Raw genomic sequence first — 117,712 nt, forward strand, 5'->3', positions numbered from 1 at the left:
CAGATTGAAACTATTTAGTTTCAACAAAAAGGGGCTACATAATATAATCACACTCCCTAATCCACCAAAGATAGTTACCATAGCAATTAAGAGCTATTTTAAATTAGTCAAACTATCTGCAATGTTTTTGAACTACATACGTTAACTGTCATTGTTTGCTAACCAAAATACAACCATGCCAAACTTAGTTTTGATTCCCCAAAAATAATTAAAAACAGGGCATGTAATACCATATGAACATAAGCTACATAAGCTGCCACCCTCCATCTTCTTCTTTTCATTCTTCACCTTATTGAAATTGGCAGATTCTGCAACATGAAAGTGAATTGTGTTAAAGAAATCATGATTAGGACATGAAGTTTATAACTTGAACGAGCTTTGGATTTTATTACCTCCAACTACCTCTCAGCACCACCGTCATATGAACATCATGAGTAAGACTGGTTTTGGAGTCAGGCCAAAGAGCTCAAACTGAACTTTGTCATCAACCTCAACCTCCTCATCACGAATCAACTCTGAGACTCCTTTCTTAATGCTACAAGAAATAATCTTCCTCCTTCGATCCCTCCTGATGTGCATTGTGCCTTCATACTTCTTAAAATGTACATACATATGTACTTTGGTTTCCTTTTCAATGCCATTGAAATGTTTTTTGGCAAATGGTAGAGGAATGTTCTGTAGGAGTTAAATGAGGAAATAAAGTTAGAATTGATCATATGATGCTTAAAACAAGTTAAAAGTTAAGCAATTTGAACTTACAATTGTTGGCTTCCACCAATAGTTGTACTTGAACTGGAATTTGAAGTGGGAATCTTCATCTTCACTATCTGATCCATCTGATCCAGCATCAGTTCCGGTTATTTCCAGGTCCTCCCTCCAAATCCTAACTCGGTATAGAAGGTCCACATAGTTGAACAAGGACAGGACAACACGATCACCTACTTGTAACCTATTTGACCTCACAAATTCACCCCAACCTTTGTTTAAAAAAGTCTCTTCTTTACCATCACCCCAAACAATCTCCTTTAGCTTGACAATCTGTTTGGAGTTGTTATCCGTTCCACGTTGCAGGGTCAGGACAGGCTCTCCACGGTTCACATCCCACGTGGTCCACGCCTCCTTAACCCCACTAGCCATTCTTTTGGGAATAGGCTTTAAAAATTAACAATGTCCATATCACATATCAGTATGTAGGAAATAAAAATAGGTTTTTATTAACTAGGTAGTTATAGGTCAATCAACTCACCACATTTTTAAGTCGCCTAGGAGTATCAATAGAGAACTCAAAATGGTTAACCGACATTTCGCCAACACCTATTAGGCAATAATTCCGGAATGAGCAAGTGCTTACAATTAAGTATATGGAATTATAAATTAAAGCACAGAATTGTGAATTGCAAACAACATAAGAGTCAAAACTAGGGACAACAACACCGGAAATTTAATTGATTTTGTTAAAATTTTAAAAATTTAACATTATCTAGCACAAGAAGTCAAAACAACCACAATAGTACAACTGTATTACTAAAAATGGTAGATCCCCTGAAGACAAGTCATTATCTAGTACCCTTAAACAGATCTAAAAAACTACCCATTCTAGAAACAACATCAGTCTCTTAATTTCAACTATCTTAGAAAAGGATAACACAGTAACTGATGTCTCTTTATTTCAACTATCCAATTTATCCAACTAAATAACCTAAATTAATCAACTTAATCAATCAGATAATGTTACCCATATGCATATATAACCAGTTATCAAACTAAATATAAGTAATGTAGAATCAAATTCATTTCATAAATAGTTCCAATAAAACAGGTGTAACATTTGCAATGCACTAAATTTAAAAAAGATCACTACAACCACATAATGCATGTTCAAATACAAAACCTAGAAACCACCGACTTGAGAGATCGGAGTATTACCTTGTCGAAGTAATCTGAAAGAAATGCGCAATTTGACGGTTGAGAGAGACAGAGCAAATTATGAACAGTGCTTAGGGTTTGAGTGTTCTAACGAAGATGGTGTTGGAGTTATGTTTGCAAGGCAAGGTATAACTCCTTATTGAAATCTGAAACGTTGCTCCAAAAAAAAAAAAAAATTGTAAAATCAATTTAAAATAGAACATTCCAGTATGCCACGTATAATTACTTTTTTGAACAATGTTGAATCACGGTCATGGTACCGTCCCAATGGTCCCTAGAAAACTCCCAACGTCTTTCGTACCCCTAACATCAAAGGTTCGATTCCAGACAATCCCGCTTTTGGGTTTTTTTTAATTGACGTGTGAAGTTTCTTATAATGGTCGTACCTTTTACGTTTGTTACGGATTATTTTTTACGGATTATTTTGTTAAATTGGTTGTAACATATTAGTAATTTCATAATTATATCAGAGGAAAGATTATGCGTTACATGACATTTAAGTTTTAATTAACACTTAAACTATCATATCTTTTTAATGGACTATTGCATAAGAAAATGTGACATGTTCGTATTAGGTGATTATTTGATATTATAGAGTTAAGCACTTATGCCTCTAAGTGTTTTGTTTGTATGAGCCTAAGCAGTTGAGATAGCAAAATTGACCAAAATAAACTGTAATATTATTCATAAGCAGTTGAGATAGCTGACCATAATAGTCTGTTCATAGTAAAGTAATAGTAAAAGGTTATAATAACATAAATACCGACATGAAAGTAAAATAACGTAATTAAATTATCATAAGCATTCTCATAAAACTATCAAAAACCAAACATTAAAACAAACATTAACTTAAAAAAACGTTATCATAAAACTGAACATAAAAGTAACATAAAATTTTCATAGAAATTCACATAAACGTTTCATCCATTAAACACGTAATTAAAATCCCTAATCAAATTCTAAATTCTAATTGAAGACCCTAATCCGTCTCACTATCAATTTCGATTGGTAATTTGCAAGAGCTTCCAATTTTTGGCTTGTTCTGCTTCGCCCTGTGACGAGCTCTCTCCTCAGCCCTTTTTTTCTTGCGTTGCTCCTCCTCAGCCCTTTCCTTTATTTCTCGGGCTACCTGATCACACCTTGCAATTTGAGCATCCACGTCCTTCATCTCCTCCACCAATTTGGCAAGCTTTGTCGTGGCTTCCAAACGAATTTCATCCGCTGCATAATATTTTCCCCTCAGCCTTTCTTTCATTTTGACAAGAAAATCCCTGTACCAGTCATCAAATGGGGAGTCATCCATGACGGAATTAATCGTAAAAAATAAAAACCAATAATTATGAATTGCAAAAAAATTGAAGAATTTGTCTGATTAAATAGAAATCTCTGGTTTTAAGATGGTAATAGAAAACAGATGGACATATAAATGAGCGTTCTTCACAAAGCATCAAAAATTGTGTCTGTTGACGTGTTTTTCCAATAACACTTATACCAAGACACGTACATCGTATTTGTTCAATTATGTTTTGTTAAAAATTAAAAATATAATTTTCGCCACCAAAAATAAAAGGGGAATGGGGGAGGAGAGCTTCATTAGGAATCGAACCGTTGATGTGTGGTGGACAGAGGATATTTGTGTGCTAAAGATTGTGCCAGTGAGACAGTCTTTGACCGTGTTAAATTGGCACAATAAATTAATTTATACTCATGTTATTTTTGTTCACTTCACAATTTAATAAGAGTAATTGACATTACGTTTTAATAACATCAATTTTCGTTATTGAACCTTAAAAAAAAAGAACAGTATTTTGTAAAAATAAAGATCAAAGTGACAGAATTTATAAATTCGTATTTAGTTTAAAAAATGATAAAATAAGGCCAAAAAAATTGAGGGGCAGGAGGCCTTCACCAGGATTCGAACCCTTGATTTGTTGTGTGCAAGAGTAGTGTGTAGGAGATTGAGCCATTGGGACAGTCTTTGACCGTGACAACTTTCTCACAAAATATTGTTTTACACTATACTGTTTCATTTTATGTACAATAAGGATTTATGGTAGTTTGGGTCATTTTTTTTTAATATACTTTATGTACAATAACACACTTTGTAATTTGGTTAATATATATATAAAAAAAGTCATTTACATTTCAATACAAATTATTTCACAAAAAGCTGTAAAGATTGTAACGCTTTGAATTTAAATACTAATTTGCAACGCATTTTCAATTTAGAGTGACATTGAACTCTGTACTGGTAATCTTTCACTAATATGGTACGGATGGATAAGTTACCTTCATGAAATTTACTTAATTCAAGTATTTGAGCGTATAGATATAATTCAATTTAGTAAGTTGCCTACATCAAAAGAAGTTAATTCAATTAAGTAAGTTAAATTCACCAAATTTACTTAATTCATTTAATTGAGCGTGTATTGATATAATGATGGATAAGTTATAATATGAAATTTAATTGATTTCTGGAATTTGGTAACCGGCGATGAAGTACTAATAATCGTAATAGTTGTTGTCCCTTTTTGACAACAACTAACACACGTGCGGGTACATATTGTACTAAATAGAAATTTATGGAATCATACTTTCTAGTTTTGCCCTTTAAAAATCATTCTAAATCTAAGTAAGTTCAATCCTTGAGAATTCAGACTTTATAATTTCAAGAATTAGTCATCATTGCTTGCTTGTGATTGGTCCAATTGAACCTCCTCATACCGTGCAGTGTATTTCCTTCTTCTATGTTGCATGTTTTTTGTTCTGTTCTGGTCTCCACATTCGTTTTCTTTCCACCTTCATTTTCCACCTTCGTCTTCCAACAATGGCTAGCACTGATAGTACAGCCACCTCTGGAAAAGTTTTTGAACCTCCTATCTGGAGGCCGAATGAACTCAGATCAAAAGAAGCAAATGCCGCAAGCTTTCGAAGGTATGTTGAGGAATTGAAGTTGAAGATGAAAAAACATTTACAATTTCTGGAGGAAAATGGGAATTCAGAGGTACACACGGTAAAAGAAAAAGGCGAAACAAGTAAAAAAAGGAAACGAGAAGATGCAAGGAATGGGTGTGGTGAATGGCCAATTATCATTGTTGATTCAGACAACGACGAACCTGTTAATAACAACCCAATAGAGGTACAGGGTCAAGGTGGAGGTAATGGTAATACGGAAACTACGGTTGGTGTGGCTCCTGAGCCTACACCCGATCTGGGTGAGGGTGGTGGTTGTCCTGGTGCAGAGGAAGAAGAACAACAGGTGAGGCAAAAGAAAGATGAAGGGACAGATGATACAGAGGAGGATAGTGAGGAAGGTGAAGGGACTGATGACAATTCTCAAAGTGTTGAGAATTCTGACTCAACGAGTGAAACTGAGGAACTAGTTGATGTTGATTCGGGCGAATCATTCGATACAAAGAGTGATAGTTATGATGATGTTGATGATGATCGCGATGGTACGGATTCTGGGAATTCTCATGGAGCAAAAGAAGACACAAGTGAAGATTCTTCCATGTTTCGTATCAGAGTATCTGATAATTGATTTCAGATGATGATTTGCAAAGGTGGGTTTTATTATATTTTGGGGGCTGATCGTTGAATGGATGGATGGGCTGTTTTTGTTTATGTGGGGTTTTTTTTTGTCCTTCAAAGCTATGAATCATGTTGAATCATGTTGATAATGTTGATATTGATATTAGCAAAATCTATGTAATTAGTAGAAGCAAATAGCAGGTTGTAATTACTATATGTATGAATTCAACAATGGCTTAAGTTGATTATTAAAATTACCTGTTACTTATTAAAATCAAAATTTTGGAATCTACATGATGTAAAAACATGCTGGATAACACATTTGCCTAAGTAAGAGCAAATATAATAGGTTTACATATGCAGCCAAACAGAGTCAATGGCTCACAGGGACAGCACATAATAAAGTCAATGGCTAACAGAGTCAATGACTAACAGGCACATCACATAATATAGTCCATTGTCAAATATTACAGCTCAATGTGATACCCACATAATCAACACATGATAAACCACAGAATAGGTTCATAGTTTGAAACACAATTCCTTAAGCTCCACCATCACTTAGCATGCTACTGCTTACGCTTCTTGCGCTTCACCTGAATTGACAAAATGAACACAATCAGGCTTCACATAGAACTCCACCATAATATACTATAATGAACTGAAACATATTTGCAATACCGGCTTCTTCACAGAATGCTGTGTTTCTAGAGCATCAGTCTGAATTTGACATTCCTGAAGGAAAAAACACATTGTGTAAATGTTTATTAGTAAAACAGGCCTAAAAATTTATATCAAAAAATAACAAGTAACCGTGATATACCTTAGGGGTGTTGCATCCTAACTCAGCTAGAGTTTTGACCCTAGGCTCAATTGTTCGCCCTATACGCGTCTTTTTGGAATTAATATCTCCAATGTAAAAGGCTGAGCTAATGGAGCTGTTGTTGATCTGTGGTTGGTGAGAAGGAGTTGACAAAGGAGACATTTGATTATTTGCAGGAGGTGAAGTTGGTGAGGAACAATTATAATTATCCAGTGATGGGTCATTGCCCAGGTCTTCAGCATCACGCGCAGCCTGCCAGAACTCATCATAAGGATTTGGACCCTTTCGCTTACGCCTCACCTGAGTTGACAGAATTATATATCAGTACAAACTCAAAAAACTCAAAACAAGCTACAACAAATATATCGTTTTTTTACAAAAAAATTATACCGGCTTCATCACAAATTGGCTGGACTCCGGAAATTCAGTACATTGCGGCTCACTTTGCAAGCCCTGAAGGAAAAACACATAAGTACACAGTGCACCAATAAATGATTTAAACAAATTAGTTATGGAATGGTAATACCTTTGCAGTTTTTAACTTGCTGGTGTTGTACCCCAACTCAGCAAAGCTTTTGTTCCTAGACCCCTTTGGTCGCCCTCTGGGTTTCTTTTTGATAATTGGATCTCGAATATTGCAAGGGGACTTAGGTGGATGATTTATTACGGGCGTATAGTGGCCGCCCCCGGAAATTTGTGGGCTCATAGTAATGGGAGATAATGGAGTAGTGGCATGGGGAGAAGTTGTTGCGGAGGGTGTTGCTTGAATCGTATCAGGGACAGGAGGAGAAGATTTTGAGTTAATCTCCGGATTTGGTACCGCCAACTTCTCTAACAATTTTGCACGCTTCTCTTTCACCACTGCCCGAAGCTTGGAAATTTCTTTGCGTACAGCCTCAACCGTCTCATCATCTACTAGAGACGCATCGTCACACAAAGCCTCAAGCTCAGGGATCAGGGAGTTGTATCTTTTGCATTCCGTGGTCTGTGACGGATCATGGTAAGGAACTTTTACACGAGTGTGCCTCCTCACAACATCTTTCCGCCACCTAACAAGTACATATTTTGGAGGAATTTCTTTAACCTTCCTATCATCCCACACTCTTATGATGTGCCTACATAGAATGCCATCCTTCTCAAACTTTCGACAATCACATATACTGTCTTTTGTGACAGGATTAAAGGTAACTGAGTACAATCTTTTGAAGTCAGTCAGCCTTTCTTCAGTGGTACCACTTTTTTTAATCCAAACTCTGTCTTCAATTACATACTGAATAGCCCCGGAACTTATAACATCTTGGACCTTAGGAATCACATACAACATGCGCCCACATTCTTTTTGTACTTCTTGAAATTTTGCATCAGTGTAGATTTTTTGAAAAAACTTCTCCACTTTGAATCCACTAACAAGCCGCCTGACGTATTTGGAATCCCTATCATCTGCATCAGTCTCATCACTGACCCTCTTCTTCAGTACCTGGCTATACTTTTCAGGGAATTCACATAATTTAGTGTGCCTATCAACAAAACCATCGAAGAAACTGTTTATGCTCTCCACCCTCTGCGTTGTTTTCATCCCCGCCCAAAAGTACTCCTGCATGAAAGCAGGCACCCACATGTGCCGCTCTACAAACAACTCTTGCAGCCACTCATTATCCTCTACCTTATACAACTTCATTGCTTCGCACCATCGTGTATGGAATTCATCGATAGAAAAGCTGTCGTATATGACATTCTTCAGAGGATTTTTAAAGTCATTGTACCTGAAGTATGAATAAGGGTGAACAAAATAAAACCATCAATGAATAAGGGTAAACAACATAACAGCACCTACAAGACTACCAAAATAATATGAACAACCACCAATGACCAACCACCAATGACCAACCACCTAACTATGCAGGGTATTTCTGGAAACAGTAGATACTTACAGCTCACACTTGCCAAGTTTTTCTGGAAATTTTTTAAGGATGTGCCATATGCACCATCGATGCCGTGTGTTTGGCATAACTTCGGCTAAGGGCTTCCTCATAGCAGGTGCTTGATCTGTAAGGATGGCTTCTGGTGCTTTGTTGCCCATACAAGACAACCAGTGACGGAATATCCAACGAAACGTGTCGGAATCTTCTCGAGATATAAGAGCACAGCCTAACAAGAGTGAATGACCATGATGATTAACTCCGACAAAATTACAAAAAGGGAGCTCATACTCATTGGTGAGATATGTTGCATCAAAACACACTACATCTCCAAAATCTTCATACGCAGCTATACTACGCGCATCAACCCAAAGTACATCCTTCAAGCGACCTTCATCATCTAACCGATGCACATGGAAAAAGTTATGGTTGTCCCCTTGCATGTAGTCAAAGTACTCCATCATAGCATTTGCATCTCCCCCCGCCATCTTCGAACGTTTTTTCTTATACACCTCATGTTGCATATCCTTGACATTAGGCAAGTTATCATTTTCGGTTCCCAAACAACCACGAATTTTAGTCACCGGTAGCCCAACCTCAAAATAATTAATCAACCTCTTACGAACAGTAGATGTCATTTTTTTCATACGATACTCTTTAACTAACTTAGCCATAGCGGGGTCCAGCTTATGAGTATGCTCCAATTCAACTGTTACCAAGACCCACAACCCTTCCCTATTAACACTACCATAAATCCTAGCTTGACACTCACATTTTTTGGATTTTCTTTTGCACCGAGCAAGCTCATCCTCAACTATGTCCCCATTCCTGTTGCCAACACTTCCTCCAACTTCCATTTGCTTTGCCCTTTTCCTAGCCTCCCGCTGCGCCCTCAAATTTGGTGGACCCCAACACTCACACTTCCAAGTCATCCCCCTAATCTCTTTCTTATTAAGAGTATAAGCAGTTTGAACTCTACTAATTCCAAACCCGCACTGCTCTGCATAAGACTTATAATATACCTCAATTTCCTCCCAACCATTGAACATCATTCCAACTTTTGGGGGATCAACAGAGGTCATAACAGAGACCTTAGTTGTTGACACATTTGATTCAACAATCTCAATAGACTGAATTGGGGAAGAGGTTTGGATAGGGGTGTGTCTGTTATCATTATTCTCAACATTTTTGGTGAGGGAAATATTGTCCAACTTATCTATATTCAAACACTCATCATCATGACCATTACTACATTCAACTTCAATCAAACTACCTACCCGATCTACTTCATCTCCATCCCTTAGCAATAACTCATCCATCTCAGCCAAATCACAGCATTACTCAACTATCATACCTATCCCAACAACAATATGACTCACTGTTATCACAACATTGCTCAAAACACATACTAGTTCAATAAATTGTAAGTCACTACGCAATTCAGCAACATTACTCAAAAATCCACTTAATAAATCCAAGGCATAACAGCCCAAACCACTAATTCCAGATTTCAGTTACCAAATACCATAGTTACAGAAACACGACATTGTTTCAATCAATATGAATTTTGAAGTAGATAAGAACAACATAGTTTAATTACCAATTCCACATTATTTCAATCACATTAAGAATGAGCTGAAATTAAGAAACAATTTCACAATCCAACATAAATTCACAATTCAGCAACATAAATTCAAATTTCAGCATAAATTCACAATTCAGCAACATAAATTCACAATTCACAAGAAAACCCACTAACATTCGAAAGAATTTCACCTTAATAAAGCCGCGAAATGTACGACAACTCAGATCTGGAGAAACAGCCTCACCGGAAGACCAACAAATGCAAGATAAATCAGATGTAACCCGCCTTACCTACTCAACAAAGCATTCATTTGGTAGAAATAAAGAAACCGAGATACTGCAGGGAGAGAGACAGAAGAACAATAGAAGAGAGGGTGGATCAAAGGGATCAACAGTGAAGTGAACAAAGCGAAATAACAAAAGGAACAAACGGTGTTAACTTAGAAGAACTAACGGCTACTGGGCCCCATATTTGGTTAAAAAATTAAGTTACCCAATTGTCCTACGTGGAGGGTGAGAGAAACATGTAAATTTCTCACCGAGCTTAACCTGGGCGTCCTCTTTAATTTATTTCTGTAATGTAATATATGTATGGCTTGGTAATTCGGTATTGTGCTTGTGGTCTTACGCTTGGGCATTATTTGGTTTGATGTAAATATTATTGTAAAACATCTTGGAGATAAATGCTTGAATTGTTATTCTTTGAAATTAAAACATTAATTAATATATATACATATGGCGGCAAAGTTAGCTAAGGTCATGGCTTGGTAGGGCACGTTTTAATTAACCACTTATGTTTAAGGTCCTATGCTTAAAGATGATCTAGTACTATTTATGCATTGAAAATTTTAAGGTACAGACAACTGTATTATGCTTGGTATAGACAAAAACGCGAAATGAACATGTAGCTATTTTGTAAAGAACATACAACTATTTTGTAAAGAACATCCAGTTTTATGTTTTTTTATTTTTTTAAATATTTTATTATTGTTTTTTAAATTTAAAGAACAACTATAATATTAATAAAGGACATGATAAAATTATGTAATGAATATTATTTTTATATACCCACCATAATTTGAAGACAAAATTCAAAGAATATTTAAAAATAAGCAATGAGTTTTATATCACAAATAAAAACACATTATACTGATAATCAAATAACATGAACATATGTTCTTTTCACTCTTTTTTGGTGTATTTATGTTCTTTTCATTGAAGAGTATATGTTCATTGCATTTAATAGTATGTTCTATTTACTTTAGTTAACTATATATTTTTTTTGAAACATGTTTATTACATTTTAATAGTATGTTCTTTTCATTATAATTATATATTCTTCACTTTTCTATATTATGTTCTTTTATGCAAAACAGTTGTACGATGCAACATGCATAAATTCACTCAGATAAACCACTTATGTCTCTCCTTCTTCATAAGGAGATCAGTTTCTCCCATTCCATGTGTATGTTTCGTCTCTTTTTTATTGGCAAATAAGATTTTGATTTTTGGTTATATTTTTGAGCACCTAGTTGCTTAGCTTTATTTTCTTTGAATTAACGGCACTTGGATTCCCTTACTAAAGTGGTAGAAATAATGTTTTCCATCTTTATGCACACTCAATGCAATATATATACTTTGAAGACAAATGATATATGTTGATTAGCTTATACTTTATACTATAACTTCCCACGCATTACACGATTTAAATTAACAAAATATAATGTGGTATTATTATTGTAAATTAAATTACTTTGAGTTTAATAATTAATCTAAGCTAATTTAATAAATAGTAATGATCAAATGCTTAAATGAGACTAACAGCTACTTAACATGATGGCCTGGTGATCTATGTGGAATTCTACAAACATATTATAGTATTATTATTGTATGTTTATTTGTATATAATTAGAGTTTGTTTAATATCGCTTTTATTGCACGCATAAAGTTAATCTATGGCTTTGGTTGCCTATATATTATGTGGTGGTGGCGGCGGTTATCGTTGGTGGTGGCGGTGTGGTACGTGGCAAATGAAGGCAAGTGTAGTGTAGTTAGTCTACCCTGCGATGTCTTCAACGAAAGGGTATACGGTTGCCAAACACATTTCAATTCTCCTAAAAATTTAAAATGAAAACATCATAAAAAATCCCACATTGCAACGAAAGGGTACGTATATTGGGCTTTTTTTTATGTCCCACATGTGGTCATTCAACATTCATCATCTTTTAATATTCTTTGCTGCAATTATAGTAATGGAATAATTTATTTATTTATTTATTTATTTATTTTTGGCGTTTATAGTAATGGAATAGTGGGTCAACATCATTCTTTATGTTTTTATTTGTAATAATGTAAAAAAAAAAAATGATGTACTTTAATAACCGTCAAACTAAAGATCTATGGAGTACAGTATAGTTTACACCTTTTTTTTTTTTTTTTTTTTTTTAAGGGAAAGTATAGTTTACACCTTAAATAATCGTGAATGTTCCCTTTAGTTTTACATTTAGCAATAATCGTGGGAGTTGTTTTATTTTGGAGAAATTTTAGACTAAGGTTGGGGGTAATAGGAGGTCAAGGGTTTTACTTTTTTTTGAGGGAAAAAAGTGGAAAAAATAAATTTAGTATTTGTGACGGACTATGTGTTGATGGTTACAAATATATATTTACAGAAAATAAAAGTATAGTAGTCGTAACAGTCAATTAAATTGTTAGTTACAAAATCTTAGTCAGTTACGATTACGTGAGTCTTACAAGTTTTTACCAATTATTTGTAACGGATTTTTTAAATGTTAGTTACAAATATATAAATTGTAACTAAAAAAAGTATTGTTGGTTACAAATAAGGGGTTACAAATGACGTTTTTTCTACTAGTGTGATTAGGTGGATCTGATTAAAAAGGAAATTAAATAAATAAGAACAAAAATAGTGTATTTGAGTGTAAAGTTACAATACTTGATGACGGATGACAAACTTGAATGGACAAATTAGGAAGAAATAAAGTTAAAACAATATTTATGGGAAGGAAGGAGCATGAAAGTATTGTTACAATTTGTTTCATAAATAAGAAGATAAAACAAGAAACTATTTGCCAAGTGGTTAGAGGAAGTATACCCCAGATGGCAGATATTGGGTATAAAACTTATGAGGATCAGGGTATGAGTAGGAGGTTTAGGGGCTAGCTGTTAATCGGGTTAGTTGGTCAGTCTGATCTACCCCAATGACCATGGGGTGTTCTTTACACTTCATATTTTTCTAAAACTTCGACTCATTTGACATTTATAAGGTCTTTCATATGCAATATTTTGTCGTTAATATCTTCAATTGTATATATGGCCTTTTTTTATGTCCCACATACATGTGGCCATTCAACATTCGTCATCTTTTAACATTCTTTGCTACAATTATAGTTATAGAATAATGTTTGGACATCACTCTTTATGCTTTTCTTTTTTACTACTATAAACTTAAACCATCAAACAAAAAATTGATGGACTAGTATAGTAGTTTACACTTTTATACCTTAATATAATTAATCATGATTTGATATCCCTTCAATGTATACATATATATCAACAAGTAATACTTCATTTAGTGATAAAGTGTGCAAGAAATATATCTCAAAATTTAAATCTCAATTAGGGTGTGGCTCGCGCTTGATATCATTGGTAACACTCCCACATGTCATGAGGTCATTTTTGTTACCAAATGCATATTTAGGGTCTGTTCTGTTCACCTTATTTTCACTTATTTCAGGTGTAATAAGTTCAGATAAGTTCAGTTAAGTTCAGATAAATTCAGATCAGGTCTAATAAGTTTTAATAAGGGTTAACCAAGTACAAATTACATCTAAGATAAGTTTTAATAAAGTCTAATAAGTTCAGATAAGTTCAGGTAAGTTCAGATAAGTTAAGATAAGTTCAGATCAGTGAAAATCAGGTGAATAGAACACACCCTTAGGGTCACATACACTTTGTACTTGTGCTCGCTATTGCACAATGAAAAACCAATGTTGAATTACGTATATATTCCGTAATAATTATAACAATTTAATACATTGAATAAAAGCTATATGAATCAAGATGTATCAAACATTTCACACAACTATCTTTCTTTATTTATCAGCAAACTATTAGCTTCCATTGAAATGAAATCTTCGAAAATTTCAAACCAGAAACCACAAAAAGAAATGGGGTATAAACAATACTAATTTTCTTTATCTATATTAAATTATTAATCACATAAAATTAAATAATAAAGGAATTATATATTTAGATGCAATAATAAGTAAACTCACAAAATATAGAGAAAATTAAATAAGTAAGGAAATATAAAGAAAAATGAATTAGAATTGGGATTTTTGGCATAAAAGATATACAAGTGATTGTTTTTTATTTTTTTTTTTTAAAAAAAAAGAGATAATATTAATATGAAAAAAGCAATTTTGACATTGTTAATTATTTGCCCTCGCCATGTAATTTTTTTTTTTAATAAAATGAATAACTCAAATTTTTAATGGATTTGCTTGTTTAGAAGTCGTTATGGGATCAACCCAACTAACAATTTTTTACTACAGTATTATATAATATAAACCTCGGTCGTGCAATTAAGTTAAAAAAATATATGTTTCCTATTGATACAACAATAGTAAATGGATGACATGGCATGGAATAAAAAAAAAAAAAAAAGGAGTATAAGAAGTAAAATTTAAGAAACGTGAGCATCCGTGAAGTAATATTCAATAATTGTTAGTGTGGCAAAGAATATTTAAATAGGTAAAAGGAGGGCATGACTTTACAAAAGGGAAAAAAGAAAAAGAAAAGAGCCAAATCTTAATTGAGGTTTAATTCCATAAGCTTTTCATCTTGGTAGGTTTGGCATCATCTAGTGAAAATCATGCATTTTTTTGAAAGTGAGATGTAATGCAATGATCGAACTAATGACTAAATGATTGGCCTCTTATTACACTCCAATTGGTGTACATTATTAAAGACGTTCCTTCTATAGTTCTATTTGTTTAAGGGCATAATATACATAGTAAAAACAGTATAGTCCAAGTTAATGATTGTTGATAAAATTTATATGTAATATTGGCCGTATATCTTATATTTTTCTTAAGTTTTATTCACTTTCTATTTTCTTCATTATTATAAGTCTACTGACTTAAACTTTATTTGTTTTAGGCAAAATTGACCTCAACACTCTGAACTTTGGCTTGGGTGCACTCAGCACTCTAAACAAAGCGGCATAGCCAAAACACCCTGAAGTATTAACTTGGGTGCACTTGGCACCATATAAATGAAAATTTTCGGCCAAAAGTGGCCGAATTTCGGCGATTTTTATTACTTCCTCCGTGTTTTTTAAGTGTTACAGTTTGACCGGCACATAGTTTTAAGCAATTTATTTGACTTTAATAAAATAAGAGGTAAGTGAGGTAGTTGGAGTATTAAAAAATTGTAAAAGAAAGATAATGAGGTTAATAGTTTATTGAAAAGTAATGAATGTGAGAGGAAATATATATAAAAAAAAAATGTAGTAGTGGACTAGTGGGTTTGGGTGGAGATCATGAGAGGAGAGAGATTTAATATTTTAATGTAGCTTTTTGTCAAAATGGAAGTGTAACATTTATTAAAACACGGAGGGAGTATTATTATTATTATTATTATTATTATTATTATTATTATTATTATTATTATTATTATTATTATTATTATTATTAGTATTGGGGCACGTGCTGCAGCTCACATCTTCACTAGGATAGGATTTACGATAGCTAGAGGAGTGGGGCCCAAATTGTATCTCGGTTTCCCACTAATTTTTGTAGGTTGTATGACTTTGTCTATTTTTGAGTAATAATAATAATAATAATAATAATAATAATAATAATAAATAATGATAATATTATTCGGTGGGGGGATTGGGTCAAGGGTTGATTTCGGTGGTAGGTTTGATTTGTGAGGTGGTTTTTGATCCCGGTCAACCGGTTTTGGTGGGGCTAGGGTAAGGGTTTAGGTTTCACGATGGGTGGAGGGGTGGCTGGTGGGTTAGTCTTTTTTTTTTCTTTTTTTCTTTTTTTTGAGTTTTTAATTTTTTTCTAATTCTATTATTTTTCAACCAATTAAAAAACAACATGTGTCATCTTAACCTATAAAAAAACGGTTATTAACAGGTTAGAGACTTATAAAAAAAGATCCCCTATAAAGGTGGAATTATTAAATAATAAATTAATAATTAAAAGGTGGGATTATTAGAATTAATTTTTCCAAAATTTAAAATGAGAACATTAAAAAAAAAATCCCACATTGCAACGAATGGGTATGTATTTGGGCTTTTTTTTTTTTTAATGTCCCACATGTGGTCATTTAACATTTATCATCTTTTAATATTCTTTGCTGCACTTATAGTCTTATAGTAATGGAATAATAGGTCAACATCATTCTTTATGTTTTTATTTGTAATAATGTACTTTAATAACCGTCAAACTAAAGATCTATGGAGTATAGTATAGTCTACACTTTTTTTTTCCTTTTTTTTTTAAAAGGGAAAGTATAGTTTACACCTTAAATAATCGTAAATGTTCCCTTTAGTTTTACATTTAGCAACAATTAATACTTTATAATGAAAGATTTTTATTAAATACATCTCAAAATCTTAATTAGGTTGTGACTTGCTTGATATATAACTGATAACATATGTAACACTCCCACATATCATGAGGTCAGAGTTGTTACTTTCATACTTTGTCCTAGCTCGCTCTTGCACAATGTAAAGCAAGGAATATTAGGTCGTTATTGGATCAATCTAACTGACTTTTATTTTACTATTTCATTATACCTCAATCATATGATTAAATTCCAAATTTTGTTTTTCCTATTTTCAGATATGACATAAGTAAATGTATGACACATAACATGGAAAAAAAAAGTACAAGAAGTAAATACTAATATATAACAGGTGTGCCAAGTCAATTGAGAAATATGAGCATCGGAAAATAATTTGGCACACCAAAAAAATGATCTATAGGCACACCATTATGGGAGCACGTACATTTTTCTAATCTTCGATACCCCTACATAAAGGTTCACCAATATCAATATACTACGTATAATAGGTGTGCCAAGTCAATTTCCGTGACATGGACATTATATATGTGTGTGTGTGTGTGTATATATATATATATATATAGAAAGAGACGTGGGCATTATATTGATATTCAATAATTGTTTTCGCGGCAAAGAATATTAAAAGGGATAAAAGAATGGCATGCTTACTAGAAATGGCCAAAACTTAATTGAAGTTTATAAAATTTTCATCTAGGTAGGTTTGGCATCACCTAGTGAAAATCATTTTTTTTTAAAAGTGCAAAAAGAGAGGAAATTGTACCATATATGTGTATTAAAATTGTAATGTAAAAAACTAATATGTATTTATGAAGGGATGCAATATGTAATGAACTAATGAAAAAAAGATTTTACAGCAATTATCCTTGAAATGACTATCACTATACTCAATTTGAATTGACAGGTTTTTAATTTATTTCTTGTTGATCAATCTTAATTTTAAAAAAATAGCTAGCCAAACCTAAAATATGACGTTATGTTGATCATATGGTAAACCCTAATTTTAGCATAATAACTTTGTTAGTTATATTGACTAGTATCTTAATAATTTCATTAAAAAAAATAACTTCTTATGACCTTTATTAAAACACTACTCCCTCCGTCCCTAAATTACATTCCTCCTTTCTATTTTTGGTATTCCAAAATTACATTCCTCCTTTCTATCTTTGGTAAGTTTTTTTTAGTAAATCAACTCTCTTTTTTTGTTTTATATTTAATGCTTTCTCACTCATCCTTACCTAATCTCACTCATAATCCTTGTGCCAAATTACAATGAATATGATTGGTTAAAAATTTTCAATTAGGAGCATGTGATTGGTCCTTTTTTTTTTTGCAAAGGATTAATGACATGTCATGAGTAATAACTATTCTATCTTTGTACTTCCCATTGCATTATCTAATTATTGTTATTTGTCTTATTCTTCTCTCCTTAATTCCCGTGTAAATTTTCAAAGAGGAATGTAATTTAGGGACGGAGGGAGTATGACTTTATTTCAACATAATAATAACCTTTTGTTTTAGCATAGTAACTTTTATTTATTAATAAAAAGACCATAGTGTCTTTAATATATATACTCCGTATTAGTAGTCTACAATAAATTAATGTGAACCGGGTCTATTTAAGACTTTGCAATCGTTTAAGTTACTTAGAGTTTTCCTTTTAATTGTTTTCCTTTGTAACTCTTTAAATGCCCCAAAAAACAAAAATCTTAATCATTACGATCCCTTGAAAAACCAAATCTTAGCTTACTCAGTATGTAAGAAAATGAGCCAAGTAAGGTATCCAGCTAGGAGAATAAATAAAGATGTGAAGGTGAAACCAATTTATTAAGGAAGTCATTTTTAAGTCGCATTGTATTTTGAGTTGCTCTCACAAACTTTTATTTCGAAAAAAAACAAAAAATTATTGTTTCATTTGAGCAATAAAAAACAAAATGGGAGACACGGTGTTAGTTTAGATGAACTACTACAAGAGGGGGGGTGAATGGTAGTAGGTTCCAATCGCGGAACTTAAGCGGAAATAAACAATTAAAACGTAAAGGAACTTAAAGCACACATCAAGTTTTACGAGGAAACCATCCAGTGCCTAACTGGAAGTAAAACCTCGGCCCTATTGGGACTTATAAACAAATTCCACTATAATAGGCAACTCTCCTAGTACAACCTATTACACAGACCTTTGCTTTGCAAGTTCCACCACGGACACTTGACTCTATGATAGGACACTTCCTACCAGACCTAAGACACTTCTTAGGACCCTTTTTCTCCCCTTACCCAGGACACTTCCTAGGTGACCCAAGACACTTCTCAGGTTCCTTTCACTCACTGTGCACTCACAGCTACCACTCGAATTTTACGAGATTTCAAACTCATCACTTGTGTGAATTTAAGAGAATTCACAATCTCACCCCAAAATACAAAACACTCAAAACCCTTTTTCCCATTACAAGATCTCATTGAATATCCCTAAATACATATCTATGAATAAAGAGATAAAACTAATATGTTGGACACTCGGGACCAGTCTGGAACTCACTGGACGTACTGTAACCAAAACCTGATAGGAACTTTGACCAGGAGAACTGACTTAGCTTCGTGGTGAAGGCTAAAATCATTAAGCACGACCACTACACTTCGTCAGCCTCAACTTTGAATGAATACTTATGAGCATATTTATAGTACACTCGAAATATTCATTTCATCTTGAAAAGATAGATTTTCTGAAAAGATAAGTTTAAAAGATATTTTCTAAAAACAAGTTTTCCGAAAATATATCTTTTTGTTAAGAATAAAATCTGTCAATAATAATAAGATAAACTTAACATAAAATCAGATTTAATTCCAATCTTATCTTTTAGTTTAAAAATACTTTTTAAACAAAATTTATCTTTTTCCAAAAGGGATTTATTAGAAGATAAATATCTTTATTCAGTAAAACCAAATCCCTAAAAGATATGCACGTATAATGTAAATATATATATCATTAAAACCGACTTTTAACAACGTGCACACTTAAGTTCCTATTAGGTTCCTGAACTCTGACAGTCTCCGAGTTCCTGACAAGTCAGTTACTCTAATTTCATTGACTGTTTGGAGTTCACCTAGGTTCTATATAGACTTGTTCCAGACCGACTTTTATGTCCAACATACTTACATGAATCCTAGAGCAATATACTTCTATTTCTCTGTCTTCATGTTGCTTCTCTGAAACTCTTGTTCTGGAATCCTGTAGTCTTGATATATTCTGGATCTTAGGGTTTGCCCCAGCATTACACCAGAACCAGGTCGTTACACCCGTTTGAAGTTCCTGTTGAGAAACTTCGGGAAGTTCCATTTCTGGAACTCTTCTTCTAACTTTACTTGTATCCTCATGGATCTTCTAAAGTTCCTCTGTTTCAGTTCCTACTTCAGCCCTCAACGCTTACTGAACCTGCAAACATCACAACACTAGAAAATCCTTATTAAATGGAAGTTTGCTCAATTCTTAACATCATCATCAAAACCTCATAAGGGTCAACAAGTTGCCCCTTTTTAATGATGACAAACTGAGCAAACTTCTGAGGATAACTAAGCAACTCAGAAGGTTAGTTTTTTTCATTTATAAAAACAGTAAAGAAAACTAAACTAAATTAAAAGACTTCTACACATACATGACATATATATGTATAGGATACTTACCTCGTGAAGCTAACATATGTAAACACCTATTTACATAGTTACCTTCATGGTTCCTTAGCCATCATCATGCTTATCAACCGTAACACTTATCATTGTTCTTGTTCCTCTATTGCTTATCCTATATTGCTCAAGTTCCTTGTATATATACTTGTCATTGCTCAGGTTCCTTGTATCCTGTTCCAAACATAACTTGCTCTTTCTATGCACAACTTAACATACACGTTAGATAGATAATCATCATTAGTTTATAATCATCAAAACCTAATTGCTCAACAATTTCCCCCTTTTTGATGATGACAAACTAATGATGCTTATCACATATTAAAGGATAATCATTGTACATTTATTCCCCCTTAGTTTTTCAAGGAAATACCATATGAACAAGTTAAGAACATTAAGAACATACACAAGAACTTAACATAGTTAGGAACTTAGCAATACACATCATTATCAATATATATATATACTTTCAACGATCATGATGTATGAACTTTAGACTTAATTACTGCATACCATAAGCATCATACATATTCTTCCCCCTTTTGTCATTATCAAAAAGGGTATTGTTCCACATGTTTGTTTTTCGTAAATTATACACACTTAAAGTCATATGTCACACCTACCACCATATAATAAGTAAATATATAATGGTTAAACACTTGTTGTTCCTAAAAGCCTCAAGGTACTCACTTTTCAAACACGGATGCCATTTTCACACTAATTTCCAACTCACAATCCAAAGGCCCAACTTCAAAACCCTTAATTGAACTTGACAAATAAGTAAAGATCAGGGCTAAAAAGTTAGGAATGAACTGCATGAATAGACAAATGAAAGCGCAAATTCAAAGGATATATAAAGAAGCATATGGAACAAAATAAGTAGAGGGAACATGAAATGGAATTTGTGCTCTTCGTTTAGACCTTTTGAGATGATAAGGTTCACCACATTTGTTCTTCATTTCATACTCTTGAACCTCCTGCTAAACACAACACATATTCATCTTACCAATTGATAACCAAATTCCCTTACTTCTACCACCAACTTCTTTGAGGAACATTCTGCATACTGGAACTTAAATAGATTTCAGTTTCATCATAGCCAAGTTCCTTCAACGTTTGTCGTTGTTCCTTCACTAGCTCACCAAGTATACGAGTACTCCACATCAAAGTCAATATTCTTCATCTTTAGATATCCAGGAAATTAAATATTTGATCACCCTTTTCTTTTTCTTTTCTTTATTTATTTATTTATTTATTTATTTTTTTTTTTTTTTTAAAGGGTGTCATTATACAAATTTTGCATACTTTCCTGGAATAACACATTTTTAAATCAATGAAGATATTACTTACTCATACACTTGAGTTCCACAACCAGATCTGAACCATTTTGATTTCTTGGTTCCTGCCTTATTCCCCCTGAGTCCCTTACCATTCTTCTTCCTTTTCAAGTACTTACTTCTTTATTTATCTTCAACTTCCCCCTCAAAATATAATCACCATTTTTCATGTTTCATCAAATCATAAAAAGATGATCAACAAACTTAGAGCACATGGGAATCAAGAATAAGAAGTAAAAGTGTGTGAACGGAAAGAGGAAATTGAATTGGGTGAATAAGAATCTTCGATTTTCTGAATATGGGACAATTAAAGTATATGCAACACGGACACACAACTTAGAGTTGTAGAATAATGTTGCGATCGAAGATATATGACGTGGATGCTTGAAAGTTGGCTAAAATATAGGTTAGTTCCCTCTGAAATTTAAACAAGTGAGGTGTAAACGGTCTGGGAACTTACCTGTCTTGTTCCATCAAAGTTTCTTTCATTGTTCCTTTGGCAACTTAGGAACTTCGTGTTTGACAGCACCCATAGTTCTATTATGAGACCTCTAATACTCTTAGGCAAGTAAGTATGTCTTTTACAACACAAGAATTAAGTGTGACACATAAACAATAAGCGCATATTCTTTACTTTAAGTATTACATGCATAGGAACCCCAGCTTGACATAACTTATGGGAAAAATACTTTATACTCATGTTATGTTTCATCAAGTCTTGTTCTATTAAGCAACAAACAAGAATATGACAAGTCAAGACAAAACCATAAGAGAATCAATTCACAAATTCACATATTGCATTCATACCACAAATATATCAATTCCATTCATCTAATGCCGACATGTGAAAAGGAACTTGTATCTTATGTAGTCTCTTACCAATAAAAATATAACTTTAAAGCATTGGTTGAATATGATGGCTTACCTTGGAGTTCTTGAAGTGGCTGTTATGTTCCTTGATGATCTCGAATCTAATATGAACTTCCACTTCTAACTCAAGTTCCATTGTCAGTGGTTAATGCTTACAAATATATTTTCTTATCATAAATTAGCAAAAACCAATGCACAATGGCTCGTTAGTAGTACCAGAGATATATCAATGTAAACAAGTACTACTAATAACTCAGTTCATCTTGAAAACAAAAATTGATACTTTTTAAAACTCAATTTTCAAGAAGGAACTTGGATAGCATTCTATCCTAGAGTATGTTCCACATAGACGTCTACAAAAATTCATATCAAGACATACAGGACATCCATGTGGTACAACTCTAATCCCATATAAACAGCAAGAACAAATATTATTCAATTTGCTTCAAGTCTAGCTACACACGCAACAAGTTCCTTAAAGACAATACATACCTTTGTATTGGTTGTTTCTTTTAAGAACCAACCTGGCCTTGTTCCATCCACGTGCCTTACTCAATAAGCATTTTCCAGAACACCCTTTTTAATCTCCGACCCTTTTTAGGTGTTCTAGAATAGGTTCAGGATGTGACATGCATCCTCTTCCTTTTAAGCTTATTAAGTTCCTGCTGCACATCTAACCTGATAACAACCAATTATATGTTTACATCAACCTTAAAAACAAACTTATCTTTTATACAACTATGAGTTATGAAGTCCATCTTTTTCAGTTGATATCTCGAGCTCTTCTCTGATCCTTGGTTGTTGAGGTTTTCCCTTTGGTTACATATGCATGAAAGACACTTTAGTTCCATAGTTTGTTGAGATATTGCTGGTCGGAACAAATATTATCTCAGCTCTGGAACTTCGTTGGAACTTGCTTTCTTGTATTGAGTTCTTTGAACTTTGCTGCATGAGTTGGAACTTAACACCTCGAAGTTCCTCAACATATGTAGCTATCCCTTGCTGTTATTCTTAGTGACATATTTCTTTACTAGGAACTCAGATAGTTCTTCAAGAACTTGCGAGTTCACCTTTTATCACCTGTCTGATGGGAACAAACATGTTAGTCTCAAAATATGTTCACTTATTGCACATTAAATAAGATAGGGTAAACTCTTTATGTTTTGCTGTTCTCGGCGTTTATGGATAAATCGCCTTGGCACTTCTATCATCAAACATCCCTAAGTGGAACATAGGGTGTCTTGTTAATCAAAGATCTATTGCTTCAGTGTTGATGATGTAGCAAGAGGCATTGAAAACTATTCCAAAGAACCTGCAAAGACCATTAGTATATAACTTTGTTCTCTTCTTGTCTTTCATGATTCAAAATTGGAAACTTGTTATCAATCTGTGTTCCTGCAACAAACACTAAACGTGACTGGAACTAGGTTCCGTTGTTAGATCTATAACCTCATAGATGATGAACACTTAGCCACTTACCCTGTGATAGAAAAGACTTTCAACAAACAATTCATCGTCTCTTCTATTAAGAAAAGTAACCAAGTGCACATTTGCTTTCATTACTTATAAACAAGACATCTCTTTCAATTAGTCTCTACATATCACATGGTAAACATATCCATATCACTAAGATCCAATGGATTAGTGTTGCTTACCAACTACCTGATGTTGAAAGAGAATGTAACATGTGTCTGATTCTCATGCTTTTCGATCTTAACCTGTTTGGAACTTACATATACATATACCTATTATCGAGTTCCTACTAGGTTTATCAAGCATGAAAAGATTTACATGTTCACAGTTTGAAGCATAGAAGTATCTCATCTTCAATAAAACCTAGAAATGTCAGGTTGTTGTTAGGAATCACCTTGAGATCCACAAATGATGTGTTCCCTTTTTGATTCCCTTCATATGTGACATTTCCATTCTTTATTGATGATGTCATCTTGAAGCCATGAAACAAATAGAGTTACAAGCAATTGAAAACCAGAATGTGCATTAAAAACTCGACGAGAAAAATATTCACAATGGGATAGGAACTTGACTTACTAACTTCCTGTTATGTAGAAATTTTACCTTTCGTGTTAGTATTATAAGTCAAAATTCTTCCATTGTAGGTTTATAGTAAGAGATACCTTGATTTGGCTATCATCATCTCTTTTGGAACCTCGCTGTCGAGATAATGCGAGTTCCCTCCTATTATAAACCTTCAACTCTTCCATGTTCCTTTTGACATAAAGTTGGAACATGTCCTTCTGGTCCTTTAGACCATTGTATCTTGGGTAGAGGAACGTGTTGATTTAATCTCAAATTCTTCAACACCTTGTCAAAGTCCCTCATATTATCATTCAAAAGATATAACCTGAAAGTTCACAACCCAAGAGATTCCTTTGTGCCTTTAAAATGTCAGTAGGTTAGTCAAAAGAGATAGAAAAAACCTAAAGCATAAAAGTGTTGAAACATAAAGTTCCTGTAAGAGTACTCCCTTTTAGATGTCGTTCCATCAACGAAATGATGAATCTCCAACACGCAGTCAAAGATAATCATCTTAACTCATCATCCTTCATAAGAGTCTGCTACAGGAATTAATGCTTTGTTCCAAAAAAACTTTGAATAATAAGAACTTAACTGGAACTTGAACCAGAATCTTTACAAGAACGTATACAATAACTCCTATAGCACCTTGATATAGAAGCTTTGTTATTCCTGTATCCCTAATTCGTTCTATCATTTCAAGTTCACCAAGTTCCAACCAATTTAAGCACTGAGCTCCTAATGGAACAAACTTTTATGCATCAATTTGTCTCAATGGACAAACCTACAAAACAATCATTAATAACTTGCACAAAACTAGAAGAGAAGTTAGTTTGTCATGATATACATTATAAACATCAAAACAACTTCTCTTTTTATCCATTCACAAATAACCTTCATAAGAATAGGGAATTGAATTTCAATAGGAATTTGTGAAGGATTAATACATACCAAAAGCACATGACCAATCTTTACAGAGAGATGTATAGGTGACTTACACACTTATCCATATTGTCGCTTCACCTACTATATCCCTCTTATAAAGGCTTTCTAGTGAGAGGAACTTGCACATAATTCCTTATATACAAACAACCAAAGATCATCATTATTAATAAGTTGTCTCCACTCATATAGCCTGCAAAATCAGTCATCTTTTGGCTTTGGTTACCCAATATATATTGGGTGCCTTCATGTTAGTAATAGACGTCAATAATCCATAATTAAAATAACTACGGTTAAACCAACTATCTTTACTAACAATAAACATCATGTGTCTACATAATAAATATTCAGAATAACACATACACATGAGAAGGTCATTCTTTGGCAATTATTCAAAATATACGTTCATTACCTTGCCTAAAGAATTAAGTTTCCATACAGGAGTAATCCAGGTTCCAAGAGACCAAATATGCATAATTCTACACAATACGTTCCTTGAACTATTTCTAGTAAACCGATTCTTTAAAAATAAATCAATTTGTAAATCTGACAAATACTTTTCACACTATAAATCAGATTTGAGGTTACACAAAATTGATTTACAAACTTCCAAAACAAAATCCAAAATTTAACTAGAAATACTGCAAGAAACTTTTACATATAATATCATGCATATAATCAAGACTTCAAAGACGAGACACTTACCTCAAAGATGTTCATCTTTGAATCACTTCTGCTTCACAAGCAGACTTTGGTCTCTACGTGGTATTGGGAACGTTCTAGGGTTGAGTTCCATTCGCTGCATTCCTTGTACATATCCATCCTAGCCTGGAACTTGCTCCTCGGGGTTGCCCGGTTTATCAAGAGCACCTGCTCTGATACCAATTGTTAGTTTAGATGAACTACTACAAGAGGGGGGGTGAATGGTAGTAGGTTCCAATCGCGGAACTTAAGCGGAAATAAACAATTAAAACGTAAAGGAACTTAAAGCACACATCAAGTTTTACGAGGAAACCATCCAGTGCCTAACTGGAAGTAAAACCTCGGCCCTATTGGGACTTATAAACAAATTCCACTATAATAGGCAACTCTCCTAGTACAACCTATTACACAGACCTTTGCTTTGCAAGTTCCACCACGGACACTTGACTCTATGATAGGACACTTCCTACCAGACCTAAGACACTTCTTAGGACCCTTTTTCTCCCCTTACCCAGGACACTTCCTAGGTGACCCAAGACACTTCTCAGGTTCCTTTCACTCACTGTGCACTCACAGCTACCACTCGAATTTTACGAGATTTCAAACTCATCACTTGTGTGAATTTAAGAGAATTCACAATCTCACCCCAAAATACAAAACACTCAAAACCCTTTTTCCCATTACAAGATCTCATTGAATATCCCTAAATACATATCTATGAATAAAGAGATAAAACTAATATGTTGGACACTCGGGACCAGTCTGGAACTCACTGGACGTACTGTAACCAAAACCTGATAGGAACTTTGACCAGGAGAACTGACTTAGCTTCGTGGTGAAGGCTAAAATCATTAAGCACGACCACTACACTTCGTCAGCCTCAACTTTGAATGAATACTTATGAGCATATTTATAGTACACTCGAAATATTCATTTCATCTTGAAAAGATAGATTTTCTGAAAAGATAAGTTTAAAAGATATTTTCTAAAAACAAGTTTTCCGAAAATATATCTTTTTGTTAAGAATAAAATCTGTCAATAATAATAAGATAAACTTAACATAAAATCAGATTTAATTCCAATCTTATCTTTTAGTTTAAAAATACTTTTTAAACAAAATTTATCTTTTTCCAAAAGGGATTTATTAGAAGATAAATATCTTTATTCAGTAAAACCAAATCCCTAAAAGATATGCACGTATAATGTAAATATATATATCATTAAAACCGACTTTTAACAACGTGCACACTTAAGTTCCTATTAGGTTCCTGAACTCTGACAGTCTCCGAGTTCCTGACAAGTCAGTTACTCTAATTTCATTGACTGTTTGGAGTTCACCTAGGTTCTATATAGACTTGTTCCAGACCGACTTTTATGTCCAACATACTTACATGAATCCTAGAGCAATATACTTCTATTTCTCTGTCTTCATGTTGCTTCTCTGAAACTCTTGTTCTGGAATCCTGTAGTCTTGATATATTCTGGATCTTAGGGTTTGCCCCAGCATTACACCAGAACCAGGTCGTTACACCCGTTTGAAGTTCCTGTTGAGAAACTTCGGGAAGTTCCATTTCTGGAACTCTTCTTCTAACTTTACTTGTATCCTCATGGATCTTCTAAAGTTCCTCTGTTTCAGTTCCTACTTCAGCCCTCAACGCTTACTGAACCTGCAAACATCACAACACTAGAAAATCCTTATTAAATGGAAGTTTGCTCAATTCTTAACATCATCATCAAAACCTCATAAGGGTCAACAAGTTGCCCCTTTTTAATGATGACAAACTGAGCAAACTTCTGAGGATAACTAAGCAACTCAGAAGGTTAGTTTTTTTCATTTATAAAAACAGTAAAGAAAACTAAACTAAATTAAAAGACTTCTACACATACATGACATATATATGTATAGGATACTTACCTCGTGAAGCTAACATATGTAAACACCTATTTACATAGTTACCTTCATGGTTCCTTAGCCATCATCATGCTTATCAACCGTAACACTTATCATTGTTCTTGTTCCTCTATTGCTTATCCTATATTGCTCAAGTTCCTTGTATATATACTTGTCATTGCTCAGGTTCCTTGTATCCTGTTCCAAACATAACTTGCTCTTTCTATGCACAACTTAACATACACGTTAGATAGATAATCATCATTAGTTTATAATCATCAAAACCTAATTGCTCAACACACGGGAAACTTAGGAAACAGGGAGGTGATGGATGATAAGCTTCGCAAAGCTGCCGAAAATGGCAACCTGGTAAGCTTCGTGGAGGAAGCACGAAACAATGAATTAGAAAGTGGGAGAAGTGAAGAGTATTTTCTGAGTCAATCCGAAAGGAAAGAAAATATCCTTCACTTAGCGATCAGATATGAGCAAAAGGATTTCATAGAAAAAGTTTTAAAGGGCGAGGAGTTATTGCCAAGAGCAGTAACTGATCAGCTGATTAAGCAGCAGGACTATCACGGATACACCCCTCTTCATGATGCGGTATGGGCGGGCAACATCGAGTTTTTCAAGTTGCTCTTTGAATACCAACAGGAGGCTACGGTGTTGACGCCGGTGAGGATGGCCTTGAGTATGCAGAACAATAGAGGGAACACGCCCTTGCACCTTGCGCTTATCGAAGGCGAGAATGAGATAGCTACATTATTGGTGAAGCACTATCCTGACCTCGCTCACGGTGTAAAGAACAATGAAGGAGACACCCCTCTTCATGTTGCAGCAGAGGAGGGCAACATCGAGTTTTTCAAGATTCTTTTTGAACACAAAGAGGGGCAGCAGGAGGCTACGGTGATGACGCCAGTGGGTATCAACGCCGGCTTGAGTATGCAGAACAATCAAGGAAACACACCCTTGCACATTGCGCTTATCAAATGCAAGGATGAGATAGCTTCATTGTTGGCGAAGCACTGTCCAGACCTCACTCTCAGTAGGAAAAACAAAGACGGAAACACGCCGTTACATGTTGCATTTCTCAAATCCAGGCATGACATAGCAACATTGTTGTTCGAACGATGTCCTGACCTAGTTCCTGACCTAGTTCGTGTAACCAGCAATATGAAGGAGACGCCTCTTCATCTTGCAGTCGAACAATACCGGCAAATCATTAGTAAGTGACCTTTTTTTTTTCTTTTCATTTTTTAATTTTTAGAATCATTAGTAAATAACTAAGTTATCTTAAATAGTTAAATTAGAGAATAGTTTTGCATTGATTATAATGACTAGCAAGTCATTATAATCTTTAATCTATACTATTTATATAAAATACCACTCCCTCCGTTTTTATATACTTCTCCACTTTTTTCCGGCTGTTTTTAAATACTTGCTCCATTTCCTTATTTGGAAAGTTTCTACAATATTTAATTCATTTCTCTCATCTAGTGGATCCAACATAAATAATATTTTATTAATATCATATTCTCTCTCCTCCAATTTCTCCACTACTATTGCTTTTTATAATTTTTATTCTTTCACCAACCCCAGGCCACTACCTCCATATTTACTTTCTCCAATTTCTTCCCCACGCATGGAGAAATGAAGCAAGTACTTAAAAACAGATGAAGTACATACTTGTTCTGATTGACTGAACTAAGCTGAACTGAACTGAATATTTTATGAGAGAAAGAAATTAAGATAATAACTGAACTTACTTGAGCTGAACTTAAAATAAGCTGAAGAGAACAGACCTTTAATAATAATTATTAATATATTTGACTAGTTAATTAATGATTTAAGAAAACTTTTGCAATACAAATAAATTAATAAAATTTCTATAATCAACCCACCTACAGATTTGTGCAATATTCAAATTTACACTATAACACACCTATATTTATTTTTAGTTTTTTTTTAACATTTAAAAATTGGGTGACCTTTATTATTAGTTTCAAAATACAACTATTGATAGTCAGTTTTATAGTTGTCAAAAAAAAACCAAAAAAAAAAAAAAAAAAGATAGTCAGTTTTATTGTACATAGCGTGGTAAATCAATAATATAGATCGCCAATTTGTATTTGTCTTAACCTCCATAGATGATACTTGATTGTTGGGCAAAAAAAATATGAGTTAATGATTTTTGGGTAGAGGAGATATTTGAAGAGCTATGTTTGATGTGGGATGGGGCGAGTTATATTTAGGATTTGGTTTAAAAATTCCTGTTGGCTACAACTGGTGGGGAAGGTCGGGGTGGCCTTGTAGGCCGAATGGGCTCAACGCCCTCATTGGAGGTGGTGAATAAGTTGAGTGGAGTTGGGTTTGCAGGGCCGTTGTGGGCCCAATGTGGTAGCTGGGCCTTGGTGGGCTGGAGACGACGCAAGGAAGGCAGAGCCGCAGAGGGGTTCGCGACGCAAATTCTAAGATGTACCACGCCTATACTTTTGAACATTTAGTTAAAAATTTTGAACAATTGTAAATTTTGAACATTAAAAAACATTTGAACATTGCAAAATTTTTTTTGAAAAATAAACATTGCAAATTTTAATCATTTAGTTTAAGAATCTGAACAATCGCAATGCATCACGCCTACACTTTTGAACATTTAGTAAAAATTCTAAACAATTGCGAATTTTGAACATTTAGTAAAAAAACATCCGAACAATCGCAATACACCACGCCTATACTTTTGAACATTTAGTAAAAAAAAATATGAATAATCGCAAATTTTGAATTATTACGAGTCATACAAATTTTGAAAGAAGTTTGTCTGACTTGTAATAGTTCAACAATTTTGTAATATAAAATGAACATTTACTATATACAAAATGAACATTTCTTTATAAAATATGAACACAAAAATTACATGTTTAAGTTCAGTTTTTGTGACGTGTTCATTTTTTTTTCCTACTAAGTGTTCATTTTTTGTAAAATGTTCTATTTTTAACTAAATGTTCATTTTTTGTAAAATATTTTTTCACTAAATGTTTAAAAGCATAAACGTGGTGCACCTATTTCTAGGTGCATCATGGTGCACATAATACTAATTGGCGCATATTCTTAGGTGCACACTCATGCACCTAGAAATAGGTGTAACAACAACACAATATGAACATTACCTTTTCAAAAAGTGAACTCAGGCATAAAAAATATGAACATTATCTTTTCGGAAAGTGAACATAAGCATAAAGATGTATGATTTTCGATTTCTTATGTGGTGACTTTTTGATTAACTTCGATTGATTAGGTTATACTACCTTCATTAATATTTAATTGCAACTTTGGGGTATTATTTGAGAGACATAAAATATTCCAAAGTTGCAACTAAATGTTTACGGAGGTAGTACGTATATGATTTTCTTAATTCTAACAAGCTGAATTTTATCTTATTGTCTGCATTTTTTTATCAATGAACATAATCATGCAAAATATGAACATATGCATAGGTTGTTAGGTTCCCTTAAATGTTAACATTACCTTTTCAGAAAATGAACATAGGCATAAAAATATGAACATTATCTTTTCAGAAAGTGAAGATAGGCATACAATGTATGATTTTCGATTTCTTATGTGGTGACTTTGTGATTATCTTCGATTGATTAGGTTATACTACCTTCGTTAATATTTAATTGCAACTTTGGGGTATTATTTGAGAGACATAAAATATTCTAAAGTTGCAACTAAATATTTACAGAGGTATTATATGATTTTCTTAATTCTAACGAGCTAAATTTTATCTGATTTTCTGCATTTTTTTATCAATGAACATAATCATGCAAAATATGAACATATGCATAGGTTGTTAGGTTCCCTTAAATGTTAACATTACCTTTTCAGAAAATGAACATAGGCATAAAAATATGAACATTATCTTTTCAGAAAGTGAACATAACATTTCAAAATATGAACGTAAGCATTGGTTTTATTAAAGTGAATTTAAGCATTTAAAAGATGAACATATACGTAAAAAATATGAACATAAACATTTAAGAAAGACAACATATGCATAAATAGATTTAATTAATATTTCATGAACAACACTACATATTTACATTATGAATATTTGAAATTATATATGAACATATAAAATATTATTATGAATATAATGCATTCAATTATGAACATAAAATTTAAAGAAATAAAAAATAATATGATTATGAAACATATGCATTATTTTTACGTGTTCATTTTTTATTATTAAATATTTATTTTTTTCATGTTCATATTTTTTTCACTACATGTTCATATTTGTTTACTAAATGTTCATTTTTTAGAGCGTAGTGTTGATTTTTTTTACGTTGTTGCACCTATCTAAGGGCAGTGGGCCTGTTGGTGAGGGTTGTGTTTGGGCTTGACAGTGGCGCAAAATGGTGTGAGTAAGTAGTGGACTTTGCTCACTTTCACCAAGGAACTCATAATCTTTTAATTTATAGTGACCCAAATTGCTGTAAGGAAAGGTAGATTCGTCAAATGTAACGTGACAAGATAAAACGATTTTATTAGTAGTCAAGTCCAAGCACCTATACCCACGATGATTAAGGGGTTCCCTAAAAAGACACTTGGGGTGGAACGGGGGGCAAGCTTGTGAGGAGTAGTAGAGTTTGGAAAGTAAAGACAACCAAAGACATGAATGTGATCATAAGTGTTGGGTTTGAGAAGTGTGGAGAACGGTTCAAGAAGGCTAAGGGGGGTACATAGCTTAGGAGTTTAAGCTATGGGCTATTGCTTGGTGTTAAGCAATGGTGGATATCAAAGGGCTGACTTCAAATGGCATATCTCAAGATCTAGAAGTGATATTGAGATGATTCAAGTTGGAGGTGATAGCTTGTCTCAAGATTTTTCCAACAACGGGTCATAAGCTTGATTTGGTCAAGAATCAAGGGAGTTATAGCTGTTTTAAGAAGAGTTGTTCGCGCAGCGCGGGATTTCGACCGAACTATTGAAAGGTTCGGTCGAACCTAGTTGCTTCTGAGTAATTGAGGCAGAATGTGTAGCCTTTTGATTTCTAGAGTAGGTTCGGTCGAACCAACACTACTAGAAAACTGCTGAATACCTACGGAATCTTTACGACGGACACGAAATTCCGTCGGAAAGCACATAATTTACGACGGAAAAAAATTCCGTCGTAAATTATGTGCTTTCCGACGGAATTTTCCGTCGTAAAAGATAATTTCCGACCGAATATACATCCGTCGGAAATTTCCGACGGAAATTCCGTCGGAATACAATTTAAAAAAAAAAAAAAAAAAAATTTTACTTAAACCTAAAATGTAATCCCTTGCCCTAAAATTTTTTTCCGCCTCTTTTTCTCCTTTTCTCCTCCTCCTCTTCTCCTCTTCTCTTCTCCTTCCTTCTTCCTGTCTCCTTACTGCTGCTCTTTCTCTCTTCTCCTCTCCTTCGTTCTACTGCTCCTCTTCTCCTCTCCTTCGTTCTACTGCTCCTCTTCTCCTCTCCTTCGTTCGGATCCTCCTCTTTTCCTCTTCTCCTTCGGTCCTTCCCCTTCTCTTTCCTCTTCTCCTTCTACTCCTAAACCATCAACAGCAGCAACAACAACCCACACATGATTATCAACGACGCAATAACGAAGGTTTTTAGGCGAAATTCGACCATGAAAAGTCTAGATCTAGAGTTTTCAAGGTCGAATTTCGCCTCATAAACCCAATATCGAGGTTTAGGAGGTGGAACAAGGTATGTATCTCTTTTTTTAAAAATTGTTGGATGTTTTTTTTCGATTTTTTTGAATATTCACGGTGGTTGAGGCTGTATTGGTGCCGCGGTGGGTGGTTTAGGTGCGCGGTGGTGGGTGGTTTAGGTGGACTGTGGTGGGTGGTTTAGATGGACTGTGGTGGGCGGGGTTAGATCTAGGTTTAGGTGGGGGTTGTTCGGGTTTAGATATGGGTTTGGTGTGTCGGTATATTTCGGGCTAGGGTCGTGGTGGGTGGTTTATTTCGGGTTGGGGTGGGTTATTTCGGGGGAGGGTTGAATGGGTCGGTTAAGGTGGTGGTAGATCTAGGTGGGTTGTGGTGGCAATGGGGGTTGGATGTGGTGGTGCGTGGTGGTGTGGGGGTGGGATGAGTTTTTTTTTTTAATTTTTGGCTTGTGGGTGGCAGTGGGGGTTGGACGTGGTGGTGGGTGGTGGTGTGGGGTGGGTGGGTTTTTTTTTTATTTTTTTGGGTAGGATTTTCCGACGGAAATTCCGTCGTAAATTTCCGACGGAAACCAAATCCGTCGGAAATTTCCGACGGACTTTTCCGGACCTCAATTTGTCTTCCGATGCATGATTTCCGTCGGAAATTCCGTCGGAAATGTATTTCCGACGGAAATTTCGTCGGAAAAGGCCATTTTTCCTACAAAGGGTTTTCCGACGACACGTTCCGACGGAATTCCGTCGGAAACCCTATTTCCGACGGAAAATAGGGTGTTTTCGAGGAATTTTTTCCGTCGGAAAACGACACTTTTCTAGTAGTGCAAGGAATAAAGAGAGAGAGAGCCTCATGTAAACCCGAACACTTAGGATTTGAGTGTTTGAGAGGGTGACTTAGGGGAAGGAGCTTTCATGGTGATTGAAAGCTTGTAATCTACATTGTTCTTCATCATATAATTTCTCCATGGTGGATTGGTGGGTTTTTCTCCCGGTTCTCGGGTTTCCCACGGTAATTTCTCCTTGTCTCGTTTATTACTTGTTTTTCCGTCTTCGTTGTTGTTAATTGTCGTTAATCGCAAACTTAGCTAGCACATTCGTTAATCCCTTTCAATAATATGGCACTATCCCGAAAAGGGCTTGAGCAGGAGCCAAAATTTTAATTGCTTTGGTAGGCAAAATATTAAGCATATATGTGGTTGTCTCAAGAGCATAAACCCAATAGGATGGTGGTAGAGAAGCATGAAATAGGATAGTGCGCGTGACATTAATTAGGGTACGGATCATCTGCTCGTCCTTACCATTTTGAGATGAGGTATGGGGGCAAGAAAACTCCTATACCTGGAGTGTATTTCATTGATCAAATGTATAGAGTCACACACAATATGATAAGGATACAATATACTCAAATATATCCTATGACAAGATTATCTTTTAATATATAATCTCTATCAGGTAAGACAGTTTCATTGTGAGGATGAAATAAAATACGGTTATTGGTGATCAAATTTACTCTCTTTACATTATTGTTTTTTAATTCATTTAAAGGTTTTTTTTTTTTTTTTTTTTTTTTTTGTTTTTCAAAAAAAAAAAAAAAAAAAAAAAAAAAAAAAAAAAAAAAAAAAAAAATTTACTGTCAAGCTTAAAATTGAAGGGTTTTAGATCGATTTGGAATTATTATAGTAGCTACAATTTTACAATAGTCATTTAAAAGCCATCCCTTACCAGAAGAAAAATTATATCAATCACCTTATACTTGACATCATTAAATTATTAATTATGAAGGAGGGAAGACTACCTGTCTACATATATATGTAGTTAAACATAACCAAAATTAATTGACTTTTCCATCTGACATTCAACATACTTATTCCTTTTTTTTTTTTTTTTTTTTTTTTTTTGACGGGAACATACTTATTCATAAGGTAATGCATAATTCATTTTGTTTTATAAAAATAATCAAACAACTAACCAAGTACTATGTATGCTTCAATTTGTAGAAAGAGTCGATGGTATTTTATCTAATTTATAGTAGACGGTCTAGAAAATCTATACTAATATATTAAAAGGTGTTACTAAAAATGTCTCTGTGCCACACCACGCCAAAGGGATTTGAACACCTAACCTTCTATAAGAAAAATGATTACTCAACCATCTAAGCCAATCACAAACTATGTTATAAATATGCCCGGGCTATACACTAGTGATGTAGATTATTTTCTGATTTGTATAATTTGTTGAATCATTAGAATTACCAATTAAGGAGAGAAAGGCAGTGGGCTCAAGATATCTTGGCATGATAGAATTAATGATAGAGAAAGAGAGTCAGGTAGCATGTTGGCTAGATACAACAGGAGCAACTCCTCTACACAAGGCAGCATCAATCACCTCGACCTACACTCTACAGATCATTAGACTCATGCTTGATCATTGTCCGCAATCAGTGGTGGGGGTGCTTGATAATTCAGGCAAGACCTTCTTGCACTTTCTCAAAACGATTCCGAGCTACAAAGAAGCCAAAGACTTGCTTGATATTCCAGGGATAATTGGCATCATAAATCATCAAGACGAACACGGAAACACGCCATTACATTTGGCTGCAATGAATTTGAACTATAATATGGTTCGTGCTCTATTAGATTTCTCAGCGGAACGAAGCATTAAAAACAATTATGGAATCACCGCTGAAGCTTTGATTCAAGAACAATTTAAGGTAAACACTGTCGTCATTGCCTTTTTAATTTTTATGTGAATGTTTTTGTATCCTTTTATTTAGTTTTACATTATTACTTTATTAGCCATAACTGTTTGCCAAATTTTTTACTTTTTTACACAATGCTATTTTCGTTTTATTTTCTTTAGCTTTTTTTTTTTTTTTTTTTTTTTTTTTTTTTGAAACAATTTTCTTTAGCTAATGACTCTCTCTTGCTCTTTTAATCACATTAAGGTGGATATTCCTTCTTTCAAAAAAAAAAAAAAATGGATATTCCTTAAAAGGTGCATGTACTTATTAACAGCGTTATGTTCATTCCATCCTTTTCAGGTTTTCTTGGGCCCGCATTTTATGCATTAACTAAAGTCGTTTTGTACCGGGTGTACCATTTTAATTGTATACTAGGTTAAGTCCCATGCCATGCACGGTAATAGTAGTCTCGACAAATGTGTAAATTCTACTAAAACTTATAAAAAACGGAGGAGTATAATATAATAAAATGATTTTGTTACGTTCAGTTGTTCTTATAAACGTTATGTATAATTTTTGAAGTAAGCTACCAAAATAATTTTTCTATTTTAAATTAAAATAAATTTTAAGGTGGAGGAAAAAAAAATGATAGTATTATAATATTCTTGGATACTATTATATATCCATACTTAATTTTAATCTATGTTACTATATTTGTAACTAAAAGATTCCTAGTATATAAATATATATTAAAAAAAAATAAAATTAATTTAGTATGATTAAATTAAATGTGTTGTCAAAAATGGAAATAAGTATTATGAGTAGATTATAAAATGGAAGTAGTCATTCAAATTTGGAAGAAAAAAAAAATAAAAAAAAAATAAAAATCAAAATAAAAAAAGCGGGAAAATTTTTAATGATATCGTGACAAGTGTCATTTTAGGTCTGCTTTTAGTATATGTTATTGATTACTAGGGTGTACAAATCAATAATTAATGATATATTCTACTTTTTTTTCTCTTCATATTATTTGTAAATGGTTAAATAACATTTTTTAAAATTACACAAGTTGAAGTAATAATTTTGTAAAAAGTAAACCTATATTTTGATAATTTATATATGTATTTTAAAATTACTAAATTTTATATGTGGCTGTGTTGAAGTATAAATTTTTAAATAACACATGTATAGTACTTGTTCCACATTTCCACATTGAGAAAAGGAGAGAAAGTTAAACACTTTATAAGGCTTAGAGGGTAATCTTGTTGGGATTTGTAGAACCCACCTTAGCTTATGGTGGTGTTATTTGTAGTTAGGTTGAGGCCTGAAATTTGTATAACTCTTATTTTGATCTAATCTAGTTCTCATCTTACCAAAAAAAAAAAAGGGGTAATCTTCCTATTGTTATATGGTTTTGGGAGTTAGTTAGTTTTATTGGGGTTATTTTGTTATCTAAGGTTACTCAATAGTATAAAAATTTATTGGTGCGGTCAGTTGCATTTCTTGTTATGTTAAGATTTAAGTACTTCTTATTACCTAGAATTGTTTAAGCTACACTTAAAATCATTACAAATTTGGTTCACATTTCAAAATAGAGGGATGGGATATTAATATTTAATTTTTTATTAGCTAAAGTGTTAATATTAGTTGTTGATTAATGCGCGGTTCGGTGGTGCCCCACCATTGCAAAAATCATGGTTGGGCCACTTTATACAGTTTACACCCTATGAATATCATAAAGCTCTCACATGCCCACGATCCAAATTAAAGAGAATAGAGGGAGTATTTGCTAAATGTTTGTTTTCAGATATAATTTTTTATTACATAATCAGATATTAGTAATTTAAAAAAAAAAAAAAAATAGTACACCAGAGCCTAAGATCGAGAACATGAAATATGCAACCAAAATTATGCATTACACATTTAACACAAGGAACTATATTTGATGAGGTGTATGTAATGGTACAGGTGATCATGGAGAAAAAACAAATGACAATGGAGGTATGTGAAGCTACAGAAAGAGCGGATGTAACCTTTTTACAAGAAAGACTGCATCAATTTGGAATGATTTTTCTATTCCCGCGAGATTCCAACAGGAGGAACATCCTTCATAAGTTAATGCAGTTTAACAGCGGAATGACTATAATACATGATGATTTTGATGATTTCATCGTACAAGTTCTTGAAATCTTTCCAGAACTAATCTGTCAAGTAGACCATAATGGAGACACTCCGCTTCATATACTTGTGCAAAATCCTCCTAACACTATAATTCCTTTTGCTTCTGAGTCGTACGATTACAAAGTGTCGCCATTTTCAGACTTTGTGGAGGATGCATTAGATCTATTTAAACCGTATATCAATAAAGCTCAAGAAGAGGCTGGCGTGAAAGGAGGTCGTTATGACCCGCCATGGTTGGTGCAAAACGCGGCAGGAAATACACCCATTCATGAAGCACTCAGAGTAAATCACGGCCAAGGAGTGGTCCAAAATCTTTTAAAGTTGGATATTACAGTCACTGCTAAATTGACGAACAATCTCAATGAAACGCCTCTTCATCTTGTAGGTGGACGTCCTCAGAGTAAGTCACTAAAGTTCTATTCTGTTCTGTCCTGTGAAAACAAATGTATCAAGTCATGTGATAACTTAATTAATTATTCTACTTGATTAGATGCGGGAACACTGGACGGAGACGACATTAAAACATTGAAGGACGCAAATAAGGATGCGGCTTGCACATTTGACAAGAATGGTCTAACACCTCTCTTAAGGGCGGCTCAGATTTATAATTTGATTACAATTTTAGCATTTCTTGAGCAATCTCCTGAAGCAACATTTATGGCCGATGAGAAATATGGCAAGACACTCTTGCACCTGTTAATAAATCATCCTTCATACTCTACTGAGATCCTTCTTAAAGTACATCCTGAACTAAAAAAATTACTTGTCTATAATGATTATGAGGGAAACACGCCATTGCATTTGGCAATTAAAGGTGGACGCTTTGAGCATGCAATTAATTTTCTTGAAGATATGGATCCTGAAGAGATGAACAAACTTCTAGAAAAGAAGAATGATGCCGGTACAACTCCTTGCGATTTAATAAGTTCTGCACCAGAGATTCCTATGAAAGTAAGTTATTATAAATGCATTCTTTACTTCAACCGTTTATTCATAATTTTTAACTAAAAAGTATATATAATTAAATCGTATATTATAAATGAATAGTGTTTGGACAATTATACCCTCTAAAATATTTAATTACGTACTTATTTGCTTTCATGCATTAATGTTAGTTGTCTTGTATATTTATACTCATAAATATAGTTGTGCACATATTTTTTTTTGTCACTAATTTTGCCAATAACTAAATTTGTGTTTTTAATACCAAGCCGAAAGAGTAACTAGATATTACTAGCTATGCGCGCGCATCGCGCGCGTTAGCGCCCTAGTTTAACTAAAAAGTATATATATTTTTTACTTTTACAAAATACTACGGTGCGTGCCATTAATCTATGAAGTATATACCCAAAAATGTAAGGTATATAATCATATTTATAAGGTACATATTTAAAAAGTATAATGTACATCAGTAACATCAAGTTAAGCAAATAAATAAATAAATAAATAAAGAAATTACATAATTACAAAATACAAGCACTACATTAAAGGAATAATTTTTATTAAATGAAAGTCTTACGACACCAAAAATATATTACCTCTTCCGTTACCAAAAGGTTACATAGCATTTTACATTTTTACTCCATATGAAAGTACATTATATTATTTATATAAGTATAAGTATAAGTGTACAAAAAGTATAAGTATAAGTGTACAGTAGAATTGGTACGTAGACCGGTAGACGTCACTCTTAGCATGGAATTTTTGGATTGTAAATTATCATGTTTAATTGAAAGTACAGCCATATATATATATATATAGGAGTATACCTAGTTGGTGATCGAGCTATAGCTAGTGGCCTGGACTTAATTATATAAATATTAGGGGTGAATTTCCTTTTTTATTTTTTGAAAGCAGGGGTGAATTTCCTATGAGAACATCTTTATATGAGAATGTGAGGACCTCATAAACTACATGGTACATAAATATAAGATACGGTGTACATAACAAAGTATACTCCGTATCCTATCCTATATATAAAGGGAAAGGGGTTTTCGGTGATAAAATTTCACTTTCTCAAAATACCTCTCTCAATTTGAAAAAAAAAAAAAAAAAAGATAATCGTGTATGATATATTCACACACACGAATTTTTGTGTGTCGCTTAGCTTGTCCTATATATCGTGAAAGGGGCTTTTGGGTGATAAATTTCACTTTCTCAAAATACCCTTCTCAATATAGTCTTTTAAGCTACAATTCTTTATATATATATATATATATATATATATATATATATATATATATATATATATATATATTCAGACACATGAGTTTTCGTTTGTCGCTTAGCTTGTATATATAATTAATATGAGAATATTATACTTTTGGTACTTGCTTTTTTCTAAATCAATAACTCAGTTTATTTCCTTTTGATGCAGTTAGATGAAATTTTAAATAAACATCGTGATTCATTAGGTTATCGAAGTGTGTATGGAATTGCTTCTTCTAATGTGGATGGATATGTGAACACAATTGGTGTAATAGCAGCACTTTTGATGACAATAACGTTTACAGCAGCATTCACAGTTCCAGGTGGAGCCGTCCAAGACAGTGCAAATGAAAAATCTAAAGGGACTCCAATTCTTGTAAATGACATAGCATTTCAAGTTTTTATGTTCTTTGACATATTGACAATGTGCCTATCAGCAATGGTCTTATTTTGTCTTCTTTGGATCTTGGCTGCCGATAAAAAGCGCAAGTCGGTGATGTTAATGGATTCCAGCATCTTACTGCTATTAATATCATTCTACACAACTCTGTTGACCTTCATGGCAGGGGTGTACGCTACAACCATTTATGTTAAACCCTGGATTGCTATCTACACTTTGGTAATATGCGCTTTACTTATGATATTCATGCGGAAAGATATCATTGTCAACTATGTTGGACAAGCTGGACCATTGTTGTCTTTTTATTGGAAAAGGTTGTGTTCTTATTGGCTTGGGCTTGTCAAGTCCAAGTCAACAAAAAACCCTGAAGAAGAAGAGTAATAATGAGGGGCGGTTTGATATAGTTAAAATTTGGCATGACCTAGCTAGAGGAATGTCCGAAGAAAAAAGGTCTGCTCTTGTGAAAGACGCTGCATCATTAAAAGGCCTAGCTAAGTTCAGCTACTCAAGCTAGCGATTGACAAGAAAGGTGGAATTTTATTAGCTAGGACTATAAGTGTGGTGGCTTTTTTAAGAGTGAGATTTTTTTTTTATCTAAATGTTTGATTTTGTGTAGTGAAATTGGTTGAATTTTTATTTTTTTTTTATTTTTTTTTTTTTTTTTTTTTTTTTTTTTGACAGGGAAATTGGTTGAAATTGATATTGTAGTTATATACTTATATGTGTGGGAACTTTATTAATTTCCTCATTTGTTTGTAATAATATCATCTTTATTTTGTTTGTTCATAAAGTTTACTTCACCTTTATACTGCGGCACGGCAGCAGTATTATTGTTTTATAAACATCATTCTCCATTGTTGTTTGATACAAGTACTAATAGCTGAACATTATATTGCCTCTTTGTTGTTTCTAACCAAGAAAAAAAAAATTATATTGCCTCTTTGTTTTTAGGAATTTTAAAAAAAAGAAAGTTATGTAACAATTACTACTTGTTATGTATGTAGTAGCATTGTTAAAAGATCGAAGAAAACGGCTTAGCTTTGTATTGTGAACGCAACAATATATATTCCTTCCGTCCTCTTTTGATAGTCTCTTATGGGCATTTTTCATGGAAAAATAAACACAAATAAGAATAATAAAAGTAGATTGAAAAAGTAAATTGGCATTGGGCCGGGTATGCAAAAAAGTAAAGAGAAAAAGTAATAAAAGTACATGGAAAAACAAAATTTACATTGGAAACTTAAATTTGCACAACTATTGTTGCAAATTGGAGGGAATTTTAGTAAAAATTTAATATTAATTAATGGTTGTTGGAAAGAACAAATGGTGTAAACATTTTGGGACTAAAATAAGGGACTATTATTAAAATGTAAGAAATTTCTAAAAGAAGAAGTGTGTCACTTAAAAAAAAAACATGACCGGAAATGAAAAGTGTGTCACTTAAAAAAAAAATACACGGAGGGAGTATACAATTAGATATATTAACCATTGTAAAATCCCACATATTTTTTTAATAAAATAAAGTGCAAATTTCTTCAACTGTAGTATTTGTGGCTTTTTTTAATGTCCCACAAGTGGTCATTCAACATGCATCATCTTTTAATAATATTCTTTGCTGCAATTATAGTAATGGAATAATGGTTCAACAACATTCTTTTTATGTGTTTGTTTTTAATGTACTTTACAAACTGTCAAACTAAAGATCTATGGAGTATAGTATAGTTTACAGCTTAACACCTTAACCTTTTTTTTTTATTTTTAAGGAACAGTTTTACACCTTATTTAATCATTTAATTGTGAATGTTCCCTTTAATTTTACATTTGTCAATAAATAATACTTTTTTTTAGGAAGCAACAAGTAATACTTTATAGCTTAGTGAAGATTATCATGAAATATAGCTCCAAATCTCGCTTGATGACATTTGTAACACTCCCACATTTCATGAGCTCAGAGTTGTTACCAGATGCATGTTAATGATACTACACAAAACTAGTATCAAAAATCAAATAATATATATCTAGTGTATAAAACAGATTAAATGAACATTACACATACCTTTATACTTGATTCAAAATATAATTTTTATAACCCGAGCCCAACAAATTGCGTTGTGTCCTTAAGACAATTTTGCTCCCTCTACGATACCCAAGGTTATTAAGCAATTGTCTCCCAGGATAGAACGGGTTTCGTTTCTTATAAAATGGTATTGTAATTATAAGAAACCAGCGACCAAACTAGATTAGAGTAACCGCAACTATATGCATGTATATCTTGAGAGAGTAAATAAAACTAATATTCTGTATCCATAAATGAGAACAACCAACAACTATTTATAGACAAAGAAACATGGATGAAAAGACGCAAGTAATGAAAAGATACAATTATCCATCATAATTAATGAATAGTAAATAATGAAATAATGCAATTATCCATATTAACAATTACCAATGAAGAGTTACAATTATCCAAACATACAATTTGTCATACAACACTATTCTTCATAATTCTTCATTAATACTGAAATATTTACAACATAAATATCCAACAATCCCCCACATTAATGAAGAATTTCTCATTCACAAACAATTGAAATCTAACAATCATCCCCCACATTAATGAGAAAGACTCATAATGAAACATCATGGTATGTTATGCAATTTGCGGTTACTCAACGAAAAATATGTGCATTGGGAATAGTAGTCAAAGACTTTGAACCACCCCTAGTGAAGTCCATCGAGCTTACTCAGTCGATCAGTAGTATTTTTCAACTTTGAACAGCCAACTTTGAAATGTAAGCTAAGACAATAGAAATCACACAAATATTTCTCTAAAATAGTTTGTTCTCATGTTCGTGACCGTTTTGGCCATGGACACTCCTGGTTCTGCAAGTGTGTTAGAGAATTCGACCTCTAAATTCTCATAGAGGCGGCCCGTCCTCACACTCACATAGGTGACTTCTATACCTTCCAATAGAAATCATTAAAAATCTAAGCTTAATATTAAGCTTAAACTTAACCTTTCATGTATAAGCACCATTGTCACATATAGGAATGGATTAGAGTTTTGTACTCTATTGTGCTTTTACAGTTATCATAACTTGGTTGTCCCTTTGAACCTAGATCTTGGGATCTCCATTCAACTAGGTTGGGTAGCCGCTATAATAACTAATTGATAGGTCTTAACCCCATTCCCTTTGATGACTTATCCACTAGCTCTCTAGTTAAACCTTTTGTTAACGGATCCGCAATATTATCCTTTGACCTTACAAAGTCCAACGTGATAATTCCACTAGAGAGTAGTTGTCTAATGGTATCATGTCTACGACGTATATGTCTAGACTTTCCATTATACATGACATTCCTTGCCCTTCCAATAGCTGCTTGACTATCACAATGTATGCAAATAGCAGGCATAGGTTTTGGCCAATTAGGAATATCTTCTAGAAAATTTCGAAGCCACTCAGCTTCTTCACCAGCTTTATCTAAAGCAATAAATTCAGACTCCATGGTAGATCGAGCAATACAAGTTTGCTTAGATGACTTCCAAGATACTGCCCCTCCACCTAGTGTAAATAAATATCCACTGGTAGATTTCGTATCCTTGGAGCCAGTTATCCAATTTGCATCACTATAACCTTCAAGTACAGCAGGATATTTAGTGTAATGCAAGCCAAAATTTTGAGTTTGCTTTAGATAACCCAATACACGTTTTAGCGCTTTCCAGTGATCTCCATTTGGATTACTCGTAAAACGGCTTAATTTGCTAACAGCAAAAGCTATATCAGGCCTAGTACAATTCATGATGTACATTAAACTGCCTAAAATACGAGCAAATTCTTTCTGAGATACACTTTGGCCGTTGTTCTTGGCAAGGTGTAAATTAATATCTATGGGTGTTCTCATGGGATTTATGCCAAAATCCTTAAACTTGCTCAAAACTTTTTCAATGTAATGAGATTGAGAAAGAGCTAAACCATCAGATGTCCTATGAATTTTAATCCCTAAAATCACATCTGCAACACCCATATCTTTCATTTCAAATCTATTAGTTAACATGCACTTAGTGACATTAATATGATTAATATCACTACCTATTATAAGCATGTCATCAACATACAAGCACACAATAACATATCCATTATGAGTGGTCTTAATATAAACACATTTATCACACTCATTGATTTTAAATCCATTTGACAACATTACATCATCAAACTTTTTATGCCATTGTTTCGGTGCTTGTTTTAAACCATAAAGAGATTTAACAAGTCGACAAACTTTATTTTCTTGTCCGGCAACAACAAACCCTTCCGGTTGTTGAATATAAATCTCTTCTTCTAGATCGCCATTTAAAAATGTTGTTTTAACATCCATTTGATGTATTTCAAGGCCATTTAATGCTGCAAAAGCAATTAACATTCTAATGGATGTTATTCGGGTAACCGGAGAATATGTATCGAAATAATCAAGTCCCTCTCGTTGGTTATTACCCCTTACAACCAGTCTTGCCTTGTATTTGTCAATAGATCCATCAACTTTTCTCTTTTTCGTAAAAATCCATTTACAACTCAAGGGCTTAACACCAAATGGCAAATTTGTTAATTCCCAAGTATTATTATGCATTATGGATTTAATTTCACTATTGACAGCTTCTTTCCAATGAAAGGATTCTGGAGACGACATAGCCTCTTTAAAAGTTTTAGGCTCATCTTCTAACATGAAAGTTAGAAAATCTGGACCAAATGACGTAGAAGTCCTTTGTCGTTTACTACGTCTAGGCTCCTCTATTTCGAGACTCTTTATATCTCGAGGTCTTTTATTTTTCCTATTTGACCCATCTTCATGACTATTGTCACCCTTTTCAGATTTATACGGAAAAATATCTTCAAAGAACACAGCGTCCCTTGACTCAATAATTGTATTGACATGTATATCTTCTATTTCTGATTTGTATACCAAAAACCGATATGCACTACTATTCAGTGCATATCCAATAAAAACACAATCTATAGTTTTCGGTCCTAATTTCACCTTTTTAGGCTTAGGAACTGAAACTTTAGCTAAACACCCCCACACTCGAAAATATTTCAAGGATGGCTTCTTTCCTTTCCATAATTCATAGGGTGTTTTTTGTGTCTTTTTATGAGGCACTCTATTAAGTATATAATTAGCAGTTAGAATAGCCTCACCCCACAAATTTTTTGGTAAACCAGAACTATTGGACATAACACTCATCATTTCTTTTAATGTCCTATTTTTTCTTTCCGCAACTCCATTAGACTACGGTGCATAAGGAGCAGTGGTTTGGTGTATAATACCATTCTGAACAAATTTCCTCAAAAGGAAATTCATACTCACCACCCCTATCACTTCTGATTATTTTAATCTTCTTACCCAATTGATTTTCAACTTCATTTTTGTAGTTTTTGAAGGCACCGATAGCCTCATCTTTACTACTCAAAAGATAGACATAACAATATCTACTGCAATCATCTATGAAGGTTACAAAATAATTTTTACCTCCCCTAGATGGCAGTGATTTCATGTCACATAAATCAGTATGTATTAAATCTAAAGGTTCGGTATTCCTTCCATCAATTGAATGAAATGGTTGTCTAGTAAATTTAGATTCAACACACACTTGACATTTCCTTTTTGAACAATCAAAATATGGTAATATTTCCATGTTAATTAATTTCCGTAAGGAATTATAATTAACATGGCCTAATCTTGAGTGCCATAAATAAGAAGACTCAAGCAAATAAACAGAAGTAGCAGTCTTATTAACATTGTCATCCTTAGTTACAATAGTCATTACATTTAATTTAAATAAGCCATCACTAAGATAGCCTTTGCCTACATACATATCATTCTTAGAAAGTACAAACTTATCAGATACAAAGACCAATTTAAAACCATTCCTACTAAGTAATGATCCAGACACTAAATTCTTGCGAAGGTCAGGCACATGGAGCACATTATTTAGCGTCACCGTCTTGCCAGAAGTCATCTTTAGTGCTATTTTTCCAACTCCTTCAACTATAGAAGTTGAAGAATTTCCCATGTACAATTTTTCTCCTTCTGATGCAGGGGTATAAGATGAGAACATTGACTTGTTTGCACAAACATGACGGGTTGCACCTGTATCAATCCACCATTCTTTTGGATTCCCTACCATGTTGCACTCCGATGTCACTGCTGAAAGATGTACATCATCAAGTTCTTCAGAGATCTTATCAACCTCCACAAAACTAGCTTGGGCATTCTTCTTTTTCTTATTGGGATTCCTGCAATCTTTGGCCTTGTGACCAAGTTTACCACACCCATAACATTTACCCTTAAACTTCTTTTTGTGGCTTTGGTTGGAGTCATCATTAGTACGCTTTCTTTTCTTGGTTTTTGAAGAACCTTCAACCACATTGGCCTTGGAAGACATGATAGTGTTGCCACCGGCTTTTCGATTATCCTCTTCGATTCTTAACCGAACAATAAGATCTTTGAGTGACATGTCCTTTCTCTTATGTTTAAGATAATTCTTAAAATCTTTCCAAGACGGTGGCAATTTTTCTATACAAGCAGCCACTTGGAAAGACTCACTCAAAGTCATATTTTCAGCATGTATTTCATGGATAATTAATTGGAGTTCTTGGACTTGACTCATTACAGTCTTACTATCCACCATCTTGAATTCCAAAAATTTTCCAACAATGAATTTCTTTGAACCGGCATCTTCTATCTTGTACTTATGGTCTAGACTTTCCCACAATTCTTTTGCCGTTTTAATCGGACTATACACATTATAAAGTGTGTTGTCAAGACCATTAAGTACATAATTCCGACACAAAAAATCGGAATGCTTCCAAGCATCTATGGCGGCGACCTTATCTTTGTCGGCCTCTCCATCCTTCAACTTAGGGGCTTCCTCTGTGAGGAACCTCGCCAAGTTCAATGTAGTCAAATAAAACAACATTTTTTGTTGCCATCTCTTAAAATCAGTTCCATTGAACTTTTCTGGCTTTTCCCCATGGTTGACAGTAGGCAAAGGAGTAACCAAATTGGTGTTTGTAGCCATTTCTATCACAAAAATGAAAATATGATTAAATAAATAATCACATGCACCACACTAGATAAGAGTTAATTAATTAAAAAATATATAAATAAACTCCACCTAACCATGAATTTAGATTGTAGTATTTTACGCAACATCAACGACCGACAATAATAAAACAACAAAAGAAAAAATTAAATAAACATAAAAACTTTACTTCTTAATAATTTAATACATGCAAATCCCAAACAAGTTGCATGAATAATAATCGGAACAAAGTTTAGAACTTTACTTCTAAACTCTCATGGCACTTTAATACGAAATGCAAAAGAACAAAAAAAAAAAAGATAATTGTCTTAAGATTGTTAATGATACTACACAAAACTAGTATCAAAAATCAAATAATATATACCTAGTGTATAAAACAGATTAAATGAACATTACACATACCTTTATACTTGATTCAAAATATAATTTTTATAACCCGAGCCCAACAAATTGCGTTGTGTCCTTAAGACAATTTTGCTCCCTCTACGATACCCAAGGTTATTAAGCAATTGTCTCCCAGGATAGAACGGGTTTCGTTTCTTATAAAATGGTATTGTAATTATAAGAAACCAGCGACCAAACTAGATTAGAGTAACCGCAACTATATGCATGTATATCTTGAGAGAGTAAATAAAACTAATATTCTGTATCCATAAATGAGAACAACCAACAACTATTTATAGACAAAGAAACATGGATGAAAAGACGCAAGTAATGAAAAGATACAATTATCCATCATAATTAATGAATAGTAAATAATGAAATAATGCAATTATCCATATTAACAATTACCAATGAAGAGTTACAATTATCCAAACATACAATTTGTCATACAACACTATTCTTCATAATTCTTCATTAATACTGAAATATTTACAACATAAATATCCAACAATCCCCCACATTAATGAAGAATTTCTCATTCACAAACAATTGAAATCTAACAATCATCCCCCACATTAATGAGAAAGACTCATAATGAAACATCATGGTATGTTATGCAATTTGCGGTTACTCAACGAAAAATATGTGCATTGGGAATAGTAGTCAAAGACTTTGAACCACCCCTAGTGAAGTCCATCGAGCTTACTCAGTCGATCAGTAGTATTTTTCAACTTTGAACAGCCAACTTTGAAATGTAAGCTAAGACAATAGAAATCACACAAATATTTCTCTAAAATAGTTTGTTCTCATGTTCGTGACCGTTTTGGCCATGGACACTCCTGGTTCTGCAAGTGTGTTAGAGAATTCGACCTCTAAATTCTCATAGAGGCGGCCCGTCCTCACACTCACATAGGTGACTTCTATACCTTCCAATAGAAATCATTAAAAATCTAAGCTTAATATTAAGCTTAAACTTAACCTTTCATGTATAAGCACCATTGTCACATATAGGAATGGATTAGAGTTTTGTACTCTATTGTGCTTTTACAGTTATCATAACTTGGTTGTCCCTTTGAACCTAGATCTTGGGATCTCCATTCAACTAGGTTGGGTAGCCGCTATAATAACTAATTGATAGGTCTTAACCCCATTCCCTTTGATGACTTATCCACTAGCTCTCTAGTTAAACCTTTTGTTAACGGATCCGCAATATTATCCTTTGACCTTACAAAGTCCAACGTGATAATTCCACTAGAGAGTAGTTGTCTAATGGTATCATGTCTACGACGTATATGTCTAGACTTTCCATTATACATGACATTCCTTGCCCTTCCAATAGCTGCTTGACTATCACAATGTATGCAAATAGCAGGCATAGGTTTTGGCCAATTAGGAATATCTTCTAGAAAATTTCGAAGCCACTCAGCTTCTTCACCAGCTTTATCTAAAGCAATAAATTCAGACTCCATGGTAGATCGAGCAATACAAGTTTGCTTAGATGACTTCCAAGATACTGCCCCTCCACCTAGTGTAAATAAATATCCACTGGTAGATTTCGTATCCTTGGAGCCAGTTATCCAATTTGCATCACTATAACCTTCAAGTACAGCAGGATATTTAGTGTAATGCAAGCCAAAATTTTGAGTTTGCTTTAGATAACCCAATACACGTTTTAGCGCTTTCCAGTGATCTCCATTTGGATTACTCGTAAAACGGCTTAATTTGCTAACAGCAAAAGCTATATCAGGCCTAGTACAATTCATGATGTACATTAAACTGCCTAAAATACGAGCAAATTCTTTCTGAGATACACTTTGGCCGTTGTTCTTGGCAAGGTGTAAATTAATATCTATGGGTGTTCTCATGGGATTTATGCCAAAATCCTTAAACTTGCTCAAAACTTTTTCAATGTAATGAGATTGAGAAAGAGCTAAACCATCAGATGTCCTATGAATTTTAATCCCTAAAATCACATCTGCAACACCCATATCTTTCATTTCAAATCTATTAGTTAACATGCACTTAGTGACATTAATATGATTAATATCACTACCTATTATAAGCATGTCATCAACATACAAGCACACAATAACATATCCATTATGAGTGGTCTTAATATAAACACATTTATCACACTCATTGATTTTAAATCCATTTGACAACATTACATCATCAAACTTTTTATGCCATTGTTTCGGTGCTTGTTTTAAACCATAAAGAGATTTAACAAGTCGACAAACTTTATTTTCTTGTCCAGCAACAACAAACCCTTCCGGTTGTTGAATATAAATCTCTTCTTCTAGATCGCCATTTAAAAATGTTGTTTTAACATCCATTTGATGTATTTCAAGGCCATTTAATGCTGCAAAAGCAATTAACATTCTAATGGATGTTATTCGGGTAACCGGAGAATATGTATCGAAATAATCAAGTCCCTCTCGTTGGTTATTACCCCTTACAACCAGTCTTGCCTTGTATTTGTCAATAGATCCATCAACTTTTCTCTTTTTCGTAAAAATCCATTTACAACTCAAGGGCTTAACACCAAATGGCAAATTTGTTAATTCCCAAGTATTATTATGCATTATGGATTTAATTTCACTATTGACAGCTTCTTTCCAATGAAAGGATTCTGGAGACGACATAGCCTCTTTAAAAGTTTTAGGCTCATCTTCTAACATGAAAGTTAGAAAATCTGGACCAAATGACGTAGAAGTCCTTTGTCGTTTACTACGTCTAGGCTCCTCTATTTCGAGACTCTTTATATCTCGAGGTCTTTTATTTTTCCTATTTGACCCATCTTCATGACTATTGTCACCCTTTTCAGATTTATACGGAAAAATATCTTCAAAGAACACAGCGTCCCTTGACTCAATAATTGTATTGACATGTATATCTTCTATTTCTGATTTGTATACCAAAAACCGATATGCACTACTATTCAGTGCATATCCAATAAAAACACAATCTATAGTTTTCGGTCCTAATTTCACCTTTTTAGGCTTAGGAACTGAAACTTTAGCTAAACACCCCCACACTCGAAAATATTTCAAGGATGGCTTCTTTCCTTTCCATAATTCATAGGGTGTTTTTTGTGTCTTTTTATGAGGCACTCTATTAAGTATATAATTAGCAGTTAGAATAGCCTCACCCCACAAATTTTTTGGTAAACCAGAACTATTGGACATAACACTCATCATTTCTTTTAATGTCCTATTTTTTCTTTCCGCAACTCCATTAGACTACGGTGCATAAGGAGCAGTGGTTTGGTGTATAATACCATTCTGAACAAATTTCCTCAAAAGGAAATTCATACTCACCACCCCTATCACTTCTGATTATTTTAATCTTCTTACCCAATTGATTTTCAACTTCATTTTTGTAGTTTTTGAAGGCACCGATAGCCTCATCTTTACTACTCAAAAGATAGACATAACAATATCTACTGCAATCATCTATGAAGGTTACAAAATAATTTTTACCTCCCCTAGATGGCAGTGATTTCATGTCACATAAATCAGTATGTATTAAATCTAAAGGTTCGGTATTCCTTCCATCAATTGAATGAAATGGTTGTCTAGTAAATTTAGATTCAACACACACTTGACATTTCCTTTTTGAACAATCAAAATATGGTAATATTTCCATGTTAATTAATTTCCGTAAGGAATTATAATTAACATGGCCTAATCTTGAGTGCCATAAATAAGAAGACTCAAGCAAATAAACAGAAGTAGCAGTCTTATTAACATTGTCATCCTTAGTTACAATAGTCATTACATTTAATTTAAATAAGCCATCACTAAGATAGCCTTTGCCTACATACATATCATTCTTAGAAAGTACAAACTTATCAGATACAAAGACCAATTTAAAACCATTCCTACTAAGTAATGATCCAGACACTAAATTCTTGCGAAGGTCAGGCACATGGAGCACATTATTTAGCGTCACCGTCTTGCCAGAAGTCATCTTTAGTGCTATTTTTCCAACTCCTTCAACTATAGAAGTTGAAGAATTTCCCATGTACAATTTTTCTCCTTCTGATGCAGGGGTATAAGATGAGAACATTGACTTGTTTGCACAAACATGACGGGTTGCACCTGTATCAATCCACCATTCTTTTGGATTCCCTACCATGTTGCACTCCGATGTCACTGCTGAAAGATGTACATCATCAAGTTCTTCAGAGATCTTATCAACCTCCACAAAACTAGCTTGGGCATTCTTCTTTTTCTTATTGGGATTCCTGCAATCTTTGGCCTTGTGACCAAGTTTACCACACCCATAACATTTACCCTTAAACTTCTTTTTGTGGCTTTGGTTGGAGTCATCATTAGTACGCTTTCTTTTCTTGGTTTTTGAAGAACCTTCAACCACATTGGCCTTGGAAGACATGATAGTGTTGCCACCGGCTTTTCGATTATCCTCTTCGATTCTTAACCGAACAATAAGATCTTTGAGTGACATGTCCTTTCTCTTATGTTTAAGATAATTCTTAAAATCTTTCCAAGACGGTGGCAATTTTTCTATACAAGCAGCCACTTGGAAAGACTCACTCAAAGTCATATTTTCAGCATGTATTTCATGGATAATTAATTGGAGTTCTTGGACTTGACTCATTACAGTCTTACTATCCACCATCTTGAATTCCAAAAATTTTCCAACAATGAATTTCTTTGAACCGGCATCTTCTATCTTGTACTTATGGTCTAGACTTTCCCACAATTCTTTTGCCGTTTTAATCGGACTATACACATTATAAAGTGTGTTGTCAAGACCATTAAGTACATAATTCCGACACAAAAAATCGGAATGCTTCCAAGCATCTATGGCGGCGACCTTATCTTTGTCGGCCTCTCCATCCTTCAACTTAGGGGCTTCCTCTGTGAGGAACCTCGCCAAGTTCAATGTAGTCAAATAAAACAACATTTTTTGTTGCCATCTCTTAAAATCAGTTCCATTGAACTTTTCTGGCTTTTCCCCATGGTTGACAGTAGGCAAAGGAGTAACCAAATTGGTGTTTGTAGCCATTTCTATCACAAAAATGAAAATATGATTAAATAAATAATCACATGCACCACACTAGATAAGAGTTAATTAATTAAAAAATATATAAATAAACTCCACCTAACCATGAATTTAGATTGTAGTATTTTACGCAACATCAACGACCGACAATAATAAAACAACAAAAGAAAAAATTAAATAAACATAAAAACTTTACTTCTTAATAATTTAATACATGCAAATCCCAAACAAGTTGCATGAATAATAATCGGAACAAAGTTTAGAACTTTACTTCTAAACTCTCATGGCACTTTAATACGAAATGCAAAAGAACAAAAAAAAAAAAGATAATTGTCTTAAGATTGTTAATGATACTACACAAAACTAGTATCAAAAATCAAATAATATATACCTAGTGTATAAAACAGATTAAATGAACATTACACATACCTTTATACTTGATTCAAAATATAATTTTTATAACCCGAGCCCAACAAATTGCGTTGTGTCCTTAAGACAATTTTGCTCCCTCTACGATACCCAAGGTTATTAAGCAATTGTCTCCCAGGATAGAACGGGTTTCGTTTCTTATAAAATGGTATTGTAATTATAAGAAACCAGCGACCAAACTAGATTAGAGTAACCGCAACTATATGCATGTATATCTTGAGAGAGTAAATAAAACTAATATTCTGTATCCATAAATGAGAACAACCAACAACTATTTATAGACAAAGAAACATGGATGAAAAGACGCAAGTAATGAAAAGATACAATTATCCATCATAATTAATGAATAGTAAATAATGAAATAATGCAATTATCCATATTAACAATTACCAATGAAGAGTTACAATTATCCAAACATACAATTTGTCATACAACACTATTCTTCATACTTCTTCATTAATACTGAAATATTTACAACATAAATATCCAACATTGCATATTTATGATCTGTGCTCTTCAACTTAATTTCAGTTCTGGTCAGCTTCAATTAGTTCACTTCAGCTCAATTCCTAATTTTATTATCTCGTAAAATATTCATTTTAACTCTATTCAATTTAGCTCCAATTAATTTAGATCAGTTAAGTTCAGTAAATTAGAACAGACCCGTAGAATCAACATATAATTTGTCCCCGCTCTTGCACAATGAAAAAAATGTATTAAGTTGTACACTGTTAAATAAACCTATTTCACATTAGTTTATTGGGGACCATTAATTGTAGAGACAATATGATCATTAAATTATTAATATAAAAAAAATATCATTATGTTAAAATAATATATAATGGTTATCTTGTTAAAATAAAAATTATCGTTTTATTATGAAGGTTGTCATAAGAGGGGATTTTTTTTTTTTTTTAATAAAAATCACTTTGCTAAAATTAGGATCAATATGTTCAACATAATGTCAGTAGCGAATTTATTGTAAAACAGATCGACACAAGTTTTTTTTCCATTAAGTCGTGTGTAATAAGATCAATCTAGCTTCTTTTATTTTACTATTTGAACATACAGCAAAAGTATATATAAATGACACATGACATATAATAAAAAAAAAATTACAAGTAAATATTAAAATTTGAGAAACATAGCATTGGAAAATAATTTGACACACAAAAAAGTGCCTTAGGTGTGTCAAATAAATGCGGGAGTACATTTTTCTAAGCTCCTCCCCCATATAAATGCGCCAATATCTGTAAGACTGTAATAGGTGTGTCATATCAATTTCTGTAGGCACTATATCCTGTAGTTTTATTCAATAGTTGTTTTTGAGCAAAGAATATTACAAGAGATAAAAGAATGGCATGACATGTGTTTACAAAGAAAAGAAATTAAAAAAGGCCGAAACTAAACTGAGGTTTATAGACTTTTCATCTAGGTAGGTTTGGCATCATCTAGTGAAAAGCATTTTTTAAAGTACCAAAATGTGTATATGCATTTATAATTTTTTTTTTTTAAAAAAAAGGAGAGAGAGAGAGAGAGAGAGAGAGAGAGAGAGAGAGAGAGAGAGAGAGAGAGAGAGAGAGAGAGAGAGAGAGAGAGAGAGAGAGAGGGGGGGGGGGGGGGGAAATTGTACCATATTTGTGTATAAGATTGTATGTAATGAAACATTATTAATTTATGAAGGGATGTAATATTACTAATATGTAATGAACTAATGACTAAATGATTTTATGGTAGTCATTGTTAAAATGGCTACTACTATACTTAATTTTGATTGAATAATTTTTATTTTTTGTTTGTCAAATTTATATTTGGAAAATTTGACAATTACCATCTTCTGTTATGTCCATTTTAGCAATTACCACCTTCTTTTTTTTTTTTTTTTTTTTTTTTTTTTTTTTTTGAAAATTACCTCCTTCTATTTTCAAAAACATCAAAAGTTACCACTTTCTTTCCCCTCGACTACCACGTGACGTCATTTTGGGCTCATTCTTTCCCTTTCCTCCCTATTTCCCTCACATTTCTCATTCCTAACTCGATTCTCATCCCCCCTTTCACTTCTTTTCCCCCAAACAATCAAAAACACTTCAATTCACTCCTCCAAATCAAAATTGACGAACAATTATTGGTGGTTTGGGGGAAAAAAAGTGAAAGGGGAGATGAGAATCCAAATAGGAATGAGAAATGTGAGGGAAATATAGAGGAAAGAGAAAGAATGAGCCCAAAATGACGTCACGTGGTAATTGGGGGGTAAGAAGGTGGTAACTTTTGATGTTTTTGAAAGTAGAAGGTGGTAATTTGCAAAAAAAAAAAAAAAAAAAAAAAAAAAATAGAAGGTGGTAATTGCTAAAGTGGACATAATAGAAGGTGGTAATTGTCAAAATTTCCTTTATATTTTTGCTAAACATGGCCTGAATTCAATTCGGCTGATTCTAATTTGTGCAAAAGTTTAAAGCTTACTAAAAGCCAAGAAATTAAGAAATTTAATTAATTGTGCGATTTGTGCCACAATAAATTTACATATACATAATTGGAAGTAAATCTTAATTATTACCTTTTTTTTTTTTTTTTTTTTTTTGTGTATAAAGGCTTAGAACTAAACATAAGTGAAATATTACATCCATAGACGGTTACGTTGTTAACTCATTATTACATCGTCCAAGTTAGAAATTTAACAAAGTGATGGCCGAGATCATCGCTTAGTTTAGTTTGTTATAGTCTCCCTTTTGATTTCAATGGATCCTAATATTGATTTTCATCACTCGACCGCCTTTTTAACTCTTTTAAATGCCCAAAAAAATAAAAATCTTAATCATTACGTTCCCTTGAAAAAACAAATCTTACTCATTATGTAAGAAAATGAGCAAGCAAGGTATCCAGCTAGGAGTATAAATAAAGATGGGAACGTGAAATCAATTTAATAGGGAAGTCAATTAAAATTCACATTTGTAATTTGAGTTTCTCTTTCAAATATATATATATATATATATATATATATATATATATATATATATATATATATATATATATATATATATATATATATATATATATATATATATATATATATATATATATATATATATATATATATATATATATATATATATATATATATATATACATATAGTTTCATTTCAGTAATAAAAAACAAAGTGGGAGACAGGGAAAACTTAAGAAACAGGGAGGTGATGGATAGTAAGCTTCGCGATGCTGCCATGGAAAGCAACCTGGCAAGCTTCGTGGAGGAAGCACGAAAGAATGAAATAGAAAGTGGCATAAGTGAAGAGTATTTTCTGAGTCTAACCGAAGATAAAGAAAATATACTTCACTTAGCGATCAGATATGAGCAAAAGGATTTCATAGAAAAAGTTGTAAAGGGTGAGTTATTGCCAAAAGCTGTAACTGATCAGCTGATTAAGCAGCAGGACATTGCCGGGCTCACCCCTCTTCATGTTGCGGCAATGGTGGGCAACTTCGACATATTCAAGATGGTCCATGAATATGATCATAACCAGGCAGTGGTCACAAATATACATGGCAACACGCCGTTACATGTTGCTGTTTTAAACGTCAGGGTGAAGATCGCTACTTTGTTGCTAGACCATCATCTTGAACTGGCTCATGCAACCAACAAATTGAAAGAGACGCCTCTTCATGTTGCAATCAAAAACTACAAGCACATAATTAGTAAGTACTCCATCCATCCATTCCTTATTTTTTTTTTTTTAAATTTATGCTTCATATATTTTTTTTTTAGTTATTAGTTGTATTATTGAGAGAAAATATGTAAGCAAACATGTTTAGGGGTATAAATATCACAATGTTTGTAAAACATTTTAGAGAGTATTATTACTTTATTAATGAGGGTACAATTATCATTAATGAGGTCAAATAAGTGAATAAACATTTTAGAGGGTATAATTGTCCAAACACTATTGATTAAAACAAATTTGTACATACTAATGAGGGTATATATGTAAATACACATTTTAAAGGATATAATTGGTAGCATATTATTCATAAGTACTTTTTATAAGGTAGGGATTATGTAGTATATATGTGAGTAAGAAAACTAAAGCAAAAGTAAATAATTATCCCAATACTTGTCAATTAGTTTTAGTTTTAATCTACAATTACTATCTATTCAAAAAAAAAAAAAAAACATCTACAATTACTATTTGTGGTTAAATTATCCTCTTACAAAGCCTAACATGTGACCAGGTTCATGGAAAATGTTTACTGATGATGAACAAGGGTTGAATACCGATGTTGCGTCGTGGTTGGCAAACGTGACGATTGACGTATATGATTTGACAAAATTGCTGTTAGAGAAAGATAAGAATGTGGCTTGTAAGTGTGACCATAACAATATGACCCCGCTGCATAGAGCAGCTTTCCTTGTCCCAACTTTTGGTGTGGGAGTCGTTAAATTAATAATTAATAAATGTCCAGAATCTGCAAAGGTGAAAGGTGATTTTGGTCGAACCATGTTACATTATATGATAGATTGTGTAACCAGCTACAAAACAGGCAAAGAGCTGCTTAAAATTCGAGAAATTAACAGCCTTAGGGATTCTGAGGATGAAGCTGGAGAAACACCGTTAGATCGAGCTTGGAAAATGAACATTAAAATGGTGCGAGCTCTACTTGATTCCCCATTGCAGCAGAAAGTACATGATCCCGCATTGCAGCAGAATGTACATGATCCCGAATTGCAGCAGAATGCACCTGAGCCCGTATTGCAGCAGAATGTACATGATCCTGCATTGCAGCATAACGTACATAATCCCGCATTGCAGCAGAGTGTACGTTATCCCGCATTGCAGCAGAACGTACGTGATCATTCAGCATCACCAAATGTTATGGCACAAAAACTAAATGATTTTGAGGTATGGCCTTAACTACCTGATTTTTTTAGAAGTTTTTATAGTATGGTCATTTGAAATAGGACTACTATAGTATTTTAATGATTAAACAATATGATCGGTTCATTTTTTTTCTAACATTATAATATGGACAGAATTAGCCTTTTAATATATACAATGCTAATATAATTTTATAAAAATCAAGCGAGCATAAAAATATATTTTTTGAAAAATTATAAAATTAAAATTAGGAAAAATACACTTTAATAATCCCACCTATTAGCGATTTACCTACAATAGTCCCAACTAATGATTATTCTACAATAATTTTAACTATGCACCCTATTTTCCTCCAATTATCCCCAATTTTTATTTTTATTTTTATTTTTTTATTTTTTTTTTTTTTTATTTTTTTTTTTTTTTTGTATTGGTCCAGATGGTCAGGAGACGAAGGAGGACAATGGATGAATATGGAGTGGTAGATGGCGTACATCTCCAGTTTCTAAAGTCTAAACTCCGCAAGTTTGGAAATGATTTTTTATTCTCACGAGATTCCAAGGGAAGAAATCTGCTTCACAACTTATTGCAATTAGAAAGGGGAAGTCCTATAATAAAGAAGGGTTTTTATGATTTCATCTTACAAGTTGCTGACAGTCATCCAAAACTCGTTTGTCAAACAGATTTTAACAGAGATACTCCAATTCATGTCCTTATGCGAAATTCTCTTAATACCAAAATCTGTGTCAACACTGATGATCAATCGGGCCAACACATTATTATAACATTAGAGATGTCTAAACTGGTACCAGAGTTACTTGCCTTGTGTTGCAAATATTTTCACATAGCTAAAACAACCAGCACAAACAAGTTTCAAATTGCTGAAAAAGCCGGCGCAGACAGTCAGCCCGACACCGAAATGGACGAATTTAAGTATAATTCTCCATGGTTGGTACAAAATGTGGATGGCAATACACCCCTTCACGAAGCATTCAAAGCAAAGCATATTACTTCAATACGGAGAACATTGTTAAAGCTGGATACCAAAATTACTGCTAAAATGACCAACAAATATAAAGAAACACCTCTCCATGTTCTAGCTGGATCTTCCTTAGGTAATGACTACTATCTCTGTCAAATATTAATATTCATGCTTCTTTTTCTTTTTCTAGATATTCTCGATCATAGTCATGCACTACTCATGCTCAATTGCTAATACTCCATAAAAATTAAAAACAAAAGTAATCAACATCACGTTTTCTTATTAAAAATTGAAAATTTTGAAAAATACCACCATTGAATGTTCACATTATGTACAATACCATCTCAAGTTTTTTTATGAATGACGACACAGTGTGGATAAAAAATGTTAGGTCAAACTGTTGAAATAATAAAATAGAGATGATAGAAGGGAAAGAATGATAAAAGTTGTATTCAATCCATTTAAAATTGTACTACATTGCAACATATATATAGTGCAAAATATAACTAAAAATAAGGAACATAATTCCATGATCATTGATCATGCTAACATTAACCCCCACTAAACTAACCCACTACTTTATGATTCCACTAACATTAGGAGTTAACTAACCACTAACAATTTGAAGCAAATATTCCAACACAAACATCATTGTCTTTCACAAGAATTTACCTCTAATTTATCACAAACTTATATTGTATGTTTCTTAATTATATAAATTGCATGATCAAACATGTTGGATCCAGTCGAGTGGCCAGAGCAAATGTATGATTTGATAAAGGAATTGGTGAACGCAAACACTGAAGCTGCACTTAGTTGTGACGAGAATGGTCTTACCCCGATGCTAAGAGCAATTCAAGCTGGTAACATAAAAATATTTGAGATACTGGATGGTCTTTATTTTCCTGCTGCTGATTATAATCATCACGAGCTTAATAATGATATTCAATCAGCCATCAATAATTTCCTTCAAAAAGAAGAGCCTCATGAAAAAGATGGAAGCAAACCAAAAGCTGAAATCCTTGCAAATAAGTTATTGGTTTACGATGATGACCATACACTATGGCATATGTTACTGAAACAACCAGATGCCAAGACTCGTGAACTTGTAGAATATGTTGATTTAACAAAATCGCATTTGATAGGGTTGTTGCAAAAGGGTGACAAGGAGGGGAAAACGCCATTGCATTTAGCGCTTGAAGATAGACAATTTAAACATGCACATTCTTTCCTCGAGTGTTCACGCGAAGAAGGATTGATCAAGACGAAGGATCTTTTAGATAAAAAAGACGAAGATGGTATTACTCCCGGCGATCTATTGGCATCTTTTACAGATCATCCTAAAAAGGTAATAACTACATAGATATATATACATGCTACATTAATATAATATCAAACTAGAAGTGAGCTAGTTAAATTACATTTTATAGAGCACGAAAAAGGTCAATTCTCAATGAATAAGTTACTTCAATTCATACACTCATACTACTACATACGTTTCTTATTATTATGTGCAACAAAGAAATATTTTATGTCTCATATATAAATAATGGACAGTTTTCAAATAGCCACAATAAAATTGTGGCCATTTTATTAAATTGAATCACAACCGCTCATTTTTATTGACTAATGTGAACCGTTGATATATTTTTAAAAATTGACATAAAAAACACATTCAATTTTTATCAGTTTGACAGTTTTTTTATTCTTCTTTATTTACTCAGCATTTTCCCCTTTACTTCTCTTCAATCTTTGTTCATGATCTATACTAATTGTCGTCTTCGCTGTATTTTTTTTCTTCAATCCACCCATTGCTTTACTCCATTATGTCTTTAGCTTTTTATGGCTTTATTATTTCAGGCAAAATAGTTGGGAATTTGGGAGTTTGGAAATTGATTTCAAAGAATAACACTTAATTAGATATTGGCATTTGGCAAGTTCCATTTTTTCAAGTTTAATCTTGCCATGGGATAAGGAAATCGCCACAATGCTTTGTGGATCCATTGTTTCTAATTGCTTTTGGCGCTTAGTGACAATGCATTAGATCAGAAATTCATATAGAGTTGTTTGAATTATTTGCAATATGTATCCATTTCGAAACAAAGGAAACAAAGAAGAACGATTGAAGAGAAGTAAAGGAAAAAACTTATAAACAAAGAAGGAACTAAAACAGAAAACTGATGAGAATGTGATAACATTATAATTTTTTTGTTAATTTTTTTTTTTTAAAAAAAAATGCAAAATAAACCATATCAACGGTTTACGATAGTTAATAGAAATAAACGGTTATGATTTAATTTAATACAATGGCCACAATTTTATTGTGGCCACTCAAAAGTCATCCTATAAATAATACCCTTTTGTTGCACATAATGAGAAATGGAGGTAGTATATTACATCGTGGGTCTTAATTAAGACTTTTCAATATCGTACATGGCATTTACATACATATATGATTGAATTGTATAATTCATAAGAAATAATTTCTTTTTGTAAAAATTGTAATTTGTACTTATTTCATCTAGAAGAATAACTGGGATCAATATAATTCCTTTTGGTGCAGTTGGATGATCTTTGGAATGATTTAAAGGAGGTTCCTGGAATTAAAGATTACCGAAGTATGTATGATATTTCTACATCAGAGATAAAAGACTATGTGAACACAATGGGTGTAATAGCAGCACTCTTGGCGACAATAACGTTTACAGCTGCATTAACTGTTCCTGGTGGAATAATCCAAGATGCTAAAGATGAAAAGCTTATAGGGACTCCACTTCTTGTGAATATGGCAGCATTTCAAGCTTTTATGTTCTTTGATATATCATCAATGTGCCTATCAACAATGGTGTTATTTTGTCTTCTTTGGATCTTGGCTGCTGGCAATAAACGCAACTCGTTGATGTTAATGGATTTCAGCATCTGGCTGCTCTCAATATCATTTCACACAACTCTTTTGACTTTTATGGCGGGAGTGTATGCTACAACCATTCATGTTAAGCCATGGATTGCTATCTACACTTTGGTATTTTGCTCTTTGCTAATGCTACTGATGCACAAAGAGCTTGTCGTCAAATTTCTAGCACCCTATGGTCATAAGTTGCGTTTTGGTATCCGTTTAATAAAATGGATGAAAAGGGGTTGTCCTACATTTCTCTCCAAGAAAGAAAGACAAAACTAAATACTCTTTTCTGCTCGTCATCAAGTTTCTTGGACCTATATGGGTCCAGTTGTGTTTTCTTGTTGTCATAAGTTTTAGTTTTGATTTTCTAGTATATTGGTGATCATTAATTGCATGTATGCATAATAAGAAAGTAGAAAATTGCGTGTAACCCATATACTTCCATTTGAAAGGTCGAATGAATGAGATTGATGACTATGTTTATCACCAATAACTAACAATGTTATGACTCTAATGTTTGTATTGGATTGTGTTAGAATAATGTTGGGTTAATAATGGCTTTAAAAGCCTTCTTATCTTAATTCCCTAGGATTCTTTTGAGTTGTTTAAACAACTTTTGTAACCCTCTAATTGATGGTGCATTATGAAGGTGTTAGTATACTTATGTTGGAAATTACTAAATATTCAATTGATATTCTCAATTGTTATTGTGAGAGTAGTAACATTATCTTTTAGGGTTACAATGCAAGTAGTCTATATAAATAAAGCCATTTTCATAGTTGGTAAGACATACATTACATGATAGTGTTATCTCTTTATAGATTATTATATATTGAGCAAAACTCCAATCCCTCAAACCCTCACCCTTATGTACATACATGAATGTGTGGGAGTGATGTTAACCTTGGAGAACAAGTTGTAGCATTTTATACCTTCGGGCTGAATTTGGTTTTCGAGGCAATGATTTTTCCATGACATCACATACCCAATACCTCAAAATTTTATTTGTGATTTCTCCGACATATTTTTATATCAATTATTTTATCTATAGCCTTGATATAGCCTATATTTGCAACAGATTGTATAAGAAAGTTAGTATTATGAAACATTTTTGTAAGCGTGTGAGATATGTAATGAATGAAGTACATGCTACAAACAAATTAAATTAACAATATGATTACTAGTTTATTAATTCATTTAATATATATTGCTTTTTTAGACACAATATTGTAAGATTATGAAACTCTATATGAATGGATAGTTTTCCATGGATCAATATTTATAGATGTTGCTATATGTTGAATATTTTAACAATTTTTGAAAATCTCTCAAAATATGATAATGTTTACATGCAAATATACCTAATAAATCTAGCTAGCTTGTATGTGAGGAGAATATTTGAGCAATATTTTCAATCACACCAGTAAAGCCATAGCAAAAGGAGATCATACAAGGAAAATCCCAAAAATTGCATTTGGTAAGTATATCTGCAAACAGAACATGTGGTAATGTGCATCATGCATTGGTGTTGTGGTGGGTTTATAGCCAACTAAATTGCACTAATGTAAGCACAATAAATAACAGTGGCCTGAAGACGATAATAAAACAAGCTTCTACAGCCAAAAAACATAACACCATACACTATTTTACCAATAAAAAAACCATTCCCTACAGCTAGAATTAAACATACATAGACCATATACACAATCACAATTTGCTTATTTATTTATATTTATTAATTCTTCATCCCTCTTAGATAAATATATTTTTAAAAAAAAAATTATTACTATGGTCATATTGGAGTAATTGGAAATCCATCATTTTTGTTCCATATTATCCTTCAATTCGTCATCTCAATTCTTCAGAATTTTTTAATTAGATCATTTATAATTGTATTGCTGAAAATTGACTCAAAAAATTATAGGAAAATATGTTTGACAACATATTATTTTTACTGACCATCACCTGTTATTGCGGCTAATAAATCAACTGAACTTTTATCTTCCTCAATTTTTTTTAGGTAGTTTTAAAATTTAGTCTCACATTCCCATTTTAAAAACTTCGTAATTGTTACTACTTGTAATAGTATAGCCTTGTCCATCACCTTTTATATCTTTTTTAGTGAATAAGCTTCTATTTTTGAGCAGTTACTTTAGCTTCTTTAATTTAAAGTGGTAGAAGTAATGTATATAAAGGATTATATTAGTTCAAAGTTGAAGAAACGTGAGCATTGTGTAGTATTATTCAATGATTGATTTTGTGACAAAGAATATTTAAAGAGCTAAAGATAGAATATATAAAAGCTTTCAAATTTATAAATGTTAAATGTAAGTGAGGTTTATTTCCGAAACTTTTAATCGAGGTGGATAGGCATTTGGCATTTGTAAATAGTGAAAGACAATTTTTAAAGTAACAAAAAAAAGAAAGAATAATTAACAAGTGTACAATGCGTTAATAAAATTGGTACCTACTTTATCACTTTATTTATCTTTTTCAAATGTGATACTTGTCTTACTATATGAGGAATATAATACAAAAAGATTATACTCTATGAGTAATATACTAATATTCTTAAGAAATTTGTTGACCAATCATATTACTGATGACATTGAGACGAAAGTTAAGCAAAAATTGGATGGACAACTTCAATTATTGATGTATCAAATGTGCATGAGATGACATGGACTTAAAATTAATAAAGTCCAAAACTAGTTCTAAATTGTTTTGGCGCAGTGAATATTAAAAATTTTTAACGTTTAAAGAATAAAATTTTAGAAATTTAAAATTTAAAAATTTAAAGAAACATGACCCTCGTTTAGTAATATTCAATAGGAAATTTTGAAAATTACCACCTTCTGTTATGTCCATCTTAGCAATTACCACCTTCTATTTTTTATTTTGAAAATTACCACCTTCTATTTTCAAAAACATCAAAAGTTACCACCTTCTTGACTCCCAACTACCACATGACGTCATTTTGGGCTCATTCTTTCCTTTTCCTCCCTATTTCCTTCACATTTCTCATTCTTAACTCGATTCTCATCCCCCCTCTCACTTTTATTCCCCCAAACAATCAAAAACACTTCAATTCACTCATCCAAATCAAAATTGACGAACAATTATTGGTGGTTTGGGGTAAAAAAAAGTGAAAGGGGAGATGAGAATCCAAATAGGAATGAGAAATGTGAAGGAAATAGGGAAAAAAAGGAAAGAATGGGCCCAAAAAGACGTCATGTGGTAGTTGGGGGCAAGAAGGTGGTAATTTTTTATGTTTTTAAAAATTGAAGGTGGTAATTTTCAAATAAAAAAATAGAAGGTGGTAATTGCTAAAATGGACATAATAGAAGGTGGTAATTGTCAAAATTTCCTATTCAATAATTGTTTTGGCGGTAACGAATATTAAAAGTGGTGAAAGGTTGACGAGCCAAGCAAAAGCAAAAGCAAAAGCAAAAGCAAATCCTAAAGTGATAAAAGGAAGAAAGTATATAATACTTTAATAAAATTGGAATGCAGAGTATGATCAAATGAACTACTTCATTCCTCTCCCTAGTTACAGAATTAACATATATACTACGTTATGTACATTACTTCATTCCAATTAAGGCCCTATTCTTTTTCACCTTAAAAAACTAATATTATGTAAAAATAATTTCAGTTCAGTAAAAATAAGTTCAATTCAGTAAAATTAATTTCAGATCAGTAAAAATAATTTCAGTTCAGTAAAAATAAGTTCAGTTCAGTAAAATTCAGTTGTCTTAAAGAAGAATTATAATAGAAAATCAGTAAAAATAATTTCAGTTTAGTAAAAATAATTTAATTTCAGTAAAAATGATTTCAGTTTAGTAAAAATAATTTAATTCCAGTAAAAATAATTTCAGTTTAGTAAAATTAAGATCAGTTAAGTAAAAATAAGTTCAGTTCAGTAAAAATAATTTCAGTTCAAAATTAAGGTGAATCAAACAGGTCCTAAGTGATGAAAATTTAGATTTTGGCCCTGTGCTCTTCGCCTTAAAAAGATAATATTAAATAAAAATAATTTCAGTTCAATAAAAATAATTTCAGTTCAGTAAAATTAATTTCAGTTCAGTAAAAATAATTTCAGTTCAGTAAAAATAAGTTCAGTTCTATAAAATTCAGTTTTCTTAAAGAAGATTTAAAATAGAAAATCAGTAAAAATAATTTCAGTTCAGCAAAAATTATTCAGTTCAGTAAAATTAATTTAAGTTCAGTAAAAATAATTTAAGTTCATCAATAGTAATTTCAATTCAGTAAAAATCATTTCAGCTCAGCAAAATTAAGGTGAAGAGAACAGGGCCTAACAAAGAAATGGTTATATATAGGAAGATTATAAAATACATTGAGAGGGAAGTTAAGCAAAAATGAATGAGGGATGATGGATAATTTCAATTATAATATTCATTATCTTACGAAAAAATTACATTGGGTTTAACTAAATTAGCTAATTGACATTCACAATATAATAATTGATTTAAATATGAATTGGTAAGTGAATACCAACTAACGTAGTAATGTAGATATAATAGACAATAGGGATTTATTTGTAAGTTTATGGAGTCAAAAAAAAAAATGTTAATTGTTAATGCGTGGCTAAAATAGACATGTCTCATAATTTATACTCCCTCCGTTTCATTTTGTTAGTCCCATATAGAATCAATCACAATATATAAAGGGAATGAATAATATTTGGAATCTTACATGTTAGTACAAAAATTGCTTAATTAGTTCTACCTTATTAAATGTTCTGTTTTTTTTTCTTTGGAAAGCATTAATTACAAATTTACAATGCTTGTTTAATGTGAGGAATATCAATCAAATGCCAATGGGATTGATGACCAATCAAAATATTTAATTACTGTCATGTTATCAATCCACTAATGGGATTAGAAATTATAACACCGAATTAGAAAAATAAAATAAAAAAAATAGATTCAATATGGGTAGATCATTTTGAAACGCCCAAAATAGTTTATGAGACTAACATTATGAAACGGAGGGAGTAACATTTTTTGCTAAAGTTTAAAGCTTAACAAAAAGAAATTAAGAGATTTATGTGACAATAAGTTTACATACAATAGGAAGTAAATCTTACTCATTACAATACCCTGACAAAAAATAGAAATAAATCTAACTCATTACGTAAGGAATATGAGCAAGCTAAGAAATTGAACTAGTATGTAGTAAAGTAAAGCATATTATGCGAAGTATAAAATAAGGAGAACCCAATTAAGAATGCTAGTCAACCAAAATTAAAAACTCACATTCAATTAAAAATTTATTTTTATGTTTTAAGAAGGGAAATTCGCGAGACATGGAGGGAATGGATGAAAAGCTTGTTAATGCCGTCAAAAATGGCGACCTGGTAAGCTTTGTTGACGACAAACGAAAAAATGAAATAGAAAGTGGCATAAGTGAAGAGTTTTTTCTGAGTCAAACCTTAGTTGATAAAGAAAATATTCTTCACTTAGCAATCCAAAGTAGGCAAAATGATGAATTCATGGAAAAAGTTTTGAAGGGCGAGGAGTTATTGCCAAGAGCAGTAACTGATCAGCTGATTAAGCAGCAGGACAAGGATGGGAACACCCCTCTTCATGTTGCGGCATTGGTGGGCAACTTCGACATTTTCAAACTGGTCCTTGAATATGATCATAACCAGGCAGAGGTTAAGAATGGAGACGGCAACACGCCGTTACATGTTGCGCTTCTCAAATTAAGGGATGAGATTGCTACATTGATGCTTGAACAACATCCTGACCTGGTTCGTGTAACCAACAATATGAAGGAGACGCCTCTTCATCTTGCAGTCGAACTATACCGGCAAATCGTTAGTAAGTATTCTTAGTGATCACATTTAAATTTATATGCTTTTACATCTGCGTTACTAGTTAAGGAGTACAAAGTATTTGATTCACAATTTGTGGCAGATCTTGATTGAAATTCATTGATGCGATGATCAATATCTAAATCTCTAACCCTGATCTCTTTATGAAATAGGATTATGGTTATCTAAGTTTTTTTATTTTTTTTTATTTTTTTTTAAAAAAAGTTTTTTTAATTAATGATCAAGTTTCATTTGAACGCATTATGCCTGCATTAGAAAAATATGTCTAGTGTGCAAAACTGCAAACTAATGCAAGTAATATGGCTAATGTGAGACAGAGGGTTAGGGTCGTTTGGCATCGCTGTGGTTTTCTATTTTTTGGTTTTTTGCTTTTTAAAAGTATATTATATATGTGACATAATGGATCAAAAAATATTTAGTCTTATTAAAATCATGATAATTTTGGAAACACCTTTTTTTTGTTTCCTGTTTTTGTTTTTAGTTTTCAAAAAAACAGGAAACTGAAAACCAAAAATGATACCAAACAAGCCCTTAATTAACAATTATTAGTTTTGAAAAAAAAAATGATATTCAAAATGACAATTTTAACAAGTACTCATTTCATTATGTTTGATCTTAGGAAAGCACAAACACTATTATGGAACAAAGGGAGGACTACTTTCCACCTATAATTTGTTTTAAATAAAAAAAATATATAAATTTTGTATCTTAGTTGAATTAGTGAGAAGTATTGCATAATTTATTTCTTGAATCAAACAACAACTTAAAGTATGTTAGTAGATCGACCGAGATTGAAGGATAGGTGTATATCAGTATATGTATACCAACAAGGCATATATGTATGTTTGATTTCCTAATATATGTAGGCGATGTTCTTGAAATTGACGGCGCTTACGCAGTCCCTAATTTAATGGGAAAATTCAAGTTTATCAATTTGATAAACAAAATTTGTTTATCAAATGGCGCAATTATAAATAAATCAACAACTTTTTACGAAGTATTAAATATGGGTCCCACTGTTGTTGATATATTTACGAAAATGTCATGATGACTATACATTTATGTTGTTTTATTTACCATTTTGCCATTTGATAAATAAATTTTGTTTATCAAATTGATTAACTAGAACTTCCTCAATTTAATGGGAAAAATTTTGCTGAAATTAATAGATTTACCAATCAAGGAGAGAGAAGCAGTAGGCTCAACATATCTTGGCATCATAAAATTAATGATAGGGAAAGAGAGTTGTGTAGCATGTATGAAAGATGCAACAGGGGCGACTCCTCTACATAAGGCAGCATCAATCACCTCGACCTACACTCTACAGATCATTAGACTCATACTTGATCACTGCCCGCAATCGGTGGAGGTGCTTGATAATTCAGGCAAGACCATACTGCACCTTTTGAAAACGATTCCGAGCTACGAAGAAGCCAAAGCCTTGCTCGGTGTTAAGGGACTACTTGGCCTCATCAATCATCAAGACAAACAAGGAAACACACCATTACATTGGGCTGCTATGAATTTGAACTATAATATGGTGCGAGCTCTATTGAATTCCTTTGCCGAACAGAGTTTAATAAACAATGATGGAATGGCCGCTGAAGTTTTGATTCAAGATCAATTTGAGGTAAGAACTAAGAACTGTCATTATGAGAATGATTTAATATCCTGAGATTTTTAAAAATAAATCGATCATAGAGTTGGATTATTAAAATTAGTTTTTTTCTAAAAATTTTATATTTTGGGGACAATAATACATAACCACAGAAAATGGTGTCCACTGTAAGATTTAATCGAAACCCTTCAATTAATAAAATTCGTCTTTTCCATTCATCTAACTGAATTTGAACATGTAAATATCAATTGTAAATATATTAATTATTTATTTAAATACGGAATACGATTAACTAAAATAATACTCCGTAATAGAAAGTTCTCACCTTAGATCTAGAAAAACCTGGTCAAAGCATGTTAAATTAAATGAATTATGATGCAATTTTGTTGAAACACTATATGATGTTTTTCTTGGAATATTTGCTTCAACTTGTTAAGTTAGTGTTTAGTTAACTCCTAATGTTAGTGGAGTAGTCATAAAAGTAGTACATTAGTTTAGTACGTGGGGGTTAATTTTAGCATGATCAATGATCATGAAATCACATTCCTTATTTTTAGTTTTATTTTGCATTATATATATTGTTGAAATAATAAAATAGAGATGAGAGAAGGGAAAGAATAATAAAAGTTGCATTCAATCCATTTTAAATTGTACTACATTGCAACATATATATATTGCAAAATATAACTAAAAATAAGGAACATAATCCCATCATCATTGATCATGCTAACATTAACTCCCACTAAACTAACAATTGGTGGTTCGTACACCCGGGTGTACCATGCACATGGTACACTCGAATTAAAGCAAAAAGAACATAGTACATAATTATAAAGAACTTCATGAATATATAAAGGAACATATTACTGAAATATAAAGAACACAATAATTTCTGAGCATAGTTTATAAAATAAGGTATAAGGTTACTATTAATTGATTTTTATCAAAAATTTTAATTCAAATCATTTCAAATATAAAAAATTCTTCTATTAACAATTATTTTCGCTCAAATATAATTCAAAATTTCATTTATAAATATCAAAAATTCAAAATTCAAAATTTAAAAATATGCTACTATTTAAGTAAAAGAACATAATTTGTATTATTGACGCCCACAGAACATAATTAATTTATATACATTAATAAATGTTGTTTGTAACGTAAAGAGCATAAAGTATAGACTTAAAGAACATATTGATTGTACTCCAAAAACATATTTCATTTCAATTTAAAAGTGATAAAAGAACATTTATCAGAATATAAAGAACATCATCTTCAACCTTAGAAAATATAACACTAGAATAGAGAAGTAGATAAAAAGAAGAAAAAAAAAATTGTAAATTACCTTTTCCCTCAACTACAAATTCATCAATTACATCTTTCAATTAAAAAATTCATTAATATGATATAATTAACTCCTTAATTTCATTAAATTTCTTCAAAATTCAAATTTTACTATGATTTCTCTCCATATAAACTCAATTTCTCCCTCTTAACAAAAAATGAAATTTTGTTTATCAGAAGTGATATAAAATTTGAATAATAAATCAATTTCATAAATCAAGGAATAAAAATAACAAATTAATCCCTTAAATCAAGGAGAGAATGATTTTGAATTTTTTTTGCTCATGTACTTTGTAGTTGTACACAATGTTCTTTCCACGTTTTTATAAACTTGTATTTTGACTAGTGTACCATGAGCATGGTACACCTGGGTGATGAATTTTTCACTATACTAACCCACTACTATTATGATTCCACTAACATTAGGAGTTAACTAACCACTAACAATTTGAAGCAAATATTCCAATACACCCCCTTGCTTCAAATGGGATTACAATGACTATTCGATTTTCATGCTTGATCTCGACGAAATTTTCTTTTGCTTTTACAGCAATTTGTGATGCACATCTCATCACCCACACAATTTTGATGGTGCACATTATCACCTGCATGATATTCTCGGAGCACTTCTCTCCGCACAACTAATCCTCGGCATTTTTTTATTGATGTACTTCTCATCAATTACTTGATCTTGTTGATGCACATTATCGTCAACTTACATTCAATGGAGCACATCTCTCCATTAACTCTCGTTGACACTGTCCTCCAATTGGCCATGTCACCTTGCATCATACCAAACATCTTTGGTATTATCTTGGAAACCATCTCTGCATTGATTACGACTTCCACACCTTCATGGGCTAAAAGGGAGCCCATCAACACGCCACACTAACCATTACTTCCATGGTTAAACACACAAAAAAAATACTAACAAAAATATATATTTCACTCGAAAAAAAAATATTGCTCTCAAACAATGAGATCAAGCTGCGTTGCTTGTCTCCTTACTCGATATTTTTTTTTTAATACTCTCTATCTCTCTATTTTTTTTTTTTCATCTCTTTTACTTCCCTTTTTTTTTTTTTTTCCTCTCTCTCTTATCCTAGATCTAACCTGAAGTTGTAATACCATGTTGAAATAATAAAATAGAGATGAGAGAAGGGAAAGAATAATAAAAGTTGTATTCAATCCATTTAAAATTGTACTACATTGCAACATATATATAGTGCAAAATATAACTAAAAATAAAGAACATAATCCCATCATCATTGATCATACTAACATTAACCCCCACTAAACTAACCCACTACTATTATGATTCCACTAACATTAGGAGTTAACTAAGCACTAACAATTTGAAGCAAATATTCCAATATATATGTTGCTATTTAGTACAATTTTCAATGAATTGAATACAACTTTTATTATTATTTCCCTTCTCTATCTTTATTTATTATTTCAACAGTTTTTTCTCTCATAATCTGTTACATATAACTAATAGGATTTTATGGTATTGATGACGTGTATGTAATTTTGCAGGTGATCATGGAGAAAAAACAAATGACAATGGAGGTATGTAAAGCAATCGAAAGGGCGGATACAACACTTCTAAAAGAGAGACTGCTTAAATTTGGATTGATTTTTCTATTCCCACGAGATTCCAACGGGAAGAATGTTCTTCATAAATTAATGCAAATAAACAGCGGAACTGCTACATTACATACTGAATTTGTTGATTTCATCAAACAAGTTGTTGAAAGCTTTCCAGAACTAATCTGTCAAGTAGACCATAACGGAGACACTCCGCTTCATATCCTTATGCAAAATTCCCCTGACACTATGATTCGTCGTGTTTCCACGTCCACGTCGTACAATTATCAAGTGTTATCACTGGCAGAATCATCCACTGTGGATGAGTTATTAAAGATATGTTGTTGGTATTATAATAGAGCTCAAGAAGAGGCTACTGTTAAAGGAGGTCGTTATGATCCGCCATGGTTGGTGCAAAACGCGGCAGGAAATACACCCATTCATGAAGCACTCAGAGCAAATCATGGCGAGGAAGTGATATATCAAATGTTACAGATGAATATTGAAGAGACTGCCAGATTGACGAACAAGCTCAACGAAACACCTCTTCATCTCTTAGTTGAATATTCCAGGGGTAAGTCACTGCGGCTTCGTCATGTTTTCTTGAAAATCAATTATTAGTCAACAGACTCATCATAAACTTGTTCTTATCAAATTTTTACCAACCACTTTTTCAGTCGGGGATAATAAAAGGGGGTGGATAAGGAAAAAATCGAACATAAAATAAATGTAAGGCCATGTTAGAGAAAATGAAGTGTTTGTTTAAGGGGATGATGATTAAAAAAGATGGGGATGGGGATGGATAAAGCAGCCCCTTTATAGACCTTATTCCTCTCAGCAACTTTTCTATGTGTAGAGCACACTGTACGGCAAGGATTAATAGTAGAAGTTATTTATTTAGAGGTTACTTGTATGAGTTATTATTTAGGTGTTACTTGTAAGGGTTATTTATACAATCGGTTAGCACGTTTTCCGTGTAGAGTAACCCTTAATCCACAGAGTAACCTTTAAATAAGTATTTCCAATAATTTACCCCTAACCAAACTAGTAACTCTCAAATAAGTAACCCCAGAATAAATGACCCATACATGTAACCCCAGAATAATTTACATATAACCCCTAACCAAACGAGTAACCCCTATAAGTAATCCCGGCCACACGTTATGGCCAACCACATACACAAAATTGTGTTTTCCTCCATTATTTGTATACAAATAGTACATTGTTTGGATTGATAGAATCTAGGGAAAGGAAGAGAAGAGAATCTAATGGATTCATCCTCCCTTCTTTAGATACCTTTTGGTAGAAAGGAAAGGAAGGGAAGGGAAATTGAAGGATTCGTTCTCCCTCTCTGATCTCTGTACCAAATCTTCCAATGTTGAATAGATTTGAAGGGAAAATGTAACCCTCAACTTCCATTCCTCATCCTTCCTTCTTCCCTCCCTTCCTTTTCTCATCTACTTTACTACCCAAACAAATTGTTATACTTTGTATAAATTCAGTCTTAAGTCTTATTCACTTCACCTTTATTTTTATTAAACTGAAATAATTTTTCTGTGCTTAATTTTTTTTAAATATATATTGTAATTATTTTTACTGATCATCTTATATAAACTTCCTCCGTTCGTTTATTTTTACTTGACCCACTTTAACTTTTACACTATTCACAACCCCCTTCTTTGACCATCTTTTCAGGGTAATGTGTAAGGAAATTCATGTGGGTTATTTGTGAATTCGTCTTAATAAGTACTATCATAAATATATAACTTTTATAATTATTACTTATGGAGAATCAAAGATATTGATCATTAAAATTTTCTATTGACAAGCATTATAAAAGAAACAGGTCAAGGTAAAAAAGAAAAGAAAGTGTATTCTCTACAATTACTGTTTTTTTTTAATTAAAATGAAATTAATTTTAATAAAATGAATCTATTTCTACTGATGAATTTATCAAATGAAAAACCCTTACAAAAATTGGAGAAATTATAGCATGATTAACCCTTAAGGGCAAGGTTTGTCTTCTTCCTAGATTGTTCATGCATTGCAATTTCTGTATTGATCGAAGACTTTGATTTCCATTAATGGAGGTGAGAGAATGGAGGAAGAAGAAGAATCCATGGATGTTGGTAGCGCACACGACTTTGCCTTGCATTGATGAATGGAAAGGTGGAAGTTGTGGTGAGGTGGATAGACAGAGGGTGAAGAACCAAGGAGACAGAATTTGGTGGTGGTGGTATTTCCATGGAGAAAAAGGGTGGTGGGTTAGGATGAGGAGAGAGAAAGTGAGGTTAATTCCTTACCCCAAATTCCTAATTCACCGTTTGTTAGCCTCGTTACCCAAATTCACCATGTGATAATTGTCTGATATGCAAAAAGACCAACGTACCCTCAATGTTTAGCGTAAAAATACAAATTTAGCCCCTTGAGATGCATTCCATGTTTATCAAGAAGAGAAACTTGGAATTACCCCATTTAAACTAGGCTTTTGTCCAGATGAGTCATGAGATATAGATGTTTTTAAAGGAGAATTTTGGTTTCCAAATAGACCACAATGTTATTAGTTGATCTTTGTTGAAATATTTCTTTGGGCATATACTTTGACTAAGAATTCAGTGACAGATTATTCAGGGGGACCATTAATTAGGGGCCTGGACCCTGGTCCAAGCCCAAAAAATATTAATGTGAGTATTGTAATTTTTTGACATACCTAGTAAAAAGACATACTACAGTAGGCCTAACTGCATGTACTCCTACAGTAGTCCTACGTATAAGGTTTTAATATATTCTACAACAGCACAACTAAAGCCAAAATCCCACTTTTGAGTATTTTGACCTTTCTACCTAATTTATCTCCTAGCATTTAGATGACAGGTTATTTATTACTTATTTCTCTAATTTTCTCTAAACCTTAGGGTGTACTAGCAAAGTATAAATTTGGTGATATTGATCTTATTTGTTTTTATTACTAGTTGCATAATTGTATTTATATGTAACACATTAAATTTTAATCGGCCCCCTAAAGAATTTTTTTCAAGATCCGCCATTGTGTGAATTGAAATAATGTACCACCTCAATTATTAAAATTTTTGGTTATATGCAACCCTCCTCATTTTACGATTTTTTTTATATACATTATTCCAAGCACCATTATCTGTAATTAGTACTACGGACTTATGGAGAATGTAAGTTTGTACTTCTATTATTTATGTTGCCTAAACAAATAAATTCACTTGCTTGCAGAAGAAGAGGTGGTAAGAGTCATAGAAAAATTGGTGAGAGCAAATACCGAAGCAGTCTATACATATGACAAATTCGGTCTAACACCTCTTTTAAGGGCAGCTCAGCATGGTAAAATGACTACAATTTCACATCTGTTTAATTATTTCCCATCAACAGCATTTATGGGAGATGAAAAATGCGGGCAGACAATGTGGCATCTATTACTAAGGACTTTACCATACACTACTGAGTACCTTCTCCAAAACCATTCAGAGTTAAGACGTGGTCTTATATTTAAAGACTACAACGGAAACACGCCATTGCATCTGGCAATTGAAGGTGGACACTTTGAGCATGCAATTAACTTTCTTCGAGATGCAGACACGGAAGAAATGAGGAAGCTTTTAGAAAGCAAGAATGTTGCTGGTATAACTCCTAGCGATTTAATAAGATCCTCACAAGAGTTTCCTAACGAGGTAAGTTCTAAACCATTAATTAATTTTGTTATGTATTCAATCTACACGAATGTATTGTAGACTCAATAATTTGACACTCACACTCCTTCTGTCCCCAAAATAGTTACAGTCAAACATTATACATACTACGTATGTCGATGCACTAATATTACCTTATTTATCAGTCAATCATACTCTATACACTAAAAGACACACCAATAATGACACGTGTCAATTTCTGATGTGTTAATATTACCTTATATTTTTTTAATTTTTTTTTTAAAAAAATGAATTTTTGACTTTTACCACAAAAAAAAAAAAAAAAAATCATATTTTTACCACCTAACATCAAGAAAAACCGTTAAATCTAACGGTTTTAAAAAAATTTCTTCGAATTTTGGTGCACAAAACACGTTCTTCGTATATTTAGGAGGGCATTTTGTTCTTTGGGTCCAATTTGAGGTCAAAATTAACCAAAAAAATGATCGAAAATGTCTCGTTTGTGTGTTTCAAGCAAATTGAGATATTTTTCAACACGCAAAACGAGGCATTTGCGATCATTTTTTGTCAATTTTGATCTTAAATTGGTTCTATATAACCAAAATGCCCCCAAAACCCCTAAAGATCATGTGTTGGACACGAAAATCGCAGAATTATAAAAATTCCGTTAGGTGTTTGACGACCGGTCGGTGGTAAAAAATAATTTTTTATTTTTTATTTGGTAGTAAAATAAAAGTTTTAGAATTTTTGATGATATAAAATAATTTTTTGAATTTTTTTTTTTTGGTAAAAGTCAAAAAATCCAATAAAAACAAATTTTATACATAAATAAAAGATTTAAATTAATTCAAATCTTTTATTAATAACCGTGCATGGGACGGGGTTTAACCTAGTAATATAATATAGTTATCACACCTTTTGAATTATATAATCACTTTTTGAATGATATTACCTACCTTTCAAATGTTTTGATCATTTTTCGAATGTATAATAATTTCCTTTTAATTTCGAGTAAATTTTCGAAAAAAATTGCTCAGATTTTTTGCCTACTTTTATTTTATTAATTGTGTAGTGGAAGCTACTATTAAAATTGCAAGTATCAAATTAAATCAACATATTTCATACTTTTATTATTTCCCGACTAATTTATGATTATACGGAGTAGAGTAATACTTCTCAATCAATACTCTATAACTATATATATATATATATATAACTAAATATCACCGTGCATGGCACAGATCTAACCTAGTTAGCTTTTGATTTCGAGCTTTTCGGGTCATAATATATATAAAGGAGAAAATTAAATTAATTTGGGAAGATAGTTTGTAATTGAATCTAAAAGGTGAATTTTTTACAATATATGGTCAGGTGCACAATAAGTAATGGTGCACTCTGTCTATTCTAAAATGTTAATAATTTCACCATTCTTCATCCTCGACCTTAACTAAAACATACATATATACCTTTTGGTACACAGCTTCAAGAATTGCTGAAAAACCATTTATTAGTGGTGGGTATTCGAAGTGTTTGGGATGTTCCTACATCACAGATTCAAGAATACGCAAACACAATGGGTGTTGTAGCAGCTCTCATAACGACAATAACGTTCACAGCAGCATTCACCGTTCCTGGTGGAAATATCGAAGGTAACAAAGGGTTTCCAGCTCTGATAAGAGAGGCAGCATTTCAAGCCTTTATGATCTCGAACATATTGGCAATGTGCTTGTCAACGATGGTCTTATTTTGCTTGCTTTGGGTCATCGCTACAACAGATAAAAGCAAGTCAGTAGTGTTAATGGATTTCAGCCTGTTATTACTACTATTATCATTATACGCTACTCTGTTCGCTTTCATGATGGGAGTGTATGTTACAACCATCCACACCAAACCCTGGATTGCCGTCATTACTTTAGTTCTGTGCTCTTTGTTAATGCTGCTCATGCACAAAAACCTCGTCATGGACTATTTGGTTCCTGCTGTTGGAAAAGGATTTGGTCCGGTAGATTGGATATTGAAGAAAGTTCTATGGGAATTGAACAGAGTTCTATGGGAATTGAAGGATGTTTATTGGAAGTTCAAGAGACTAGTATCTTACTAATTGTGTACAGCTAGTTTATTTATGTAATTAATGTGCTTAGTTGGCTCTCCACTTAATAGGCTGTATAAATACTTCTATCTGAAATATCAAAGGTTAGAGGAATTTTACAATTCATTCCCAATTTTATCATGGTATCACAGCTCTAGGGTTTGAGATCCAATTTTTTTTCCCTCAATATTTTTATTTTCTCAATTGACCTATCCAATTTGTTTATTTTCTTTTCTTGGCTTCAACCAAGTGGTGCATCATCATGGTCGGAGGCGAGACAAATTTGAAGACTCCAATGCTCATTCATGACCCATCATCAATTTTCTATCTCCATCCTTCTGAAGGTGCAGGTATGTCAATTACCAAGTATGTTTTAAATGGAGATAATTATGATGTGTGGGCTTTGGCTGTCATGAATGGTTTAGAGGGTAAGAATAAACAAGGTTTTATTAATGGTGAAATTGCTAAACCAACCGATGAACAATCCCCTGAATTTATGGCTTGGCGATCAAATAACTCAACTATATGTGGCTGGCTATTTAATTCAATTGATATCTCTATCCAACCTAGTGTAGTTGGTCATAAAATTGCAATTGATATGTGGAATGATATCAAGGAACGTTATGCTATCATGAATGGCCCTCGTATTCATCAATTGAAAATTGAGTATCATACTCTTCGTCAAAAAGGCATGACTGTTGTTAATTACTACAATAAATTTAAGTCTCTTTGGGATGCTTTATATGGTGTTGAAGATATAACATGTGGGTGCAATTGTGCTGCTGCTGCTAAGATTCGACTTCGGGCCGAGCGAGATAAAACTCATGATTTTCTTATGGGTTTAGATGATGATGAATTTCGTAGCATTCGTACTCAGATTTTGGGGATGGATCCTTTTCCGGTGCTCAATCGTGCTTTTTCCTTGGTTACACAAGAGGAGAGACATAAGAATATTATCCGAGGACGGGATGATAAGAATGATATTCTAAGCTTTGCTGTGCAATCTACAACACCTATTGTGGCTACTACTCCACCAAGATTTGCACCTCTGTCACAACCACCTATTGCTCCTCTTACTTGTACCTATTGTGATAAAATCGGTCATGATTACGACCATTGCTATGAGCGTCTTGGTTACCCAACAAGTGGTCGTGGCCGTGGCCGAGGGGGTGGCCGTGGCACAGGGGGAGGTCGAGGGCAGCCAAGAAACAACAATGGTAACACCATGCCAACAGCCAATGCAGCATCATCTTCCAATGTGGCACCCCTCTCTTCATCTCTAGGTTCAAGTTTCACTCCAGACCAAGTACAACGTCTACTCCATTTGATTGATTCACCCTCTGCAACAACTATGAATGGTAAGAAAGCTTTTGATGATGGCATTTGGTTACTAGACAGTGGGGCATCCCACCACATGACAGGGACATTGGATTTTTTTATTTGATTGTATTGAGCTACCTGATCATCAACCTGTTAGCTTACCAAATGGCATGCAGACTAGTGCAATAAAGCAAGGGAGTGTTCGTTTGAGTACTGGATTAGTGCTCAATAATGTCTTATATGTTCCAAATATCAAATGCAACCTTATTTCTGTGGGAAAATTAATACTTGAATCTTCTTGTATTGTGACATTTACTGACAAATTGTGTGTGATTCAGGATTGCAATACGAGGACGTTGATTGGAATGGGTGAGCTTAGAAATGGGGTATATTATTTCAAGACAGTGGCAGAAAAGGCTCATGGTCATGCTACTACTGCTGATACTACGTTGCTACTCCATCAAAGACTTGGACATCCATCTAGTCAAATTATGTCTCTTATTTCTAGTTCAAGTAGGAATAGCAAAATCAAGAAAATTTTGGATTCTTGTGAAATTTGTTATCGAGCAAAACAAACTCGTACTATTTTTCCTATTAGTGATAATCGAAATCAGGAACTTTTTGGTTTGATTCATTGCGATCTTTGGGGTCCATATACAAAATCTTGTTTTTCAGGCTCCCATTATTTTCTTACTATTGTCGATGATAATTCTCGTGCAGTTTGGGTGTATTTATTGAATGACAAAACTGAAGTTCCTAATTGTTTTCGTAGCTTCTTTGCTATGGTGAAAACACAATTTGGGAAAGTGGTAAAAATGGTACGCTCTGATAATGGAACAGAATTTTTGCCTTTAATACCTTTTTTTGATGAGCAGGGCATGCTATTTCAGACCTCATGTGTAGGAACTCCTCAACAGAATGGTCGCGTTGAGAGAAAGCACCGCCACATTTTAGAGGTAGCACGAGCTCTTCGGTTCCAAGCATCTTTACCGATTGAGTTTTGGGGTGAATGTGTGCAGGCTGCAGTCCATCTTATTAATAGAACCCCTACAAAACTTTTAGAAGGTAAGACACCATACGAGTTACTCTTTGGATCGTCTCCTCATTTTGACTTATTAAAAGTTTTTGTGTGTCTTTGCTATGTTCATAATAAGCAACGTCATAAGGACAAATTTGCCTCTCGGAGTCGGAAATGTGTATTTTTGGGTTATCCATTTGGGAAAAAGGGGTGGAAAGTCTATGATTTAGAGACTAAAGAAATGTTCATTTCTAGAGATGTCCGTTTTTTGGAGAATATTTTTCCTTTTTCCCAAGCTCATATAACCCCACTAATTGCTACTAGTGATGATTTGTCATTGAATTGGGATTTTGATCTTAATCATGTGGACAGGGGGAGTACTAATACCAACAATAACCCACCAATTCAATCCACTCAAATGCCACATACACAATCACCCCAATCTGAACCTAGCACCTGCACACCTCAACATTCAACAACTTCCATGGCCACCCCTGTTCTGGAACAGAATACTCCAACTAATGAAGGCCCCATTGTTGATCTGCCTCCTCGCGTGCGACGTCCACCTTCTTGGATGGCTGATTATATATGTCACTCAGTTCAGTCTTCACCCCCCATTTCTACTGCCACAACACCTACTCCTTCAACATCCTCAGGTATGCAATTTCCTATTGCCAATTATGTTCAGTATACAAAATTTTCTACTAATCATCGAAATTTTCTGGCTGCTGTTACTGCTAATGTTGAGCCTACTTCTTATAAAGAGGCAGCCCGTGAGTCTAGATGGCGTAAAGCCATGCAAGATGAAGTTGATGCTTTAGAAAGAAATAGTACATGGGAAGTCATTGATTTGCCTCCGGGAAAGAAACCTATTGGTTGTAAATGGGTATATAAAAGTAAGTTCAAGCCAGATGGCACATTGGAGAGAGACAAAGCTCGACTTGTAGTGCTCGGTAATCATCAAAAGGAAGGGGAGGATTTTAATGACACGTATGCACCTGTAGCAAAAATGGTAAGTGTGCGTACTTTTCTTGCGGTGGCAGTTGCTAAGAAATGGGAAGTGCATCAACTTGATGTAAACAACGCCTTCTTGCACGGTGATCTTAAAGAGGAGGTTTACATGAAATTACCTCCCGGGTTCACTACGACATCTCCAACCAAAGTATGTCGTCTCCGAAAGTCTTTGTATGGTCTTCGCCAATCACCTCGAAATTGGTTTGCAAAATTGACTTCCGCTTTACGTCTCTATGGTTTTCAACAATCTCATGTTGATAACACTCTGTTTACTATTCGAAAGGGGAATGATATTCTCACTGTTTTGGTTTACGTTGATGACATTTTAGTAGCAGGCAACAATTCAGCTTTATGCACATCCTTTAAGCAATATCTTGATGATTGCTTCAAGCTCAAAGACTTGGGTCCTCTTAAATATTTTTTGGGTATTGAATGTGCACGATCTTCAGAAGGAATGTTTTTGTCTCAATGCAAATATACACTTGACATCCTTGCTGAAACAGGTTTGGGATCATGTAAACCAGTTGATACTCCATTACCTCAGAATCACAAGTTGGCTCTTGTTTCAGGTCCTTTGTATCATGACCCTGCCAAATATAGACGTATCATCGGGCGCCTTATTTATCTCACCATCACTCGTCCAGACATCTCTTATTCAGTCCACATACTATCCCAGTTTATGCAATCTCCTCGACAAGAACATTTTGAGGCAGCTATTCGAGTCTTAAGATATCTTAAAGGTCATCCTGGTCAAGGTGTGTTCCTTAGTGCAGATAGTGATTTGCAACTGTATGCTTATTGTGACTCCGATTGGGCGAGTTGCCCTATCTCACGTCGTTCTATTTCGGCCTATTTTCTAATGCTTGGCTCTTCTCCTATTTCTTGGAAGACAAAGAAGCAGGCAACTGTGTCCCGTTCTTCGGCAGAAGCCGAGTATCGTTCTATGGCATTTACTTGTGCTGAAGTCAAGTGGTTGAGGTCTTTCCTTTCATGCTTGGGTGTTTTCCATCGTCAACCAGTTCGTCTGTTTTGTGACAACCAAGCTGCAATCCACATTGCTGCAAATCCTGTTTTTCACGAAAGAACGAAACACATAGAGATTGATTGTCATTTTGTGCGAGAGCTCTTGGTTGCCGGAGTTATTAGTACAGCTTATATACAAACCTCTCTTCAATTAGCTGACATTTTCACTAAGGCACTAGGGACAGACCAATTTTATTTTCTCATGTCCAAGTTGGGAGTTCGTGATCCTCACACTCCCACTTGAGGGGGAGTATAGGAAGTTCAAGAGACTAGTATCTTACTAATTGTGTACAACTAGTTTATTTATGTAATTAATGTGCTTAGTTGGCTCTCCACTTAATAGGCTGTATAAATACTTCTATCTGAAATATCAAAGGTTAGAGGAATTTTACAATTCATTCCCAATTTTATCAATGTTCTCTGGACTCTAAGACAGATAAGTGATTCAACTGAATTAGATGATTGATTAATGATGATCACCATCCATCTGGGCTTAACTTCCTTCTGAATATTTCATCAGCAAGTAACATTATCATCGGTCAACTTTAATGAAATTACTTCTAATCTTACTTTCTTAATGTTTTTATTTATTTGTCGGGAATTTATACAATCATATTCCTTCTTAATATATTTTTATATTTCTTTTGCATTTCCTACCAAAAATAAAAGATAATCCGTATTGTAATATTTTTGTGTGATTTTATTCTATAAAAACTTAAATATTAGAGAAAACATCAAGTTTACTTATTATTCATTACTTAATTTATATATCAATGGTTTCCTTTGTCTCCATTACTCTTCCTACTTAGGGCCTGTTCTCTTACGTTGAAATTCAGTTCAGTTCAGTTCAGCTGAGTTCAGTTCACTTCAGTTCAGTTCAGCTCAGTTCGGTTCAGTTTAGTTCAGCTCCTAATTTCCTTCTCTTATAAAATATTCATTTCAGTTCAGTTCAGTCAGTTCAGCTGAGTTCAGTTCATTTCAATTCAGTTCAGTTCAGTTCAGCTGAGTTCAGTCAATGAGAACAGTATTGTAGTTTATTTGAAATCCAGAATGTGCGAGAGTTAGAAGAAAGTAGGTTTATATTCCTTAATTTTGAAAGGAAATATTTGTATATACAAAGTTATTTATGAACATTACTACTTATTATTTAATAGGTAAAATTGGCCTCAACACTCTAAACTATTGCTTAAGTGCACACAACACCCTATACTTTGCGTAGTAGCTAATAATAAAACACCACAAACTAATGACTTGGGTGCAGGGCGCACCTTTAATGAGTTCACATGCCTCGCACTTATATGAGGTCACATGCCTCGAACACTCGTGGTCAACATCGGAAAAATAGATTCAATGCCGGAAAGTAGCATTAGGTTGTCTTTGATAAAAAAAATTATAATGTGGTATGAAATTGTAAACAAATATTTAAAAGGTTGTTTTAAATAAAGAGAACACTTTAAAAGGTTGTTTCTGTCAAATTTTCCTTTAGATTTTTCTAGTTCTTATTTTATTTTTTTATTGTTGTAATTTAACAAGCGATTTGATTTTTTTTTTTTTTTTTTTTTTTTTTTTTTTTTTTGTCATATGTTTACAACTTAATCCCCGACCATATCGTTGTCGCCTCTCTCCTTCCCGATGAGCACCTTCTCTTACCTTAAAACGTGTCTGTCGAAAATCGGCCAATTTCTAGTAGTGCCTCCTTCCTCTCCCGTCAGCGCCCAAACCCCTCCCCTGCATCGACAAAGCCGATCCGCCCCTCCCCCTGCCATCTTTACCCACTCCCTTCCCCTAATTCACCACCCTAAAACCCCAAAAAGAATCCCTCCCTAGCGCTTGGGAGGAGGTGGGTTTCAGGGTGGGGGCTCGTGGTTTAGGTGTAGGGGCGACGACGTATAAGGCCTGTCGCGAGGGAGGTAGCAAGGCTAGCCCAGGTTCGGTGCCAACACTACAACGCAAAAGGGACTGGACTGAACTGAACTGAAATGAATATTTTATAAGAGAAGAAAATTAGGTAAGGAACTAAACTGAGCTGAGCTGAGCTAAATTGAAGTGAATTAAATTTCAACGTACGAGAACAGTCCCTAAATCCCCTTTTCCTAAAATAAGCTTAAAGTCCTCCAATTTCCGCGATCTTTAATCTGAAACTGAAAAAGCTTTGAGTCCACCACACCACCACCATATCGTGTGTTGACATAATTTGTTTTTTCCCATTCAGTTTTCATTCAAAAGTTTTTCCCCATTTTCTCTCTCCTCCATTCGCAATCTACAAATCATCACTTCACCCCTTTGTCTTCTAACTCTTCAAACAGTTTAACCCTAATTCTCTCTAATTCATTCTTCAAATACTCCAATTTCCCCCCTTTTACTATCGATTTGATCACGCAATTGGTTTCTCAATTGAGCTAGGGTTTCGAATGTTGTAATTGAAGCGAAAAAAAATATGGCAAGAGTTCTCGATAATTGGGAACGCCTTGTTCGAGCTACTCTCCGGCGAGAGCAGCTTCGGACCGCCGCTCCTACTCATGAGCGCCACCCTAGCGGCCTCGCTGGAGCTGTTCCGCCTTCGCTCGGTCGTGCTTCCCATATTGATGCTATTTTGCAGGCAGCTGATGAGATTCAGGATGAGGATCCTAATGTTGCTCGCATTTGTATGTTTTTCTTTCTCATTTCTTGTCAATTAATGGTATATTATGATTGCGAATTCGTGTTTTTATGATTTTTTGCTTGATATAGAGTGTAGTTGTTGGAAATTAGTGATATTGAGTGATTAACAATTGCTTAGAAGTGAAAAAAAAAATAATTGTAGTACGTTCCGAAAAATATCTTGTTTCTAGTTTAAGGGTGAATTGGAAGGGCAAAACTGATTAGAAGTTATAATTAAGACCTGCAAAGTGTTAGATATAAAGCAGAATGTTTTCGATGATTACATGAGCCGTCCTGTGTGAGGATGAGTGAGCTGGTGGCTTAGTGTGGACCTTATGATTTGATGCTTTACTGAGTTTCAAACATGATGTCGTATGATTACAAGAAAAGGTGGAAAGGAATGGATTGGGAGGCAAAAAGATTGATTAGACATCCTATTATTCGGGAGCATCGTAGCTAATATGTATGACATTTGGACTTGCTTGAAAACAGGGTATGTTAAGAATGAGCTGTTTTTCCACTCTCGATCCTTATTAAGCTGCTAAAGCTTTTATACTATACACTCATGGTGCTGTCACTTACTTAAATTGTATCACTTTTGAGTCTTTCACCTAGACGAGAGTCATTACCTTATCCCTCATCTTGACGGTTGACTCTAGCACCTAGTGCCCTAGTGGGTGGTATTTGTTAAAGGTTTGATGGTGCTGTGCTGCGTAGGGCTCAAGCATTCACTTGATGTTAGCTGTTGTGATTACCAGCCTCCTTAACCTTTGTGCTAATAAGTGTTGTGATTGGTATTTCTAGCTGAAAAACCAAATCCATATGCCTTAGAAGAGTCAGAGCATGCAATAACATTGTGGATGATTGTCCCTTACAACCTTGCTTGTCATCTTTGTTCCCTTATCATCTTCTTTCCATTAGCCTTACTTCAAAAGTTCAAAGTTGATCTTTATATTCCAATCAATTCCTTAAGGACCAAATCACCTCCAATCAAAGAAAGGTCTATTGTTTGCTCTTTCCAATATAAACCACTTTGTTTGTAGTTGTCCCAACAAAGATCAAGAGACAATTCAATCTCTGGAGTTAACCCAAAAAGCCTGAAATAACAGCCATCTCACTGTTAAGGAAGACATGAAGATCATATTTAGCACCTCTATGGCAGTTGATGTCTTGTTGAATAAAAAATCTGCTAATTCAGCTTTAGCAGAAATTTGTTAATTACCAGGGCATAGGCTATGTTCGGTTCAACTTAATTAAGTTGATATCAATTTATTTTAGAAATAATTGGATCAAATGTTGTCTTTTTATTTGTTTTTATTATCATTGAATATCTTAAACTACATATATATATATATATACATATATGTATATATATGTACATATATGTATATATGTATATATATGTACATATCTATACATATGTACATATCTATACATATATACATATATACATATATACATATATACATAAAATCTATGTATATATGTGTATATATATATATATATATATTCACTTTTAAAATCTTACGGATTAGTGTACAAATTAAGTCAAAGTTTGGTTTAATATGGAAATCAGATCATACCAAATCAGAAAAATTCAGATGAGATCATGTGAACTAAACATAGCCTAACTACCTAAATCCTCCACATATCTCTTATAAGCCGCGCATATAATTATAAGTACTTTGAATTTACATGGGGCATCATTTCTGAGCTCATTGCATGGTGTAAAAATGCGGTTTCGGTCGCGATCGCGGGAAAGGTCGCGGTGTTGCGGTATCGGAAATGATGCGTTGATCGCGGACCGGGAATCTGTCATCGCGGTAGAATTTTTGTTTTAGAGTTTTTTAAGTTTTATTTAAAAAAAAATAATTTAAATACTAAATTGATTGTCATCTATTTCTTAAATTCCATTATTCGTATAATAACGTAACAATTGAAATGGAAAACTAAAAATAACGTCAGTAAAGTAGTGGAATTTAAAAATATAAAAAGAAAATTGAAATAATCTAAATCATCACGTGACTTCTTCCTTAGTGGGATTAAAAAGTCAAGAAATAAGTAAGATGTAAATAAAAGGAACCATAATATGTGGACAGATGTCCCACCTAACTCCCCCTTCACCTACCCCACAATTTTAGCATTTAATTTTGTCCCTCTTTATCTCTCTTTGGAGTCTGCAACAACTTGACAATGGAGTCTAGCAGTTCGCATCCATGGAAGCTGCAATACATGTTCAATTAAGTGATTAAACTTGCGAAATCAAGCTATATCTTGGGTGATTCGGAGGTGTATCGGCCGTATCGGTAAAAAATGCGGTGTTTTTTAATACCCCGTTACAACACGCTAAATCTCTGTTCGGTAACTTCAAATTTCGTTACATATCGGGGGAAACGCGACGATACAGCCGAGTTTTTATACCATGGCTCATTGTGAGCTTTCTATGAGGATATTTATGTCATAATTGAAGAATGCAATTCTTAGTCTCCACCTCTACAGTACATAACAGACATCATGGTTAAAGAGCTTCACCTGCTTTTGAATGTGCAAATTATTGTAGTTTTCCCCTTGATGTCACCCTCTTTTGCGCTTGCTAATAATAGTATATAAATTAATAGCATGAAATGTACTATTTTATCGTTCAAATTATTGAATTTGGGAAGCTACTGCACTTGTTTGATCAGTTCTTACTGTTTTCATTTCATTGTGTTGTTTAGACTGCTTCCCTTGCATTTCAAAGCAAGAAAAGTTTTACGTAGGAATTGATGTAAGGGAAAACATGCAAAAATGTTCTCATATTTTTGAAACCTCCAAATCATATAACAGTCAATAAATAGTAACTGTGTTGGTGCTGTACAATGCCTAGGCAGCTGCACTATTAGCTCAGTGCTGTCATAGGTCTTTTGCGTAAGATGCTGAATGGCATTGAATTTCCCATTGATGTAATGCTGTTCCTTTTGCTTTTACTAGCTAGTACTGCTTTAACGTATATATTATTAGCATGGTCTTGTGGCACAAGTTTGATGCAAAATCAGCAATGTCTGGCCTACAATCTATATTGCCTGCTGATGTTTTAATGTAAATACCTTTGGACTGTCTTCTAGTGTGTGAGCAGGCATATTCTATGGCACAGAATCTGGATCCTAATAGTGAAGGCAGAGGTGTCCTTCAGTTCAAGACTGGTTTGATTGCTGTCATTAAGGTATTACGTCAATTGTATGTATTTAGATTAATTCTTACCTAATTTATCTTTGAAGCTAGTGCCTAGGGGTGCTTTTATGGTTTATACTTTAGAGGCTTTTTTTTTTATATTATTATTATTATTATTTTTTTTTATAATTTTTTTTATTTTCCCAATATGCAAGTATTTCTCTAGATTTCGTCCTAGATTATTGTTTGAATTTTTGTAAATTGCTTGTTTCTGTAGCAAAAACTTGCCAAAAGAGATGGAGCTCAAATAGATCGTAACCGTGATGTTGAACGCCTATGGGAATTCTACCTTATGTTCTAAATTTTTTTCTGCTTATGTTCTAAAGTTTTTCCTATATTTTAAAATTTTTCTACTTATGTTCCAAATTTTTTCCAATATTCTAAATTGTTTTTTAGATTATGTTCTAAATTTGTTCCTATGTTCTAAATTATTTTTTCAGGTTATGTTCTAAATTATTTTTTCAGCTTATGTTCTAAATTTTTCCCTATGTTCAAAATTGTTTTTTCAGCTTATGTTCTAAATTTTTTCCTATATTCTAAATTTTTTCAACTTATGTTCCAAATTATTTCCAATGTTCTAAATTGTTTTTTAGATTATGTTCTAAATCTATTCCAATGTTCTAAATTATTTTTTCAGCTTATGTTCCAAATTTTTTCCTAGGTTCTAAATTATTTTTTCAGCTTATGCTATTATTTTATTATTTTTTCAAGTTATTTTCTAAATTGTTTTTCTTATGTTCTAACTTTTTTGTTTGCTTACGTTCTAAATTTTGCTACCTTCTAAATTATTTTTCTTATGTTCTAAAATTTTCTGCTTATGTTCTAAATTTATTCTGCTTATGTTCTAAAATTTTACCTATGTTCTAAATTTTTTTCTATGTACTAAATTTCTTTTATATGTTCTAAAAACGAATTTTTCAAAATTACAGAATTGCCATTACTAAAGGATCATTTTAGATGGTTAGATCAAAAGTAATAAAGGGTTGAGATTGGTTCTTATATACGATTGGGTTCTTATATAGAGTAGGGTTCTTACATGAGCTTTCCTATATATATATATATACACACACACACACACACACACACACACACAAACACATACACACACACACACACACACACACACACACACACACACATATACATACATATATACATATATCACAAATTTTTGTATGCGGCTGGCCACATGGTGCGGCAGGGGTTACTTGTATGGTGTTACTATAGGTGTTACTTGTTTCTGGGGTTACTTGTATGGGTGTTACTGGTTTTGTCAGGGGTTACTTGTAGGTGTTACCTGTATTCTGGGGTTACGTGTATGGGTGTTACTGGTTTTGGTCAGGGGTTACTTGTAGGTATTACTTGTATTATGGGGTTACTTGTATAAGTGTTACTAGTTTTGGTCAGGGGTTACTTGTAGGGTGTTATTGGTTTGGTACGAGATTTTGATATGGGGTTACTCAACCCATTCAAGTGTTCCATACAAGTAACCCCAGAATACAAGTAACTCCAGAATTGAAACAAGTAACCCAGAATACAATTTTTTTTTTCAAGAGTTACTTGTACGATGTTACTGGTTTTTGTCAGGGTTTACTTGTAGGGTGTTACTAATTTTGGTCGAGGTTACTTGTAGGGTGTTACTGGTTTGGTATAGGGCATACGTACAAGCAACCCTTGAACAAGTAACTCATACAAGTAATTAACCTTGAATAAGTAACTCATACAAGTAACCCATGCATACAAGTAACCCTTAAATAAGCTAGTAACTCATATAAGTAACCCTTGAATAATTAATCATACAAGTAACTCTTGAATTAACTCATACAAGTAACCTCTGAATAAGTAATCCATACAAGTAACCCCTTAAAAAAAAAACAAGTAACCCCTAAAAAAATACAAGTAATCAGTAACTCCTGAAAAAAAATAAAACAAGTAACCCCTGAATAAGTAATCCATGTAAATAACTCTTGAAAAAAAAAATTATAAGTAACCCCTAAATAAGTAATCATACAAGTATCTCCTGGAAATAAAAAAAAAAAAAAAAAAAACAAGTAACACCTGAAAAATACAAGTAACCTTGACAATACCAGTAACTCCCATTATTTTTAGCAAGCCACACCATGTGGCCTGCTGCACCAAAAAGGCACTGTATATATATATATATAAGCATAGAAATGATATTAACATTAAATCTTCAAGTTCGTTATGAATATAATTAATTCTTTTTAACAAATCATTGTAGAATTCGCTAGTTATTTCATATTACTCATAATTCCTACTCATAATATATTAGATCCTGGGTCTTGAAAGTTTTCTTTATTGCATATGGCATTACATATTTCGGGGACGTTTGGTTTGGAAAATCGAAATGGAGTGAGAAAAAAAGGAAACAAATAAGAAAGGGAAAATGAATTAATCAGCTATTAACTTTTCATTTGTTTGGTTTAACCATGAAAAGGGTATTTGTTAAGAGGAGGATAAGGGTGTTTGTTACCCCAAGTTTTTGAGAGGTAACAAAAAAGGGGTAACCATTACCTAAGGGTAATTGTTACCAAGCTTTCAAACCAAACACATTGTAACAGTATTGGTTTAATTGAATTCGTTTCCAATCCAAAAAAATACACTAACCAAACGCCCCCTTCATCTGAATGAAAAAATAACTTGGATCACTTTCATTTGGTGCAGTTAGAAGTTCTTTTGAATGATTCTGAATTGATAGGTTACCGAAGTATGTTTGGCATTTCTACAACAGATATGAAAGACTATGTGAACACAATGGGTGTAATAGCAGCTCTCTTGGCGACAATAACGTTCACAGGAGCTTTTACTGTTCCCGGTGGAGCAATCCAAGAAAATAAAGATGAAAAGCTTATAGGGACTCCACTTCTTGTAAATGCGGTGGCTTTTCAAGCTTTTATGTTTTTTGATATATCGTCAATGTGCCTATCAACAATGGTCTTATTTTGTCTTCTTTGGATCCTGGCTGCTGGCGATAAATGCAAATCGGTGATGTTAATGGATTTCAGCATCATGCTGCTCTTAATATCTTTTTACACAACACTATTGACTTTTATGGCAGGAGTGTATGCTACAACCATCCATGTTAAGCCGTGGATCGCTATCTACACTTTGGTATCATGCTCTTTGCTAATGCTACTAATGCGGAAACATATTGTCGTCAGATTTCTAGCACCTGGTGGTCATAGGTTTTTCTCGCATTTTGGTACCCGTACAATAAAATGGATGAAAATGGTTTGTCCTACATTTCTCTCCAACAAAGGAAGGCAAGAATAAAATTCTCTTTGCTGCTTTTCATCAATTAAGTTTCTTGGACTTATATGGGTCTAGGTGTGTCCTTTTGTTGTAATAAGTTTTAATTTTCTAGTATTTTGGTAATGATGATTTGTGTGTATGATGTACGTATACTAAGAAAGTAGAAAATGGTGTGCGTGTAGTGTGTCTCCAATATATACTTCAATTCTTTCATTTGAAAGGTCGAATGAGATTGACTATGTACGCTATCACCTTTACACAATAATGAAAATGGTTTGTATTGGATTGTGTTGGATTGATGATTTTAAAAGCCTTGTATAAGTTTTCCTTGGGATTCTTTTGAGTTGTCTAAACAACTTTTGTAACCCTCTAATTGATGGAGCATTAGGAAGGTGATAGTATACTTATGTGGAAGTTACTCTCTATTCAATTGGTATTCTAAATTGATTATTGTGAGACTTGTAATAACATCTTTTAGGGTTGATTACAAGTAGTCTATATATAATAAAAAGCCATTTTTTATGGTTGGTAAGACGACACACATGCATTACATGATTGTATTATCTCTTTATTGATTATTGAGCAAAAGCTTGTATGACTTCAATCCTTCACCATACCCTTGAGTACATAAATGTGTGGGAGTGATGTGAACCTTGGGAAATAAGTTGCAGAATAACTTTTGTATACACCCGGTTTTCAGTAATTTACTGTACATCGGGTACACTTTTGTCAGATTTAGTGTCACTTTTGTCAAATTTAGTATCACTTTTGTCATATTTATCAATGAAGCATAAATAACTCTTATATATGTCAGGGTAACTTTTGTCCGTTTTAGTGTAACTTTTGCACATTTTATTGTCACTTTATAACGGTTGTTCAGTAATTTACTGAACATCCGTTTTATTTAAAATTTTGTGTAAGTTGCAAGTTCGTAACGTTTTGTACCTTGGATGGGCCGAATCTTCTTTTCAAGGCAATGGTTTTTCCATGACATCACATACCCAATATCTAAAAATTTTATTTGTGATTTTTCCGACTTATTTATATTTTTATATCAAATCTTTTATCATCTATAGCCTATATTTGCTACAGATTGTATGAGAAAGCTAGTATTAAAACATTTATGTAAGTGTGTGAGATATGTAATGAATTAAGACTATGATACAAGCCTACAAACACATTAACAACGCGATTACTAGTTTAATTTATGTAATATTGCCTGTTTAGACTTGACATTGTAAGATTATGAGACTTCATGAACGGATAGTACTCCATGGATCAATATTTATAGATGTTGCAATATGTTGAATATTTAAAAGTTTTGAAAATCTATCCAAATGTAATAATGTTGTTTACATCAAATTACATGTATATATCTCTAACTAATAAAACTAGTGTACGTGAGGAGAATATTTGAGTAATATTTTCAGTCACACCAGTATAGCCATAGTAGAAGGAGATTATAAAAGGAAATGAAAATTAGATAATGCACCCGGGTGCACCATGCTCATGGTGTACCCGGGTTAACAAAAAAAGGCGGAAAGAACATACCTATGTTTGAGAAAGAACATACCTTTAATATGCTCTTTGAGTGTGATCAATATGTTCTTTGAGTAAAATTATATGTTCTTTACATTATAACTTATGTTATTTAACATATGTTGATAAACATATATGCTTTTTTGGGTTTAATAATACAAAGTATATTCTTTGAATTTGGCGTGTATGTTCTTTAAGGTCCTAGTGACGCCCAAATTCTATTTTTATTATCATATGTCATATTTAAATTAATTTTAGGAAAATTCTCAATGGTAACTTTCTACTTTCGCTTATTTTCAATGGTAACCCATTTTTTTTTGGATTATCTTTAATAGCACCATACTTATAAAACTTCTCAACCGTGACCTTATTGATGTTTATCTGTTAACTTTCTTTTAAATTTAACTTACTACTCAATCATGGTTAACTATTTCAATTAAAATAAAAATTTTAAATAAAAATTTGAAACCCATTCTCAAGCAGCCCGACCTCCATTGACAACCAGCACCCCCAATCCCTCCGGTCACCTTCGATCAACCACTGCCGCGAGCAATTCAAATCAAATTCATGTGAATCGAAGGTTAATTCCTCTATTTTCACTAGTCCCCACCGTCGACTCATTCTCCAGAAAGCAAAAGTTCTGCAAATTGACGACTTGATGATGCCATGGCTATTCTTAGTGGCTTTTCCACCCCCAAAACTGAATTTTTACTTGACCTTCCTAGTTCCCAAAATTTCGGTCAAATAATCACTAAATTTATATGTTCCACTAATCAAAAGGTAACCCCAAACTCTCATTTCTGGGTAATGAAGATACAAATGCTAAAAAAATTGACGAACCCACAAATTTGATAGCACCTTTCTTTGATTTAAATCATGAAATAATTGATGTTCTTTTTTGAATTATGAAATAATTGATGTTCTTGTTTAAATTGCCGGCGAGAGGGGTTGATTGAAGGTGAACGGAGGAAAGGGGGTGTTGAATGACGATGGCCAGCGAGAATTTTGGTCAGTGGGTGGCGCCTGGGTGATTGTCAATGGAGGTTAGGGCTGTTTATGAATGGTTATTTTATTTTACTACCTCCGTTTCATGTTTTTTTGCAACTTTGAGCATTATTTGTGAATGGATATAAAATATTGTCAACATCTTATGAATGGATATAAAATATTGCAAAGTTGCAAAAAACATGAAACGGAGGTAGTACTTTATTTTTATTGAAACAGTTAACCATGGTTGAGTAGTAAGCTAAGTTAAATTTAACAGAAATTTACCGGAAAAACATCAATAAGGTTACGGATGAGAAGTTGTAAAGTATGGTACTACCAAAGATAATCGGAAAAAAATAGGTTACCATTGAAATTAAGCAAAAGTAGAAAGCTACCATTGAGAATTTCCCTTAATTTTATTATTGTATGTTCTTTGAGTTTGATTAGAATAATAAAATTAATTTAAATATAACATATGATAATAAAAATAGAATTTGGGCGTCACTAAGACCTTAAAGAACATACACGCAAAATTCGAAGAATATACTTTGTATTATTTAACCCAAAAAAACATATATGTTTATCAACATATGTTAAATAACATAAGTTATAATGTAGAGATAGAAAATTTCAAAAATTATTATGGGAAGTTGAATTTTTTTATGGAGAGATAGAAAACTATTTTTGGCGAAATGATATCTTTGGTAAGGATTTTTTAAGAGGTGATCAACATTGGCATGACTCGCATCCCGACCTGATCTGGCCCGAAATAGGGTAGGTTTGTGCAAACCTAAAAATGCATTTATAGTTAAAACTCGAACCGGGCTCGAAAAAAGCCCGAAAATCCGCTACTTTTCTACGGGTTTGGGCACGATAAATTATGATATAGCCCGGCCTTACTCGATTTTTTATCACCTCTTAATTTTTTCCGTTAATAATGTGTAATTTTTCAGAAAATTTTATTAAGTTTTTAATTATCATGTTCTTTTAATTATATCTTTATGTTCTTTGATAATGCATGTTTTTGTCAAATACAAACATGTTCTTTGTCAAATACATGTATGTTATTTATGAAACACATGATGTTCTTTCCGCCTTTTTTTTTATTTATCCGGGTGTACGATGAGCACTGTACACAATTTTATATTTTATTTTTTTGTACATATATTATTAATTCTTCATCCCTCTTAGATAAATATATTAAAATTTATTTTATTATAATGGCTAATATATTCATCTCTCATCATGAAATTAAAACTATTTGGACATCTATCATACTACCAAAATAGTTTTGTTCCATATTATCCTTCAATTATTCGTCAAATCTTTAGAATTTTTGAATTAGATCATTTATAATTGTATTGCTGAAAATTTGACTCAAAAAACTATATGAAAACATTGAGCCTAATAATTGACAAATTATTTTAACTGACCATCACCTGTTATTGCGGCAGTATAATGAAAAGTTCTTGTTCCATTATTAAAAACTGAAAAATTCAAGTTTATCAATTTGATAAACAAAATTTGTTTATCAAATGGCACAATTGTAAATAAATCAACTTAACTTTTGTTTTCCGCAATTTTTGTAGGTAGTTTAAAAATTAGTCTCTTATCAAAAAAAAAAAAAAAAAAAAAAAAAAAAAAAAAAAAAAAAAAAAAAAAAAATTAGTCTCACGTCCCCATTCTAATAAAATAACTTCGTAATTGTTACTACTTGTCATAGTAAGCCTTGTCCATCACCTTTATTTTATACGAAGTATATTTTTTAGTGAATAAGCTTCTATTTTTGAGCAGTTACTTTAGCTTCTTTAATTTAAAGTGGTAGAAGTATAATGTATATAAAGAACTATATGTCTATATCAGTTCAAAAGTTGAAGAAACGTGAGTATTGTGTAGTATTATTCAATGATTGATTTTGTGGCAAAGAATAATATTTAAAGAGCTAAAGATAGGATATGGTAAGTCATGTTAAAAGCTTTCAAATTTAAAAAAGTTAAAATGTAAGTGAGGATTAATTCCGAAACTTTTCATCGAGGTGGATAGGCATTTGGCATTTGTAAATAGTGAAAGACAATTTTTAAAGTAATAACAAAAAGAAAGAATAATTAATAAGTTTACAATACGTTAATAAAATTGGTACCCACTTTATCACTTTATTTAATCCTTTTCAAATGTGATGCCTGTCTTACTATATAAGGAATAAAATACAAAAAGATTATATTCTATAAGTAATATACTTATATCTTTAAGAATTTGTTGACCAATCATATAACTGATGACATTGAATAGAAAGTAAAGCAAAAATGGATGGACAACTTCAATTTTGAATACTACCTCCGTTTCATATATTTACAACGATTCGACATAAAGTAGTGAAGAAAAATGTCTAATCGTTGCAAATAATATAAAACGGAGATATAGTATATCAAATGTGCATGAGATGACATGAAATTTAAAGTAATAAAGTCTAAAACTAGCTCTAAATTGTTTTGGCACAACAAATATTATGAAATTTTATAAAGTTTAAGGAATTAAATTTTAAAAGTTTACAGAAACGTGACCATCTTATAGTGATATTCAATAATTGTTTTGGCGGTAACGAATATTAAAAGTGGTGAAAGGTTGACAAGCCAAGCAAAAGCAAATCCTAAATTGATAAAAGGAAGAAAGTACATAATACGTTAATAAAGTTGGAATGTAGAGTATGATCAAATGAACTACTTCATTCCTCTCCCTATTTACAGAATTACTACGTTATGTACACTAATTCATTCCAATTAAGTAATGAAAAATTAGAATAATAAAGGAATGGTTATAGTAAGATTATAAAATACATTGAGAGGAAAGTTAAGCAAAAATGAATGAGGGATGATGGAAGATGGATGATTCCAATTACAATATTCATTTACCTATGATAAAATCACATTTTGTTTAGCTAAAATAAAATTTTGATTGATAGGTAAATATACAATATATGATCAATTTAATTCTTTTGTTCCCCTAATATAGAAATAAAGGAGAAGACACATACTTTAAGATGAGTACAGAGATTAACATGATAAGGAGAAAGATATAAAGAGAAAGCATGCATGTGCAAATAAAGTAATAATGAAATACTTACAAAACTTGGTAAAATGATAATTGTTGCTATATTAGGCTGTTGGAGGAATTATTTTTTATTGTGTGTGAAGACTGTGAACAGACATGAAGGGAAAATTGTTTAAATATATTTTGATTTTAGATCTCAAGTATAATCCTCCAAGATTTAAAATTAATATAACTAAATTAGCTAATTTCTTTCAAAAAAAAAAAAAAAAAAAAAAAAGCCAATTGATTTGTTTTCAATAAAAAATAAAATAATAAAAATAAAAACTTGTTGACATTCACAATATAATAATTATATCGATTAAAATATGAATTGGTTAGTGAATACCAGCTATGTAGTAATGTAGATATCACAGATAATAGGGATTTGTATATGTTTGTGGAGTCACAAATAAAAAAGAAAAGGAAAAATTCTACGTTATAATCCTCTAATTTTGTGTTTTTTACAATATGCTGAGGATGCCCCACTTTCTCTTAGTGAGAAACAAATTTTATTTGTTTCTCACATGGTATTTTCGTAAATAACCCAACAACTTTACTCAACTTCAATTGTAGAGCCCACAATAATGAAAAAAATTGATTTATTCACGAAATTGCCCCAATGAAAAACAAATTTCGTTTCTTAATATGAAAAACAGGGAATTTTTCCATTACGCCCTATCGTTTTGAAAGTTACACATTATAACCCTCATGTTTAATTAATAGCCATATGGTGACTTTATTGTTACCCCATCATTAACAAGTTTCGTTACGTCATTAATCACCGTTAGTGGGGCCCGATCTCCACTAATTATTTTGTTCTTGTTAGAAAATATTTCGTCATAGGTTTTGGGAGCCATTTTATCCATTAAGGATCCAACTTGAAATCATATTTGACAAAAAAATAACGTAAATGTCTCGTTTTGCGTATTAAAAGATGTTTCAAATGCAAATCGTACATTTCTTAATACGCAAATTAAAACAAGACATTTACGTTTTTTTTTTTTTGGAAAAACTTAACTCAATTTGGACTCTTAAGGGCCAAAACGGCCCCAAAACTTTAAGCGAAACATTTTTTACCACTTAAATCGATAAAAAAAATATTAATTAGTGAAGAGTGGACTCTACTAACGATGATTAAAACAACATAACGAAATTTGTTAACGGTGAGATAACAGCAAGGTCACCGTATGGTTACTAATTATATCTGAGGGTTACAATGTGTAATATTTTAAAAGATGGGACACAGCCTAGAGAATGCAAAATTATATAATGTAGAATTTCCCTAATAAAAAATAATAATAAAAAAAATGTTAATGCAGGGTTAAAATAGACACGTCTCATAATTTCTTCCATTTTGTGCCAAAGTTAAAAGCTTAACGAAAAGAAATTAAGAAATTTTATGACCATAAGTTTACATAAAATTGAAAGTAAATCTTACTCATTACAATACCCAGAAAAAAAACAGAAATAAATCTAACTCATCACGTAAGGAATATGAGCAAGCTAAGAAATCCAACTAGTATGTAGTAAAGTAAGGTATATTAATTCAAAAAAAAAAAAAGCAAAGTATATTATACGAATTATATAATAAGGAGAACCCAATTAAGAATGCTAGTCAACCAAAATTCAAAACTCAAATTCTATTAAAAAAAAAAAAAAACTGATCATCATTCTATCAGCAATTGATTTAGTTCATTTTTATTTTTATTTAAAAAAAAAAAAAAAAAAAAAAAGGGAGAGAGAGAGGGGAAATTGGCGAGACATGGAGGGAATGGATGAAAAGCTTGTTAATGCCGTCAAAAATGGCGACTTGGTAAGCTTCGTCCAGGAAGAACGACACAATGAATTAGAAAGTGGGAGAAGTGAAGAGTATTTTCTGAGTCAAACTGAAGATTCTAAAGAAAATATCCTTCACTTAGCAATCAAATATAAGCAATATAAATTCACAGAAAAAGTTTTAAAAAGCGAGGACTTATTGCCAAGAGCAGTAACTGATGAGCTGATTAAGCAGCAGGACTATTACGGAGAAACCCCTCTTCATGAAGCGGTAAGGGAGGGATACATCGAGTTTTTCAACTTGCTCTTTGAATACCAACAGGAGGCTACGGTGTTGACGCCGGTGAGGATGGCCTTGAGTATGCAGAACAATGCAGGGAACACGCCCTTGCATTATGCGTTTATCGAAGGCGAGAATGAGATAGCTACATTATTGGTGAAGCACTATCCTGACCTCGCTCACGGTGTAAAGAACAATGATGGAAACACCCCTCTTCATCTTGCAGCAGGGGCGGGCAACACCGAGTGTTTTAAGCTGCTCCTTGAATATGATCTTAAGCAGGCAGAGGTCACAAATAGAGATGGCAACACGCCGTTACATGTTGCATTTCTCAACTCCAGCCATGACATTGTAACATTGTTGTTCGAACGATTTCCTGACCTAGTTCCTGACCTAGTTCGTGTAACCAACAATATGAAGGAGACGCCTCTTCATCTTGCAGTCGAACAGTACCGACAAATCATTAGTAAGTTTTTTTTTTTTTTTGGATAACCATTAGTAAGTAACTAAGTAACTTCAAATAGTTAAATTAGAGAATATATATAATGACTTGCTAGTCATTATATTTTTTAATCTACACTATTTATATAAAATACAACGTAATTAATTAATGATTTAAAAACAACTTTTGCAATACAAATAGATTGATTAATAAAATATCTATAATCAACCCACCTACAGATTTGTGCAATTCTCAAATTTACACTATAACATAAAAATTTATTTTATTTTTCTTACACAAATTGGTGACCTTTATTATTAGTTTCAAATATACTAAAATTTGTTATATATCCGGGTGTAGCATATACCCAACTAACCTAAGGTTAGTTTTTGCTATTCATTTGATAATAAAATAAAAACAATCATCAAAATGAAAACAAATACTCATGGGTGCACGGTACAATCGGGTGTATATAACAATTTCTCTCAAAATACAACTGTTTATAGTTAGTTTTATGTTACATAGCGTGGTAAATCAATAATATAGATTGTCAATTTGTATTTGTCTCAACCTCCATAGATGATACTTGATTGTTGGGAAAAAAAATATACTTCGTATGAGCTAATGATTTAATATAGCAGAAGATGAAATAAACTTGATTATTTGGTACGAAAGTTTCATTGTGACGATGAAATTAAATACGTTTTTTGACTTTTTGGTGATCAATTTTACTCTCTTTAAATTATTTTTTTAAAATTCATTTTAAGGTTTTATTTATTTATATATATATATATATATATATATATATATATATATATATATATATATATATATATATATATATATATATATATATATATATATATATATATATATTATTGTCAAGCTTAAAATTAAAGGGTTTTAGATTTGGAATTATTATGGTAGACAATTTTACACAAGTCATTTAAAAGCCATCCCTTAAATTAATCACAAGTAAAATTATTATATCAATCACCTTACACGTACTTGACATCATTACAAGTGAAAGGGGAAATGAGAATCCAAATAGGAATGAGAAATGGAAGGGAATTAGGCAGGGAATGAAGGTAAAGGGTGGGCAGAAAGACTTGCGTGGACCTGGTCCACAATAATATTATTGTGGACCCGGATTTATACACACGCAACTGACATTATATTGAACATAGTGACCCTTATTTTTAACATAGTAACCTTATTTTTAGCATAGTAACCTTTATTAAAACTAGTATAACCTTAATATTATTGTGAAGTTGAAGTACGGCGTATGACCCTAAATTTAACATGGTGATCTTTATTATTTATATTGACCACTATATAAAATATTTCATTGAAAAATTAACCTTTTATAGCGTATATATTATTAAAATGACTTTTATTTCAACATAGTGACCTTATTTTTATTATAGTGACCTTTTTTTTATTAATAAACAACCATAGTTTCTCTAATGTTAGTGGTCCACAATAAATTAGTGTGAACCAGGTCTATTTAAGAATTTATGGTGGGCCCAAGATGACGACATGCAGTAGTTGGGAGGCAAGAAGGTGGTAACTTTTGATTTTTTGAAAAGAGAAGGTGGTAATTTAAAGAGAAGGTGGTAATTTTCAAAAAAAAAATAAAAAAATAAAAAAAATATAGAAGGTGGTAATTGCTAAAATGGACATAATAGAAGGGAAAAAATTGCCCGGAATAATCCCACCTTTTGCCCGTCCGCTGAAAATAATCCCACCTTTCGATTATTTTTTAATAATCCCACCTTTACCCCCCGATCTTTTTTAATGGTCCCATTTTACCTGGAACCGATTTAGTAGGGTTTTTTTTTTTTTTGAAGTGACTTGATTGGCCAAAAATTAAAAGTAAAAAAAAAAAAAAAAAAAAAAAAAAAAAAAAAAAAACAAAAACAAAAACCACCAGTCACCCCAATTCAGCCACCACCGTTCCCACCACCACCCAAACTCAAAGGCTATATATAACCACCATCCCACCCATGCCTGAAACCACCGCCACCTAGAAGCCGCCGCGCTGACGACCCCACCCAGCCAACCCAACCACAGATCGACCCCCAATAATTCAAGACCACAAGACCCACCAAACCAAACCCGACGGACTGGGTTGGCTGGAATTCGGGAATCGGGGCAAGGATTTAATGGGAGTTTGTGTTTTTTAATGGGGGATGGGGGTGGTTGCGAGGCCGGAATAGGTGATGGGAGGTTTGGGGTTTGCCGATTTCGACGGTGGATCTGGAGATAGGGTGTCATTTTGGGTGGTCGGGGAAGGAGGTGGTTTACTGGTATAGGTGGGTTGGGTGGTCGGGGAAGGAGGTGGTTTAGGTGTGTTGGGTGGTCAGGGAAGGAGCGGATTAGGTGGTCAGGGAAGGAGGTGGTCGGGGTTGGTCGTTAGGGAGGTTGTCGTGCCGTGGTCGGGGTTGGTTGTTAGGGAGGTCGCTGCTCCGGGATCGGTGGTTGGGAGGTGGTTTTGGCTGGTGGTGGCTTTAATTTTAATTAATTGTTTTTTTTTAACTTTTTTTTTAAAAAAAAAAATTATTTTATTATTTAGACTAATCAGGTGCCAACACTTGTCAAGTAACTTGCTGCAGCAAGTTAAGTGACCGATTGGGACCATTAAAAAAGATCGGGGGGTAAAGGTGGGATTATTAAAAAATAATCGAAATGTGGGATTATTTTCAGCGGACGGGCCAAAGGTGGGATTATTGCGGGCAATTTTTCCTAATAGAAGATGGTAATTGTCAAAATTTTCAAAAAAATATAGAGATAATGATTCAATATAGAAGAACATGATGAAATAAAATTGAGGAGTGCTTAAAATTGAAGGGTTTTAGATTTGGAATTATTATGGTAACTACAATTTTACAATAGTCATTGAAAAGTCATCCCTCAATTACAAATTCACTTGGTAAACTTATATCACCTTATTCTTGATTATCATTATATTAATTATGTGTATTATGATATGATACGGAGGGAGGACTTAGCTACTTTTCTACATTTGTAATTAAACAAAACCAAAAATTTGGGCTTGTTTGGCATTGTTTTTTGTTTTCAATTTCCAGTTTTTTTGAAAACAAAAAACCAAAAACAGGAAACAAGAAAAAGGTAGGTGTTTCCACTTTTCTGTTGTCAGTTTTCATAATTATCATGGTTTTAATAAGTGTGACTAATTTTTGATTCATTATGTGACATATATCATATGATTTTAAAAAACAAAAAGCCAAAAAACACAAAACCATAGTGATGCCAAACGAACTCTTAATAAACTTTTCAGTTTGAAGTTCAATGTACTTAGCTATTTCATAAGGTAATGCGCAATTCGTGTCATGTTAATCAAACAACCAAGTACTATGTATGCTTCAATTTGTAGAAAGATTCCATGAACTTCTTTTGATGGATTATCTAAGATTTATAATAGATGATCTAGAATATGTAGATTATTATCTGATCTGTATAATTTAATGTTGTTGAATCATTAGATTTACCAATCAACAAGAGAAAAGCTCTAGGTTCAACATACTTTGGCATGATAAAATTAATGATGGAGAAACAGAGTTGTGTAGCATGTTGGCAAGATGCAAAAGGAATGACTCCTCTACATATGGCAGCAACAATCACCTCAACTTACAGTCTACAAATCATTAGAGTCATAATTAATCAGTGTCCGAAATCAGTGGAGGTGCGTGATAATTCAAGCAAGACCATCTTGCACCATTTGAAAACTATACCGAGCTACAAAGAAGCCAAAGACTTGCTTGGTGTTCCAGAAATATTTGGCCTAATAAATCATCAAGACGAACAAGGAAACACGCCATTACATTTGGCTACAATGAATTTGAACCATAACTTGGTGCGAGCTCTGTTATACTTCTCAGCGGAACAAAGCATTGAAAACAATGATGGAATCCCCGCTGGAGCTTTGATTCAAGAACAATTGGAGGTAGGTATTGAACTATCATTTTTTTTTAATGTGATCGTTAGTTTTCATGTCATTTTTATCTGTGTTTTACATTATAAGCATTTAGCAATAATTGTTTGTCATTTTTTTTTTTTGGATTATTTTCTTGTTTTAGTAACAACAACTAATATATTTTATTTGAATTTTATTACCACTTATTATTTGTTAAAATATTAAAATTTTCCCACCAGATTGCCCAATCTCCCAAGTATAACTTCATTGTTTGTTTTCTACATCGATTATGATCATGTTCCATTGCATTTTTTTTCAACAAACATTAAAATTGGGTTAGTGAAAAACATTTGGTTGTTGATTCAAAATAGTCCAAACTTGCACAAAGATAATAAAATCATTAAACATGTATCAATATAATTTGTTGTTCTTCTTAAAGGGTTTATCTCAAATTTGCGAAAGTTTTTCAAATTGATATAATTTTCTAGATAAGCATTATTTACATTGATTAAATGCATATTGAACTAATATGTATGCTTAATTTATGATTAATATCATAATTTAGAAAAATGATTGACTTTAACAAAACCCCTAAATACATATGAACCGTAGCTTACTTTTCATAACAACAATTAAGCACTACTTTTGAACAATGATATCAATAGTGGTACTAATTAAAGACATAATACATGAAATTGATGCAAATTAGTCCTTATCTTGTAAATTAATCACTAAATAACAAATTCCCAATTTCATTTAAAACCCTTACACCATCCCAAATTTCATAAATTGGATTTTCAATAAAGAAATCAAACACCATAGGGTAGATAAACGAAAAAATTAAGTAAATTTGTCAATGGGCCTACAATGATGTTATATAGGAGGCTTTGGGCAATCTAGTGAGAAAATTAATGTTTTTGAAAATAATATGTGGTAGAATTCAAGGGACAAAAAATTATTGATGGTTATTACTAAAACGAGAAGACTAGTAAGTGGTTATTTTTTTAAAAAAAAATAAAATAAAATCCCTTCTTGTTGCTTATTTCGCTTTATTATCTTTGGCTAATGTTTCTATGTCTCTCCTTAAGACATAAGACCCCATTTATTTATTGCTATTCTTACATGCATATTGCTAATCCCTTCCAAATTGTGACTAAAAGAGAATGGTAAAGATAGTTTTTTCTTAACGACCATTATTGATACTAAAAATAGAACTAAAATAAGGTGTTTACCCTTGTGATGCCAATTCCTGCTGCCCATGATGAACATTTTGACAATTACATATTTATTTATATAATTTACTTTCTCCGTTTCGTATTAATCGTAACACTAGGGTGTTCACAAAATTAAAAAAAAAATTAAGGTGGGACTCAAAAGAGGATTTTTTTTTATATAATATAAAGTATTGTTAGTAGGAAGCGAGAGTAATAATAATAGTAATAAAAAAAAGTAGTGTAATGCCTTGTTCACTTCACCTTAAAAAATTGAAAATTTTGACAATTACCACCTAATATTCTTTCCATTTAGCAATTAACACCTGCTATTATTTTTTTTTTGAAAATTACCACCTACTCTTTTATGAAACATCAAAAATTCTCACCTACTTGCCTCTTCATTAACTACCTTATGACGTCATGTGGGCCCCACCTTTTATCTTCCCTCTTCTTTTCCCTCCCTTTTCTCAGGTCTCACTCGATTTTCATGTCCCCTAACACATTTTTTGAGCAAAAAAATAAATTAGGACCCAACTAGGTGGTTATTTTTAGAGCGAAAAAATAAATTGAGCGAAAAATAAAAAATAAATTGTAGTATTTTCGACTTATAAGATTGAATTTTTTAAGTACTTTGGTTTTGTAGTATTCGTAGTATGGATTTTGTGTCTTTTTTTGAATTGAAATCAATTTGATGAAATATAATTTGTTTTTATATGATTTTTGGATTGAAATTAATTATGAACAAAATTTGGGAAAAAATATTGTAGTTTCACAAGTGAACAATAATTGATGGTGACTCGCCATCTCAAAAATCCTGAATCTGCCACTGTTTGCTAATGTTTGAATTCAAAATATAAACTTTTTATGGACACATAATCAATTGTATTGTATTTTTATAAAAAAAAAAAATAAAAATAATAAAAAAATATTAAAGGCTACGAAAATTGCATAACATGCATTACACGAATTATATTTTATATATTGATGACGTGTATTCAATGTAATGATGTAGGTGATCATGGAGAAAAAACCTATGACAATGGAGGTATGTGAAGCTACAGAAAGGGCGGATGTAACCTTTTTAAAAGAAAGATTACATCAATTTGGAATGATTTTTCTATTCCCGCGAGATTCCAAGAGGAGGAATGTCCTTCATAAATTAATGCAGATGAACAGCAGAACTGCTATATCACATACTGATTTTGTTGATTTCATCCAACAAGTTCTTGAATGCTTTCCAGAATTAATTTGCCAAGTAGACCATAATGGAGACACGCCACTTCATATCCTTATGCAAAATTCCCCTGACACTATGATTCGTCTTGATTCCGAGTGCTACTATGATAAAGTGATGCCATTGTCAGATTCATCCTTTGTGCAGGATTTATTACATCTATTTTGTTCGTATTCTAATAGAGCTCAAGAAGAGGCTAGTGTGAAAGGAGATCATTATGACCTGCCATGGTTGGTGCAAAACGCAGTAGGCAATACGCCCATTCATGAAGCACTCAGAGTAAATCATGGCAAGGAAGTGGTGGAAAGACTTATAGAGTTGGATATTGAAATCACTGCTAAATTGATGAACAATCTCAATGAAACTCCTCTTCATCTCTTAGTTGAACATCCCAGGGGTAAGTCACTGCGGCTGAATGTCAATAACTGAACTCATCATAAACTTATAATTCATATTAGCTCGATCTTATCAAATTTCTGACCTCATTAGAATTAGCTACTACTTAACAAATGTCCGGTTCACTTCACTTTATTTTTGTTGAATTAAAATTATTTTTGCTAAATTAAAATTATTTTTGTTAAAATGAAAATATTTTTACAGATTTCTTTTCTACTACTCCCTTTTTACAGTTTCCATTTGGAATCTTAACATTATTTATAATATAAGATAATCTTCTAAATTACTCTTACTATATAAGATATAACATAGTCATGTTGGGTCTTATTTGATTCGTATCGGTAAAATAGATTATCAATATCCAATTGTTATATTTTTTAATAGTAAGCAACTAACGATATTTATGGTTAAAGTGTTGCATTGACAAATGCGCAAGTCCAAATGGGAATTAGGGGTGGAGGAAGTATATTTCTTTTGTAAACTTACAGATTTAAACTGAATTGAAACTATATTTATTGAATTGAAATTATTTTTACTGAGCATTTTTTTTTTTTATAAATAAAAGGTAAAGTGAATAGGGACTAAGTGAAATAAAAAGGGAAGTATTATGATAAAAAGGCTAGAAAAATTAGTGTTTGTTTAAGGGGAAAGATGGAGATTGAATGGGATGAGGATGGCCTGGGGATATAGCAACCCTCCTATCTTACAATTAATACCCCAAAGTTGCACATAACTTTTGATGGATGTAGTAAATTCTTTGTCATATTCTCTTCACCTTACACTTTGTATTATTTACTAAATTATTTTTATTGATCTGATTCCCTATTATAAATTTTTTAATTTAAGTTAATAATTTGTTGAATTGAAAGTAAGTTTACTCCATTATAATAATTTTAAATGTACTAAACTTATTTCTACGGAGTACTAAATTATATTAATTTAATGAAATTTTTTTTTTTTTTTTTTAAAGTAAAGAGGATAGGGGATAATTCTTAACTTTTGTTTTTTGTAATTTCACTTATTAATGTTTCACTTTTGTATACATCAATTATTGCATGACTTTGTGGTTAAGACTTTCATTTATAATTATGAAGTCACATGCTCAATTTTGGTACATGTCTTAATATTTACGAAGTATTTTTTTTAATTTTTATCCCAGCTAGCCTATATAACACACAAGATATGTTAATTTTTACTACGTTATTTATTACTCCCTTCATCTCTAAATTACATTTCCACTTCTAGCATTTATTCCTCACATAATAAAGAGGAGTATGAACGTAATTTAGGGACGAAGTAAGTATTCCATTTATAATCATGGAGTAGTAAGTTTTATAAATTAATAAATAATCTTTTTGATTAGGCCATTCTTGGTAAATAAATAAGTTAATTAAATGGGTCAAATGTACCACCTCTTTTTCTTTTTCTTTTTTTTTGTTGTCATATTTTGAAACTATCAATACTCCCTTCAATTATTAAGTTGTTCTCAATTGTTATATTTCACAAAAACTTTGAGTGTGAATTGAAACTATATATCTCCTCAATAATTTTAATATTTTGTTACATGCATCATTCTTTATTTTACAATTTTTTTTGTACATTATAATTATTTCAGTCACTGTTATTTTTATTGGGACATGTTCTCTTCAAGTGAAATAAGGTAATCTGGTCTACATAATTGTAATATCTGATTATCTGGTTAGGTTTGGTTTGAATGTTTTTGGTCTGGTTTCGTCTGAATCTATCTGATCTAGTCTGTATTTTACGATTTTTTTGTACATTATAATTATTTCAGTCACTGACATTTTTATTAGGACATGTTCTCTTCAAATGAAATAAGGCAATCTGGTCTAAATAATTGTAATATCTGGTTAGGGTTGGTCTGAATGTTTTTGGTCTGGTTTCGTTTGAATCTATCTGATCTAGTCTGATTTGATTTTTTTTTTTTCTTGTTATTATCTAATATCATTTGCAATTTTTCTATTTTGATCTGAATATTGATTATCCAGTCTGATTAATTTTGGTTTGAATTGAACAAAAATTTGAATTAAATATCTCCAATGATAAGTTGAAATGTAAAAAGTACGGAGTATATAATAAGTTTGATATTATTTGTTGCTCTCTGAACAAACACGCTTGCAGAAGAAGAGATGGTAAGCGTCATAGAAGGATTGGTGGTAGCAAATGAGGAAGTGGTCTATACATATGACAAATTTGGTCAAACACCAATATTAAGGGCAGCTCAGCATGGTAAAGTGATTTTAATTTCAAAATTGTACATGTATGACCAATCAACTGCATATGTGGGAGATGAAAAATACGGACAGACAATGTGGCACCTATTACTGAAAACTTTACCATACAATACTGAGTACCTTCTCAAAAACCATTTAGAGTTAAGACGTGGTCTTATATTTAAAGACTACAACGGACAAACGCCATTGCATCTGGCAATTGAAGGTAGACACTTTGAGCATGCAATTAACTTTCTTCGAGATGCAGACACGGAAGAAATGAGGAAGCTTTTAGAAAGCAAGAATGTTGCTGGTATAACTCCTAGCGATTTAATAAGATCCTCACAAGAGTTTCCTAACGAGGTAAGTTCTAAACCATTAATTAATTTTGTTATGTATTCAATCTACACGAATGTATTGTAGACTCAATAATTTGACACTCACACTCCTTCTGTCCCCAAAATAGTTACAGTCAAACATTATACATACTACGTATGTCGATGCACTAATATTACCTTATTTATCAATCAATCATACTCTATACACTAAAAGACACACCAATAATGACACGTGTCAATTTCTGATGTGTTAATATTACCTTATATTTTTTTTAATTTTTTTTTAAAAAAAATGAATTTTTGACTTTTACCACAAAAAAAAAAAAAAAAAAAATCATATTTTTACCACCTAACATCAAGAAAAACCGTTAAATCTAACGGTTTTAAAAAAATTTCTTCGAATTTTGGTGCACAAAACACGTTCTTCGTATATTTAGGAGGGCATTTTGTTCTTTGGGTCCAATTTGAGGTCAAAATTAACCAAAAAAATGATCGAAAATGTCTCGTTTGTGTGTTTCAAGCAAATTGAGATATTTTTCAACACGCAAAACGAGGCATTTGCGATCATTTTTTGTCAATTTTGATCTTAAATTGGTTCTATATAACCAAAATGCCCCCAAAACCCCTAAAGATCATGTGTTGGACACGAAAATCGCAGAATTATAAAAATTCCGTTAGGTGTTTGACGACCGGTCGGTGGTAAAAAATAATTTTTTATTTTTTATTTGGTAGTAAAATAAAAGTTTTAGAATTTTTGATGATATAAAATAATTTTTTGAATTTTTTTTTTTTTTGGTAAAAGTCAAAAAATCCAATAAAAACAAATTTTATACATAAATAAAAGATTTAAATTAATTCAAATCTTTTATTAATAACCGTGCATGGCACGGGGTTTAACCTAGTAATATAATATAGTTATCACACCTTTTGAATTATATAATCACTTTTTGAATGATATTACCTACCTTTCAAATGTTTTGATCATTTTTCGAATGTATAATAATTTCCTTTTAATTTCGAGTAAATTTTCGAAAAAAATTGCTCAGATTTTTTGCCTACTTTTATTTTATTAATTGTGTAGTGGAAGCTACTATTAAAATTGCAAGTATCAAATTAAATCAACATATTTCATACTTTTATTATTTCCCGACTAATTTATGATTATACGGAGTAGAGTAATACTTCTCAATCAATACTCTATAACTATATATATATATATATAACTAAATATCACCGTGCATGGCACAGATCTAACCTAGTTAGCTTTTGATTTCGAGCTTTTCGGGTCATAATATATATAAAGGAGAAAATTAAATTAATTTGGGAAGATAGTTTGTAATTGAATCTAAAAGGTGAATTTTTTACAATATATGGTCAGGTGCACAATAAGTAATGGTGCACTCTGTCTATTCTAAAATGTTAATAATTTCACCATTCTTCATCCTCGACCTTAACTAAAACATACATATATACCTTTTGGTACACAGCTTCAAGAATTGCTGAAAAACCATTTATTAGTGGTGGGTATTCGAAGTGTTTGGGATGTTCCTACATCACAGATTCAAGAATACGCAAACACAATGGGTGTTGTAGCAGCTCTCATAACGACAATAACGTTCACAGCAGCATTCACCGTTCCTGGTGGAAATATCGAAGGTAACAAAGGGTTTCCAGCTCTGATAAGAGAGGCAGCATTTCAAGCCTTTATGATCTCGAACATATTGGCAATGTGCTTGTCAACGATGGTCTTATTTTGCTTGCTTTGGGTCATCGCTACAACAGATAAAAGCAAGTCAGTAGTGTTAATGGATTTCAGCCTGTTATTACTACTATTATCATTATACGCTACTCTGTTCGCTTTCATGATGGGAGTGTATGTTACAACCATCCACACCAAACCCTGGATTGCCGTCATTACTTTAGTTCTGTGCTCTTTGTTAATGCTGCTCATGCACAAAAACCTCGTCATGGACTATTTGGTTCCTGCTGTTGGAAAAGGATTTGGTCCGGTAGATTGGATATTGAAGAAAGTTCTATGGGAATTGAACAGAGTTCTATGGGAATTGAAGGATGTTTATTGGAAGTTCAAGAGACTAGTATCTTACTAATTGTGTACAGCTAGTTTATTTATGTAATTAATGTGCTTAGTTGGCTCTCCACTTAATAGGCTGTATAAATACTTCTATCTGAAATATCAAAGGTTAGAGGAATTTTACAATTCATTCCCAATTTTATCATGGTATCACAGCTCTAGGGTTTGAGATCCAATTTTTTTTTCCCTCAATATTTTTATTTTCTCAATTGACCTATCCAATTTGTTTATTTTCTTTTCTTGGCTTCAACCAAGTGGTGCATCATCATGGTCGGAGGCGAGACAAATTTGAAGACTCCAATGCTCATTCATGACCCATCATCAATTTTCTATCTCCATCCTTCTGAAGGTACAGGTATGTCAATTACCAAGTATGTTTTAAATGGAGATAATTATGATGTGTGGGCTTTGGCTGTCATGAATGGTTTAGAGGGTAAGAATAAACAAGGTTTTATTAATGGTGAAATTGCTAAACCAACCGATGAACAATCCCCTGAATTTATGGCTTGGCGATCAAATAACTCAACTATATGTGGCTGGCTATTTAATTCAATTGATATCTCTATCCAACCTAGTGTAGTTGGTCATAAAATTGCAATTGATATGTGGAATGATATCAAGGAACGTTATGCTATCATGAATGGCCCTCGTATTCATCAATTGAAAATTGAGTATCATACTCTTCGTCAAAAAGGCATGACTGTTGTTAATTACTACAATAAATTTAAGTCTCTTTGGGATGCTTTATATGGTGTTGAAGATATAACATGTGGGTGCAATTGTGCTGCTGCTGCTAAGATTCGACTTCGGGCCGAGCGAGATAAAACTCATGATTTTCTTATGGGTTTAGATGATGATGAATTTCGTAGCATTCGTACTCAGATTTTGGGGATGGATCCTTTTCCGGTGCTCAATCGTGCTTTTTCCTTGGTTACACAAGAGGAGAGACATAAGAATATTATCCGAGGACGGGATGATAAGAATGATATTCTAAGCTTTGCTGTGCAATCTACAACACCTATTGTGGCTACTACTCCACCAAGATTTGCACCTCTGTCACAACCACCTATTGCTCCTCTTACTTGTACCTATTGTGATAAAATCGGTCATGATTACGACCATTGCTATGAGCGTCTTGGTTACCCAACAAGTGGTCGTGGCCGTGGCCGTGGCCGAGGGGGAGGGGGTGGCCGTGGCACAGGGGGAGGTCGAGGGCAGCCAAGAAACAACAATGGTAACACCATGCCAACAGCCAATGCAGCATCATCTTCCAATGTGGCACCCCTCTCTTCATCTCTAGGTTCAAGTTTCACTCCAGACCAAGTACAACGTCTACTCCATTTGATTGATTCACCCTCTGCAACAACTATGAATGGTAAGAAAGCTTTTGATGATGGCATTTGGTTACTAGACAGTGGGGCATCCCACCACATGACAGGGACATTGGATTTTTTTATTTGATTGTATTAAGCTACCTGATCATCAACCTGTTAGCTTACCAAATGGCATGCAGACTAGTGCAATAAAGCAAGGGAGTGTTCGTTTGAGTACTGGATTAGTGCTCAATAATGTCTTATATGTTCCAAATATCAAATGCAACCTTATTTCTGTGGGAAAATTAATACTTGAATCTTCTTGTATTGTGACATTTACTGACAAATTGTGTGTGATTCAGGATTGCAATACGAGGATGTTGATTGGAATGGGTGAGCTTAGAAATGGGGTATATTATTTCAAGACAGTGGCAGAAAAGGCTCATGGTCATGCTACTACTGCTGATACTACGTTGCTACTCCATCAAAGACTTGGACATCCATCTAGTCAAATTATGTCTCTTATTTCTAGTTCAAGTAGGAATAGCAAAATCAAGAAAATTTTGGATTCTTGTGAAATTTGTTATCGAGCAAAACAAACTCGTACTATTTTTCCTATTAGTGATAATCGAAATCAGGAACTTTTTGGTTTGATTCATTGCGATCTTTGGGGTCCATATACAAAATCTTGTTTTTCAGGCTCCCATTATTTTCTTACTATTGTCGATGATAATTCTCGTGCAGTTTGGGTGTATTTATTGAATGACAAAACTGAAGTTCCTAATTGTTTTCGTAGCTTCTTTGCTATGGTGAAAACACAATTTGGGAAAGTGGTAAAAATGGTACGCTCTGATAATGGAACAGAATTTTTGCCTTTAATACCTTTTTTTGATGAGCAGGGCATGCTATTTCAGACCTCATGTGTAGGAACTCCTCAACAGAATGGTCGCGTTGAGAGAAAGCACCGCCACATTTTAGAGGTAGCACGAGCTCTTCGGTTCCAAGCATCTTTACCGATTGAGTTTTGGGGTGAATGTGTGCAGGCTGCAGTCCATCTTATTAATAGAACCCCTACAAAACTTTTAGAAGGTAAGACACCATACGAGTTACTCTTTGGATCGTCTCCTCATTTTGACTTATTAAAAGTTTTTGGGTGTCTTTGCTATGTTCATAATAAGCAACGTCATAAGGACAAATTTGCCTCTCGGAGTCGGAAATGTGTATTTTTGGGTTATCCATTTGGGAAAAAGGGGTGGAAAGTCTATGATTTAGAGACTAAAGAAATGTTCATTTCTAGAGATGTCCGTTTTTTGGAGAATATTTTTCCTTTTTCCCAAGCTCATATAACCCCACTAACTGCTACTAGTGATGATTTGTCATTGAATTGGGATTTTGATCTTAATCATGTGGACAGGGGGAGTACTAATACCAACAATAACCCACCAATTCAATCCACTCAAATGCCACATACACAATCACCCCAATCTGAACCTAGCACCTGCACACCTCAACATTCAACAACTTCCATGGCCACCCCTGTTCTGGAACAGAATACTCCAACTAATGAAGGCCCCATTGTTGATCTGCCTCCTCGCGTGCGACGTCCACCTTCTTGGATGGCTGATTATATATGTCACTCAGTTCAGTCTTCACCCCCCATTTCTACTGCCACAACACCTACTCCTTCAACATCCTCAGGTATGCAATTTCCTATTGCCAATTATGTTCAGTATACAAAATTTTCTACTAATCATCGAAATTTTCTGGCTGCTGTTACTGCTAATGTTGAGCCTACTTCTTATAAAGAGGCAGCCCGTGAGTCTAGATGGCGTAAAGCCATGCAAGATGAAGTTGATGCTTTAGAAAGAAATAGTACATGGGAAGTCACTGATTTGCCTCCGGGAAAGAAACCTATTGGTTGTAAATGGGTATATAAAAGTAAGTTCAAGCCAGATGGCACATTGGAGAGAGACAAAGCTCGACTTGTAGTGCTCGGTAATCATCAAAAGGAAGGGGAGGATTTTAATGACACGTATGCACCTGTAGCAAAAATGGTAAGTGTGCGTACTTTTCTTGCGGTGGCAGTTGCTAAGAAATGGGAAGTGCATCAACTTGATGTAAACAACGCCTTCTTGCACGGTGATCTTAAAGAGGAGGTTTACATGAAATTACCTCCCGGGTTCACTACGACATCTCCAACCAAAGTATGTCGTCTCCGAAAGTCTTTGTATGGTCTTCGCCAATCACCTCGAAATTGGTTTGCAAAATTGACTTCCGCTTTACGTCTCTATGGTTTTCAACAATCTCATGTTGATAACACTCTGTTTACTATTCGAAAGGGGAATGATATTCTCACTGTTTTGGTTTACGTTGATGACATTTTAGTAGCAGGCAACAATTCAGCTTTATGCACATCCTTTAAGCAATATCTTGATGATTGCTTCAAGCTCAAAGACTTGGGTCCTCTTAAATATTTTTTGGGTATTGAATGTGCACGATCTTCAGAAGGAATGTTTTTGTCTCAACGCAAATATACACTTGACATCCTTGCTGAAACAGGTTTGGGATCATGTAAACCAGTTGATACTCCATTACCTCAGAATCACAAGTTGGCTCTTGCTTCAGGTCCTTTGTATCATGACCCTGCCAAATATAGACGTATCATCGGGCGCCTTATTTATCTCACCATCACTCGTCCAGACATCTCTTATTCAGTCCACATACTATCCCAGTTTATGCAATCTCCTCGACAAGAACATTTTGAGGCAGCTATTCGAGTCTTAAGATATCTTAAAGGTCATCCTGGTCAAGGTGTGTTCCTTAGTGCAGATAGTGATTTGCAACTGTATGCTTATTGTGACTCCGATTGGGCGAGTTGCCCTATCTCACGTCGTTCTATTTCGGCCTATTTTCTAATGCTTGGCTCTTCTCCTATTTCTTGGAAGACAAAGAAGCAGGCAACTGTGTCCCGTTCTTCGGCAGAAGCCGAGTATCGTTCTATGGCATTTACTTGTGCTGAAGTCAAGTGGTTGAGGTCTTTCCTTTCATGCTTGGGTGTTTTCCATCGTCAACCAGTTCGTCTGTTTTGTGACAACCAAGCTGCAATCCACATTGCTGCAAATCCTGTTTTTCACGAAAGAACGAAACACATAGAGATTGATTGTCATTTTGTGCGAGAGCTCTTGGTTGCCGGAGTTATTAGTACAGCTTATATACAAACCTCTCTTCAATTAGCTGACATTTTCACTAAGGCACTAGGGACAGACCAATTTTATTTTCTCATGTCCAAGTTGGGAGTTCGTGATCCTCACACTCCCACTTGAGGGGGAGTATAGGAAGTTCAAGAGACTAGTATCTTACTAATTGTGTACAACTAGTTTATTTATGTAATTAATGTGCTTAGTTGGCTCTCCACTTAATAGGCTGTATAAATACTTCTATCTGAAATATCAAAGGTTAGAGGAATTTTACAATTCATTCCCAATTTTATCAATGTTCTCTGGACTCTAAGACAGATAAGTGATTCAACTGAATTAGATGATTGATTAATGATGATCACCATCCATCTGGGCTTAACTTCCTTCTGAATATTTCATCAGCAAGTAACATTATCATCGGTCAACTTTAATGAAATTACTTCTAATCTTACTTTCTTAATGTTTTTATTTATTTGTCGGGAATTTATACAATCATATTCCTTCTTAATATATTTTTATATTTCTTTTGCATTTCCTACCAAAAATAAAAGATAATCCGTATTGTAATATTTTTGTGTGATTTTATTCTATAAAAACTTAAATATTAGAGAAAACATCAAGTTTACTTATTATTCATTACTTAATTTATATATCAATGGTTTCCTTTGTCTCCATTACTCTTCCTACTTAGGGCCTGTTCTCTTACGTTGAAATTCAGTTCAGTTCAGTTCAGCTGAGTTCAGTTCACTTCAGTTCAGTTCAGCTCAGTTCGGTTCAGTTTAGTTCAGCTCCTAATTTCCTTCTCTTATAAAATATTCATTTCAGTTCAGTTCAGTCAGTTCAGCTGAGTTCAGTTCATTTCAATTCAGTTCAGTTCAGTTCAGCTGAGTTCAGTCAATGAGAACAGTATTGTAGTTTATTTGAAATCCAGAATGTGCGAGAGTTAGAAGAAAGTAGGTTTATATTCCTTAATTTTGAAAGGAAATATTTGTATATACAAAGTTATTTATGAACATTACTACTTATTATTTAATAGGTAAAATTGGCCTCAACACTCTAAACTATTGCTTAAGTGCACACAACACCCTATACTTTGCGTAGTAGCTAATAATAAAACACCACAAACTAATGACTTGGGTGCAGGGCGCACCTTTAATGAGTTCACATGCCTCGCACTTATATGAGGTCACATGCCTCGAACACTCGTGGTCAACATCGGAAAAATAGATTCAATGCCGGAAAGTAGCATTAGGTTGTCTTTGATAAAAAAA

General features: G+C 33.0%; 5 protein-coding genes across 6 annotated transcripts; all 5 read left to right on the forward strand.

Annotated features, from left to right (window-relative positions):
• Positions 1–35,197: 35,197 nt before the first annotated feature.
• Positions 35,198–41,394, forward strand: LOC145616739 (uncharacterized). Its single transcript, XM_081671481.1, has 4 exons — positions 35,198–36,254; positions 38,193–38,805; positions 38,896–39,356; positions 40,783–41,394. The coding sequence occupies exons 1-4, from the start codon at positions 35,838–35,840 to the stop codon at positions 41,392–41,394; spliced, it is 2,103 nt and encodes a 700-aa protein (XP_081527607.1). The 5' UTR covers positions 35,198–35,837.
• A 15,671-nt stretch (positions 41,395–57,065) lies between these two features.
• On the forward strand, positions 57,066–63,217 carry LOC145617852 (uncharacterized). Its single transcript, XM_081672608.1, has 5 exons — positions 57,066–57,643; positions 58,178–58,845; positions 59,258–59,933; positions 60,547–61,148; positions 62,364–63,217. Exons 1-5 carry the CDS (start codon positions 57,145–57,147, stop codon positions 62,976–62,978), a joined length of 3,060 nt encoding a protein of 1,019 aa, XP_081528734.1. The 5' UTR covers positions 57,066–57,144; the 3' UTR covers positions 62,979–63,217.
• A 4,671-nt stretch (positions 63,218–67,888) lies between these two features.
• On the forward strand, positions 67,889–80,831 carry LOC145617503 (protein ACCELERATED CELL DEATH 6-like). Its single transcript, XM_081672208.1, has 6 exons — positions 67,889–68,545; positions 69,729–70,189; positions 73,061–73,685; positions 76,355–76,809; positions 78,269–79,221; positions 80,536–80,831. Exons 1-5 carry the CDS (start codon positions 68,029–68,031, stop codon positions 78,887–78,889), a joined length of 2,679 nt encoding a protein of 892 aa, XP_081528334.1. The 5' UTR covers positions 67,889–68,028; the 3' UTR covers positions 78,890–79,221; positions 80,536–80,831.
• A 4,019-nt stretch (positions 80,832–84,850) lies between these two features.
• Positions 84,851–92,685, forward strand: LOC145617762 (callose synthase 10-like). 2 transcript variants are annotated; one of them, XM_081672513.1, is made up of 3 exons: positions 84,851–85,897; positions 88,997–89,094; positions 91,788–92,685. In XM_081672513.1, exons 1-3 carry the CDS (start codon positions 85,690–85,692, stop codon positions 92,394–92,396), a joined length of 915 nt encoding a protein of 304 aa, XP_081528639.1. In that variant the 5' UTR covers positions 84,851–85,689; the 3' UTR covers positions 92,397–92,685. The 2 variants fall into 2 exon arrangements, with proteins under 2 accessions (XP_081528639.1, XP_081528640.1); XM_081672514.1 differs by lacking the exon at positions 91,788–92,685 and adding an exon at positions 89,320–89,597.
• A 6,715-nt stretch (positions 92,686–99,400) lies between these two features.
• LOC145617425 (uncharacterized) lies at positions 99,401–113,900 on the forward strand. The gene is made up of 6 exons (XM_081672126.1): positions 99,401–100,510; positions 103,993–104,453; positions 106,650–107,268; positions 109,410–109,864; positions 111,327–112,280; positions 113,607–113,900. Exons 1-5 carry the CDS (start codon positions 99,751–99,753, stop codon positions 111,945–111,947), a joined length of 2,916 nt encoding a protein of 971 aa, XP_081528252.1. The 5' UTR covers positions 99,401–99,750; the 3' UTR covers positions 111,948–112,280; positions 113,607–113,900.
• Positions 113,901–117,712: the final 3,812 nt, after the last annotated feature.

This window comes from Chenopodium album, chromosome 26, assembly GCF_948465745.1.
Source record: "Chenopodium album chromosome 26, dcCheAlbu1.1, whole genome shotgun sequence".
Taxonomy (NCBI): domain Eukaryota; kingdom Viridiplantae; phylum Streptophyta; class Magnoliopsida; order Caryophyllales; family Amaranthaceae; genus Chenopodium; species Chenopodium album.

Bases quoted from the DNA above. Each gene is read 5' to 3' on its own strand.
- LOC145616739 (XM_081671481.1), top strand. From the start codon at position 35,838: ATGATAGAATTAATGATAGAGAAAGAGAGTCAGGTAGCATGTTGGCTA. The intron at 36,255-38,192 runs GTAAACACTGTC...GTAATGGTACAG, and splicing joins TGATTCAAGAACAATTTAAG to GTGATCATGGAGAAAAAACA. The intron at 39,357-40,782 runs GTAAGTTATTAT...CTTTTGATGCAG, and splicing joins CACCAGAGATTCCTATGAAA to TTAGATGAAATTTTAAATAA.
- LOC145617852 (XM_081672608.1), top strand. From the start codon at position 57,145: ATGGATAGTAAGCTTCGCGATGCTGCCATGGAAAGCAACCTGGCAAGC. The intron at 57,644-58,177 runs GTAAGTACTCCA...ACATGTGACCAG, and splicing joins AAACTACAAGCACATAATTA to GTTCATGGAAAATGTTTACT. The intron at 59,934-60,546 runs GTAATGACTACT...TGTTGGATCCAG, and splicing joins TCTAGCTGGATCTTCCTTAG to TCGAGTGGCCAGAGCAAATG.
- LOC145617503 (XM_081672208.1), top strand. From the start codon at position 68,029: ATGGAGGGAATGGATGAAAAGCTTGTTAATGCCGTCAAAAATGGCGAC. The intron at 68,546-69,728 runs GTAAGTATTCTT...TGAAATTAATAG, and splicing joins ACTATACCGGCAAATCGTTA to ATTTACCAATCAAGGAGAGA. The intron at 76,810-78,268 runs GTAAGTTCTAAA...TTTGGTACACAG, and splicing joins CACAAGAGTTTCCTAACGAG to CTTCAAGAATTGCTGAAAAA.
- LOC145617762 (XM_081672513.1), top strand. From the start codon at position 85,690: ATGGCAAGAGTTCTCGATAATTGGGAACGCCTTGTTCGAGCTACTCTC. The intron at 85,898-88,996 runs GTATGTTTTTCT...ACTGTCTTCTAG, and splicing joins TCCTAATGTTGCTCGCATTT to TGTGTGAGCAGGCATATTCT. The intron at 89,095-91,787 runs GTATTACGTCAA...CATTTGGTGCAG, and splicing joins GTTTGATTGCTGTCATTAAG to TTAGAAGTTCTTTTGAATGA.
- LOC145617425 (XM_081672126.1), top strand. From the start codon at position 99,751: ATGGAGGGAATGGATGAAAAGCTTGTTAATGCCGTCAAAAATGGCGAC. The intron at 107,269-109,409 runs GTAAGTCACTGC...ACACGCTTGCAG, and splicing joins CTTAGTTGAACATCCCAGGG to AAGAAGAGATGGTAAGCGTC. The intron at 109,865-111,326 runs GTAAGTTCTAAA...TTTGGTACACAG, and splicing joins CACAAGAGTTTCCTAACGAG to CTTCAAGAATTGCTGAAAAA.